This window comes from Psittacula echo (assembly GCF_963264785.1).
Source record: "Psittacula echo genome assembly, chromosome: 9".
Classification (NCBI taxonomy): Eukaryota; Metazoa; Chordata; class Aves; order Psittaciformes; family Psittacidae; genus Psittacula; species Psittacula echo.
Genome location: NC_137745.1, coordinates 18135394 through 18279572, shown reverse-complemented (window position 1 = coordinate 18279572; position 144179 = coordinate 18135394). Strand labels below are relative to the sequence as shown.

Sequence of the window (144179 nt, the reverse complement as noted above, 5' to 3'; positions counted from 1 at the left end):
GCTTACTTGCTATTGTGTTAATATTTGCTATTTTGCTTTAAAAGGTAGTCTGTCTGCTGCAATCTTCCCTTGAAATCAGGTTGCTTAACAGCTTAAAGTCTTTAAAACAGCATGTGCCTGTTTTGTTCTCTTGGACCATTTTATTCTTTTCTACTAAGCAGTAATAGAACAAAACTAAAATACAAGATTTGGGGCTTTTAATGTTCACTCCTTAACTGTGCATCCTTCTGGTTGGGCTCAGCTAATCTCTGTATTCCAGCATCAAATATGATGGCATTTATCTGTAAAACTCATTTGTTCTACACAACACTCTCACTTGAGAAAATCCCCAAACCAGAAACTTTTCATACTAGGTTCATTTATTTTCTGCTATCTAAGGGGGTAAAAACCCCATAGCTTCAGACCACTAAGCAACTGCAACCTTTTCTATAGACCTTATTTATCTGATTTATCTTATTTATTTAGCTGCATTGAGGATTGTACTGTATAGGAACAGAAGGAAATCAGAAGGTGCTTGTAAATGTCAGTCAGCCCTCTCCAGATAAAAAATTAATTGTGCACCCACCATCAGAAGGTGAGCAAGTTGGAGCACTCATAATGTTGTGCTCTGTCAGGTTATTAGGTTTTCACCTCAGGAAATTCAGCTTCAAATACCACGTAACCTGCCCTAACTGGTCACTCTGGAACATGTATGCAATATACGGAAAAAGTTAATAAAAGTACATCAGGCACCCCCTCCTGACAGCTATTTAATTACCAGTCATTTGCTGCTCACACAGAGGAACAGCATGTTGTCCTCTTGGGTGCTTCATTAGTACCATCCAATTTTGGCTATGTCAAGGTTTATTTTGTGGTCAGTCCTTTAAAAACAGAAAAAATCAAATACAATAAAAATATAACCTGCAGTGTTATAGCTGTCAGGGTAGCAAATATTGTTGTGCTGAAATCAGACCTTCCAGCCCAGTTTTCACAGGCTGTAGTTTTCTTTTGTTGTTTCAAACTATTGTGAGAATAAGAAGGAAATTTAAGAAGAAAAAATAAAATTGAGGTTGTATTGTTCTTCCACAGTGATATGCCCAGGGCTTTCTGCTGCTCTGTCACACAGACCTGCAGGGGATTCCAGGCATGCTCAAAGAATTAATCCCTCTCCTCTCATCCACAGCACAGCTCACCAATTTATTTGGTCCTTCAGTCAACCCAAAGGTTAGTGAGCACCAATGAGCACTACAGAAATGCAGTGTTTGCAGCTGATTTAAGGTGGGAGAGCTGTGATGTTAGGTGTCCTTCTCTTCCCTTAATTTAGGGCTCCATTCTGGCCAGTGGTGTTTAAATATCCAGATCCCATCCTGTGTTCAGAAGGAATGAGATTAAAATCAGGGACTCCTTAAATAAATCTCTTCAGAGCTCTTAGCAGATTCTTGGGCCTCTTCTGCTATCACAGTTTCTGGTTGTCCTTGCTCAGCGTGATAATTGCAACAGCTCCTGGATTTATACACAGGAAGAGGATTAACACACACACACTATCCTTCAGAAGGTGCAATTTATGTTTATCTTCCTGCTGCTGCTAGTCTCATCTATTGATTTCCAGCTGCTGCCTTTTTACCTAAGCCTTGCTGCAGAGGGAGATTTAGTCAAATACAAGGTCCACACCTGTTCCTTAGGAATGGCTCAAGCTTCTTTAAATCTCTTTCAGAAACAGGACTGCAGCTCTGTGCTGGAGTCAGGATCATCTCACCATTCATTCCACCTGGTCAGCCTCATTTTTCATGTTATGGTCACTTTATAAAGATGGCAGCCCTAAGCAAACTGGGCACTTCATCTCTAGGGATGGATCTGTTCTGAGCTGCCTGTTTAGACTAAACTTTGCTGGGAAGGAGTTGGGTGGACAGTAATGAAGTTTGTTTTCCAGGACATTCCCATATGCTACCACAATACCTGCTAACCACTGTGAGCTCCAGATTTTTTCTGTTTTATTGAATAGTTGACCCTTCCTTTTTGTTGTATCAAGTTGTTTACTGGGTAGCTGCTGTGTGTTGTCAGCCAGTCCAGGTCACCAGTGGCTTCAGCTGGGTTTACTGTCTCTTCTATCTTGCCATATTTCTAGCCAAGCCCTGTGACTAATCATGGCATTTTGTGGTGGTCAAAGCACAGTGAGCTCAGGCTTTGTACTATATGCAAGGGCTCTGCTGTCAGTGACTGGTTTAGGATTTTCTTTGCAAAGGCTCTACAACAAGTTTCAGTGCCCTCCTGAAAGCTGCAGCCATCCAAGCTGGAGAATGCTCAGGTTAGCATTCCTTTCTGTGAGCTAGCTCCAGCACATAGAAAATGTCCTTTGGAAAACAATCATGCTTGGGATCACTGCTGTTCCGTATGGCTGTTGCTGTGCACAAGCAGGAACATTTGTGTCTTGTTGAGCTATTTCACAGTTCAGAAATGTACAGAACAGACAATGCTGTAGCACTGTTGGTTTCATGCTTTTCTGTTGCTTGTTTTTACTCAAGATCACTTAACCGAAGTGATTCTTTGGTTGGCTTATTCCCTCAGCTAGTTTAGAATCTGGACATGGCCAATGCTAAGTATTCACTTTTTTAATTCTGTTTGGTGAGGTTTCTGGCCCCAGTGCTGATACACATTATGTAGCTGTTATTAAGTGGGGATCATGAGGTAAATTTATTTGTATAATCCAATGGAAAGTTATTAAGAAGCGTTTTCATACCCTGCTTTTTTGCAGTAAGAATGTGGACTTACTGAAGCAAAGGGTCTGTGGGAACATACTGATTTTTTAAGAATAATTTCTTGGATGCCATTCTGATTAAACCTGGAGAGGTGGATCAACCCCCTGAGAAAAGAGCTGCTGGTATTTCAGGTAAAAGTCTTGGGTTCAATTTCCTCTTCAAGATCAGCAGACCAGGCCCTCGAATACAGATTCTTTGTACACACAAAGTATTCTAATCATATTGTGACTGCTTGGAAGACACCAGCCTTTTATGATCTTATTTTGCATAAACTGGTTTGGAAGAACTTGTGCTATTCCTAACACAGATTGAGACAAAGATGTTCTCAAGCCTCAAATATTTGTGCAGAGAGAAGCACTTTCCTGTTCTGGTGTAATGTAGACTTTACAGTGGATAAATGTAAAGATATTGCAATGGTTTTGCAAACTCTAAAATACAAATCCTTATCTTTCTTATTTCATACTTTCACAACCCAAACCTCAGCTTTTAAAGAAAAGCTTTGCTTGTTACTGCAGCAGCAGCAACTAAATCTTGTAATAGGGCCTAAAAACCATCCATACAAGGCTCTAAGAACCAGGTTGAAAAGTTCATTGCACCCTCTATGCTCAAATGTAGCATTATTGATTAAGAACACTTCTTTAAAAAGATTTTTTCCATACTTCCATATTTTATTGCCCAGATAGTGAGATCTACCTTCAAAAATCAGTGGCTTTGAACTCCACTTATCAGTATAAATTCATTACCGAAATTAATCTGGGTCTGTAGCAAATAAGAAAGGTATAGCCAATATTATGTTCCTAGAAGTATTTCCAGTCTTAGTTTGGCAAAACACTGTTTTTAATGGCATAAAATCTTGTTTTAATCTTCTTGCAATTGAGATGGGAAGAACAGATTATATAATATTTTTGCTATATCTACTAACATGCGAACACTACTTTAAATGTATATCTGGCATGTATATGCTAAAGGAATAGAATATGTATACCTTACAGATGTAATTAGGCACCTGCCCTCCCCACCCCCCCCATCTTTCATGATGAAAGTAAATTCTAATTTTCTTTTCCGCCTCTTTTCCCAAATTCAACCTGGCAGGCAGAGATTCACCACAGGAAATAATGCCAAGTGCTTTCTCTGGGGATTCCTTTGCCTTGGCTGCTGACTTGCAATTGGGGTATTTTTTTATCCCTAGTTTAAGATCTGATTGAAAAAATCCATTCATTTGTAGTTCGCTAAATTTAAGTAGAAAAAATGTGAAGTGGGGGGAGGGAAAGCTCTATCCAAATCAAGCTGTTGAATTTCACTGATTTAAGAAATTGCAGCATCTCTTTGAGATATCTGCAGTCTTGTAGTTCTTATGGAGGCAACAACCGCTTTAGTCAAGCCAGCTGTCAGGTTTAGTGAAGCTGAGCAGTATATTAGCCTCCCTGCCCAGTGGCATTCTAGTAACTTCAGAACTCTGCCACAGATCATGTATAAATGGTACCTTGTTAAAGTGTTACCTTCACATCTGGAGATATTAGAATCTCTCAGTGCCTAAAAGTTTACAACAGCCAGTTCAATTACTTGCATAAACTTAGCACAAAGATGTTGGTGCAGCTGCTAATATATTGAGTTTGAAACTAAGAAACAGTCAAATGTAGTTACGCTCTGCGTCCTAGTTACTCTTCTTTCTTCCAACTAAGCAACTATAGAGACAAAAATCTTTATTTGAGCTTTTTAATAAGGTAGGTCATGAAAGCAGCCACAATGATGTAATCTTGGCTGTGAAGGGGAACAAACACTTGTGCTTTCCAGATCTCCATCTATTTGGTGACTGTGGCAAAGCCTCCAAAGATGGACAGGATGATGTTCACCACAGCTTCTTCATGGGAAATACAGCATCCCAGAAGGACCTTTCCTATGCAAGCACAGGCCAGTGAACAATAGCAGGAGTCCAAATTGCCATCTTCTAGGGTAGTCATGAATATTAAATCACACTCTAAAATGATTATATGAAAGTTGCCCCACCTTACCAAGTAAATGGGCTTTTCCTCTGTGTTCAGTCTCTTTGGGTGAAATAGATTTGTAAGAGTGTTTTGGTTTTGTTAGTACCAAACAACACAGAAGAAATCAACTCAAGAAAAGTCAACACAGGTCAGTGAGCAAACTGAATTGTCATCTGTCTGCCTGAAACAGAATTGATGGCTACGTCTTAATCAGCAGTGAGCCTGGGGAATCAGAAAAACCCTTCTCAGCCCATCTTTTCTGCTCCATGGGCTAAGGGACTTTCTGGGTGCTGGCATGAAGCATGCTCATGGCAAATGGCTCCTCAGGAATAGCCACTGCTCCTTGGCTTGTCCAATTCTTGTAGAACCACTTCACACAGTGAAAGGAAGTAATTTGTATTTTCACATTTATGTTCTCTAACAGACATCAAAAGTGATTTCCTGAGATTAGTGCGGTATAAAATTTTAACTGGCTTTGTATAGCCTTGTTCTTTTTAGACAGTAAGGGTTTTTTTTCTCCTTTATACTACAATGTGCTTTGGCAATAGCCGTCTTATTCTTTTATCAGCGGCAGCTTGGGATGGGCATAATATTTATAAATGATGCCATGAACAAGTTATGCAAATCACCCAAATGAGAACCAGTAAGCTTTTATATCCTGCCAAACAATCGTGTATTGTAGAAATGCCACATTTTACAGTCAATTTGAGAAATGTTTTAGAGACTTTAAAACATTAGTGCCCTATTTTTCATATTGCTCAACATATACAACAGCATTCATTAGTACCATGAGTCCAACAATAGAACCTTTGGAATACGAAGGAAAAAATAACCGTAATAGATTTTTAGAAACCTAAGTGACTTTGAAGAGCTTCTTGGAACTTCATAATACTGTCAATTTTTTTAAAGATCTTGTCTAAAATTGAAAACCTGTATGACTGCGAAGAGGCAATCTGTGCCTTTCTGCTAGTATAAAAATACCATTTCTTAGTACATGTAAATGAGCCATTATAAAATAAATCAGCAGAAAGTAATGGATTCTCTTAACATATTAAGCTCTCCAAAGGGCTCATCTACACTGCAGAATTTACTAGTGTCTGAACTGAGCTGAGGATTGGTGTCTGCAGGGCTACATTCACTGTGATTTTTAACGTTGTTCCACATTCCTTTCCGTGGTGTCCTGAAGAGCATCGGTTTTAGGAAGTTCTGGCTATCCAAAGTAGGGTTCCCGGGAGCTGTGTATCCAAGCGAGATTTGCAAGACCTCTGCCTTTCCTAATTCACTAAGGAGCTACTAGTGTAAGGCCAGCAGAGCTAATTCAGCTTGTCAGCTTCTGCACTGTCACTAGCTCATTTTTGAGTGATTTACCTAAATTTGACAACACTTCTGAATTACTTGGAAGCTTTTATTTTTCCAGCTCACAAGGGGCATGTGGATTCTTAAATAGCACAAGGGAACCTTGGAAAGAAAATTGCTAATCCCAGCAGTAATCCACACAACTATCCTCCCCAGGTCACAGGAAGAAACAAAGGAACATCTTCGGGCAAAATAAACAGCAGCAAATATTTAATTGATAGGTAATGGCAAATTTGTGGGAACTGCAAAATAATAACTTAAAAAGAATGGGTTTCCACCGGGTTGTTTTCCAAGCAAAAACGTTTTCATGCCATAGTACACCTGAAATCCTTACAGCAGCTTTCCACCTCCCTGCTAAAGAGCTAGTAGAAAGGGCTTATAATTGTAAATCTCTTTTAAGTCTTCACTTTCCTGACAGACTTTACTTAAAAGGTTACAGAGTAACACCACTTCTTTTCTGCCTGCTGTTCTGCTCGGGTTTGTGTACTGAGCTCCATGCTCCTGTTTTGTGTAAGGCTGGCAGTGTGTGTCTGTTTTAGCAGTGAGCTCTTTACTGCTGGGTAAGGGCAGAGGTGGAGATTTTCTAACTTTGATTTTTGCAGTGGGTTTTTTGTTGTTGTTGATGTGTAAAATAATTTTGTTTTGATTAAAACCATGACAGAGGCAACTGTGCTGGATTTCTGGGATGGACAAAGCCCTGGCCAGGGCCTGCCAGCACTGGGAATAAGGGGAGGGCAAGGGGTGACACTTGAGAGGTAAAAAGCACTGCACAGGGTTAAATATGAGGTAGAGAAGAGGCAGTGAGGGATGCCCGTCCACACAGTAAAACCAGTCTGAGGAAAAGCTCGGAAATGAGTTTGATGAGCTGGGGAGTAGGCACAGTTAATGAGTGAGGAGACAGGAGGTGGCCATCTTGGGTGTGGAGGCCTGAGGTGAGCCTGTCCCATTCCAGAACCTTCTCCTCACTGCAGGGTAACAGAGTCCTGTGAGAGGTTGCCGGGCACCCAGAGGAGATGTTTGCAGGGAGAAGACACTGCTGAGGACACGCATTTGGGGTGAGCTTCACATTTGTGTCAAAGCACATCACTTCAGCTTGAGGCACTGTGAGGGTTAGTGAGGCCTGGTGAGGTGGTGCTGGTGTTTCAGTTTCTTTAATTTAACTGAGATGTAAAAGTTACCATGTTTTGCTCCCCCCGGGGAGAGTACAGCCCCGAGTGCTGCTGGTTACTGGCTGAGGGCATCGTGCTGCCTCAGCAGGCAAATACAGATCTTTGTAATTTTGTGAAGATACGTATTTTCACAAAAATACATATTTTTGTGAAAACGTGCCTTTGGGATGATCATTTTCTACACAAAATGAGTTCAGTATCATGTGCTACTACACAAAGTTACAAAAAACTGTACCTCCCTGTACCCTGAGGGACCATGGGGCCTCTCTAGCTGTGTCTTTTCTCTGCCCTTCTCCCTGTGTTACAGCACAGGGGTGTCTGGTGCTCTGTGTCCAGCCTGAAATCCATTGCACCACCTCCTGTCCGGAATGCCAGCAACAGACATGGGTTTGCAATAACTTAATTTGTTAGGCCAAAATGTTGGGACTGAATATAAATGTTATCACTGCTGTGAAGCACCCTACAAGTTTTTGGCATTGAGAAAGTAACTATTGCACTTGGTTCTGCTGGTGATGTTATATTATGAGCTACTTCACCAGTGCTATGGCACGTGCAGTATATATTGCGTGTGTTCCAGAGACAGGAAGGGATGATGAATGGGTAATATATGGCCTGCTTTCTGCTTCTGTTGATAAGTGACTGATAAAGCTGACAAATAGCTAGATTAAGTAAACGGAGCCTACATAACTCATTCAAAGTGAATAACTGTTTACAAATTATTGTTATCTGCAAAATTTTCAGTTAGGAATGATGGATCCCACTCCAGTGTAGAAATAACAGGCCAGTGATTATGTGTATCAGGTATGTGAACAGTAAAATTTGCCATCTGACAGTGCTCATCCTCAGGACAGGAACTGGCAAGAAATAGAAGAGAAACAAATGCTCTTTGGACCAAGAGCAGCAATTTTTGACTCCAGCAAAGAACAAGAATCTGAATACAATAGAGGCTTCAGGATTTGGCTCCTAAATACAATCAGAATAATTTGTAGGATCTCTTAGAAGCTATTGTAACTAGTTACTACTCAAGGACCAATTTCCGTCTCAGTCCCATGAGTAGTGTTTGCAGAAAATGTAGAATGTGTATCTTTTTATTAGAACGGGAAGACATGCCTGCTAATATAATACTCCTGCATTTCATAATCCACTGTAGGATGAGAATGGGATTTCAGAGCTGTTCATGTTTTGATCTCATGTTTCCTTGGCCAAAGTAAAAAGCTGTGTACAAACAATGTTAATTTAAACAGATTTAGTTCATCAATGGGTGTGTCATATTTGTGCCACATGTGCAAGGAGGGGGAGGGTTTATGCTCAGCTCTGCATGATCAAGTGCTTGCTTTTAATTTAGCAAGTCGTCTCTGCAACATCCTGATAACAAAACATGGCTTCAGATTCCTGAGATAATATTGAGTGCCAATTGCACATCAGAGAGAAAATAACTTGGCTGGCAATAGCCTAGATTGATCCACAAAGTAAGAGGTTATAAACTGTAATGGAAGTGCTGACACAACCAAATGAGATAATACACTCCAGTACAGCTATCAGCGCAGATGGAACATGCGGCTCTGAAGTGTCTCGATGTGGCCTGACCACTCGTGCTGGAGTAGAGCTATCAACGCGGGGGAATTAAGGTGATGCATGAGAGCTCAGTGGGCTTGGGTGCTCTCCCTCTTGGGGGTTTGGCACCCTCTGCTGCCCAGTTTTTGAACAAAAAACCCCCAGAAATCGGGCTATCCAGGGGTCTTTAAAAGAGCAAAAGAAACTCTGGAATCATGAATTTTGGAAATCAAATCCCCACACTCTTTCTTGCTGCAGCAAACTGCAAATGTTTTTGGTTTTGTGGTTTAGTTGTTTTGGGGTTTTGGTTTGGTTTCTTTTTTTGTTTGTTTGTTGGGTTTTTTTGGTTGTGTGTTTTGGTTTTTTTCTTCATAATAGTAATTCCATAATTGCACTGATTCTGTTTCTCATAAATAAGATGACCAAGTCTTGGCTTCTAGTCCCTCCGTAAGGTTTCCTGAGCATCCATGTTGAGTGCAAACAAAGCACAAAGGCTGTGGTCCTGGAGGGGTCTCAGGTATTCTGAGGCATCGAGAGGCTTCTACTGCCTCAACACTGTCTCTGCACAACTGTCATGGAGTTGAAACAACCCTACCACTGTGGAAATGCAGTGGAAACAAACAGGTTCCTACCTAACATCTGGCATGACTATTCTCACTACATGAGCATCTTGTGCTGCAGCTGATGGCACGGCAAATTGTGTAGGGCACTGTATGCATGTTTTAGCTATTTAGCTAAATGTCTATTCACTCTAGGTTTTTTTTAAACAATTAACAAATGCTTTCCTTGACAGTGAGATGCAGAGCTTCACTGCTGTAACAGGAAAACAAAGGGGCACCTGGCTCTGCAGTAAGGGGAATTTAAACCTGACAGCTCCAGAAAACAGGATGCCCTTTTCTATTGTGTAACTACCTCCTCTGAATACCTCCTATATTTGATAGACAAGTTGAAAAATATTCCTAGAATAGGCATAGCAGCCTGTAGGAAACAGCCTTTGTTTGTTCCTTATGCATTTTGCTTTTTGGATATGCAGTTGCACACTGTATTCAAGATAAAACCAGAAATCTATCAAACAGATCTGCAACACACACAGCAGTCTTCCCTTAATAGGATACCAGGAAACCAAGGCTGTGGCTTTCCAATAGAAGTCCTTCAGTGGCTTCAATTATTAAATGGTTTCAGTTATGGCTTTACCAGTTTTGAGTTATCAGTGGCTTCAAGTATGAAGTCAATGTTGGCTTGACAAGAATAGGACAAAGCACCCTTCTTCTGAGGGCACAGAGACAGTTACATCCTGACAAATACTGCCTCATTCCTTCTCAGGTTAGCTCATGTTCTGAGTCGTGTTCCTCTGGCAGTTTCTCTGAAGTCCAGAAGATACAAATGTATATATTGCCTTGGATCACATGTACCCATGTTGTGTGGTTTTCATACATGGTGAGGAATGCCTCGCCCCATACAAGCAGTGGGGTAGCAACAATTTGTCCTGAGTGCCCTGGAGCTGTGTGGTTCTCGTGGTACCAAGTTCAACTAAAGGTTGTCCTTTGCCAGAGCTGGCTGCCTATGCCCACTCATGTCCACTGTGTTCCTAGGTAAAAATAACTTAGAGACTGCAGCTATAGGCTAAATGGCAATGTGTTTCTGTTTCACTTCAGCAGTCTTCACTTTGCTTCATTAACAGAGCATAAGTAAATGAACTTACTAATCAACTGCTTTTTCTTTCATACCCACTCTGCTTCTTCCCACATCTTCTCAGACCTGGGAGAATATCTAAAGACTCCAAATGCTCATACCCATTTCTGTTATAAGCAGAAGAAAATACACCAATCCTAAGAAATTTCACTTTTGGAAATAGCTTTGGTTTTCTGCTGCAACAACCATGATCTTCTAAATAGACTGCAGCTCTTCACATCCGTCTCAATAGGAAATAAAATGGAGGAAGTGCAGAAGGCAGCGCTGGCATGATTTGCATATAGTCTTTGAAAACAAGCATCGGAGAGTGGCAACTGAAAACCAGCTTTAGATTAGGCTCTCACTGCAAATGTGTTCAAGTCAAAGAAAGAAAACATGACCTTGTAGGAAAAAAAAAACCTCTCACTGTAGCATACGTCTGGGCAGGGGAGAAAGAAACCATGCTATTAGAAAGGACGCAGAATTAGATAGTAGCCTTAGTGGTGGGGAAAAGCTAAATAAACCCCAGAATCCTTATTTGACATCTCCAGTGATCATGGTGCCTAGTGCTGGCTGCACACAGGGCAGTCTGTTGCTGAGCTGCATATTCAACCACAGATTGGTTTCCCCAAGCATCAACCAAAACATTGTTTTTTATTGATTTATTTTGCTATCTTCCCACTGCAGTGATAGGATGACAAAAGAACCACCTGTGGGTATCCTAATATATCTAATGCCAGCAGATTTTCAGGTTGAATAAAAACAATAAATCTTTCCAGGCACAAAGGGGAAGCCATGAGGTAAGTTAATTTGGGAAACTAAAGAGCATGATTTAGGAATATTGGGTTTGTTAGAATGGATCAGGCTGGTCCTCCTGGTTTACTATCCTCTCTCCAGGGACAGTTACTAATGGATGACACACAAGACAAAATAAGCCCCAAAGCAGTTACCTGTTCAGTGACACTTCAAGGGACTGACCTGCTTTCTGACAGTGCAGCAGTAACTGTTACACCAGTAAGCACGGGGGCTGAGCCTCACTGTATTATGCATATTGCAAGTGCTCCAAAAATCAGGTGGCATTTCATAAAGAACCCAGATGCTTATCACTGTGTCTATCATGGGATGCAGCCTGTATTTTTCCCTGCAGCAGTTCAGTTATATTTGTTGTACAACTTCCTATTAAATTAAGGAAGAAAATGAATAAACATGTAAATCTGATCAACTGCTTAATATATTCACAAATAAAGGCTAAACCCATAGCTAGTCAAAGAAGGTGTAGAGTCTAGCACATAAGAGAACAAAGTTACCTTCCTCTCCAGTTCTTCCAATGGGTTTTCCTGTCTCCTCACTTCCATGAACAGGCTGAACTTGTCTTGTGAGGTGTTCCTAAAAATGCATATTAAGCCATCATGTTACCATAAGGCTCCTCAGTTCTAATCTACTTCAAACCAGTAATTTTACACTCTTTTGAGCTTTCTGCTATTAAAAGCTTCCAGAGTAACACACCTCTGAGACTGTATTACTCTGCTTTCCCCTGAACAGGTACAGCTTAGCTGAAGGTCCCTGCAAGCACTGCTTTGCTCATGTATCTCAGCCCTGGCCCATTCCTAGAGATGCATCTGGAAAGGTTAGTTTTGGCTTTATAGGAATTTCAACTCCTGGTTTCTGCATCATATTTCTGTTTCTAACTTTGGATTCCAACCTCAGGAATCCAGGCAATTTTCTTAATCTTGATCTTAGATGTTTTCATAATTAGGCTACAAAATGATATATACATGAGCAGTGCTATTTATGTGGTTCAAGAATGCAGTTTCTTGCAGACAATTTGCAAATTGTCTAATATACTTACACTTCTTCAGATTACTTAAGGGAACATAAATAAAGGCTCAGCATATCTGCTTTAATCTACGTCCCTGAAACCCCAAATAATATTGGTTCTGGTTGCCTCTGTAGTAGAGTAAAGGCAGTAATACACACATCACATGCCAAGTTCAGGCCTGCACCCTTCTCAGACATAGGAAAAAGAATCAAATTGAAGTGAAGATATAAGAGCTCAGGAGATATTTCCAAGGAAGCCAGTAAAAGAGAAAAGCTAGGAACTGACACCAATAACAGGATTCTTAAAGCCTCAAATTCGATAAACCCACAAACCAAAAGAAATTAGGAAGGCATTGCTGCTTCAGGACAGCATGCTATGGGATTTAACAAGATTCATAGGTATTAAAAAGTAATGGCATAAATCGGTTATTTAAAGTCAATATTGATTTGTTGCCAGATTCTGCATATCGACAGTCGCACTTGAGTGTCCATTTACTTTGCTCAGAAATAAATATTCCTGCCCAGCTGCATGTGTTAGTTGGAAGAGAATCAGTTTTCACCACTGGCAAAGGGACAGGTTGTTATCTCAAGCCACATGGTTCATTGATTTATCAGTGGTGGTGTAAATACAGAAATTTATAGGGATGCTGTCAAGATCATTTATTTAAAAGCTTTTTTTTTTGGAAGAAGGATGATAGCATGTGCCCAGGTAAGAATGTGAGAGGCTTTCTGAGTATTTGGACTTATTGGTTGAGGTAAATTGTCTCTATTGGATGTTTCTGGCTGGCAGAGTTAATTTATTTGTACAAAAGTATTTAATGATGCAGGGAGATTGTTATTGGAGGTTTAATTATTGTTTTGATCAGAGCTTCTATCTGGGTGGTAGTACTCCTAACAAGATAATCATACTTTTTCATCTGTTAATGAGTCTTTGGAGTATTCCCAATGCAGTTTTAAGTATTAGTTGTTTTCCTGCTCTTGGTTTAATTTCTGTGTTTCATTTGGCTTGCATAATGAAACAAGACAGGCTGCTTTACTGCTCTTTATAATCCTAATCTGGTTTCCTGGGGTTGGGCTGATCAGGATTTTCTAAACCTACGTAAACATTTCTAATCTGGGGAGAAAAAACACTTTGCCCGTAAACTGAAACAAATAAATTGGGTATTTGTTCTTAGGTAAATGACATTGGGTTTGCACAATTGCATTGTGGTATCTAAACTTTATCGTAAAAAGCATGTTCTCTGCCTCTCTTTTCCATCTGTATCTCTTTAAAAAAACCCCAAACATTCTCTGTATCTCTTCCTGCCAATAGCTGCTAATCAGTATTGGCAAGATCATAGTCCAATACAGAAAAATACAATATGTGCAGTATTTGCAAGCAAATCTTAGCAAGGCTCTGTCCTTACTGAAGTCGAGGGTACTGGGTGTGGATGGTAACTGTCTTGTACAGATGTTAAGTTAAATGGTGTGAGAAACTAGAAAGTGGATAGAAATGTTAAAAAGGAGAACCATAAAAGAGCAAAGTTAATATCATATAGAAAGAGGACCTTTGCTTTTCTATAGAGATAAATATTCTTCTTGTAGTATCTTCTACATACAAGTATGTAGAGTGTTCACATACTCAACTTTTCACTGTTTTGTGACCATACTTGCTCCCCCTCTAATTTTTTTATTTCTGAGTTTATTGGGCTGGAAGCTTATGGTTTTGAAGTCAATATTGGTTCAGTCACAGTAGTTTGCATACAGAAATGGCCCACACTGCAGAAATGTGAGAGCCATGAGGGACATGAAGAAGCAAGTGGTATCTGAATGTTCATATATGCTGCCTGCCACAAGCACAAGTAATATTTCAGTCCTCTATGTTATTCATCAGGTGACTCCTACAAAAATTGTACTGGGAGAAGGTGATAGTTAAGAAACCTCCTCCTTGTCTTCTGGAATGCTCTCATCCTCTTGTGTCATGGAAAAATGATGTAGACACTGACACGTATTAGAATACAATCCTCTTCTTTTGCCTGTTGTGCTAACATCATTTGTTGACTGAACATCTCACAGAAACTGGAGGAATTCTAAACCCTGCAGAAGTGCAAAGTGAACATTACTCACTGAAATCTGAACTGGAGGGAAGGTGAAAGGTGGGTGTCCCATGCTGCGGGGACCAGCTTACAAATGCTTTCTTCTGCGGCTGCCAGCCAACCATCTAACTAAAGGCCCTGTAGCCATTTTTGGCACTTATTTAAATGACTGATAATGGAGCTACATGGGCCCTGAAGCCTTCTTGTGTGAAGTCTGGAGTCTCGAACCAGAAACAGGCAGGTGGGGAAGGGAAGGTACGGAGGAAGCCACTTGGATCTCAATTTCTTCCTCCTGTCCTACAGCTGAACTTGATCAAGCGTATCTGCCTGCCAATAAAATGGCTTTTAAAGAGAGCTGTCTTGAATATTTGAAACAAAAGAAAGCATTGCCTCAATAACTATTAATATCCTCAATGTCCACACCTTAAGTTACCAGCACATCTACCAAAGGCTACTACCAGCAGGAGCATCTTTAACAAGGTGCTTGAATGAGGTGGATGGTCTGGATTGCATTTACCTTGTGTGCTATTGGCATGCTCCTGCAACAGCAAAGGGAGGAATCCAAGGGGGCTCTTCCCTCATGTCTGTATTATAGTTCCTTTGGGGATGCACAGATTGTCTTCCATGAGGCTGTCAGCTGAGCCTTTCATCAACTTTAAAACCAACATAATTTTCAAACAAAACAAAGTCTGAAAACAGGAAGAGCATAGCAGAAGTCCAGGGATGTCACTGAGTCACCCACAGGAGGTTTTCTTTTGGGTTAGAGTTAGTCTGACTCACTGACCACAGAGATGGCAACTGCAAATACATCCACATATGTCTCTGGTTATTATACCAAAAGTACAAAGCGGTACATCGATGCCCATACGAACAGTGGAGAGCACTGAATGCTAGAAAGTCTTTAGCAGTTTTTGTTCTTTAGTGTAATAAAACACTGTATATTTTGGAATAAGACATGCAGTTCTAAGCTAACAGCTAAACATCATCAGCATTTGCTGAGAAAGTCCCTGTAGTCAGGGAAAACTTAATGAGTTCAAACCACTGTGTTGAGCTCCCTGTGAAGTAGAGAATTAGATGGACTTGGCTTGGTCTCAGCTCCCCCTTGAGCATCCTGGGCCATGTGGGTTTGCCCTGCTGCTCTGGTAGGGCCCCTGTTCCCCTCACAAACTCCCACCTTTGCCCCATTAAGGGTCTGGGTTGCAGATGAGGGTGGTGACGGGTCCCAAGATTTCAGAAGCATTCTTGGATTCCCCATATAAGATCCAAATAGTAATCCCAGTAAGACCAGTATGTGGTACTCATATGTCTATATTAGGTCCAATCTCACTATCTTTCCCCACATAAGATACAAACAGTAATTCCAGTAAGAATACTATAGTACTTGTATGTCTGTGTTAGGTCAAATCTCACAATCTTTACTCAAGCAAATCTACTCTGGAAGTAGGGACAAAACTTTTAACCAACTTGTATCTAATTCAGATTAACATATCCTAAAATCTTAGAGCAATTGCCTCTGTGCTTTGCTCCCACTGACACTTGCAATGTTCCTGTAACTGAATTATGCCCACTTAACTGAAGGGGGATGCTCTGCTCCATGAGTTACATTTAAGTATAAGCACAGGAAAACTTAGCTTCAAAACAAGATTTCCTTAAAATGAGGGAGTGACAGAAGGAAAAGATGGTGTGATGCTAACAATACACATGATTTATTGATTTGAGTACCAAGGGGTTTAGAGAAACTTTAGAATTCCTCTTTAATCACTTGATGTAAACAAGAAAAATAAGTTTTAATGATTAGGAGGCCGATGATGTTAAGATACATGGATTGTTTCGCATGAAGCACAAGCTTGTAGGAAGCAAGTGAACTGCTGTGGTTCAGTGTGTTGCCAACGGTTCTTTTGCCTGAAGAAGTGGAGTGTACTCATAAATTTGTGGTGGTAAGTTTCCCAGAGAGAGGCTGGGGAGCAGGCTGCTTTCCAGGAACAGTGTTTTTGCCACCCTTCTGACATGGGCAAAGGTGTGGATGGGTTGCCGCCATGGATGAGGGGAAACCTCGGAGCAGGCTGGATGGTAAATCATCTTAAAAATAGGACAAGACACATTTTTTAAGGCATAGTACCTTCTTAAAGTGCACTAGCAGAATGGCTGAGGATGATCTATTGCCTGGTGTACCAGAAATGGGATGAAATGTAATAGCGAGAAGTCATGCACTTAAAGATTAATTAGAATAACTGCAAGTAAGCTCAGGGGTTCATCAAATGTGAGATTATGAGGAGAGAAATCCATTATTGGTTGTAGGGTAACTATGATGCCACTGTAATGTGATCTTAAAAATGCTAATGTATTCTGGGATGCATCGAGTGAGGTATTTTCAGTAGACAGCGAGGTATTGGTATAATTGTTCAGACCTTGTTTAGAACAGTGCATGTGGGGTAGAAAGTTTAGATGACATTGGAATACTGGGAAACATATTTAAAGAGAAGATTAAAAACAGTAGAAAGACTGAGAGATGACCTAACTGCTATTTATAGGGACATTTTAGGTAAATATCAGTGAGGTAAAATTAGTTAATTTGAAGGATAGTAATGATAAGGAACAAATGGCTATAAATTAGACTGGAAGTTAGAAATTTCCTGATTTCACAAGAAGGGATGCTTGGGGAACCTTGAGGACAGCAAGGCACTGAGGGCACAGTGAAGTTATCCAGATTGTCTTCCAGTCTTCAACTGGTGTTAATCATCTCGTGCATTGCCATTCTTGCAGAGGGGATATAAAAAGATGTAATCCCCGTGAGATGACGTGTGTGTTTGCGGTGTGCGAGCCCTGTGTCTCAAGACATTCACTGTCACAGGGGAATGTCCAGAAAGGAAGATTCAGCCTCCTCCAAAACATCACGGGTGACGCAAAGCCAATGTATCATGAGGCTGGCCAGTTGAGCGTTTTGTAAATAGCTACCCTGCTGTGACTGACAACTATGACACAGAAGTCAGTGTGCAGTGGCAAACCGGACCTTTCAGGTGTTCCAGTGCAGATCATGTTTGTGCAGATCATGTTTGGTTCTCTACACTGTATTCCCCAGTTGTAGGTACTAAAAGCTAATTTCCAGGCTCACCCGAACGTTTCGGAAGAGCTGGTTTCTTGCTTTTGCCGGTGTGAGAGCTCTGCCATACCCGAGTTTTGGTGTTTCCTCCTGTCGCACACCGGTTTGGGGGTTTGCAGGACGGGTCTCCAGTTTTTCGCAGCTCGTGCTGCGGGAAGGGGCAGCTGCCGTCACTCATGGGGAGTGCGGGGGCGTTCCTGGGGACCCACGGCGGAGAGACGCGTGGCCGGGGCGGCAGCGGGTGGCACTGGGTGACCCGTTCGGTGTCTGCCGGGGTTCGGCGGCGGCTGCAGAGCCGGTTGGCTCAAGAGCCAGTTGCACCCGCATCGCCGTGGCGAGACCCCCCTCTAGCGGATGGCCCGGGCCTCGCCGCGCCCCGGCGGGAGGGCAGCGGGCGGGCCGGGAAGCGGAACCGCGGCGAGAAGCCCTCCGGCGCCGGCGGGACCGTCCTCGGGCAGTGCCGCGGCGGCTGCCTAGCGGCAGGACGGGTCGGTGCCCGGGCGTGGCCCCGCTGCCCCGGGGCAGCCGGGCGTGCTGCGCTCCTTTCCGAGCACAGTGGGAAACGGCTCTGCTTTTTAACTTCAGGCCAGGGGGAACGGAGGTTTCTCGTCTGCTTGCAGAGCAAAAACCCCGCTGTGAGGGTGCGCGGTGTGCACATCCCGCGTGGTTTCGTGCTGTATCGCTCGGGAGTCATCCGGTCCCCGCGTATCTCTCGGTGTCACCGTGCACAGAGAAAGCAGCGTGTGTCAGTTGCCGCCGGACGCGTAATTAGCTAGTTCACGGTTACATCGTTTCTTCCCGCCGCTGTTCCGGCATCGAGAGCTCTGTCCATTTCTTGGTACTTCTATACTTCGGAGACAATGGTTTCAGCTCTCTCCGATCCGCTCTTCCCCACCGAACACTTATTTCCAGTTACTAGCAACTAGTGTCCGCCGCAACACTGGGGCACGTAGGCTGCGGTAACCCTGCCGCGGATGTTCAGACTGCCGTGAGCCTGCCCCACTCCGAGCCGCCCGACACGCGTCCTTCCCGGCGGAGACCGGCCGCAGCGCTCCCACCGCCGTCCCGGCCCTCCGCCGCCGCAGAGGGCGGGAGGGCGTGCGGATGCGCTCCCTGGGAGCGCAAGGGCTTTCCACGGTCAGATCCCGCTGTCCCACGCCGTCGCTCGCCACCGTCTCGGTGCGCACCGCCTGCGCGGGCCGGGGGACGCCGCCTTCCCACTCCTTCGCCGCCGTAGTTCGGGCAGGAGGAGCGCGATGTTGCACAACTCGCTTCCTTTTTCTTTCGCTTCGCTACGCCGCGGCAGCCGCGGCGAGTGCGCGGGGGACCAGTCCCCACCCTGAGAGGGGGAAAACGGGACGGTGGAACTGGACACGGGACCGGTGCCGCCCGCCTGATCCCCGCAAACTGCTGCGCCGTTGAGGCCCAGCTGCCTGCGCGGCCCGGCGAGGAGGGCAGTGGTTTCGCACAAGGGGCTCCGCCGGGCCCCGCGCCCCGACCGCCCGGGGCTGGGGTACCGCGGAGGGGGAAAGAGGATGACTTCTATCGGGGGGACGAGGATGGGACCGCGCTCCCCGCAGGAGGCACCGGCCGCCTGCCGGGCTGTGCCCCTGCCCGCAGCGACGTACCGAAGGCGCCCGGGCAGGGCGGGGACGCCCGCCTCGGCCCGCCCCGGTAGACTCGAGGCGGCGGCGCGTCCCGTTACCGGCGGCCGAGGCTACGGTACCCCCTGCGCGGCGGGAGCAGGTGTCTGGGGGCAGGAGCCCGGGGCAGTGCGGCGGGGCGGAGCCGGGAGCGGGCCCTGCCCGGACGGGCGGGCGGCCCGAGCGGGCGGCGGCGCAGCGGCGGACTCGTCGCGCCCGCGCCAGGAGGGAGCCGGAGCGCCCGAAAAGCCGTGAGGGGAGGGGAGGGCGGAGGGGCGGGAGGGGGGGAGGCAGGCGGGCGGCGGGCGCATGCGCTCTGGCGGGCCGTGCCATATTGGAATGAGGCAGTGAGCGGAGCGCCGGGGAACCCGAGCCCCGGCAGCGGCGCAGGGCTGGAAAAACTCCCCGCAGGTGAGGCGGGCGGTGGTGCCGGCTGTGCGCGGCCGGAGCGGCCCCGCGCGCAGCTGTTGGGTGCGTTTTGCCGGCTGGGCGCGGGGCCCGGAGGGTTTTTCCGGGCTCCCGAAGTTTGGATGCGGGGAAAAAAAGGCGGCGAGGGAAGAGGAGGAGGAGGAGGAGGAGGAGGAGGGGGGGAAGAGGCAGGCGGAGCGCGGCGGGGAGGCGGCGGCGGCGGCCGCGCAGGGGGAGCGCGCGATCTCCCGCGCGGAGGGGCGATGCGCGGGGCTGGCCGGCCGCTGCCGCGCAACTGCCCGCGCGCAACTCGGCGCGCGCCCGCTAGGGGCCCGCGGCCCCCGGCGTCCCGCGGCGCGCTCGGGCCGAAGTTGCCCTCCCGGTCGGGCACGCGCCCGCGGGGGGGGTCGGGGGTGTGCACCCGGCAGGGCACGAGCCCGGGCCCCGCGGGAACTTTGTGCGCGCCGCGCCCCCGCCCCGGCGCGGCCGGTCTTTGCCCACGGCCACGGAGGGGGGTGGTGGGGGAGCTGAGCCCACCGAGCGCCGCTCGCTCGCCCCCCTCCCCCTCAAAATGGCGGTGGAAGGGGACCTTTAAACCCCGCTCCGCTCCGCACCCCCGTCGGGCGCGGCCGTGCTCAGCTCCGCTTGGCGCGCTGCGCGTCCCGCCCGGGGCAGCGGCTGGCGTCGCTCCCCGTCAAGTGGCCCGTCAGCGGGCGGCTCCTCGTCTCCCGTTCTGGGTGGGTGGGTGTCAGGGAGAGGGGGGAGAGGGGCGGGATCCGCCTCCGCGGCCGCGCCGCCGGTTCTCCCGCAGCGACGCCGCCCGCTCTGCGGGGCCTGCTCTGCCGCGGGGCCGGGCATTGTGTGCGCGCCGCGTCCGCCGCCGCTCCGCACCCCCGGCGGCTCCGCGCCCTTCGCCGCTCCGGCGAACGAAAGCCTTTGTCTCTCGGGGAGTCGGTCTGCGCTGCCCGCCGTTTCTGCACCTGAAGTCGTAAATCCGCTGCTGGTGCCACGGCCGGGGCGGCTGCCGAGGTGCCGAGGATGCCCCGGGACGCCAACTTCGGGCTGGAGAGGAATCGGCGCCGGGGCAGCGGCTGCGGGAGGGCTCCTGCCTGGGCAGAGCCAGCTGGAAACGGGGGGGGCGGAATGCCCCATGGGAAGGACTGTGCAAGTTTTCCGTCTGTGGCTTTTGCAAAGTTGTTACCAGGGCTCCCCCCCCAGTGGAAATAATGAAAGGAGAGGGAAAACAACGCTGGCGGTTAATTGTGCATTTTTAACTCCATCCACTGTTGCTGTTCCACAAGGCCCTTGTTTCTTCAGAAACAGGCTGATGATGCCTGGTTTGCAGTCACATGCGTGCTTTAGCAGAACAATTATATCTACTTCAGAGAAACTTGTTGCCATTATAAGATGATTTTACATGGTAACCTTTATATCTGACAGTTTTACCTGCTCCGACAGCCAAATTCCAGGGGGAGAGGTTTTACAGCAAAAGAAAAGGCCTACCGTGCTGTTTCTTGGCTGTCCCTTCCTTCACAGGAGCTGGCTGCTGTCAGTAGCCCAAGAGGTTACCATAGCAAATACTTCCATAAGGCAGAGTGTAAGGCGTACCTTGCAAAAGTAATGCTGGAGAAAAGGTGACCTGTCTTGTGATTTCAGAAATAACTATTGTTTTGCAACTTACTGAAGGCTTATGATGTGAATGGGTCAGAAACATGATTTGTAAGGAAAAAGTTGTTAGTGGGAAATGGTCATGTTCTTACTGGAGTGGGGGCTGTAACTTGTAGCGTCTACAGCACCCGGCAGGATGGATTCTTCATCTAAGGTCTGATTGCTGTTTCAAAATAGCCAGCTTTCGGGGCAGGGTACATCAGTGTCAAGATGAAAATACATGAGTTAACTGAAAGCAGAGATTTCCTCTGTGGTAGGTACTACTGACATGGGACTTACAATTGAAAAAGAGTAAAAAAGGCATCTATGTATCTAAAAGATCATCTCTAGGGAGAAGACTTAGTGGGCTTCCTGCCTTCAGTTCAGCCATTTCCTCTTTTAGTTTGTGAATTGTTGCTGTGATTGAAGGATGGGAATGAAATGTAGTTCTTCCCAGAACCTCTGTTACTGGAAAAGCAGGAAGATGCTTCTGGACAAGACAGACAACAAAGTAAAACTGATAGATCGCACTCCACCTTTGTTTATGACTCTAGACTTGGTGTGGAGCTGTGTGGAGAATGACTTTGCTCCCTTCTGGTGGATTTCTCTGCTGAGCAGTTACACTGGGAGACTGAAGCATCCTGTCATGGGAAAGCTGGAGTGTGCATTCTCCACAAGGAACAGCACTGCAAGATAGAGAGCTGAGAAACTGTGGCCCATTGTAGCCATTATTGATCTGTATGGGTTTTCCTTTGCAGTTGTTTTCCCCCTCTGTATTAATTTGCTGGTATTGAATTATCTTATCTGATTCTTAAACCTGGCAAATCTCCTAAGCAGTTGCTGTGTGGAAAAGAAAGGCGGGTTGAGTGTACAGTGACATGTAAATGACTGATGTAGTTTGCGTGGTGTAATCTTTATATTCTTTCGCTGTCTCATGGGCAAGATGTTAAAGAGTATTGCAAAAATATGTTTGTGGTAGTAGGTTCTGGTCATGTTACAGGGTGGTTTTGTTGTTTCATGGCAGACCAGTGACAGCTCTAGACCCTACCCTGTCTTGTCATGCTCACTTTTTGAATCCACTCCATTTGTTGTCAGAAATCACTTTAACATAATTATTGTGCTTCCAGTTGTGAAGTTTGGCCATGGCATGATGCTCCTGTGCTGATGCAGACATCAATACGGTCACTTTGCGCTGGCTTGACTTAAGTAATTGTCCTACAAGTGATGCACTTTAGACACACAGCAACTTAATTACATGAGCACATTGACAGTGACTCAGGTTAAATTCACTAAAGTGTCCTTTAAGTGCAGGAGAAACAGAAACCTGGGAGGGGTTTAGTAAGGGGCATTTTGGGGAGAGAGCTTTGGATGCCTAAAACCAGCCATTGCTCCTATATTAACATGGTTGCAGTGTTACAGAATAGTCAGAATTGGTTTCTTGACCTTTTAAATGTGCATTTTTGTATCTTGTAGGTTGTGTAGGCTGTGTAAGTTACAAATGTTTTCTGGAACCATAAGGTCTTTCTTTTCTGCTGTCCATCTGACTCATCGTGCTTGATGATGAGCAGATTTTATGTGTCGTCTTTGTGTTGGTAGCTTTGAGCATCAGTGCTGCTGCTGGCAGTGGACTTGACTTTGTGCCCATTTCCTCCTGCTTTTGGGAAATTGCGATCAGTTTTTAGGTCATAGGTTTAAACCTGAGTGGGTGTTGCTTAAAGCTTTTAGTTGGTTTTTATTTTGCGTTCTCTCAAGATTACTTTCTTACTTGAAAAGGGGGTGGGACTTGATTTTTTGTTTTGTTTTGATTCAGATGCTTGCTGAAATTGTCCTGAAGGCACATGTTGTGTTAGCATGCGAGATCCTGAAAGGGAGATTTAGCAGATTGCGTAGTCCAAGTTCAGCAAAAGGTGAAAATGAGAGTTAATGTTACTGTTAATTATGTATTAACATCTTATTATTTTAAAATAATGTCATCAGTGTAATGGTATTTTTATGTAATTATGTATTTTTTTCTAACTTTAATCGGCAATTCTTTCTGCTGCTCAGTTTTCTTTATATTGATAAAGCCTATGAAAGAAGCATCGAGGTGTTGCTTATTGCTCATTTGATTTTAAAACGGGTTTGGCTCTAAGGGTACAGATTATTATTATTTCTTATGCTCCTGTCATATGGGTGAGATTGTATTTTTTTTAGTGTTCTTAGCAAAAGCTAGTCTGTAGAACTGCAGTATTACAAGATGAATTCTACTCTGCATTCTTAATAGGGCATCTCTTAGGGGAATCACTTGTTTGAATATCTTAAGTGTTCCCCTATGAGGAAGGAGGCTGTGAGCTTTGGCTGGAAGAAGATAGTCTACATATTAGTTGGGACTCTCCAGGTAACTCTCCACCTCTCTGGGAAATTAGTGTGTTAATGCAAAGCTGCAGAGTAGTTACAGAGTCCTAAATGAATGCCTTAAAAATGCTTTGAAGATGGAAAGCAGTATGTTTTAGGAGTAGCTTTCTGCTTTGCTTTAGCGGTGTTGGATTATCACCCGCAAACACCATGGAGGAGCATTTTGCTGGGAACTTTGCGGACAAACAAGGCTTGGGAGCCACAGGACTGCTCCCAAGGTCTCTTTTTCCCTCTGTCTCCACCTCTTCTTTTTCCTTTCTTACCTGTTCCAGATTCTCTGTGATACCTGCATCAGTTTTATTTTCGGTAGAAACAGTGATGGTTTACATTTCTTTTCCTTGTGAAAATAAGTGTCCTGGTACAACACTTGTAGGATCATAATATCATTGAGCCCTCTGCCGCTCTCACGTTTTGTTGGCTGGGTTTGATGAAGAGGCTTGAGAGGATAGGCAGAAAACTGTACATGTGGACATTTCCAATTAATCAGACGAGCCTTGTTTCCTAAGGAAACCAGATAAACAATAACAAAACCCAAAGCAAGAGGACTTCTTGAGGATTTGTAGTGGAATAACCATCTCTTCTGTAGATAGCTGATTCTAATCCTAGGATTTTTGCTCTTTCAAGCTATCTTTTTTTAATAAGACAGAGCAGTCTTAAATGACACTAGCTTTTTGCTGCACATGTTACTTCTTGCAAACAGTGCTCATATAGGAGTTTTTCCTTCAAGTAGGTGGGAGCCATGCATGATTTGTGTTGGCTTTTTTCACCCATTTGGATTTGGCAGGTGGGCTTATGGCAGATGCTTGTGTACAGTTCAGGTGAGTTGCTAGTTACAGGGGCAATCTTACCCATTTGTTCAGGTTATATGGACATTTGAATTGTGATTATTGTCACTCTGAGCAGCAGCGTGCTGGTTTTCAAGGTCATTGTTATATTGCTGTGGCACTTCATTTACACAGGTTTATTTGCTGTTATACTTGAGGACACTCTTGTTCACTACAGAAATTATCTCTTTTTTTCAAACAGATGAGTTGGGAAAGAGATTGGTGGAACTTGATGTTATCTAAAAATGATGTGGCTATTAAACCAGCTTTGAGATTCTAAGAGTACTGATGAGAGAGAGAAGAGATGCATCTTGGAGTTTTTTTTCTCTCTCTAAGAGTAAACTGTGTAGTGAGTGACCTCCTCTCCCATTTTGGCTGATTGGAGTTGAGGGCTCTCAGCATGTATCAAGAGGTGCTCTGTCTTGCAGAATTGGATCATTGGTTGAAAGTAATGGTGGTGGAGGGGAACCCTGCAAGGTTTTGCTGTTTGTAGGGATGTAAGGGACTGTTGTACCTCTACTGAAGTAGGTATCAAGTGGATTGGAGAAGATGAACTCCATCTTGATGTATTTAGAGGCTATAGTCTCTATTTCTTCTGGGGATGGGTGAGAGAAAGCCATAAATAGGACCTTCAGATTTTGTCATTGTTTCCAGAAGAAACCAGTGAAGTCAGGAAGTGAGGGCACTTCCCCTGTGAAGCTGGGTGCACATTTATTACTCATGGCTTTTTGTAAGTTCTGTGGGTGTCTTGCCTTTCCATACTGGAATAAGCGATGCCTTGGCGTTTCTTACCTCTTTATTAGTCTGTTGACCTGTAAAAAGATAAATAAATGCAAGACTTTCTTTTTTATTTGGGGTATTCTTATTTTCTTTCTGTAGCTTGACGGAAGTAGGAATACCTGGCTACTCAGGACTTGTAGTAATGTGAATGTTTGCAGCTTTAGCATGCTCTTTGCCCTGTGCATGGGGAGCCATGGCCTCTGGTTTAAGAAAAGAAAGCTATTTATCTTGAAATCATAAAACATAAAAAGTGTTTTAAATCTAGGACTGTGGAACTCCTTTATACTGTAAAGCCTTGTCTGAAGCTAGGGGGAGAGTTCTGTAAGGATCTTTCTCTCTTGTCAAAGCATCTTCTTTTGAAAGGAGCCCACCTCTTGTCAAAGCCCATCTCTTGAAAGTTGGCCTCAGTGCCCATGCACTTTGCTCAAAGAATGCAGATGTGATGCTGGAAAAGCTGTGGTGTTTCTAAGCAGTACTGAGAAATGCTATTGAAGCCTTATAGGTGTATTGCATACACAGGCAATATGTATTACATACACAGGCTTTGTCAAGTTACAAATATGCCCCCATTCATGTGTTAAGGACTGAATTGTTCAAGTGGTGTTTTAATATAAATGACAAGATCTGGACAATGTAATTCTTCAAGAAATGTCCGGGTAGGAAATGCCTGTCAGACAGGCACGATGAAGCCTCAGGATGCATTCCTGCCATTGGGCCAGCAGAACTCACATAATGCACATCCTAAAAGAGAAATTATTGAAGGTGGCAGTGGTTCCTTTCAGGATTAACTCTGCTCATTGCTCTTTAAAGTGTTACCATAAGGGTTAAACTAATGGCCCTAAGAAATAATGAAAGCGCAGGATCAGTCAGAAGTGTTACATCTATAGCAGTAATTGGCCAATTGAACCAAACTAATCAACTCCTTTTAAATGAATGTGACCATGGGCACAGGCATATGAAAATCTTCCCCTCTTTCAGGGAAGTTTTTTCTCATTTATTTGCAAAACAATACTTCATCAAGTCAGCAGCGAGGCTTTTTAGTACATTGGCCAAGAACAAAAGTCTGCTTTTTAAGGTGATTATGTCTTAAGTTATTTGCTAGACTTCAAAAATAGATTTGGGGAAGAGGGGAAGAACTGTATTTTGAATTCCCATTGCTGTTGTGGCCCAGTCTTTCTTTTGAACTCACTCTCTAGCAAATGTAAGCATTTATCTTGTCACTCCTCTTAGTGAAAACTAGTGTATTTAAGGATGTGGCTTGGCTAAGTATGTGAATCCAGAGTTTACTGTGATTATAAGCCTGTTGTAGGTAATTCTAGCCTGGCTGCAAGTGTAGAGGGAGTGTGCTCAACAGCTGGTTTGTTTGGGTTTGATTTTTCAGCCAGTTCATCTTACGTAAGAAAGGGATAATGTCTGGAAACTGAAAACTCAGGGAAGTTTGTCTTGGTACAAAAATAAGATAGGAACATAGCAGCTGGAAGGACCAGGTGACAAGAGAAAAACCCTCCATTTTCTTAATTGTAGTTAATGTTTGTCGGTTTAACTTTATGTACTCGTTAAATTGAAAACCAAACTATTGTTTTCTTTATATCTCCTTTGTCTGTGCTTTCAAAGTAAGAATATTGCTTAGATAAGTAAAATGCAAGTGCAGGTTTTATTTCTCATTGGAGTCCAATTTCCATCTAAAAGCAGCTTGACATAAATTATAATTCTTATGATTATCCAGTAAGAAATACAGAAATTATCATTTTATAGTATAACTAAGGTTTTTATTTAAATAATCAGGTTCAGTCTTCTGCAGTTATACTTTGTCTGCAAACAGCAGTTGAATCTTACTGGGAACTATTTTTAGGCTATTGAGAAATTGTGGAATTACACGGTTTAATACTCTTTTATTTAAGGCAATTGATATAAATGCTTTTTGATTATGCTGTTACGTAGATAACGACATCAGAATATGCTTTGTCAGTCTGGATCATGCTTACATGCAACTGTGATTGATGGATAATAGGATAAAATGGTATAACAACTGCCTATCAACTAGCAGAGGCACCTTTATAGAAACGTAGCAGCCTTGATGTTTCTAAAGAGGTATCTTTTCACAAAGCTGGATTACATGGTTACAGTGGTCTGGCTGGGAGAGTCTCTGAAGGAAGCAGTGTGTTTTGGATTTCAGGGACTAACAGTGTATTTTTTCTTTATTATCTGCCCAAAAGGGAGAAATCTGTCTTACCACAATGCAAAAACCTGATTCTGACAAACAGCATGGCAAAATCCACTTCAGGGTGTAAAATGAACCCTTCTGAGATTCTGCCTTAGCAGTGGAATTTGAAAGAAAAATACCAGTGTGTGATAGTCACTGGAAGTGGCTGAGAAGTTTCTTCTCTGCATTGCTGGGGAAGAGCAGTTTCAAGTCTAGCTTATACTGTGATGAGCATAAACGTTGCCATGTGTCAGATCAGGAGGACACCTGGTCCTGGGTCTCACCTCAGTTGGAATGAGGATAAGAAACAGTGAAGCAGAGTATGGTCCTTCTCGCAGTTGGTGACACGGCTGTGCGGGCTGCACAGGAACTGGTGATCTGACCTGTTCTCTGTCAGCTTGTCTAATCCTTTCTGAATCCACACCTTCCTGTGCTTAGCGTCTGCGGCTTAATTATGTGCAACATGAAAAAGTGTTCAGTTTGTGTTTTCTGGTTCTTGTGCCGGGAGAAATAGTGAATAACCTTTCCTTACTCTTCTTTTTCATAGTAGTTTTGATTTTGCATATTCCTATTGTACTGTTCCATAGTTGCACAGTTCAGCTCAAAGAAAGAACCAGTTTTATTGTACAGAAGATGCTGAAGCCTGTCCACAGCTTGTGTGTGTGCATAGTGCTGGACGAGGCAGGACTGCTCTTTCTGGCCATGGGTGTTTCTTAACTTCTCTGGAAAACTGAATTACACATCTGCCTCTTAGGATGGAAGTGTTTCAGGCATCTGATCTTTGATACCTTTTTTGTGCAGGTTCTAGTCTGGCCATGGCTGTTTGTCAGCAGCAGTACATGCTGTCTCAAGGTGCTCTGGGTTTCTAGAACTGTAGCACAGTGTTTTCTTTTCTTCATTCCTTGGGGCTCTTGATGAGTAGCGATTGATGCTCCAAGAGAATTAAACATAACAGTTTCAAAATCCTGAGTTGCAGTAGCTAATTTAGATCTCATTGTACATGTGAGTTCTTTCTGTATGTCTTATTAGACTCCCTTTAATTTCATCTTCTATTATCCTTCTGCAGTTCTTGGCAAACATAGTTTATTTTTCATCTCTCAAAACTTCACACTTATTCTGTGTTTGTGTGCTTCTCTTGAAAGGCAGGACTCAGTACAGACTCAGTAGTCCTCCTTGTAGTGTAAAAAGTTACTTTTTATTTCAGTGATTACTTCCTGTCTTCATATTCAGCTTCTAAAATATGAGATGATCTTCCAGAAAATGATCCAAAATGATTTGAGTCTCTGTGGACAATACTAGGTCCTGGAAATTGGTACTGTGTCTGTCGACATCAGGCTTGCAAGATGTTTGCTTTCCTTGTGTTGAAGACACTGATTGGGAATTAATGGTGCTCAGGGCTTCCCACAGTTGAAACCTGATGGATTTTCTTCTTCCTGTTTCAAGTAGGCATTTCTGTGCTGAGCTCCCAGGCAGAGGGCATGGGAGCCGGAATTCTGGGAGCTCTGAGGAGATGTGCATGAGCGGCTGCCCTTGGGTTTATGTGGCCACAGCTGCTGTTATTGTTGTCTTAGGACATTCACGCAGGTATTTTGCAGGGCAGAGGTAGAAGAAATTAAATTAGATAAAACTAAATTGCATCCCTAGAGCAACATTAATAATGAAAAAGTATTTCCATATGCAAAAGACTCTCAAAGTGGCTCTTCTTAGCACTTACAATGCACAATTCCTTTTTAATTTAAGGAAGTTTTCCTTGTGATGGTGAAGGATGTATAAACCAGAACTGCCGATACCACTTCTTTTGTGTTCTTGTTAGTTTTTGGCCACCCTTCTGGCTGAGGTGACCATTAAACTTGGTTTTGCCATTAATGCCCAGGTTTTATCATATCCTCAGTAAAACTCATAATTCATGTTATTGGATGACTTAATTTCATTAAATGGTGAAGTTACCTTTGACTGGATCTGCTGTGCAGCACATGGTATGGAACTTAGTATTTTCAACATACAAATAATCTTATTCTGAACTTCCCAGGTGGTGGAGTTTGTAAAATGCTGTTAATTCAGCTACGTATTGCTGGCTTCCACACAGCTACCAGGCCTGCGTGCTGTGGTGGGAATAGATCACCCATTTCTCCAGTTTGGAAAATGACAGACCAAACATCCCTAGTCTAGATAGAAGAGACCAGATCGGTCTCCCTGTGCAGTGCCTTGTGGAGTTCCCTGTGTCTGACACCTGTGTGATGTGTGCAGCAGAACGTGGGTATCACATTTAATCCATATTACGTGGGAATATACCACAATCCAGGGTGGATTTGTATTCCATATGAATCACTCCTGTATAAGGCAGTAAGTATGATGGAGATTGTTGCATCGAGAAGCTGGAGAAGTGATTTCATTTTGCTGCTAATGAGTGTTTTTCTGTCAGCCCTTTTGAAAAATCCATTCATTATTTCTCTGTACCTCAGCAGGTTTTGTTCATTTTATGGCTGTTTACTTCTGGGTGTGCCTAACCCTGGTACAGAAGAACAAGCTTTTAATCTTGTGTGTTTAGAAGACCATTTCTGTAACCATAAGGGCTAGCAAAGTACCTTACGAGTGTTGAGATACTGCCGAGGTGTTGACCTCAGCTTTGGAAAGCTTTTAGGGAGTATTTTTTTCTAGGCCAGTTCTTCACTCAGTTTATGCACTTGTTTTGCATAGAGATCCATTTTTTTGCATTCTTGTTACTCCTAGAAGTGATCATGGCAATGCTTGTCTGTGCAATTTCTGGTTGCAGCTGAGGGCAGCACTTAAGTGTGAGTTAGGATAAATTACATCCAACGCTGCACTTCCCGCCGAATGTTTTGCTAGCAACTCTATCTGTACGGAGCAAATCAAAACAGACCTGGGCTGTCAGCAGAGATGTTTTTTAAACACAACCAGGCAAATGGTTTTCTTTTCCATTTAATCAAGAGTATATTTTAAATTAAATCTCACAGCAGAAGCACGATTATAATAAATACAGGTATTTCTAGTGGGTTTAGCTGTTAAGAACTTCTGTGGGCCTACAGTTAGATGCAAAATACTGACCAGGGGAAGAAAATCCATGAGACTTCGTAGAAGAACTTTTTAAGGCAGTGTTTTCAGGACAAGGGTATCCTTTGATTTTTTTGAAGCACTGTTTTTATTGCATTCTGCTGTAAAGTTAAAATTCTGATTTTAAAATTTCTGATTTAAAATTTCTGGTCTCAACTATTGATTCGAAAGTTGAAGTGGAACTTAAATAGAAGAGTATTATCTCTCTTTCATATTTATACGTTAAGAACAGAAATAAGGTTCCACGTGCCAGCAGGGTGGTGCCTGAAAAAATATGCACTGGACTTTGCAGGGATGGGGCCGCAAAAATGATTCAATAAAAAAGAAGTATGAATTCGAAAATACATTTTGTGACAGTGTAAATATTCCAGTGTTGTCAGGATCAAGCCTGGAAATTGCACTCCTAAAAATAGCAGAATCTTTTTCAGTTGCACTCTGTCTTTGAGCCCTTAGGCTCAAGTTTTGATTTTCTCTTTGTATGAACAGAAGTGCAAAAAAAATCTCAAAATGAGAACAGATTTTCCTGTAATTTTACCACTCCTGATGCCGGGGTAATAAGAACATCATCACTTACTGTGAGCTCTTCACTAAAACCCTTTGCTGTCACTGTTCTTAGGCCTTTAGGCCTGTTAATGTTCTTGTGATTTGAGGTTTGTGTTATTAAATGCTGTTGTCTTCTTTTCTTTATTTTTATTATTCTTTTTTAAGCTTTCAGTACTTTTTAGAGGGGGACTGGAAGGGAAACATGTCAGTTAATGAGCAGTAACAAAGGCAAGGCCATATTTTTGTAGTGTTGCCTGGAGAGAAAGTCCCATGATTTAGCACAACTCATAATACTGTAATTCCATTTAGAAGGAAAAGATACAGGTTTTTTTCTGTGTTTTGTCATCACTGTTTGTACATGCAAAGAGTGGTAGAGTCTTAGTAGTGACTCAGATGGAGGTTTAGCAAGGTCAGACAGCATTTCCCTGGGTAACACAGAAACAGTTCACGAGCTACAGTGAAAATAGGGGCTGTTTGGCTCCCTGTCAGAAGGTTTGAAGGTCATGATTGGTTGAAGAGACTTCAGGATCAAATGTGGGGACTTTTGAAGATTATTTATGTTGATGCCTGAAGTCTCACAGAATTAATCAATTCAGTAAGACCTGTACTGGCTTTATACCCAGCCCAGTGTGTATGTTTTTCTCAGTTTTCAAGACTTTGAAATGTCCCATGTAAAGCCTTGTTGCTCTGAGATGTTTTCTCAGCCTCTTACAAAACTTATATGGTTCACAGGAAAGGCTCCGGTGCCACTTTAACACCTGCAGTGTATTAAGTAATGCAATCTGTAAGGTGAGAAGTGACTGTATTTCTGTGCTTTTAGCCTCTTATTATTGTTGCTTGGACATAATTTTAAGAGATGTGCTGGCAGTGGAACTGAAATAGCGGCCAAGTTCTGCACTATAAGTAATGATAGTAGGAAAAGGATTTTCTTTTCACGTAAGTTAAGTGTCAGGGCATCAGACACTCAGGAGAGTGTATTAGTGGCACAATGGCAGCATATTGAAACCAGCTTGTCTTTGTGAGATATGCTGGATCCCACACGTAGAATGAAGAACATGTTATGATACCCAAATCTGTAATTTCAAATAGACTGTAAATAAGTGTGTCATGTAAATAGCTGCTGGCTGAATAGGATTTTTCTAAGCCCTTGTGATGGATTTCTGGGATCACTTCAGGTACAAAAGGAAACAATTTTTTTGTTGTCATTATAATGTACCTCCTTTAGATATGCATTTATTTCCATTAAAAACATATTTGCTCATCTGAGCTGGAAGCCTTTTAAAACAAAATGCAAATGAAGTCTTGGAAAGCAGTGGGAGACCTCAGGACTCTGCAGTGAAGGACTGAACTCTGCCATCCAATGCCTCTTATGAATAAAGTTAGCCTTCTGAAGATAAAAGAAAATTCAATTACAAAGCAAGAAGGAGGGTGAAGGGGTGTAATTAAAACACGTAATCCTAAAACCAACACGAACAGTGCTTTTTCATGTTACACTTACAGCAATCTGCTTTGTGTGTGCGGTTGTTGTTGCTTAAGATTATTGATTTAGTTTCCTAGGGGAAACACTGAGAGGATGTGAGAAGGATGATGTCTGTTGGTGTAACCGGCAGCATGGTTTAACGCAAGCGTTGTACTTATGGGCAGCTTGGTGGAGAGTTTTCCTTTACAGCTTGCTAAGTTGTCTTTAAAAAATGAAAACCAAAAAAAAGGCAAAAATAAAGTGCTGCTTTTGTTTTTATTTCTCATGCTGACGGCAGCTGTCCTGTCAGACAGAGAATGAGTGCTTCAGACAGCAGGAGAAGCCCGTGGCAGGACCGGGATGGGTGTTCTCTCCTGTTACTTACACGCCAAGGGCTGCTTCCCAGAATTTAGTAGCTTGGACCCTGATTCTCAAAGTGTTTGGAGTCAGATGCCATTGAAGTGACCAATGTTGCTACCTAAAACTTTGATAGGATATATGGCCTGAGGTCCACGTCTGGGAACCTGAAAAATCTCTGAAGAGTTTAGCCATAAATGCTAATGCTGTGTTGTAGTAAATCCATATCTGCTCTTTGTCACAGCTTCTCTGCTAGTTAGCTGCTTAGTGTTATGCTAATGGCAGGACTTGGGCTGGAGCACCCATCTCCTTGGTAGTGCAGCATTCCCTGGCTGGAGCTAGCAGCAGTTCACTACCAGGACTGGCTTGTATGATAAAAATACTCTGATTCCAACTACTGGGGTGAAGTTGTATGTACACACGCTGACCTGCTCACCGGAGACCTGTGTCGGAAATGAGCACCTGTAGGCATACGTGAATAATTGAAGTTGACAGGCTGTCCCTCTTTCAAACCTTGTTCCTTCAGGAACTGCAGCTGCTTTGATTTCACAAACATGGGTGATGTCTGGTTTGATGGAGAGGACGAAGCGGTGGGAAAGGAAAGGTGGGAGAGAGCTGTCAAAAGAAAAATGAAGGTGGCTGTAGAGATCAGGATTGAACATGAACTTCACACTCAGGAGGCTTCAGAATGTCTTTTGAATGCTCTTCTATTATGTTCTTAATACCATTCAAAACTGAATTGCATTCCCGGTAGTCTGGAGTTAAGAATTACAATTTCCTTGAGTTATTTAATACTTTAGGCTGGTAGCTTGATAAAATATTATTTTTAAAACCATTATTTTATGAGTTAATTTTGTGTTAAAAAAAAAAAAAAAAGTTCTGTGAAGGAAATAGTCTGAATTATTGTAAAGAAAGAGATTGGGAGCACCAGTGTCTGGTAGTAGCTGATGTGCGTATCTCATTCTGTGCTCAGATGCTGTGTGCAAGTTTATAGAAGAATTGCTGCTTATATTGGGTGAACTGAGTGTTAAAAAAAAAACAACCCAAAGCCACTGCAAGTTTTGTAGTGATTTTTTTTAGTCAGAAACCATTCTTCCCTTGTTTAATCTTTTCCCGAGTATACCTGATGCTCTGTTTTTCTGCTATTGTAAAAATAGCTTGTGCTGTCAGTTTAGTTCCTTTGATAAAACTAATAATTAAAAAAAAAATGCAATTAGAAACTAAAAGCAGCTCTGCTTTTCAGCTGGAGAAAGCAGGTCTGTAATCACACAGCTCAGATGAACCTGCTCCTGGAATTGGATTGCAGCCGCTGCATTTGCATTTTGCATCTATAAAAAAGGCACAGTCATTTCTGAAAAAGTAACTGAAAAGCCTGTTTCTGTGGGAGATGAGCAAGCTTGGTTTCTCCTGGTCTCATAGGAAATACAAGTGGAGGCACCTAAACACATTAATAGTATCTTTCTTGTATTGAAATACCTGTGTGTGACTCAGATCTTTCCCTCAGGACAGGTTTCCTCACGGCTCACGTCAAAGTCCCAGGCTTCAGTTTAAAACTGGCGTTTTCCAAACATGTCTCTTGTGTTGAAAGTTTCACAGTAGCTTTTAACTGACTTTGAGTGACTGTGGTCCTTTGGGAAACGTCGTCTGTGATGGGTTAGTTAAATAACTATTGGCAGTGTGATGGAGTTCCTGGGGAATGGAGCTGGAGTCTGGGGAAGGTCTTTATGGTGGCTAAACCAACTTTTGGGATGGACTGACTAATGGTGAAACTGCAGCACAGATATTTGGGTCTTGAAGGCTTTAAGAGTGACTTTCATGCCTTTCATGAAGTATCTTGGGGAGAAATTTGAGTATTAGCAGAGAACCACAGCAAGGGCAAGGTAGAGACTTCTAAAAATAAAATATAGAAGAAGATTTCCTTGAGTTTTTAGCAGGTCTCGTGTAATGCTGAATGGTGGAAATGTTTCTGGATCATTATAATAGCTTGGGATGTTGCTGTAGTATACTATCAAGTCATACAAACATATTCTAGATGTTTCTGACATTTCCTCATACAAAATGTTACAAGGCTCAACAGTTTTCGAATGCTATAGGTGCTGAAGAAGTGTAGAGAATGACCTACAGAAGAGATTAATCCCACAGAAGAAATTTGCCTTTTTTACCATTGCCACTTTTGTAAGAGTTAGGTATTTTTATAAAAAGCCCTAAGGCACCAACACTCCATCTTAGGTTTTGTGCATGTTTCTATCTTCCCACTTCTGACAATGGGTTGTTAGCTCTGAAGCCTAATTATTATTGCCACTACAATTCTGGGGATACACTTCTGCCAACACTTGCTTTCAGCAGTTGTTTTGTTTTGTTAATCATTAGTATTGTTCTGTAGAGAGGCGTGGATGAATGTGTTTGCAGGCTGCAAGTGTATGTTTGAGATGGTTCCCTTAATTGACTTGGTCATAAATATCTCTGCCAACAGGCTGAATTATTTCTGTCCTGGGTTCAGCAGTAGCAGTCATTTTTTCTCCTTCTGACTAGCTGGTGCAGCGCTGTGGTTTTGACTTTCGGCCTGGGAACAGCGCCGATAACTGCTCAAATGTTTAGTCTGAGCAAGGACTTTGTGAGTCTCATGCTCTGCCAGGGAGGAGGGGAAGCCGGGAGGAAGCAGAGACAGGACACCTGACCCAAACTAACCAAAGGGGTATTCCATACCACAGCCCGTCATGCCCAGGATGTAACTGGGAGTTACCCAGAAGGGCGAGTGCACTGCTGAGTGGGGGCGAGGTATCAGTCAACGGGTCGTGAGGTGTTGTATTCTCTTCCCTTGTTATTTCCTTTATCATTATTATTATTGGTGGTAGCAGGAGTGATTTGTGTTATACTTTAGTTACTAAACTCTTCTTATCTCAACCCGTGGGAGTTACTTTCCTTTCGATTCTCCTTCCCATCCCTCTGGGAGTGGGGGGAGGGAAAGAAGGGGGGAATGAGAGAGAGACTGCGTGGCTAACTAGACAACAGGGTTTAAACCACGGCAATTTCATACACTACTAATGTGAAGTTACAGTGTAAGCAGGCACTATGATCTTACTCGATAGATAAAATTTAACATTGGAAAACCAAGCCTTTGCTGGTTTACCTCTATCCCCTATCCCTTGCAAAATGACAAAGCCTTTGCAGACTTTATAGAAATAAAAATGTGAAACCATTTGTCTTGTTACGAAAATAACACAAATTTGAAGTAACATTAGTTCAGAGTTACAGCGGAGAAGAGGTGTAATGTGCCTTCTGGCGTTTTGTGGGTTGCCTATCAGGCTTTAAAAGCTGAAATGGAATATTGTGTTAGAGTAGAAACAAGATTATATCTATCCAAATACAAAAACTCCTTGAAAATTGTATGGAGTGACATGAGGAAAACTAGTTCATGTTTGCTCGTTCATGCTGTCAGGATGCTTTTGGGCAAAAGATGAGTGTTGCAGTGAATACAGTGGCTGGTGGAGAGATTTTGTATCTTGGTCAGAGGAAAGTTAGGAAGGAAGAGCAAGGAAGGACTGTGGCTATATCTCTGCTTGTCCGGGTTGTGCTGAGGAGTCTTGTGTTCCAGAAATGACAGTATTCCAGAGTGAGAAGACTTGGAATCGAGTGGTCATGGTTTAATGTGCACATAATGCACAAAATCTGAATGTTTCATTTTCATTACCTGCCAACTCTTTGTGGCTTGAAGACTTTCCGTAACAATATTTTCCTGGAGAGGACAAAAAAACAGAAAATCATGAAGAAAAATTCTTGTTTCTGGCTGTTGCAGCTTTTCAGTCCTTGGTACATGTACATAATTACTGTGAACATACTTGCTTCTTGTGGTTAAAGCAGAAAGGCAGCATGTAATTTTTATTCATGCCAGTTAAGCCTGGTTTCTGACCAATATGCAGATTGGAAGGAGTGCACACGGGCTGTTGTTACTGCCTTGTGGTACCTGCCTTACTTCATATTAAGCCATTCTACAGACATTACATCAATGGTTTTTTACCTTCCAGTGGGAGCTGCTGTCATGGTGGCAGCCTGGAGCTTTTTCACATGCAATGATTTCTCTGTCAAAACTGGTTTAGTGACAGGTTTCCTCTTAAACCTTATCTCACCCTTGCTTACAGTGCAGTTCCGCTATGACAGCAGGAGTATTGTTAACCTGCATCAAGTGTACATGCAAGGCACGCTGATCACACTATGGGACAGTTCCTAGGTGAGCTTGAGTGTCTTGCAAATCCCTTGAGCCATCCAGCTTTCCCAACATGAATGTCTCAGATGGCCTTTTCGGCTACTTGACCGTGACTGATTATTACGGTGCAGAAACTTGTATGCTGTGCAAAATTTCTATCTTCCCTTTACTTGGTTACAGATTCTCCCTAACCATGAGGTTTCCTATTCTTGTGATGGTGTCTAGTTCTCCTCCTAAACTTACACAATTTATTCCTCTAATGTCATTATATAGATACAAAAAGCTGAAAGATATTTCACTGAGCAGGTGAAAAGCTAGATATTAGATCTTGTTTCACCTGATAACTAAGGCAAAGTTGCTGATAAGTATGTTTTAATAATTTGATAAAACGTTTTAAGGTTTATTATTTAATACATTTGAATAACTGAGATGGCAGTCAGAACTTGCTATTGAAGTAAGTGTTCCCTGGAGGTCATGGAGGAAAATTGGGTAGAAGTTTTGAATAAGTAAGGTGTGATATGAATGGCTATAGTGGGATATCTGGGATGTGCTGACATGTTCCACATGCTTTAAGCTGCGCAGAAATCTGATTGTTTTGACCAACCCAAGCTCTGCAGTGCCTCCCATTTTTATTAAATCCTAATTTCGTGTGTGATATTACATCATGATGATGTCATGCTGCTGGGCTTCTCTTGTAAGGTCTTATTCAGCCTGTGGCAGAAGTGGCCTGTGTGGACTAGCCTTGATCATGAGAGTCTGTACTGGATGGAGATGCTTTTTAGATGGTTTTAATCTCTTTCAGCTTTCCCTTTTTAAAAATGCCCTTTATGATTGTCTCTTTGCACAAATACCCTTGTTTAGTAAAAGGTTAGTACTGCAAATTACAGTGGTGTTCTACAGCAGCATCACTTCAGGTATTACCACAGAAGTCCCAGGTGACCTCGCATACCTGAGCTGAATTCTCCATTTCCTCTTTGTGTTCAGAGGAGAAGGCTGTTGTGAAGTACAAGTACAACACAAACCAGCGGTTGGCACCTCTCCTCTCTTGGGACATCTGATACAGTTGTTCAGCAATTTACAGTAATAGTCTGAGTCTCTAGTAAGTAGAAATGTGATGTGCAGATTCCAGTTGTACCTGGGGCATTACCCAGCTCTGCCACCAGATTATCTGACTTCTCTTACAGTTTGCCTGTACAAGGTGCAAAGAGTCACTTCGGATGGGATGCTCGGAAAGCTGCCAGATGTTGTTTTGCTATCTGCAGACAACACTCCCGTATTAAGTCTTTAGCTTGGTGCATCAGAGAAGAAAAAGTACATGCTGTTGAAGGAGGAGGTTATTTTCAGCTTTACTGTTTAAAACAGAAGATCTGGAGTGGGAGCCTGGAATCCCATATTGCTGAAACAGTCAAGTGGCAGTGAAGAGTAAACCAAATTTCTCATTTCCTCTTAACAACTCTGCAAGAACAGTTGATTTCAGTAGTTCTTTAGATATTGATAGTGGATTAATTTAGATATATTATAAATTAATAAGCCCTCATGGCATTTAGCTTAACTCCTAATTTGTTTATTCCTATTGCATTTATTGTCTTTAACATCAGTGCTGCTATAAATTGTGGAAAATAATTTTATGTGTCCTCTGCCCACAATCTATTGATAATGAGTTACTACAGGCTGTGCTATAGTGATGTCGGGATTTATTTCTTGTTTTTTGTGGGCATCTATTTCAGATCCAGAGGATGCTTCTAAAAGATACTGCCATTTATGTGCCTTTTGGGTAGTTACGAATTCTTGATAATAGATGTTTATGATGTGATCTGTCTTAACTGACTGCAAATGCAGCAGCTATGAAGAAATTAACTTGGGGTTTTGCATTATAAGAAAATGTACTGAGAGCAGAGGCAGTCACCTAGTGTGTGGTTTAAGCAAATGAAGGGCATGCCCAGGATTGTGCAGCATTGCTAAATTAATCTGGGTTGTTTGTGTTCAGTGACAACTAAAACCAGAACTCATTGCACTTGTAGTAATTTGGATTAAAAGATATAGAAGATTTTATGTCTGCTGAGCAGTTCTGTGGCAGTGCTGGATATAACCACCTCACTGCTCTTCATCATACTCTGCCTTGTGGACCACTTATATGGAAGCTGGACATATGTACACTGCTCAGGCATTAATGGCAATAGACATGTGGCATTGCCACTGCTTGTAACAGACATGGCATTGCCACCGCTTGTTCAGTTTATTTGTGTTTGTAGTAACAATAATGAACGTGCCTGGAGGGGGGAGCTCAGGCAACTTAAGAGCATCTCTGAATTTTAACTCAAGTCCTGAGCAGCATTTGGCTCTAATTCTTTAATCCCCAGCTGCCTCCTTGGAAGGAAAGATTTCCTGATCAACCTCACCTACATATCTGCCGGCAGTGGAACTGCCTGTAAACAGCCAGCCTGAGAAAAAAGCCAGCCGTAAATTCCAAATTTCCTCATTTCCTCGCCATGTTGTCCCCCCCACAGGAGGGAGGATTGCATCCCTCTCTCTGTATTTAGATGCAGTATTTTCTCTCAGACCTTTCTAATTTGTATTATTTTTGTCTTTTCTCCTGAGTAAAAAGGAAGCAAAGACAAAGTAGACAAACTGGCTGATACAATGCAGTTTCATTGCCTTGCTTTTAGAGGAGAACAGTGCTAGGAAAGCAGCACACTGCGGGAAAGATAGACTCCTATCTCCAGAGCCCGGCTGCAGCGGGCAGGCAATTGTTGTCTTGCTGCTCTCTAGAGGCAGTAGTACTGTTTTAGTATGGTGGGCAATAGGAGACCTTTGAACTTACGATTTGCTGCTCTTTGGATCTGTTCTACCTATGTTCCTCTAAACTCAGGAGAAAGTTTGCATTAGCCAGCCCATCCAGATGTAGCACTGTAAACAAATGGCAAATAGAGTAAGCCTCAATTAAAATAAAAGAGCGGTTGCCCAAGAAGAAATGTTAAGTAAAACCCACAAAACAACTTTTATCTTGTATCCTGAGTAGTGAACAAAATGGCCTGACTGAAGAACAGTTGACTTTCTCAGGTTACACAACTGGTGCTGTACATGGCAGGAGCTGAGGCAGCCTGACTGTGGCTTCATGGATGCAGAGCACTGGTCGCAGTGCCCCTGCCAGTGCCTGGCTTTACTAAATGGGTTTTCTGCTTAGCCAGAGCAGAAGCCTCGCAGATGATGCTTGAAGGCTGGTGGCACTGCCCAGCTGGGGGTTACTGCTGCGGTGGTCCTTTTGTGACAGGTCTGGCATCTTCAACATAATGTATACTGTGGTTTCAGGTAAAAAGCAAGTAAATTTTTCCCTTTCTGAGTAGTCAGCTCCAGAGATCTGGTCCAGCTGATTGCATCATGCAGAATAGATGTCCAAAGCTTTTGTTAGTTCTAGATAAAGTGTTATTTCCCATTCTGTTCAGCAAGTGTTAAGACGAGAAAGGAAGATATCTAGCAAGCCTGAATCAATAAAAAGTAATACTGAATTATCTTGACAGTGGGCATTTTTTTTTCATCTGAAGAAACCTTTAGAGGACAGGCGCTGTGTCCTTGGCAGTGACTGATGGATGTGGCTCAGAGTCTAAACTGTAAACCGGCTCTCTTGCTGATTAAAATGTATTTGTGTACCTTGCTGGGGAGAAGGGGAAAGTGTCATCTGGTGGGCACCAGTGAATTTTCATATGACCCTACTATTTGAATGCAACAACTGTTTTCAGTATATTTTGGTTTCAGTTTGTACTCCTGGTCCATGGTAAATGAAATCGTGGTATCTTTAAAAGCAGCTGAGGTAAAGATTCTCATTTAACACACTAAGCTGAAGTATGTTTCTCCTCTTAACAGCTTTTTTCCCTTGGAACCAGTCGGATATAAGTTCACTTGAGTTTCGGAGGTACCAGACTGTGCTATAGTGTAAACACAGCTGCTATCAAGTAAAATAGCTTCAGTCTTCTCTAAAGTATACAAGTTCAGTGTTAGTGCAATAATAGATTCTTATTTTATTAACTGTTAGTCTGCCTGTCGGCTTTCTCAGCAAACTAGAACAATGAAGTACACCATATGCTGGCCTTCCATTAACTGATACAGGATGCACATGGACAGTACTGCTGTAGCTTACTTGAGGAAACGTACATCTGGTTGCCCAAAGGAATGAATAGAGGGGTTCCTTCTTCAGACTATAGTAGGGACAAAGTACACGTACTGATGTGCAAGCCACGTTACTTATGCTGATTAAGTTAGTTTGTATAACGTGCCTGAATGCTGGGTACAGTTGCTTGTACTTTAAATACCAACACGGGTACGGTCATCTTGTGTTCAAACCTGAAAGGGAAACTGGTCAGGAGCAATTGATCCAGTACTAGTGAATGCTGATAGACGTAACCCCTCCGAGTGCTTGTAAGTACTACTGTCATTGGGAAGCAGAGATAACCATCATCTATATTGAACTTATTTGAAGGGTTTTGTTGCTGTATGAATGCTTGTATTCCCCATGGATCTTTTCCTAATAGATAGAAGTTTGTTGTTGGGTTGTTGGGTTTTTTTATCTTATCGAGGACAACTTACCAAATACGTAAGTTAAGCAGCAGAATGATGCAGCTTAGCTGATGAATGCAAACCCCTGAGCAGCTGTGCTTGTTTCACATAACCTGGGTGTCATGGTTCTTTCATCAGAACCAGCTTTAGGAGGCTCTTTCCATAAATGGGTGGCTCTCAATTCCAAAAGTGCTTGGATTAGAAAGTAAAAGTGCACAATGGAATTTTATCCTTATATATAATTTGGCTAAAACAGACCAACTTTGTGTATGTGACTACAATGATTGACTATGTAGAGCTTGTTAACTGTCAGTATTATATTAAATAATAAAAATTGTGAAAGGGTGGCTTCCCTTGCTCTGGTTGTGAATTGTTGGGGTTTTTTTGGAGGCTGAGGTGTGTAAAACTGTCTGTAACAGCACTGGTGTTCTCTTTAGTCCACAGCACACATCATGCACGTATAGAGCTAGTGGGTGGAAGGAAGAGGGCAAAGGCAGCTGCTAGGTGGCAGTGAGAAGTTGCTTAGCTCCCACTTTGGCAGGTGGAAAGCAAAGGGTTGCCACTGAGAGCAAACAATGAGAAGGGCAAAACAAGGTTTCAGGGGTTCCCGATTGTTATTTGGGATTGGTGCTTGAAGGAAAGGGATATTGCTGAAGGTGCAGTTAATCTGAAAGTATGATTCAAGCTACCTAAAACTTACTGAAAGCAACTGTGTAGCTCACAAGTCAGATCGCATCGATCGGCAAAGCTGTAGTCTGACAAAGCCTGTGCTGTCCACCTGTGACTCCTCTTGCTGTGATGCTGGGGGAGGTTTACAGAATGTGGGTGCTACAGAACACTGCAGCCTGCTGTGCTGGTCAGTGCAGCCTCCTGGAACTGCGCAGCACCTGCAGAACAAGCCCCGGTTTAAACCTCTGCTGTACCTCCCTCCTCAGCAAAAACCAGGGTCACTGAGCTGCATGCTGTGCTGCTTCGGGTGCTGCTGTTGCAAGTTAATTCCTGCTTGAGAAGTTCTGAGGGTTAATGTAAATGAAGAAAGTAAACTTTGCCACTCCAAGCTCCCTAGTTCCTGGTCTGTGCTTAACTACTTCTTCGGGCTCCATCAGAATGGGGCCTTTGCTCCATCCTTCTATACCATGCAGAATGGGTGTTACTGTCCCGAAGGATTGCAGAATCAGTGCAGACTGTGTGATAGCCAGGATGATGGGACACTAGCAGGTTTATAAATCATGGAAGTTACGAAATCTCATTCATCTTTACTGCTAGAATTGAGTGCTGTACCTGACTGGGAAGATGAAGGGGATAATAGTTTCTTATAAATCTTAAAAATAAGGGGGAGTTTTAGCCTGGACACAGTCTCCTGTTCGCTTTTACTGCATGAATTTGGTCCAGTGGAAGATTCACTGTGGAATAGGGATGAACGAGTGTGTGTGGAGCTGCCTTTTTGGGAGTAGTGCACCCCTATTCTGTTTATTTATGCGTGGAACTATAGCCAAGTTGTAAAGAATCCTTATGAGTCTTTCAAAGTAAGGAGTATAGTTGAGAAGCAAACATCTTTTTGAGATACATTTCCTTGTTCCATGTCGAGGCTGAGCCCTGAGGAGCTGTCATTCCTTAGGAAAGCCTGACCTTTTCTTCCAGGTTCCTCCTCTTTTTGCAACATCAAAGGTTCTTGTAGCACATGTTGAGGCAAGAACTTATTTGGACATTAACTGTTAGCACTTTGATTTTCACTTTCTTCGTCGTTACTCACTGTTTTGTGGAGGCATGGTGCAGCAGAAGATCTTTCGTGGTGCAGACCCAGGGTCAGCACAATGTCCACTGGTTCCTCACTGAATCCAGGTATAGAAGTGAACAAAGCAATTACATGAGTCTCCCTGTTTGTGTTGGGGTAGTTTGAATTGGAAGCGTGACACAGCTCTGCATTTCCGCTTCCCTTCACACACTGAAAATCTAAACTCTCCATTTCATCTTCATCTGAAAGTGAATGTGAGACTGAAACAAAATTTAGGCGGGGTAAAGGGCAGCTCTGAAAAAATATGACATTTATTCCAGTTTTCTCCCTTATACTGATTTCGAAGAGGCAGATTCCCTCTCCTGCTCTTTTCCCATTTTCTTCCCTTCAGAAGTTGTCCTTTTTGAGTGCTGGTGCTCCAGAGCTGGAAGCATGAATTGCACTGAGCGTATCCCCAGCCTCGTGGATTGCCCTAAGCCAGCATAAAGCCATGATGCATACAACCAGTTTGGGCCAGAAACTGCCAGTAGCTTTTTCTTTTCTTCTCAATAACGGAATTTTATCACAGTAACTGACATACTAATGAACCAGCTTGTAATTAACATCAATGAAAAATAACTCAGATGTTATTTAAGTAACGCAATAATCTCGGTAGCATCACATGTAGGATTTTGTACCATCATGTAGTGAAGACAGAGTGGAAAGTTAAACCAGTAAAAATCACTAGAAGGTGACAATTTAGGAGGCTGTGAGAAATATTTACAGTGTTTATTGAAGTAGTGAATGCTGCAGAGTTTATGGATGCAGGTAATGTATAAGCTCTCTGGGACACTGGTCTTGGAGCCTTTTCTCATATCACAGCAGTACGGTGCCATGGATTTGTTTGGCTGACACATAGAAAATCTAGTGTCCTGAAAGAAAGTGGGCTTGTGGATGTGGGGTGGCTGTGGTCAGGGGAGGAGCAAGAGTTTTTTTTTGCCCTTTGATTTTGCAGAGTTTGACAGAATGAGACATGTATGGTCAACCTGATATTTTATTGTTGTTATTATTGTTGTTGTTATTGTTTTGTTGTTATTTATTATTATTGTTATTATTATTTATGCTCACTGGTGTTCATTTTAGCTTTCCAGTTTGTGATTATGTCTTTTTCACCTGCTTGGTAGAAGCCTGTTCTTCGTGGGGTTTCTCCGCAAGTCGATCCCTTTTCTCCTTTGGAGATACTTGCTCAAGTATGCAGGCTGGCTTGCTGTGAGGTCTCATCTCCCTTACCTCCACAGCACTGTTTTCCTCTCCCCCCTGTTTTCATAGCTTGCATTTTAGAGAGCTACAAGTCATAATCTTGTTTTGCTTGGCAGGTGAGGAGCCTCGATGCAGTTCACTGCCACCTTAACCTTATTGTGGTTCATCAGTGTCTTCACCTTTGGCTTCTTGCCTTGAGCACTTAAACTTTGAAAAAAGAGCCTGTCCTCCTATGGCAAAACCTCCTTTACCTTCTCTCCAGGAATTAAAATTAATGTGACTCTGGGAATTGGTGGACATTTCTTAAAGTGCAAGATGCCATTTTTCTGTGGAAAAGAAATAGCTTGCACAGATCATCCACAGCACAAAGCTGTGAAATAAGTTCTGCCAAAATTAAAATTCAGGTGGGGGTTATGCAGATTGCCTTATTTGAATATTTAAATCTTCTGTAGCTTTTTGATGACTGCTTTATCATTGTTTTCCATATATATGCAATGATGCTCATTTACAGCCTTCCCCAATCAGTTATACAGCAAATACCACTGCTATAAATAAATTGTCATTTGCAGGAGACAGAGTTTTGTAAGTTAAATGAGGAAGAAATGTTCCCTTTGAAGAAATGTTAGCCATGATCAGTTGGTCAGGATTTTCTCTACAGGATTATTGAAAGGAATGGTTGAAATGTGCGCTTTCCATTCACCTTTTTCCCTGATACTGGCCAAAGAGTACTCTGGGGGTTTTGGGTAGTCTGTCAGAAAGATTGTCCAAATGAAACACAAAAGAGGTCCTTAGACGTTGTCTCCTGTTGCAGCCCACTTGATGGAGTGGTGGCTCTTGGAAAGCAGCAGTGCTGCTGGTCACCGTCCTTGACCGTGCGGTCATGCCCTCCTCTGCCATGGCTGCTATCTGTGAAGTCAGCTGTTTCTTGTCTTCAGTGAAACACTAATAGCTGTTGAGGTTTTTTCGCCCCTTGTTCTTGGTGAGATCATGCTTTGGCTTGTTTGGTGCTTCTGTGCTGTCTACTAAATAATTCAGATATTTCTGTCTAGTTACTCAGTATCACTGGCTTTGCTGTAAGCATTTGAACTGTGTCAGTAAACTCATATTTGTCACTGTTGGAGAAAATACACTGATTTTTTGCTGTTACAATCTGAATTCCCAGTAGTAGCTGACAGATACACCACTTCAACAGCTCATACAGCCACACGTGTGACTGCTGAGCTGCTTCTGATCCTGGTTCCACCATGGGCTTTCCTGCACCTGCAGGGAAATCATGTAACATCGTCTGTAGCTTTATCATTTCTCATGCGGGAGTGATAGATCCTGCACTGGGCTGGTGAATCTTGTTGAATCAGTGTTAAAGTAACTTAGATTAGATTGGTTTGAGGTGATTATATTCAAGACTTCCTACTTCTACAGGGACCATGACATTTCATCAGTGACACTATCTTTGGAAGATACAGAGCAACTCAGGTCAGAACATGTCTCACAGTAGCAATACTGTAGCTGTTTAAGAATGCACAGGAAATCTATGAAACAGGTTGGGGGTCAAAGTAAAGGTCTGATTGCCAAACTCAAAATGCAGAGGGCTTTTCTTGAACAGGTGGTGGAAGTTAGGATGTAGAGTTACCTGCCCCTCAACACCCTTTCTCTTAGGGGATCTTTAAATATGCATTGTAGGAAGTTGAATTTCACCTTGTCTAGGATTTCTGACTTGAGGTGTCATTTTTTTACTCAAATAGTTGAGATAGAAAAAGAGTATATTTAATAAAAATGGAATTAGAAGCTCTTACATTTACATTTGGAGGCTCAGCAAAGGGGCATAGCCTTTAAGATGCATTCTCCATTAGTTTCCATGTATGGTAGAATTGTGATTTTGTTTTTGTCTTCCCCTCTGTTTTAAGATGGTCATTCACAGTCATGTTTTTGCTTTTAAATTAGGGAATGCCTGTGAGTAGGAAATCACTGTAGTTCTGTCAAGGTCTCACATTTGGATGGTGTATAGGTAGCATGCTTTGGGTTGGTGCTGGAGCTGGTCTGCCAGGGGATGGAGAGCAGAACATGTCCTTACAGATGAAGTGAAACCTGTTGCTGTTTAGTTTTCTGTACTCCTGGTGTTTCTGTACTGTGCTGTGCTTTGTGAAGAGTGGGTCAGCCACAGGCTGCAGGAGCTGCAGGCAGGAGGAAGGGGGTGTCCTCACTTCACTGCTCCTTGGCCCCAAGCTGATGTAGTGCAGGGCACTGAGAGCTCTCCTGCAGTGAACTGTTAGCAGATGATACCTTCATGTTCAACTGCTCATCCTGTGATGGTGATCCTCCTTCTCTTTGTCTAGTACCATCCTGAGATCAGTGATGCTGCGCGTGAGGCCGTGTGTGCTTTGCTGGGCCCTACAGAGGAGCAGCAGCGGCTGGAAGGAGGAGGAGAGGTGCAGCCCTGGCCCGGAGGCTGTCCTACACTGCTGGCTCCCAGGAGCCGGTGGGGAGAGGGGAGCACAGAGTTGGGGCTGTTGCAGATGCTGTGGTAGTGCCGGCACCTGCTGTCTGCAGCGCTATTTGGTAGCGTTCCAATACTTCTGTGGTAATGAGACATTGCCTTTCACAGTAATGAGGCAGTGAGATTAAGCTATGAAAATAAAAACCTGAGGCATAGAAGTCCTGAAGCAATGCTGTGCTCTTGAAACGTGGTTTTGTGAAGAAAATGATACAACAGGGCTGGAGTCCTGACTCTTTACAGTTTGTAGTTTCATTTATTCTCTATTTCATCTGAAATGAAAAACAATAAATGAAAAACAAAACATCTCAAAGCAAGGCCTAAACACCGATGGTCTTGATGATGGGTATGTAGAGTTTGTTAAATGAATGCTGGGTGTGGTTGTCACTTTTTAAAATCCTCTTTCCATTTATCACTTCAAAAAACTATGAGCTCCAGCACTTGAATTCACTTGGTACATTGAGGCTTGCTTCTTGATAGTAGGTAGCACAAAGTCCTTGCTAGGGAAAATAATACTCGGTTTCACTTGCCAAGGACAACTTCTGCAGCCACAGGCTTTCCCCATTTCATTTCCCTGTTCTGTGATCGATGCTGGCTACCCAGGAGTAAGTTAATTTCTTCATAAGGAAAATTATGAGTTCTGAGTCTGTTTCGATCCAGCTCAATGTGTTGCAATGAGTGCTTTTGATAAAAGTATTTGCTTCTGCAGCTTTTATTTGCAGTCGTGTTTTTTTTAGTGCCGCTGCTGGTTAAAGGAGGTTTTCCATCTCTTGGACAGCAGTTAGATCCGTGGTTGCATCTGTCTGTGTAGACTGTATGTTCAGGTATCATTCGTGCACATAACAACAAATACTGGTCCTGTGTTATGGGGTTTTTTTTAATAGAAATTATTTTAACTTGAATTATTTAAATTGAAATTATATGGTACCAAAACTATAAACTTTGAAACCAGGTATTTTTCATCTCTGATTTTCACTCTAGCCTGCCACTGACAGTCTGACTAACAGAGATTGGGTGTTTGCTCAGGGAAGAAAGCCTGACACTCCATGCCTGGAAAGAAGTATGACTGAGATGCCACTGCCTTTGTTGTCCCCTAATATCAGTGCCCATATTTTAAAAGCAGGAACCTAAGGTTAGACCAGCAAGTCTATTTTTAAACCCAAATCTAGGAGACTGGTTATAATATTGCAAGTGATGTGCGTTGATGTTGTGGTTTAAGCCAGTCGGCAAGTCAGCCATGCAGTTTCTACTCCCTCCCCTGCCCAGGGATGGGGGGGAGAATCAAAAGAATGTAACTCCCATGGGTTGAGATTAGAACAGTTTAATAACTAAGGTATAACACAAATCACTACTGCTACCACCAATAATAATAATGATAAGAGAAATAACAAGGGCAGAGAATACGATACCACCCACTGAAAATGAGCCCGACAGAGCAGCGCATGCCCTTCTGGGTAACTCCCAGTTACATCCCCGGGCATGACGTGCTGTGGTATGGAATACCTCTTTGGCTAGTTTGGGTCAGGTGTCCTGTCCCTGCTTCCTCCCGGCTTCCCCTCCTCCCTGGCAGAGCATGAGACTCACAAAGTCCTTGGTCAGGGTAAACATTCTGACCAGCAACTGAAAACATCGGCTTTATCAGTACTATTCCCAGGCCGAAAGTCAAAACCACAGCGCTGCACCAGTTACTTAGAAGGAGAAAAAGTGACTGCTGCTGCTGAACCCAGGACAGCTGAAGACACCAGTTGAGTTGGAGATGCATTGGAGTTCCTGATTGCTCTAGGAAAATGGGATCTATAGCTAGATGCCAGTGTGTTGACAACTAGGTTTAGCTCCTAACCTTTAAACTCCTGCATTGGTGGGATGGAGGGTGTCCTTGTTGGGAATAAATGTCCTCGGTCTTAGGCTGGGCTTTACTGTGGATGTCAAATGTCTGGAGGTGGTGTCAGCTCTCTGCCTGATGTGGTCTAGTTTGTCCTGTGGTTGTGTTGGCATTTGAGGGAGAGTTTCCTTTTCTTGTGTGTAACTTGTGGCTTAGGAGCTCTTCTGTGAAATGGGTATAATAGCTTACCTTTTTCTGTATCGTGCACTATTCCAATGACATGACAAAGGAAGGAAACAAGTAGGAGTAGGCTTTCACATATTAAAAACATTTTATATGATTGACTTTTTTTAAATGTCGTATTTGCAAAGTGCCTTCCTTCCCCCTCCATGGCTTCTCCTTCAGTTGCTGTATTGCCTGCAGTAGTGATGTCCATTAGGAGGCTCTCTGGAATAGGAGTTCAATTTCAAAAAAGGGTTTGAAGAGTGCAGGTTTTTTCCCTTTACATGACTCGAGTGCTGAGCCAAATGGAGTGTCCCACTCAGATTGTGTTCAAAGACATTTCCTGTAATGCATGCACAGAATATGAGTCGGCAAGGAGGACTTGTTCAAATAAATCAAGCCTCATAGCAGTGTTGTGGAACTGACAGCCTTCATGCATGGAAAAGAGTTTCCACATCTAGTGTTTTAGCAGTTGAATTTTTGCAGAGTCTCCAGGAATTTTCATATTCCAGGCACTTGTATCTTTGATAATTGCCTAAAATATTTGTGCAATGAATGTACTTTTTGGTTTAAAATTCTTTTCTCTCACACAGTGGATAGCTGAGTATTGTATCCTTAATTATGTTCATCCACTGGTGCTTTGTCTTGTACTGCTTAGCAATGGAAGTGATCTTCCTTGAGACCATGGAAAGGGCATGATATTCTTCTTTCTTTTGGAGCTAATAGTTGTTAAGTGCTTGTGCGGTCCGCTTGGCCACCTCTAGCTCTCCACAGGTTGCTCTCTAGGGCTCTGTACTGCAGATCTCACCTCTTGGTACTGGCTCAGTTGTCTCCTGAACAGCATCCGAGCAAGTTCTGTGCATTTTTATTTCAAGCCAGAAGAATGAGACTGGTGGTGATTCTGGCAAAAAGTTGAGTCATTTCACTTCAAAAGTCTAAACCAGGATACTGTTCCCATGACTGTGGGGGAGCTGAGAAACCAGATACTTTGTAGTGCTGTTTGAGGTGGTGTGTGTTTCACTTAAAGACTGCTCAAACTAACTTTAGAGGGTCTCTTAATCAGATGGCATTTACTGCTGCTGGCAGTTTATCTCTTGCTTATCACTTTCTATTGGGCAGCCATCTGTATCACATCATTATGTCATGTTGGGTTCAGTACCTAAATGTACTGGGGATTCAGGAGTAGAGGCAGGAGTCACTTTCTTTCCATTTGAGTGCTCTATTATTATCTCACCATGAATTACACTACATGTTACTGTCAGAATGTTTACTTGGCCACGTTGCCTGTCTTCACACAGAGGGTAAGAAGATAAGAAGTTGCCAAGGTGTTGTCTGGGACTTGGGAACAGCAGGAACTTCACTTTCCTTCTTCACCTTCTTACCCACCTTTTAACTGGCAGTTGTATTTGTGCTACAGGACACATAATAAAAAATCAACAATGAAAGCAGAGTAGCCTGTTCTCTCTGGTTTCTTTATTTGGCTGACAACCTCCAATAATCTTGTAGTCTTCATGTGTAAAAAAGTAGATGAAGAAAGCAGAAAAACACTGGACATTTTGTTTAAAAAAACAAAACCAAACCAAATGACTTGGAAAAAGACTCACTATCTTCAGTGCTGAAGAACGAAACTAAGCAGTTCTTAACAGCTTCTATTTGCAACCAGTTATAAATACAAAGGAAATTTTTGGGACACCCTGTTGTGTGTTGTTTCCCCTGTCAAGTGAATGCTCTGGCTGTCTGGTGGCATCTGAATTAGCTGGGAACAGAGCTGAGATTTTTACATTCTCACCTGGACTTAGTGCATAGTCCCATGGAAACTGCTTTACCAGCTGCATAGCTCAGCACAGGTTTAAAGGCAGATCTCATAATTTGTTGAGCTAGACCTGAGTGTTTTCAACATTTATTAACCAGGCTTCCAGTTCTGGTGTGTTACACGCATAGTCAGGCATATCCAGATGGTAAGTCAAATCCTGGAAGTGACTGGACTTCAGGTGGGGGGTTGGATAGGAAAATGGGCGTAAATTGGCATAATCTAAATGAAGAAGATAAGTGCCACACATTGTATCAGCAACATTTGGTTAAATAGATTGCTACTTGTTGGGTTTTCTATGATGTACAAATAGCTCTAGTAAAAGGCTGAGATAAAGGTACAAGCATTGGTCCCATTTTGTAACAAAGATTCTCCTTTTCTCTGGTAGATATTTTAATGCCAATAAAAACGCACATTCACGGAGAACATTTCCACATTTCCAAGGCAGGAAGGCTTGCCAGGTTGTAACCTTCCAGTATGCTGCGAGGTTTTTGTTTATTTGTGTGTGCAATGCCAGCACGTTGCTGAATTTAACCTGACATGAAGGCTCTGCCATAAGCTTGCTAGTGAAATGAGCTATGTCGGCATGGCTGCGTGCTGGGCAGGAGGTGATGGGATCCTGCAAGTAACTTGAGGGTTTGCTGCTTCAGTGTGAGCAGAGCAGTGTGTGCTGGTGTTCTTCCAGCTTTGTTTGTGAGTGGTGGGTAAACCCCAGGAAGCTGTTGTACACAGAAGCTTTATTTTTTTAATAAACCCTTGGAATAAATAAAACTGTGTTTGTTCTTGCGGTGGTCTGCTGTAGTGTGGGCTGGCTAACCTCCCTGCAGAGGTGCTTGCAGTCCTGTAGTTGCTGCTATTTGGAAGGTGTGCTGCTTACTGTAAGTCTGGGTTGCAGTTGATGGTTACATTCTGGGTTCTCCACAGCAGATCCTTTGTCCCTTTTATATTTTCTGAGAATTTTGTTGGCAGTGTAAGAATACAAGGTGTGTTCTTTAAGTGCCACTCTCTAGATGAATCTCAGTGTTGCTGTTGCAGTGGGAGGGATGAACAACTTGTAGTTATCTTTGCTAGAGGAGATTTAATAGAAGTAGCAGGGAAATGGAAAAGGCCCTGGGGAGGCTGATTGACGGCCGCTGAACATGAGCAAACTTGTGCCCAGGTAGCCGCAAAGGCCAACGGCATCCTGGCCTGTATCAGCAATAGCGTAGCCAGCAGGACCAGGGCAGTGATTGTCCCCCTGTACTGGGCACTGGTGAGGCTGCACCTCGAATCCTGTGTTCAGTTTTGGGCCTCTCACTACAAGAGAGTCGCTGAAGTACTGGAGCAGGTCCAGAGAAGGGCAATGGAGCTGGTGAAGGGTCTGGAGTACAAGTGTGATGGGGAATGGCTGAAGGACCTGCGGAGGTTTAGTCTGGAGAAGAGAAGGCTCAGAGGGGACTCAGGGGATCACTTTCTACAACTGCCTGACAGGAGGATGGAGCCAGGAGGGGGCTGGTCTCTTCTCCCAAGTAACAAGTGATAGGACAAGAGGTAATGGTTTCAAGCTGTTCCAAGGGAGATTTAGACTGGATATTAGGAAACATTTCTTCACAGAGAGGGTGCTCAGGCATTAGAACAGGCTTCCCAGAGCAGTGGTGGAATCACTGGCCATGGAAGTGTTCAGAAACCGTGTAGATGAGGCCCTCAGTGAGACTGGGTTAGTGGTGGCCTTGGCAGTGCTGGGGTAAAGGTTGGACTTGATGATTTTAAAGAGCTTTTCCAACCTAGCTGGTTCTGTGATTCTTTGGAAGGGTGGAACTGCTACGAGTACCAGTCTGTAAGCAGAGATTGCAGTGCAGGTGTGATAGAGAAATATAGTAAGTTTTAATAAATAATCTAAAGTCTGGTGATAGTAGTTCCTGTTCGTATGTATACACAATCTCCGTGTTCTGTGGGGTTTGTTCTTAGAGGCTATCCAGAGGCTGTTCTGATAAGAACACTCAAGCATGTTCTTGGCAGGCAAAAAGATGAAAGGGATGGCAGGAATTCTGTGCTGTGTCTCCAGAAGAACTTCCTTTGCAAGGAGCCGAGTTGAATGTTAAGATGAACAGTTTTTTCCTTGCAGGGACAAAGCCCAAATAAGTTGACAAGAGTAGAGACTTGAGGGAGAGAGATTTGAGGGGCTGAAACATCAGAAATGTTGGCTGCTTTGGATGAAATAACAATTTCTCATGAAGGGTATAGTTGGTTCTTGGTTACTGCTGTGGTCGCTGGACAAAGCAAAACCATGCAAAGCGAAGTCTGCAGCCGGAGCTGCTGAGGAGGGGTTGGTAACCAGGAGGGTGCCTGTGGCCTGTTACAGTTTAACACTGTTGTACAACTTGGGTGTCAGAGACGGGTGGGAGGGGTGAGAGCGGAAGGTGGGAAACTCAGACCAGATTTAGTTACAGTAGGCCCAGTAAGTGCAACAGTACATCAACGTAGCTGTCCCTGTTCTTTTTTGTTTTGGATATGGGAATAATATAGGAAGGTTCTGCTTTGTTTTGGAACACCGAATACACTACCAAGAGGGCCTAAAGGAAATGTTGGTGATCACACCTACAGTAAATGGCAGTTCAGTGATCCTTGATAAATCCTTACAGAAGCAAGCAAATAAGCTCCTGTTTATAGATCCGCTGTTCCATACATGTGTGTAAAAATGCTTTCAAGAGCTGCGGGTCAGGCGAAGTTTTCTGTTGTCCACATTGGATGGGATAATTCCTATGGCAGCAGTGACTTTAATGAAAGCAGTAGTATTTTTATTACTTTGTTATAGAAGCATCAAACTTTATTTTGCCTCTCTGTAGTCTACTTTCTGGGCCATTCAGGGCCGTCTTGGAAAGATTTGGAGTGCGCTCACAGTGCTGAACTAAGGCCTCTGGATTTTCCTGCAGAAGCCACCGAAACTGGTATTTGCTCGTCACGGAACAGCAATTAAAATGGTTTGAAAAATTGGAATTCCAGTGTAAACTGGAGATTGTGAGAAGTCTTCCACTTTGTTTTTTGTTTGTGGAGGCTCAGGTACTTGGAAGGCACGTGCTTGTGAAATACCTATTGTATTTATACAACTGAAAGTTAGAAGGTATCTTAAGTGTTATCCAGGCTTCCAACTGTTTGTGACTAAATAAGAGAAATCAAAATCGCACAGAAAGTCTTAAACCCTATTTTGTCTCTGAAAGGCTTAGAGAACTATGAGCTTGCATGAAGTATGGGACTCTGGAGACCCTTTCTTGGAGAAGTAGGACTTCTGTGAGGGCTCCAGCAAGGAGAATGACAGGGAGATGAGGCAAGAGGGAAGGGCATTGAATTAGGTACGTATGATACTTTGCTTCCCAAGAAAAGAATGTGAATATCCTGTCTGACAATGTGTACTGTCCTCCTGGTACTGTGGGTAGGAAGGAACGGTTAATGGGCCCTGAGAGAAGTGTTGGTGTGGTTGTTGAATCACAAAATACAAGAAGTGAGAGGCTGGCAGGTTAGACAGAGGCTGGTTTTGTGCCTACCTTGAGCTCATGCAGTGTGAATGGAGTTAAAAATCCTCCAGCAGGGGAGGGAAGCTTGCAGAAGGCAGCCGGCGTGCTCCTGCGGCTGCGGCTTTGTGGGGCTTTGGTGAGTTGCTTATCCGAGTAAAGCAGAAGTGCTCATGCAGACATTTGCTGATCTGTGAATTTTAAACAGTTCCTTCCCATCACACATATTAAAGATTTCTTACACTGAACACTGTTCTCAATATTTGTTTGCTTTGGTCTCAGCCCTGATTTCAAGGGTGAGTTTTTTTTCAAAGGAGGCAAATGTCTGTCGTTAGGCCCTGATGAAGATGCTTGCTGATTTGCTGTGGCAGGTAATCAGCTGTATCCTTCCACTGAGCTGGCAGCGTGTCTAGCCAGAGTCTCAGACATTTTGCCCCAAAAGGATATAGCTGTTGTAAGGAAATGGACTGACCCTACCATGGGGGTGGGAGGTTTGGGTGTTGCTGTACTGCCAGTGCATTGCTACCAAAGACTGAATGAAACTTGCACTGAGTAGCTTGAAAGTTAATTTCCTCCAGTACTGTTGATTTTGGTTCTGATTGAGAATTTGCTTACTCTAGGTATCTTTACTTTTTTGTGCTGAAAATATTAAGTAAAGGTACTCCAGACTACTCTGACACAAAACTCACCACTATACCAGCAATGGATTTCATAAAAATGTTTATGAGGAATCAAGTGCTACACGTTGTAAACGGACCTAAAATAGTTGGTTTCTACCTGAATAGTTTATTGTATGGTGTCCTCTTTGTGCTTTTCTCACAAAAAGAATAGAATTTTTTTTCTTTTGTTTTTATTGGAATTTAAAATACTTCTACTTAAGTTGTTACCGTAGCTGGTCCTTTCCGTTTTTTTACTTTCTTCTATCAGTGATGGGTTGGCAAAGGCTCAGTCAGGCCAGGTGGAATCTCTTTGTCCTTGGAGAGGGTGCAAATGTGTTTTCCAGAGTCCTGGTGTTTTCTGCCTGGCTTATCTCCTAAGGTGAAGGACCTCGCCCAATTGGCTTAGATCTGCTTATACACTGATAAGGTGTGTTGCCTGCAAGTCTCATACTGACCTCAATTCAAACATCCCCCCCTTCTCCACTATCTCATGTTCTGGTATCAAAAGGGGTAGCTGGTGCTATATTCAAAAGTGACTGTAGTGGTATTAGATTAGGAGAAAGGTTAGAAAAAACCTTGAAGTTGTCTTTTGCAGACTGTGGGAGTTGCATGTTTCTTTCAATAATAATAAAAGCAGAGGGCAAGTGGGCATCTGGGACTGGCTGCAGGTTGTAACAGCAAAATAAAGTGGCAGTGTCAGGAATAAGGCTTGGGAGGGCCTGTGCCCTGTGTTTCAGAGATGCAAGATGAATTGGGAATATTCACTGCAAGCTTCATAGGGTTAAAATGGACGAGAAAGCACAGGAACAACTGGTTGTTTCCTATTTATAACTGGACACTGGGGAAGGGTTGCCGCTGGGTGCTCAACTGTACCTGGTTTGTACTTCACACTGTTCTTTGTGAATGTTTTTCAGACTCAAGTTTGTAGTAGGGAGGTGCTTTTGTCCTGAATAGCTTCTCTTTCTGAAACGCCAACAAGAACCTCTGCTGTTAACACTGGACCTAATTAGAAGATGTGCTGAGCAGTACATTTTTTGCGATAGCATAAGCTGGAGCTGTGAAGTCTTTAGATGAAGTCCATGTGCCATCTCCCCTCATAGGGATCACGTAATTAGTATTTCCTTGAAGTAACAAGCATATATGAATGGGCATAGGGACCAAGAGGACATATACCCCCTTTTCTTCCCACCTTCAGGATATGGTCCAACAATAACAAAAAGGACCTTTATCTTCCCTTGTTATCTCGGTATTCAGTAGCAGAGTTGTAGGTTTCAGGTGCTGAAAAACCCTTTCGCTGCTCTGGCAGACCTCTGCAATAGGCTTTCTGCCTGCCTGTGCAGGGGAAGTTCTATATGGTAGACCCAGGGGTTTGAAATACATTTTACTGGATGCCTTTGCATCAAAGAGTTTGCGGAAACCTAATCCTTTCTGTAGCTTCTTCCCCAGTCCGCAGGGGTGTCTCCTGTCCCCACTGTCTCATGTGCCTTTGTTGTAAAATAATATTAAGCCACAGACACCAGCTGATTTACTTTAATTCAACATCCAATTTATGTTTGATTTCTTTTCATATTCAAGTGAGCCATCTGGCTTTAATGAACTGTAACTGTTTTTAATACTGCTTCCAGTTGGTAACATCTGAATATTTCATGTGCTGAAAGGAGGTTTGAAATGCAGAAGTGAGACTGAAGAGTCCAAAGTATTTCCAAATCAGCTCTGTTCCAGCAGCACTTGTGCTCCCCTCCTCTCGAGATTTATCAAAAGATAATCTTTGGGGTGCCAGACTGTAAGCATCAGCCATGGCGGGTGCTAATTACAAGTACTCTCGATTTTGTGTACATAAACCACCAGAGCTGCTTATGGAACCCAACTTGACTTGGGCAGAATATCAATCAACTTCAACAGGAGCTGCCAGTATTTGGCATCTGTTAAACAAACAGCCTCCTCAGGGTTTGGGTTTGGGTGGGCTTTGGGTTTATTTGGGGATTTTGTGTTTGGTTTTGGTTTTTGGGTTTTCTTGGGGGGTGGGGGAGGGATTGGTCTTAAATATTTCCATGTTGAAAAATAAAACCCCTTGAAGTCAGTTTTACATCATCTAGTTCAGTTGTAAAAGTTAATTAAGAGCTGAGTCACATAAACTGAAAATATCTTAATTGCAATTAAATTCTGAGGACACTCTGCCAGGGCTACACTGTTAGAAACCAGTGGCATAGCCCCAGATTTGTTGGACTACATGCTTTGCTCGGCATTTTCACAGCATTGCCTTTGTTTTGGTTTAGTAGTGTGACAGCTGATAGGCTTATGATAGGCCAAAACCAGGAAATATTTTGATTAATGATTAAAAAGTGTTTTGCTGGTTAATTGATTGCTGTTGATATCATCATCCAGCATGACTTCATTCGGGACAGAATAAATGGAAGCTCAGCCAGTCAGTCTCTCTACAGGAGGAAAGTCTTCAAGAGTTTCCAGAAGGAATCCTGCGTTGCTTTGTCCATAGTGCGGGAGAAATACATAAGGAACCACTGAAGGTTGCTAGAGATTGTTACCTCGACTTAATTTCTCAGTGACTTTCTCACAGAGTCAGAGCCAAGTTGGGAGTTAACTTGTCACCCTGTAGGTATATGCCAAGCAAGGCCTTTCTGAGCTGGAGAGGAGCAGGTTAGAAGCAGTATAGCAGAAACTGGCAGCTGAGTTTCTTCAGAACTCCTCCTATGTTCCCGGAGCTATAATGATACAAGCACACTAGCGTCTTCTACACAGTAGATTCTTATGGCATTAAGCTACCATTCAGTAGGAGCTCTTAATGGTACCTCTTCCTACTCTTAAAAATTGTTATTCTCACATGTAATAAAAGCTTTTAAAGTTGGCTGTATTTTTTATCGTACTTGAGAACTTCCCACACCACTAAGCGCTGCTGGTGGATATTTCTTTAGTTCTACTCAAGTTTGTTGTTTTAGTTGTGTGTGAATGAAGCTATTGGTGTTGTGTACAGGAGGCTTCAGCCAGGCTTTTCAGTGCTTTGCACTGCAGTTCCCTTAAAATTCATGCCAAGGACTGTACCAGTCTACAGCGCAGCTTTGGCGTCTCGCTTTCAGTTGAAGTGTAACTCAGAGTTTGGTTTGACTTGTGTGATGTTGCCAACCAGCAAGCCTGGATGTCCCACAGACGTGCTCAGGAGATTTGCAGCCTGCTACACAGCATTTTACAATTAAGCCATGGAAATCCTTCACAAAATTGAATTATGGAACTTTGGGATGGTTTGGGGATTTTTTCCCGAGTTCTCTGTGTCTAAATGGTGGAGGCGTGTCTTGATTAACTTGATTTGCATGGGGACCATGGGAGCCTAAAGATGCTGCTATTGGCTGGGACAGTGATGCTGCGCTTTGCAGTCCCAGCCACGGGCAACCACTCAGTCCTGGTGCATGGAATCACAGGAGCTGCCTGCTCTGAGGGACTGCTGAGGAGCTGGGCAGGCAAACTGGCAGAAGCAGTCGTTTTCCCACCTGAGCTTCTGTGTCCCTGTGATAGGACAGGGATATTCCTTCTGCAGAATACTTCAACAGTTAGATTTTTTCCAGACCAGCTGGAGTTCACAAACTGCTTATTTGAATGACAATACAAATGCAGCTGCAGCCTGCATAAAGCTGCTTATGGTCTGCTTGCAGTTGTGATGAGGTGGAAGATGCCTTTTCAGAGAAGGGCTGGGCAGTGTCTTAGTCATTTATGGTTACTGTGTGTCCAGTTCAGTTATACCTTCAGAAGTGAAATCATGGTTGCACCTTCAGAAGCAGTATTGTATTGGAAGATCTCTTGTTTGTGATACTCATTTTGAACTAAGATCTTTGTGTTGCCATCTGGTAGGCAACTTTTTTACAGGTTTGTCCATGCTGCATTAGAAAAAAAAACACTTAAAATAGATTAGAATCTTTAACTTTAAAAATTAAACAAAACTTCTCTAAGGCTTATGGGGTGGTCTCCATAGACTATGGAGATAAAGACATTATAGGTATGTGAAACTCAAAAAACCCTTAAAACTTCTCAAATGCATAGGGCTTCCCTTTTTTAAACCATAGTTATTCAAAGTATGTTTAGGTGAGAAGTGCAGCCTGTGTATTTTAAAACCTGATTTTTAACCTGGTAGGTTAAAATAACATAGGTGATTTTCCCCTAATACACATCGGGGCAGGAATACTGTCAACTTGCATAACTGTAGAACACTCTGTGTGTGCACATGCACATGTGTAGTAAAAGGTGTGAGAGCCAGTTTCAGGGTATTTTTTTTTACACCGAATTCTCAGCTGTTCTGCATGGCAAGAGTTTCTGGTTGGGGGTAGCAGAATAAGATTTTCAATGGTTCAGCCATCTACATTTGTACAACCTCTGTATTTGTAGGGTGGGTTTGTCAGAACAGACTGCAAAATTTCCTTGTGCTGTCTCCAAAGCAGTTTGAGGCTCTATTGGCAGAGATGAGTATTAGGAGAGTATAGAGAGGGGCTGTGTCCTTGGCAGTGAAGGAGATGCTTAAGAAATTTGGGAAGTGGGAGAACTATGTGTTATGGGTAGGCCATTGTTCTATCACTTGCTTGTTTTTAACAAAGATCATCATTTTAATGTAATGTAGTTAGGAGCAGTCCTTTGCTGTTGTACAGGACCCATTGGTGTGGGTGAAGTCAGTACAGACATCTTGTAAGTATACAGAATGGCTGGTGACGATATACCTGTGTTGATTATTTTAGAATATGTTTTACCAGCTGATACACTGTAAAATGAGCTGCCATAAAAGCCAAAGAAGATTTTAAGACTGGTAAAATATAAAATGAAATTAAATAAAGTACATACCTTGAATGTGTCTCGGTGTACAGAGTATTAATTGGTTTTTCCACTTACATAAGAGGCAACATTTTGATAATAAATGAGCACTGTGTCACAGCAGAACAGTTTCACTGGTGTGTTCGAGTCCTATTAAAGTGATGAAGTGCTGGCTCCTTGGTTGAACTGTTAAGAATCTAGTAAGTTTAAAATGTATACATATATTTAAACTTGTCTTGTAGCTGTACAAGACCAGAGCTGCAAATTGCCTGAAGGCTTGTGGAAAGTAAATGGCTAAAGTATTAGACACCCACAGCCTGAGCAGACCTTTTGTAAGCTTCATTGTGCTCTTTCTTTAGCAGTATCAGTTTGTCTTTCTTGACTTCAGCTGTTTTCATTGGTCAGGTGACAAAGGACTCTTTTTTTTGTCTTGTTCCTAAGCCATGACTTGGTTAGTTCCCTGCTTCTTTAGCGTTGTGAAGAGTTGAAGGAGCTTTTGAGAGGGATGGATTTGTGGGGAGCTGAAGAGATGTTGAAGGTCAGCTTTATAATTGACTGATTTAGGAAACTGAAGTTGAGGGGTGTGGAACAACTAAACATATATAAACACAGTGAGAGACCCTTGTTTGCTTTAAGGTTTTTGGCTTATTGCTGGAGCAATGTTTTTAATTATCTTAAAAGTAGTTAAAATCTGATAAACATTTTCTCATCAGTTATTTCTTTCTGGTTTTTTTTTTTCAGGATCCCTTCTTGAATGTCCTGGCTGCCAGTAGAATTGAAGGCAGGAGGCAACTCATGACCACCAAACCGTGACAGCCTTGGATTCCCCTGCTTCTGGCTGCTCAAAATAACCACTGGGCTGCTGTGGAGATGAATGGAGAACAGCAGCATGATGCAGGTATCTGGCTCAGCTCCCAGGCTAATGCATCTCAAAAAGCTTGGCAGGCAAGATGAAGCAAAGATGAGCACAGTGCATGTTTCATGGTTGGATGTGTGTGATGCTGTGTACTAGATACAGAGAGAAACTCACATTTCAAGGACTGTGAGTTAGATTCTGGTTACGGGGCTTATGTTTGTTATTGCTCTGTTTCAAAAGCAGGATGTATGATTGGCTTAAAGCACAACAAAATCTGAGCCACCTTAGTAAGTGTGTTTTTAAGGAGCTTTGTCTTTCTTCTTCGTGGTACCACTATGAGGTGGGTTTATGAAAAGCTCAGTGGCTTTACCACTACAATTTTAAGGCATTTATCTGTAAAAATGTTTACTATTATCTTGCTCTGTCCTTGTGTTCATCTTGTTCTTAATATTTTGACATAGTTGTGCTGCTGATTTAAAAAGTCAGGTAACTGAAGTTGTTTACCTTGTTAACTGATGTGCCTTGGTGTGCCTACTTTGATAGGCTTGGGATATCAACTCCTAACCTGCTGCAGAGGGGTATATAATGATAAATTAGCTCAGGTTTTAGTTCACCTTGAAACACCAGGCCAGGAAAAGCATTGGTATAGGATAGCTGGGGATGCCAAAAGTTCTGGGATTGTACACTCTTACGGGGGTAGGGACCATCCATTATTCTGACTTGTGTGCCATGGTTTGTTCCTTTTCCTTGAGGAGGTCCCTACTAATGGTGTCAGTACAGTAAACATGAAGTAAATTTTAGTTTGACCAGTGTTCACAGTTGGGTTAGATTTCATCCAAGTATTACTTTCCTTTGGTACCTGTCCAACAGGCAGCTCTTCTCATAGGAGAATTCACTATTGGTAGGTTTTGTACGTTTACTATATGGAAGTCTAATTGCTATCAGTGTTACTGAAGAAATATTAAATGTGATTTTAATCTATAGTGCTTTTGGCAGAATGCTGTTATCTGCTTTATGATGCTGAAATATGCATTTTGATTATTAACCAATGAAGTTGTTATCAACATTATATTGTCAAAATAAGCAAGAAAAAGCAGCATGCATAGGTATGCAGAATGCCTCCAGGCACATGCAGATACTGTTTTCTTTGTTAGTGGAAACTGCTAACTTCTGTCATGTAGTGTAAGAAAGAGAAAAAGTTTTGAGCAGCTGAGAAGAATAGTTCGGAGATGTATACGTAGTTAGCAAGGGGCTGTTCAGAGGCTGATAGCACATCCCTCTGTACTAAAACCTTTATTAGCATTTTTCCATCTTCCTCAAAAAGTATCAGGTCACACAGTCCTCTCTGTGCTCTTGGAACAGTTAGGCAGGGTTTGATACTGTCTCGAAATTACTCAACAGTTATTTTCCTGAGCATCTTTTTTGTGCCTGGTTTGAGTACAGGTGGCTGTGAAAAGCAAACAATAAGTGAGGAGAACTTTACTTACTGAGTTCAAAGCAAATGCTACCCACAAGCACACTGGTTTTGTTGTGCCTTCTTGTTTTCTGAAGTGCTTTCTGTTAGACCAATCCCAACCACTGCTGGAACATTCCCTTCATATTCTTTGACTGGTGTAATTTTTTCCACTTGATGGTTTTTAGCAGTTTCTGGAGATTCCCCTCTGTCTTTCAGGTTTTTACATACAGACTCTCAGCCAACAAGAACCTGGACAGTGCTGTGGGTTGTTGCTTGTGATGCTCTCCTGCACTACAAGAGAAAAAGACAACTTTCATTCTTGTCACAGTCTTTCTCAGCTGCTGGAATTCCAACCTGTCTTTATTTATTCATGGCCTTGCAGCTGGTATAGATGGAAAAGATTGACTATTATTAAAATCAGATTGAAATATATCTTAAGTTTCAGGGTGAGAAATCTTTCGGTTAGCCTTAATTGAAGGTCTTGCAGACTTCAGTATGATGTACTTAAATGTCCAATATGACAGTTCAACTAAATCACATTAAAGATACATGAAAATTATTTGCAGTGAGAATTTAACTTGAATCCAAAGATCAGAACAGTCTGGTGTAGACTGCTTCCATTGCAGGTGTTTTTAAAGGCTGATGTACTTAATATTTCACTGGCTTCTCATGTCAAACAGTACAGTTCAGTACTGATTCAGAGAAAACGCCAGGCACAAACTTGCCAACAGAGTTTCAAGTTGACAAGCAGGTATTCTTTATTGCGGCGCCGGGAGACACGGGTGATAGCTCCTCCTAACGTGTGTCCCCGTATTGCTACCCAGGCAGTCCTTATATAGCCACTGGGCATACATACATATTCATGAGGCTACGCATGGATTACATCATTTTCCAGAAAGTTCCCCACCTGTGTACAAAATTGTGGTGGTGGTCTCTGAGGGTCGTTTACTTCTTCCAACAATCTTCATCACTTCTGGCAGCCTTTGAAGCACGCGCAGTAGACGCTTATACCAGCTTAATTGGTTTGTTAACATCACAGACATAACAATCCTCCTGTCCTTCTACTTATCAGTTAGCTTAGCTGCAGCCCATCCTGGCACCTGCCATTCCCAGATGCTCCTTGTCCTTGCGTCCTGTTCTTCTAGCCTGTTTTTCTTACACTCATTTTGCACTAAGGTCATAGGGCCTAAAACTACATCAACTACAGTGGTTTATCTTGCACAAGAATTCTCAGTATGTTCTCTAGCTGTACTTTACTTTTATTTTTTTTCTGTGCATCATGCACGTCAGTAATTTTCCATTGCTACTGTTACAAAGCCATCAACCTGAACAGTACTTAAAATTGATTCTAAAGGTTTATATATTCCATTTTGTAATTTTGTGCCGACCCCTTGTCTCAGTATTCTTTCTCTTCCTGTATGTATCAGAGAGCAACAGGACATAATTAATGGTAAAATTCAGAAAGGAAAAGTTAGTGTTCACAGTAATGCTAGTAGAAATAGTGATAAATGGGAAATGATTTACTTACTTGGGAAACTTCTAATATTCTTACAGGCAATTTTCTCTCCTCCACAGCGGATAAACGTTCTCCACAGAACCTCTGTAGGACGCTTCTAGATTTTACTTGAGAAAATGTTAGCTTGATTTGAAAGTTGTACTGAGACAAACTAATTGCATGGTGAGGCCAGAGATGGGAATCGCATCTGGTTTCTTTTCCCACCTTTGCCAAAGTTGTGCTTTGGCTAATGTGTGATGACTGAGCTAATGTGTGGCTCAGTCACCCCGTCTAATATGGAAAAATATGTCTCTCTCTAGTAGAAAGCTGGATTCACTTAGGACTTGTAACAATTAAGGATATGGGGAGAAAGGGAGAACATACATATAGGTACACCTGTGCAGCATTAGATTAATGACTTGTGGTTTAGGATTAAATGAATTAAATCTGGTTTTCCTTGTTATCTGTGATACTAATTTGCAAGTTTTATCACACTAATGAGAATCTCGTGTAAATATTTGAGGTTTTATTGAGTAGTTTGAAATCACACTGATCAGGACATTTAGTACAGACATATGGCCCCTGAGGAATGCAGCTTCATTAAACCAGTCCTCTGCGTATCCTGGATCTGCTAACCTGTGAGGATGGGGCTGTACAATAGGAGCTTGGAAAAAAATACCAGCAGACTACAGCAAAGGCTTGATTTAAACAGGGCCTGCTCTAGTGGAACTGTCCTGCCAATAAAAGCAGGAGAGCAACTTCTGACTCTCAAAGATTTCTAGCTAACGTGAGCCTTATCGAAGAGATCATCCTTTGCTACAGTGTGGGGGTGTTTCTGCATTCAGGTGTCAAAAATCAGACTATTGATTTCTGAGTTTTGTCATGGGTTATGTAGTCAGACTGCATAACACAGTTAAAAAACTAATTTACTGTGCTCATTCTGAAGCCTCATGCAGCATTCTTGCTTGAAGCTTTACTCGGTGAGCTTTTCATGTTCCACAGTGATTTGGTAAGTGCACTAAACCAGTGATGCTGTGGCAGGGCCGTATATGAGACACAGCACAGATTTGTTATGTGATATAGTGAAGCACAGCCCTCAGTTGTGTCAGCCTCCTAAAGGGAGGAATCCACCTGAACTCCCCAGCTCAGCCTGCTCAGTGGTTGAACTGCAAGGATTATCACCTGGGTCTCGTTTGATTGTAAAACCTTAGTAAAGTGTAAACGTGAGCTGGGTTGAGCTCTTACAGATGAATGGAACAGCAGAAGGTCTGGGTGCTCTTTAAGAACGTTTTTTAAAAAATCCCTCTGACTCAATGGCACTTCCTAAAATAAAGCAGGAAGATTACAAGTAATAATAATAGTATTTTTTTCCTATGAAAAATGAGTCACAAGAGAGCTCTGAGTGTACTGGTGAGATTTGGGCACTGTACAGCGCAAAGCAATCTGAGCCCTTCTCACTGCAGTGCAGACCTGGTAGGAAACGGCAGAGACCATGGATGAGTGGAGTAGCAAAGGACCTTTGGTAGCTCTGTTCCAGATGGGAACTGGTTTTAAACATAGTTATAAGCAAAGGGGCAGCTGGAGCAGCATGCAAACTGGCTTTCTCAAGAGTTCCTTGTAGCAATTAAGTGGCAGCATAAGTTACTAATCGACCCTTTCAGTGTGTTAAGTGACCTGTGCCTCATTTAAAGGAGCTTAACTGCCCTTTACAGTTATCTGATGGTAACACCTTATTGAAGACTTAGTGCTCCTGCGGCTTGGTAAAGAGCACTACTGGAAAGCCTCGAAGTCCTTGTTGTATTCCCTGTTTGTACCACTTGGCTTCCAAACGTGTTAAAAAAAAGCACAGAGCGGTCAGGTTGCTCTGCGTTTCTTTTCAAACAGGAGTGGATCAGACATTGCAGGCAGTGTTTTTTACATATAAAGTGCTTTCTGGAGTTGGACAGAAGTGGGGTTGTTGCTGCTGTTGAGCAGCTGGGTGCTGTTTGGTGGGACAGAGTAAGCTGGCTTTCTCTAGGTGGGGGAAAAACCAGACAAAGTTCACTCTTGGTTTTGACTGACCATAGATGATGTGTTCCAGCTGATGCTTCATCCCACTTCGGTTCTGGAGCAGTAAACTTAAGCATTTTGTGGTGATATTAAAGTAAAATGCAGGTTTAATGAGTTAAGAAAACTTAATCTGTTCTAACAACATTTGCAATATTATTTTTCGTAGAATGACTTGCAGCCAAAGCTTTGATCAGCTCCAGCCTGATTTGCAGACAGCTATGGTCTGTGCTTTAACAGCTCTACTCTCTCACAAGTTTTTAGGGTTTTTTAAATTACTTATTTCTGTCCTTTTGCAGGTTATTCTTTCAATAAGGTAAAAATTATCCCATAAAAGTGATGGTGATACTCGAGCTCTGAGCCTGATGAAAAGCCAATCTAACCAACAGTGGTTGTTAAAAATAGCAAAATGAGATTGGCTTTGGGAGAGATAAGAGCTTCCTTTAAAACAGATACTGTCATCAGCAAACAAAAGCTAACCGAACATACATTTCTAAATTTTGGGAAATGATAATTCATAGCATTACAATGAAAAGTCAAAGATGAGCTTAACGATCAGCTTGGAGATAAAATTAACCTACTTTATACTCAAGACTTGTAGGTTTTTCAGATGATGCAGCTCAGACTTTTGGGCAAATATTTGCCCCTCTCTATTCGAGGAGTAAGAGCTGTGTGGAGCATACTTAGCAGGTTGTCAGCATGTCCATGGGTTTAATAAGGGCATGTAATAGTACTTCGTTCTCTTTCTTTGGACATATGATGTTTCCTCTTCAAACTACAACTCCTTGAAAGAACAGTTACCACCTCCCTTAAGAAAGGCTGAGTGTGCTGAAGTGTTCATATCCTTTAACCTTTGCTGAGCTCTCCCCATGGTTGTGATACGAAGAGATTTCTGCTTTCAAATATAAACAAGGTATCAAGTTTCCTGGTACTGAGAGATGGAAATCTCTTGTGTTCTTCCAGGAAGACAACTATTGTGCAGACGGTAGAATTGGTCTAAAAGGGTAAAAGAGAAGGTTTACTTAAAGAAAAGGGTCATGTCATTGCGATCTCATTTTGCTGCTGAACCTGGACCTGTGTGTTGAGGTTAAAAGTGCCACTCACATGAGGTGGGCCCCTCTCTGGGCATCCCACACTGTGCCTGCAGGAAAAATACAATGTGCTGTGTGCTGAACTACGTAGCGGACCTGAAATCCAGCTGTGCTGGTTGTGGTGTCTTTTCAGCAGAGTGGGTTACAGGTTAAACAGGAGTGGGAAGAGAGCAGGGAAGTGAGCCAAGAACAGAAAAGGAGACCTATGCTGGGGACGGGCTTGATAATAATAATAATAATAGGAAAAATTGATAATTTGTAGTGTGGCTTGCTACAGCTGCTTGCTTCCCTAACAGCCTGAGTGAGGTTTGAACTGTGGCTTGAGTGGTTTTAGCACATTTTTACTTTAAATGCATCCAGAAATGAGATTTTTCTTGATCTAACGAAGCTGTTACACCTTGTGAGTTGTTTAAGTGTTCTTGGTTTCAGTTGTGTCTTGAGCTGTTTTCTTCAGAACTACCCTGAATCATTCTCGATGCTTTTGGTGTTTTATAACATCTAAATAAATACTATCTAACTTTAAAAAGAAGAGTCATATTTCAAATTTTTTTTTAGTCTTTCTTTTCAATCTTCTTATTACTGGTATTGCTGTTTCCTGGATGGTTTCTAATTTAATACACTGACAGTCCAGTGTGCCTCAGAGTTTTGAGTTTCTTGTATTTGTTCATACACAGAGCTCTGCTGTCTATGTTCTCCTCTCACAAATTTAAAGTGATCTGTGCTTAGCCAAAAATCCTCAGGCTGTCACTATTTTTCAGACCAGGTCCAACTTAAAGTGCCCTTCACATGCAAAGAAAGGCTAAAGAGTTGTCTGTGTTGAAATGTGTAACTGAAGTTCACTGCACGCTTGTGTGCTCAGTCATTTGGAATTGAAGGAGATTTTGCGGTAGTTCTTAATAGCCTAAAACTTAAGCCAGCAGGTTGCTAAATAGGAGGGGTGTGGCTTCTCTTCCAGATGCTGGTTCCAGTGTGGAAGAAATGGAATTCAATTGGGATGAGTATCTAGAAGACACAGGAGCAATTGCAGCCCCCCATGGATCTTTTAAACATGTAAGTAAAGGGAGTATTTGTTTACTTACCATCTCTTGTATTGTTGGGTTTTTTTGATACACTGAATGTTTAGGGTTTCTTTGAATGCATTCTATAGAATAAGGAGAAATGAGGATTTTCACCTTTTTATTATTGTTTCTTTTTTTTTTTCCTCTGTATGTAGCACAGGGTAATCCCATCCAAGTGGTGAAAGTTAAGGGGCTCCCAGTCTTTTCTGCACCAGAAGATAAGCTTGATTTTTGTCATGAAGCGTAAACTGGCCAATCTGTTTCTTCTTTTGGTGATTACTGCTGGACGACTGCTATGGAGAAGCTAGCTTTAGAAAGCTGGTGGCATAGTTCTTGAACAGCAGAATTCACATGTGCTCTCGAAGAAGGTTTTAGTGGTGGCTCTCAAGGAGGCCAAGGAGAAAATAATAGCTCTGCCAAACACTTGACTGTAGTAGTTGGAAAGCTGATTAGGATAATTGTCAATCACAGGCTTAATGGATAGGATGAATTCATGATCAGCCCTTGTCTTTACCCTTGGATATCTTTAATCAAATGTTTGTTGGTAAAATCCTGGAGTGCACTGTCCCATGGGGTGAGATCAGAATGCGAAGTCTGCCTTCTTGTACTGGGTCATCAGTGAAGGTGAGCTGTATAGAGCTGCTTTCCAAACCTCTTGGATCTCTTCCAACAACTGAAACACCTTTCAGACTGCCAGCCTGTATCCTTATTCAACTCTTTATTACAGTTATTGTTTAGTAGTCTTTCAGCTGGCTGCGAGTCTTTTACCATGGCAGTGAAGGTAGTGACTGGTGCGTGGCTCATTGCTTGGAAAGCACTCCAGGCTTTTGGGTCCATTATCACCACTTACAGTACAGGAGACTTAAATCAGAAGGAAAAAAAACTGAGATCTGTTCATGGAGGATCAGAAGCATTTTGAGTCCAAAGGCAAGCTGCGGAAGTGCAACACATTACAAAATCTATCAAAATATGGCAGTTGCGTTACTAGTAAAGTTGCACAGTAAATGTAGCTTTGCAGAGGATCTTCCATACACCAGGATGCAATTGTAAACTTTTTCTTCAAAACAAACATTGAGATATCTCATTCTGAAGGGGAGAGACCTATTCTTGCTTTGCTTTTCCTTAGTGTGCTAAGTGTCTAGCAAGAGCAAGCTTACTCGGAGTGGTTGTGTCTATGCAGCCCACATGCAGGAAGCAGTATGGAATCAGAGCAATGTCATTTTGCAGTAGTGCAGGGAGTAGCCTGTCTGTTCTTCTGCTGTGGTTTACCTTACTTGATCTGTGTTAAAGAAAATAGCATAGTTCAGACATTATACAAGCAACTTGTAATGCCAGCTTTACAGTGTTGGCCAACTGAATTAACACTGCAGCTGTATGTTGCTAATCAGCAGGAGACACGCTTTAATTTTGTCATCCCTGAACTGCATTCTTTGCCAACTCAACTGTGTCAGACAAGTTGTGATTGCTGTGGCCGTGGTCAGCAAAAATACAGTTACTTAAAAAAGAAATCCATATTTTTTTATGTTATTGTTCCCTGCATATGTAGAGCACAGTGCAGTTGTGCTGGTGCAAGTAACAGCATTGTGGAAAAGGCTTCAGTGAGCGGGTGTGGGCAAAGGCTACCCGTGTTGCCTGGTCCTTTAGTGGTGTGCTGGATGTTATCTCATGGGCAGTGTGCTGGGGGAGCTGTACTTTCGGGAGCTTGGCTGGCCATGAGGAGCTGGCCTAGGCACTTGGGGTGCCAGGAACATCACACAGGGCTTCAGGGGTGAGCGGGAAGATAGATGCCTGCATGTTCAGAAGGGGAACAGTCAGGCATTTGCTAGCAAATTTCCCTTAGAATTTGTCTGGAGGCCAATTTTCATGTCCTTTGTAATGAGCTTGGCATAAAATTTTGGAAAGTTAATGCTGACACTGAACTGACAAGCAGAGAGAGGAGCATATTTAGAGCAGCCTCACATCACCTGGATCATGCTGTTAATAGAAATGCAGTAGTGCAAGTTCTCATGCTCAGGATTTCTGCTGTCTGTTACAAGGTAATGGGTTGGAAAAGGTAGAGAAGGAGAAACCTCACTGCCTCCCAGTGGATAGTGACAGTCTATGTGACAAAGCCCTAAAAAAATGTGTGGTTCCAGGATACACCAGGTGAGGGATTTTCAGCGGGGAGCATACAGACTGATGGTGCTGGTGACTTCTGGTCCCTCCAGCTGGAATCAGCGTTGCATTGGCTACCATCAGAAGAGCTACGAGGGAACTGCTTTTGTATTCTCCGAAAAAGAGTGTAAAAACTAAGCTGGAGAATAAGAATAAATGGCACAAGAATAAATGAACATGTGTAAATAAATAAAAATAAATTTTAGACAGAAGCTTAAGGCTTTTGTTTGAGTTTCTTAATACTGGAGTAGTGAGACTGTGACCAGCCTCCCCACAGGAGTGGTGGGTGAGAAATACCTGAGCCACGCTGCAGGAGAGTACAAAATTGGCTTAAAAAAATGCAATCTGTGAATACACAGCCTTTGTTAGCAAAGGACCAGCCTTGCTGATGGGGGAGAAGACTTTTTCATATTTGTCTGCTTATATTCATTCTGACAGTTTTGCGCTTAGTATGAGCAAGACACATTGGAAAATGTAAGATCCTGCCTCAAATTAAGCATGTCCTAGTGTTCAGTTTGTTTGCATTTTAAAAATTAAACCGTGTTTAGATCAAAATGAGTGTTTTGCTTACAGTTGAGCAGGAAAGAGAGCTTACCAAAAACCTGGAGTTGTGCTGGAGCCACCATTGTCATCCCCTCCCCCAAGTCTAAATACACTAGAACTGGTGAATGCTCTTTTTTAGTTCCTTTCTGCTGCTTATTTATGTGTGTAAACATATATTAAAGATAAGTTAGTGTTCAACAACATCTGAACACACATATTTGCTGTGACTTGCATGCTCTTAATACTTCTTGCCCATTCTTTCTCGTTCTCTCCTCCTGAGCTGGGTCAGATGCCAGGTCTGACCTGTATGTGGTCAGTGGGGGGATCTCACTCAATGGGAGGAAGATGCTGGGCTTGGAGCTGCTGGGCAGGGTGGTCAGTGACTGCTCTATCTCAGTTTGCCCTGCGTGCAGCAGGAACCTGCTGCTCTCTGACCCGCTGCTCTCCTGACCCACTGCTCCAAAGAAAACACTCAGCATCCCCTGCTAGCCAGTCTGCTCGCTGAGCCAGCCTCAAGAAACAAGGTTTTGTGCTTTAAACCACGCAGTGTGTCATCTTGCCCAGCTGCCAGAAGAGGGTGCTAACTTCTTGGGCTCTGCTTTATCCACCAGGGAACATAAATGACAGCGTTAGGAAAATGCACCTGACTTCAGGGAAAGCTCTGTTTGTGGCTGTTGATTTGGCTGAATGCAGCTCTCTCAGTCAGGAGGCTGTCCTGAAAGTTCAGGTATAGAGCTGCACAGATTGCCCAATTCCACAGACTCTGTGTCAAGCTCATGGCTTTTCTCTCAGGAATCAGAAGTCTCTAGGAGTATCTGTTCAGCAAGACAACTTATCTTTTTGAAGAGATGATCTCTGTAATACCACTTCAAAACACCTGCAGGTACTGGATCCTCTGATTTTGTTTTTAAAAAGGGGTTTTACAAAATGAAGAGTTTTACCCTAAAGGATGTGAACAATTAAGAGATACGCTTTTCTTTCTGGTGTGGTTCTAGTTTTATTTTTAGCAAACCAGTATGTGCTGGGTGATGAGACTATAATAGCTATGGCAGTTACTGAACTGTCAGTGCAGAACTGGTAATAAATAACCCAGACAATATCTACTGCATCTGCACGGTACTGAAAGACTTTCTTGCAGTTGATTCAAAGAGGAAATTTAACTTGGGACCACTTAAGAAAGAAAACACCAGTTATATTCACCTGAGAACAGGGGATTGACACATTAGATTTTTAATTAAGACTGAGGCCGTAGAATTAAGCATAGATAAGAAACATACTGTGTGAGGGTGGAACAGGGTCCTTCTGCTTTCAGGAGTGTTTGAACTGGGAGAAGTTATGGATATGAGAAACTTAATGTTTTGCCTTCTCTTTTTAAGTTCATGTTTCATAGTCTGAGTACTGTGCAGTCAGATTCCTCACCTGCACGCAGCACAGACATACATCCGCACAGAGCACACGGAGTGTTTGGTGCTTTATTGTTGTCAAAGCGTGAAGTTCACTGAAGAACACATGCTGTTTATGTTCCATGCAATTAATGTAACAATGCTACATAAAGAATTGTTTAGGTTCTTGGATAGAGCCGTTAAATATCTTTATTCTGCAATTTGTGCATATTTGTAGCTTCATAAATGAGCATGGCAGAAGACAGTGATGCCGTTATCTAAAGCTCATGTATGTACTTTAAACAGGCTCACTGTTCAAAGTGACAGATGTAGTTTAACACAAAAAGTCAAAGTTGTGCTGCTGAGTTTGACCTTTAGGTTTGCCCAGCTGTGAGTTGAGGAGCCTTTCAGTGGTCAGTGAGGTATTGTCCAGGGCAGGGAGATGAGTTGCAAGGGATTGATTGCAGGTTGAAAAGATACTCTGAAATGCAAAGGAGATTTCATTAATGATAATTCTGTGTGCATTCCAGTTTGAGTCCCCTAACGTGATGAAGCTGTTTATCTGAAGAGACTGGATGGCATTTGGCTTGAGGTTTTTTGCCTAATAAACATATCCAAGTTGTTCCTCCTGTTGTTCTACAAACTTTCTGGGAGGTGCTTAAATGTGATCATGTTCTTCCTCTTCAGGTGGATACAAGTTTGCAGAATGGTTTTGCACCTGGTATGAAACTAGAAGTTGCTGTCAAGTCTGACCAAAACACCTACTGGGTAGCCACCATCATTACTACCTGTGGGCAGCTGCTCCTGTTGCGCTACGATGGCTACGGGGAAGACCGCAAGGCTGACTTCTGGTGTGATATCCTGACAGCTGATTTACACCCCATCGGCTGGTGTGAGCAGAACAAGAAAGTTCTCAAAGTGCCTGAAGGTATTGTCTGTGTGCGGAAGCGGGGAGTACACACAAAAGCATCCTTTTATGTTTTGTCAGCCTGGCAGGTAGTCATAATTGCTGGTTTGCACAGGTGGAGTTGCTGGGGTGACAGGTTGAGGTTGTCTGCCATGTTTTTCTGAAATCTCATGACTTTACATTGGGAGATTGCTCTTTCTGGAGAGAGGAGTTGGCTTAATTTCAGAACTGGACTTACTTTTACAGAGGCTTGTGGTTGTCTTAGTTATCACCCACTGAATTCTACTGCTTTGTCATTTCCCATGAAGATTTTGTTACTGTTTTGTTTCTTCTTTTAATGTGTTACTGGTGAGCATGTTGCAGATTCTTGTGAATTAAGCAGTTCAAGAGTGTGGTAAAGCCTTGTTGTCTGAATAATCTTTAAGTGGCAGGAGGAATCACTGTCTTTTTTTCCTCGCTTTTCACTTAGGTATCAAGGATAAGATACCTGACCAGGAGGAATTCCTTCAGCGGGTGCTGAAAGGAGCATGCAGTGCTCCTGCTAACCTGCTGGAGGGGGTAAGTGCTGCAATGTGCTGCATCATTGGTTTTGTCTTGATTTTCCCCTTTGTAATTAAGGGAACCCCTATTCAGATTGTCAGTTCAATTCAAGTTTAGGGAGCATTGCAGTATGCTGCTGACCTTAAAGTTCCACTCTAGTGTTTCCTCTTCATAGTATTTAATTTTGATAGTGTTGTCCTGAAGCATATCTGTCACTGCAGGTTTGGGCTGTACGTTAATCCTATCAAAAGAAGGAGCTTTTTCAAACTCTCTTAGGCTTCTGTTCTCCTTCTCTTCTGTTCCTCCTTCATACAGCTCTAAGGAAATAATCGTTTATTTATCCACCTATCATGTTGTCCCTGTTCTCAGTTGTTTCCTTTCAGTTTCTCTTTTTTTTTTAACTAACGGCAGGTTTTTGTTTCACTTTAATCTTGCATCTTTGCTGGTAAAGAACCAACTTTTTATCCCCTCCTCTGCATTTAAAACAATATTTGCACCTCGTATCAGTGTCTGTTTGTAAAGCACAGAACTTTCATGTGTTCTTTACAACTGATTTTTTTATCTTTGTATGTTTTCTGTCTAGTCATCTTTGTATGCCAGATGACTCAGTTTTAGAAAGAGATTATTCATGTTTCCTTCAAACCTTGAATATATAAATAGTAATGCTTCTGATAATGATGAGGAGGACTTAAGTGAAGTGTGTGGCTGTAGCTACAGGTAGTGCAGAAGCTCTGATGGAAGCACCAGCGATTCTAAACATTGTTTTTTCTGTAGTCTTGTGTTAATAAGGGACCTGGATTTCTTTACTTCTGTATTCATAATTTATTTATGCAGAAAGAATGTGTATAAAGAAGTGGAAGTACGGGATTTATTCCATTCTGTTGTATGGAATAATGTGTGTTCTTTCTGTAGCTTCACAGAGGCAAAAACCCATTGGATCTCATTGCACCAGGCTCCCGACTGGAACTGCAAAATATCCGGGATTCCCTGGAAGCCTGGATAGTCAACGTGGTAGAAAATGTTGGTGGGAGACTTAAACTGCGATACGAAGGGCTGGAGGATTCTGACAAATTTGACCAGTGGCTGTTCTACTTGGACCCTTACCTTCATCAAGTGGGGTGGGCAGCTCAACATGGATATAGCCTGCAGCCACCTTTAGGTACTTCAAAACATGTATCTTTTATACGGTGATCGAAGGCTAAATACTGATTCCACAGCACTACTTAAGTGAATAATGTCTTTTTAAAAATGCTAGTTAGCTACTGGACTTGTTTAATTTTTATGTCTGTGAGAAAGCTTTGATACACTCAGAAGGATCCTTTGTGCATGATAGCACTGGTCCAGGTCGTTCCTCTTGTATCAAAGAGGTGTATAGTCTGCAACTACAGATGCTAGAAATGTAACTTACGTAGCTGGGACGGACTTGAGGAACATCTGTTGCACTCTCTGCTTGTTTAAGCATAAAACAAGCTAGCGTTGTCCAGCTGGGATTTGTTTTGCTGGTTATCCATTTCTCCAGAAGTTTTTCTTGGTGTTGATGTGATCTCATTTTTCTCAGAAGAGCTAGACGGGGCAGCATATGGATGATATAGTGTTGCTTGACTTTGGTCCCTTTTGTAACACATCCAAATGTCAAAGAACACTTACGTTTTCAAGAAGGAGGGTATTTGCACAGATTCTGAAAAGATGAATATAGCAGTCAGAGGCGCACAAATCAAACCATTAGCTTTATTGCTATGTGTTTTAATGGGAAAGAGGGAAGATGATTTCATTCACTGTTTTCCTTTCTTTTTATTCAAGCCATTAGGTCCTTGAAGAGCGAAGCAGATTGGCAAGAGATCCTGAAGAAGGTGAAAGAGGAGGAAGAGGAGTCATCAGTTCCTACAGATCTCTTTAAGGTAGAGGCACAGTATATGTAGTTTCATGTTGTGGATGATATGAATGCTGTATGCCAAATTAATGATTTGGGGAAGTCAGTCCCTGTTACTCAGAATTCTTTCACTGTTTTGTTTTGTTGGCTTTGGGGTTTTTAAAAAAAAGTAAGGATAATAAAAAATAATCATCCTATTATACAATTCTTGTTAAGTCAGACAATCCACCCTTCAAAAGTATGTGAACCATTAGTCATGGGCTGGGCAAAATCTCTGGCTCTGATCCTTTATAATGGCATCTCTGGTTGTTCACCAGCTGGTCTTGCGGATTAGTGTCCTAGAGGAGAGCAGGGTTACTGTAGTCTCTAAATGTGTGAGTACATTGAAAAGTTTAACGTGTAGCATCTAAACACATGGTGTATAAGAGTCCTGTTGTATCCTGAGTGTTAGCAAATGCTACTAATGAGTCTGAATTTAAACATATATGGATTGAAAAAAGAAAAAAAATATAAGTACTGACATGTTTTGAGAAGTAGGAATGTAAATTTAGTCCTTCAGGTTCTTACTTAATTTTTCTCAGCTTCATTTGGACCCTTAAGCAGAATAGAAAAGGAGGTGCTGTTGCTCTTGTATGTGTTGGGTTGAATGTGTTGCTCTATATATGAACAGGATATGCATAATTCTGGAGCAGGAGTTATTTTGCAGGGTTTTGTTAGGCTGAAAATGAAGACTTTTATAGTTCTTCTTTAGCTCATGATGAGTGCTAGAGGTCAGGGGTGGAAAAAAAATCACTGACATACCAGAATCCCCTGTATTGTGAAATCTTACTTCTGTGTGGAGAGTGGCAGAGAAGGAAATCTTGGGGACTTAATTTCCTTAAATGCGTAGAACTCTGTTAGTCTCAGGGGGTGTAGCTGGCCTCTTCATTATGGAGGGGTTGCTGATTCTCTGAGATGTTGATTTCTTAGAGTAAACTAATGAAAACTCAAGTTACCCTCTTCAATTGAATTACAAAACTTATGTCCTTCTTAATGGAGAAAGGCAGGTAATCACACTGATACATCATCTTTCAGGATAAACCTGTGATTGGAGTGCATTCATTCTCTGAAGGCATGAAGTTAGAAGCTGTGGATCCAATGGCTCCTTTTGTAATCTCTCCTGCTACAGTTCTCAAGGTACTATGATTCTTTAATTTGTGCTGCTGGGATTCAGTTCTGAACAGATGAATTTAGCAGTTGGAGGAGCACAAATCAAACCTTTCTGGTTTTAAATGCTCAAGAAATTTTCATTAACTGATTACCTTAAAGTCCTGAGCCAGTTTTCAAATGCAATATTTTGTAGGTCTCACTTAGGGGATAGGTTGTTGTGAAAAAGAATCTTAACTGCTGATGGTGAAGGCATTGGATTTGAATGGAGGGGAAATTTCCATAAGGATACAATCTCAAAAGATCAAATGGCTTAAATTGTCAAAACCAGATTTTAAAAATCCAATATATTCTCTCATAATCTGAGTATCCAGTTGAAGATAGGTTTTGTTTTTGCCAAAGTTATCATTACATATCACTGCATATCATTACTATGTGCAAGTTCTGACATGTAGATGGCTTGATTTTCAAACAAGGGCGCACACATGAGTTTTAAAGTAGAAATGAAAGCTCCCCAGCATAATCAGGTTTTGAGCAACCTGTCTTCTTGTGTGAGTAAGCAGGTGGAAGGTTCTAAAGAGTCTTGCTTTGATGCAGTAAACTAAAATCTTGCTGTACAACATAAAACCAGGACATATTTTAAAATCTTTTATTTGCCAGGCACTGTTGCTTTTTCTTTAGGACAGATAGGCTCTCAATGTAATACCTTACATTTCTGTGGTCTCTGTCTTTTAAACTCTAACATAGAGTTTGTTCCAATAAGATGCTTGTTTATTACTAAAAGGCACAGCCAGTTCCAAGAAGAGCAAGATCATTCACTTGTCTTGGTATTTTCTTGTCCTGCTCCTGGGTACTTCAGGAGCATGGTGCTTTTACTTGTGACAGTCCATCCTGGGACATAGTTCAGCCTTGTTGAAACAAGCAGTTTTTAGTTTGTTATTACAGAATGGTAGTAAGACCACAGACTCTAATTTCACTGCATTTTTTCATAAGAAAATTTCATATAGCACTTGATCACCTTATTTTTGACGTGCTAATACATTACCTCTTACTATTTATTTTTGTTAAGTTTCCAGGTAATGCAGAGGAGTCTGCTGGTTTATGAGTCCCATATATTCTATTTTAATTATTTTGTATAAACCCTCACATTATTCAAGGTAAAGGGTTTCCATCACTCGGTGCTGCTGTTTAATAAAGTTATCAAAATAGGGGACAGGGAGCCATAGATCAGAAGCTGCTACTTATGAGACCACGATTCTCTTTTGGCTAACTACAGGTATACAATGAAAAATACTTCATGATAGAAATTGATGACTTGAGACCAGACCGCACAACCAGCCAGTCTTACATTTGTCATGTCAACAGTGCTGGTATTTTCCCTGTGCAGTGGAGCCTGAAGAATGGTTTGCATCTCATTCCACCACCAGGTATGTTTGTGCAAGCTTGGCATGCTCTCTCCTCTTTGAAGGAAGCAGATTGCAAATCCCCAGAGCTGTGTGTTTAGGACAATGCATTTGCAAAAGAATTAAACACCAAAGGATAAGAAAGATCAAGTCATGAGAAACCAGAGCTTTCTGTTAGTGAAACTGAAGCTTCCTGGTTACATGCCTGTATTTGAGAAGATGACAGTGGCTGGGGATGCTGGTTGTGCATAAAAACCTGAACACTTAAATTGAGTACATGTGCCAGGGCTGAAGGCAGTGTTGATTTCAGCATTAATTAACATGATACCAGAAGCCTATGGTCTTTGCATTGGATTTTTGCTTTCGGTCAAAATGGAACATTGTTATCCAACATTTTGTAGTATTTTTAGAGTATCTCATCACTTAGAAGTTAAGGTTTGGGGCTTTTTTCCCCCAAGGACCTGTCAGGCACTGTAGCTGATTGCTGAAACCTTGCTTCAGGACATAAGGGAATAGGGGAGTGATCTTCACCTACTGAAATATTTATCAATTTTCTCAGATTGGGAATGTCAATGCTATTGTAAAACCAGGGACTCAGTCCTCTTACCACCACAATTCAGAATGTTTTGGTTTAGCTGCTCATGACATCAGAGGAGCAAAGACCGTAGGATGTTTGTCCCTTGCCTTTCCTTGGGTGAGGTACAAAATGTGGCTTTGCTTGACTCAGCATTACCTAGAATTTTGCATGTGAAAGATGAAATCTCACTTTCTAGGCATGTGACTAGAGCTGACAAAGATTTTTAAGCTTCTTGTCTCATAGTCCCCCTGGAAATGGTGGGCATTCTGAATTGTATGAGGTCTCAAGAGCTCTACTGGCACTGATAGAACTGAGAAAAACAAATGGGTCATTCTGTGGTTAGCCCCTCTCTAAGAGGTAGTTAAAATTCATGTTTTTATATTGTTGTATTAATACTGTATTCTCAGACTAGGTTTAAAATTTTGTTTGATCTCTTAAACCCATGTCACAGGCATTCCTTGTAGGGGAGTGCTTCTGAATTCTACTGAAATAAGTGCTGCAGTTGTCTCCTTGCTCATATACTGCCAGCCTCAGACTCTGATGGCAGCACACTTCACCCAGTTCCCTTCAGCTGTTTGCTTTTTATTAGATCACAGGGAAGCGAAGTATTTCCTCCAAGAAGAATTTAATTTGTCTTTTTCTTGGAAAGAGGCTCTGTATCCTGATGGACTCCATGTTCAGACTCTTCCCTTCAAACCTGTATGCAGATTTACAGCTGTTAGGAAACTTAATGAGCCTCTTAGGACGTCTGACTGCTCTCTTTAATGGCTTAGTATTTAACATGTTTTTGAGAGAGTAGAATGTTGGTACTGTGCACATTTTGAGTGCTCTGTTCTTTAAAAAAATAAGAAGTTTCAGAGCTGACATGACATCAATGAAGGAATCTTGCAGAAACCTTTCCTCAATTTCATCTGTATCCTGTGAAAACAGTGTGAACGCTTCCTCTTTTTTCACTTGCTACCCTGTCTGCTTAGCAGATGTACTCTATTCACACCACTGGTTGCTCTCTGTGAAGCCACTTTTAGTTTGGCACTATTTCAAGTCAAAAATGGGAGTCAAGGCGGAACAGTGCTCCAAGCCCCTCTGCAATGAAAATAGAGATATCTCACATACGTGAGAATGCTGCTGTGGGCTGACCTCAGATGGCTCAGTGAAGCCCTAGTCAGCTCACCAGGTCGAGTGACCCAAACAGATTTCAGTCACCTGTACTTTGTGTCAGTTTGAAATGAGTCTCATGCTGCTAAACTAACCCATTTGCTTTATCTTCACCTAGGTTATCCTGGGCAGGACTTCGATTGGGCAGACTACCTCAAACAGTGTGGTGCTGAGGCAGCTCCCCAGAGCTGCTTCCCTTCGGTAAAGTTCTTTTGCAGCAAAACCTTTCTTCTGTTGTGTGAATGACACTCTGGTTTCCTGGGAGAAGAACCCTTTACATGTTTTTGGCTTAAATTACCTTTCCAAGTAGACCAGAATAGAATAGTTAATTTGGAAGATACCTACAATGATCATTGAGTCCAACTGCCTGACCTGTTCAGAAAGTTAAAGTATGTTGTGTTAAGGGCATTGTCCAAATGCCTCTTAAACACTGACTAGGATGGGGCATTGACCCATTGACTCTGGGAAGCCTGTTCCAGTGTTTGCCTACCCTCTCAGTAAAGCAATGTTTCCAAATGCCCAGTCTAAACCTCCTTTGGCACAGCTTTGAACCATTCCCATGCATCCTATCACTGAATACCAAGAAGAGATCCCACTCCACTTCCCCTCCTCAGGAAGCTGCCTCCTTTTCTCCGAACTAGACAAACCCAAAGTCTTCTGCTGCTCCACAGAGAACATGCCTCCCAGCCCAGCCCTTTCACCAGCTTTGTTGCCCTCCTCGGGATGCTTTTGGGAACTTCTAACATCTTACCTCTAATAACTGAGGAAAGGAAGGGGTTAAGAGAGTTCAAATACATGCAAACTGAAGTAGGTGCATGCCAGTTTCCTAGATGAGGAGGTGGTGGACCAAATGCTTCAGTTGTGATAAAGTAGATCAAAAATAAATGATTGACTGTGAAATTGAGATATGTAAGAGTCTGTGGAATAGTCATAAAACAGCATCAATCCTTGGCAGTCTTGTAATTGTGAAAACATGGCCTTTTAATAGACCTTACTTTCATTTACTTGATGTGCTCTTTCAATCTTCCTTCCTTTCATGTTGAAAAATTAATTCCATTGTATTAATCAATACCAAGTCATCTTAAATTAGTACCAAATAATAATCTTACATTAATCAGTGCCTGAAGTACTTGCTGGATTTTGGGCTTTTGTTGGTTCAGTGGCAGTATTGCTGTCTCCCAAAGCACAATACCTTGTCAAGCAGAAAAGGGTACTATTAAAACCTGCCTTACAATTCCATTTACAATACTTGTCTATTGCAGTGCTTAGGGAAAGAAATTAAGATGAATAATTACCAGTTTGTAAAGAGGATGAGGCTGGCTGTGAATTCTTGTTGCCCTGGTCCTGTCTTTAAAGCCCCAAACCCCACCCCCAAACCCAAAGCCCCATCCGCAACTTTTTACATTCAGTTTAATAATTGACATCTGAGAACAAGTCACTGAATTCATTATCCCTTTTCTGAGAAAAGTTGTTCCCTGTAGGCTAGTTCCAGAATTCATAATGTATTGATCCTGTAATCATGCTGCAGAGTGGCTCTGGGAGGAAGAATCCTGTCTGGCTGTTACTTCTTGACTTTAATTCAGGAGCTTCAGAGCTGGATAAATATCGATTTTTACATTTTAGGAATTTTTTGTGTAAATGTGGACTAAATTGGTGAATAAAGTAAAATCCTACTTAGCCCCAAAAAGTAAAATGGAAAAAAAAATCCTTTGTTGTGTGTCAGAACAGGAATGTTATTTGCATATGGAAAGTGGATTTCAAAGCTAATAGAATAGAGAGCTGGGTCAGACTATTTGTCAGACTTAGCACTTAGGTAGCAAGCAGCAGAGAATTCCTGGTTGCTTAGAATACGCTGAGTCCTTTCAGTGAGTCTCAGCATCTTTATTTTTGAGTACAAACATGTAGTTTTCTAGATCTGTCTGTAGAACCTTTTTAAACTTGAATTCTTTATAGTTTGTAATGCATTTTATATCTTTATCTGTGTAATACATCTTATTTAATGTGATAATTATCTGAAATCTCCTCTGACTGCATATCTTTCTGTGTTACTCAGACACTGAGGCTTTTGTCTTGCTTCTGTTCATGGCAATTCATATCATATAGTAGATACACAGATGGTATTTTACTGAAGTGTTCTGTCTTTCTCCTAGTTAACTTCTGACCATGGATTTAAAGAGAATATGAAGCTTGAGGCTGTGAACCCGGTTGATCCTGAAGAAGTTTGCATTGCTACAGTCACCAAGTTGAAAGATTCCTACCTCTGGCTTCAGCTGGAGGGTAAGCCTGATGTGGGAGAGGAGAGTAGCACTTGGACTGATTCTTTTGTAGTACCATCATCAAGCCTGAGGATTATGTGAAGCAAACTCATTGCATGCAGAGTACAAGCAGCAGATCACCGTTTCCTCAGTGAAAGCACAGCAAAAATCCACTTGCAGTGTCTGTTTCCCACTTAGCCCTGGATGGCAGTGCCAGTTTGAGCCAGGCAAAATGGCACTTGTGCATTGCAGTGTGTCAGTGCTAGGCTTGTGCACTGTGCAAAGGGCTGCTCTGTGTCTTTTAGAGAGCAAGGGCCTTGTAATGTTTTTACAAATGAGTGACTTCCTTTCTGAGCAAGCTTTGACCAGACCTAGGAAGAAAATTTTTGGAGAGGTTCTTCATTAAGATAGAATAGGCCTATGTCAGCTGTTCTCCTTTATAATCCTATTTCTTGATTGGAAGTACATCAGCATACACTTACTATGCACTGTGCATCTCTGCTAAACTGTGGATGGCAAATTCCCATCTCCAGCCTTTAGGAGGAAGCAAATGAGGTCAGGAAAGAATCTGGTCAATAAAAGGGGATGAATAAATAATTGATATTGTGTTACAAATACAATATAAGCAAAAGCAGCTTCACTGGCAAACATATAGCAAGCGTTAATCAAATTAGGGGTTTTATTTTTATGAGTTGTTTCAATTTTTGCTTCTCTAAATTGAACAGGCTCCAAGAAGCCCGTCCCTGACTGTATAGTGAGTGTGGAATCAATGAATATATTTCCAGTGGGTTGGTGTGAGACGAATGGATATCAGCTCAGACCTCCTCGCAAAGCAATAGGTAGCAGTTCTGTTCTCTTTGTGGTGGTTAGTTGGGTTGATAAAGATGGCAAGATTTTCTAGAGCAGGCTGCTGCAGAGTTATTGCTGGCATTGCTGGATTTGGAAACATTCACCATGTACAGAGAATCTATGCCTTGTGCAACTGTTCCCCTGGCTGTTAGGTCAAGTTGGAATCCATACAACAACTCCAAAACAGACAGTGTTGGCTTGAGACCATTGCATGCTGTACGAAATAGAAATAAAGGGGATAGTTTCTAAATGGGCCAGGTGGTAATGATCCCTTAATGACAAAATGTTGACTAGTAAATCCTACCTGTTTTAAACTACACTAGTAAGTAGCATAAGATGGTGTCTTCTCTTAACTGGTTATTGAAGTTTAATGGGAGCTGGAGAAACTGAAGAATTTCCTGGATGTTTTCTAAGTAAGATACAAAAATTGTAAGGTTGGGATGAGCTGTCATTTACTGCAGCTCAAAGCAGGAGAAAGTAATCTGGGACATGTCTGCACTGCCAAGGTCGGAGGAGGAAGTGGTGGGAACCTAATTAGAGAAAAGATTAAAAAACAGGCAGAAGTTTGTAGGGCCAAAGCCTGAAATTGGTGAAGAGGCACATGTTGCATTACCTTGTTTGACGTTATTACCTGCTTGTGAAAGCCAGAGTTAGCAAGTGGACCCATCATTCAGTTGACTTTCTTAGTTGCAACACTGTTTTCCTCCATAGCAATTGGCTTAAGTGGTAAACATTTTTAACCATCAAATTTCATTCCATTTCAAAGTTAAGCAGTGTTGAAGTTATGCCAGTAAAGTGGCAAGTTAGGCCTAGGAACCTAACCTTTGGTTAAGTTTCAGTACTCAAAGGTGCTGAAAAGGAAAGCACATCATTCCTTTTTGGCCGCTATTACTGGTAGTTTAGGAGCTGTGATACAAAGAAAGATGTGCAATAGGTGAGATGCCTTAGAAGACTGGGGGTATGCATGCCTGACTTAATGAATCTTTACTGAAAGTTGAAGTAACCTGATGGGGTTACTTCACATTACATGGGCCAGCAGACCTCCAGTGCAAATGGTTCAGCTATCTAACATTGTGGTGACTTTGAAAATGGATTCTTTTGTGCATATAACTTAGTGAAAATATATGTATATTGTACCAGATGTTTCATTTGTTTGCCTCTCACACTTTGCTGTTTATTTCTTCTTCTTCCTTTCAGTAAATAAGCAGAAAAAAATTGCAGTAGTTCAACCAGAGAAACAGTAAGTAATGGGTTTTTTTTTGCTCTTATTTTTTGTTGCAGTTTGATGTAGTATTTTGGTTTTCTTTCTTTTCTTTCTCTAATTGGGAAACCATGTTATCCTTGGGGAGATTTAGCTTTACAGAAGTGCTATACTGAGGGTTAAGAGATTCCACAATCCATTTATCTTAATGCTAGTAGTTTCTGTTCATGTTGAAAAAGGCCTCTTGTACTGCCGTGTTAGGAAATAGAAAGGATGGAATTTGGTTTTTAGCAATGCTAGTGCAACTCAGGTGAATTATTGAATAGGTCAAGTCATTGAAGTTCTGGGGTTGAAGCTGTTGATTGTTCATTTTTAAAACACTGTGTTATCTGTAAGTGTTGGAGTGCATTTAGGAGAAACTAGCCTGACCTTAAGACTGTTCATAAGTTTGTGCTTGAGCCTTTTTTTAAATAGTGATAAATAGAGAAAATCACTGGATTACTTTTCAGTTGTATTCCCTTCTCAAATAATAGCTTCTGAAATGTAAACACACAGGAAATTTGGCTGCCTTAACATGCAGCTGTGATTTTGCAAAGCTGGGCGGAAGATTTGGCTGTAGTCTGAGTAGATTTAGTAGATAAACTTCTAATAGTTCCTTCCCAAACTAAATTTGGTCCTGACTAACCCAAAATGAGAGTTCTACTAAGATCTGCCATTCGTCTATGAACTGTGTCATGGATACGAAACTTCCTTCATGTGAGGCTGCTCAAAAATGCTCAGAATGCCTGACAGTTGGTTTTATTGACTCTTACAGCTTGACAAACACCAGATCTGTCAGTAGTCCTGCCAATGTTTTCATTGCTCCTAAAAATACTGAGCAGACTGTTCTTCCATATTTTGTAATTGGGATTCTTACCAGAGGACTTGAGTCATTCCAGTTGTATTTTGTTTAAAATAGGTAAGACTGTACACTGCCTTGTGCCAGGAAATGGGAAATGAAGTTAAAAGGAGGCAAAAAATATAAACTGCTGTCAGTAGCTTTGTGTTGTGTGTTTAACGGCTTGAAGCCTATATACTTCAAGCAAGGAAGGATTGCTGCAAGCTGTAGCAGTACAGTAGTTCTTTCCAAATTGAATTTGATGGTCTTCACATGTTGTTATTGTGAAACAGGTGAGGTGTAAAAAGCAGATTAATAAGGCTGGACCTGAGGGAAAAAAAAAAAGAATGATATGTGATGTGTTAGTAACTGAGAGGTGATTTTCCTCACATCTGTCCTGGTGCCCAACCCTTTTGTCATTTCAGAATTTTGTCTTCAAGGACAGTTCATGATGGACTAAAGAACCAGGAAATGAACTCTTCTGATTCAGGTATTGATCAGGGAGGGCAGGCTAACAAAGACAATCCTGAAACAGTTCAGCTGCCTCATTGTTCAGCTGCTCAATGCTCTTCTGTTAGGAGAGAGCAGGAAATGGTTTGAACATTTTCATCACTTGATGATTTGTACTTCAAAAAAGAATGAAACAAACAAAACCATTTACAGGTGTCCTGCAATGGATATATGCATTAAACCTAGAAATTAGATTTTTACACTAGAACATCCCGCCTTGCAGCAGAGAATATGTGGAGCCAAATGTGTACTGTGACCTGTGCAGGTGATTTTTTTATTGTCACCCGTTAGTTTAATAATGTTGGGAGAAGTGTAACAGGCATGCTGCATCTGTGCTCTTGAGTTGTTAGATTGTAGCTTTGGGAAGCAGGTTTGTCTGTTTTTTATGATAACTTCATCATCATGATAAACAAAAGCAATTCAAACAGTAAACTGCTTTGTGTGACAGATGGCGAAATCTAGTAATTTTCTAAACTGTTGCAAGAATGAATATGACGAATAAATACATCTGCTGGTGAAACAGTCACACAGATCTATCTGGCAGCAAAATACCTCCTCTGCTATTTTCTGTACAGTGAAATGCACATCTGAAGCTGCACTAAATGTAAGCTTTACAGAAATGATTCGTGCTTGGTTAGCATCTTAATTGTCTTCTAATAGAGTCATAATGTAAATTTGACTTCATTTATTTATCTGCAGTTATCTACTACTGAATTTAAGATCTTTATGTGATAGTGTTGTTCAGTCAAGAAAAACTACAGCACTGCTGGGGGAAACAATTTTGTATTTATACATAAGTATCTTGCAATACATATTATACCTAACTAATTTTGAGCAGGGTTGAAACATTCAGTAGGTGTGGACAACTTGATGGCACTTCAACGGTCATTTCGTCAGTTGCTGCATCTCTTGTTTGCTGATTGAGGGAAAAGAGTGTAAAAATGCAAAGCAATGGGTATTGCAGTTTAGGGTTAACAGTGGAGAACAAGCTTGCCAGGTTCTCTGGGGGCAGAAATTTGGGGGAGAGGTAATTACTTGACTGGAAAATTTGTCCATAATTGCTATGTAGGAAGTGCTTCTGCTACCAAAAAGTTGGGATTGTCATCTTCTTGCCTGTTCCCACTGGTATAATACCATGAAGCATCAGACCAGCCAGGAAGAATTGTTGCTTTTCTGATAAATGACCAGATTTATTTCTTGTAGTTTGACAGTTTGCAAGCATGTGTGTGAAGTCTGAAAAATATTCTGGCAACATCAAATAACTAAGGCCGTCATTGCAAATGTGACCCTGAAACTACCCCAAATTCATGTCAGTCAAGACATTTTCCCCTCCTTTTTTACAGCAGGCAAAATACTACTTATTGCAAGAAGTCATTCTTTCCTAGGGAGATTGTAGTGTGTGATTTTAATCTTTGCTTTCTCATTTCTCAGTGGTAATTAATGGAAAGTACTGCTGCCCAAAGATCTACTTCAACCACCGGTGCTTCTCAGGGCCTTATCTTAACAAAGGCAGGATTGCAGAGCTTCCACAGTCTGTGGGACCTGGGAACTGTGTCCTTGTTCTCAAAGAGGTGAGGTGGTTGTATGTAGTGGACCTGCATGTAACAGTGTATCATAAATGCTAGATTGTCTCTCTAATTATAGATGGGTAATTAATAAATTTGAACTTATAATAAGTAAAGAGAGTGTTTTGCATAAAGTCAAGTATAAATCATGGTCCGTTTTCTGAGTGGCTGGAAAGAGTAAAAGCCTCTCATTTATCTGAGTTACAGCCATCCTGCTACTGCTAAACTTTATTTTAGGTTAATACAGAGTAACGTGTAATTACCACAGTCAAAGGAGTTAGTATCTTTTTATAGCTGTAATAAATGCTTCCATTTTAATTAACAGAATTTAGCTTCAGATAATCCCAGAATTCCTTTGCAGTTTGAATTGTTGATGTTAAAACAGAGAAAATGCAGATTTTCTTAATAGAAATGGCAAACTATTTTCAATAATTAGAAAATTAAAGAATTCTCTGTGTTTTGCAAGTTGGATGTGATTTGCAAAGATCAGATGAAATTGTGGTTTTAAAAACTTCCTCATGTAACTGACGGAGGAGAAGAGGGAGGAAGCGGCTGTTCCTTAATGCCAAAGAGCCTCTTCTCCAGAAGGTGTTTCACAGCAAATTTACAGGTACTTGATGCAGTAGTTATTTTTCAGCAATCTCCAAAAAGGTCCTGGGGTGGTTATTATCTGACCTGAGAGGCTGAAGGTTTCCCAAGACATAACTGCGTGTGCACACTTCAGTTCTCATGAAGCGATCACTTTAAACGCAGGAATTGTCTCAATACCTCTGGAATTTTTACCTTCCCTATCACGTATCATAACTTGGAGAGAACTTGAGGAGGACTTTGCAGACATGCTGTAAAACAAGAGTCCAGTGGGCAAGAGTCAAGCTGATCATTGAAAAAGTTCCATTCTTGAACAGAGAATAGTACCGCATCCTTTCTGCAAGTTTCAGTGTTCTGATACAAGCACTTCAAAAGAGCAAAGGTGAAATTCTGTTGGCAGCTTCATTTAAGCTTGAAGGTTTAACCTGCTTCACTGCCTGAAAGCATAAAGTATGCACAAATCCTGCTGAGTGTTGCTAAAAGTTCAACCAATATGCTTAGTTGTATTCATTTCAGTTATGACTCTTGCTTATTGTATGAATCCTAAAGTGAGTTGGGTACTTGCATTGTATTTAATACTCTTCTTTTGAACTGTAGACTTCTGGACTGCTGCATTAGTAGGAATGCAGCTGCAAATTGATTATGCCAAGGTTCTGATGCACTCAATTTGGGAATGATTTGGAATAAACACATATTGAAACTAAGAAATCCAGTTTGAATGAACATTTTTTACTATCCCCCACTAACTTCAGGTTATTCACAACTTTGAGTTACTTTACAGCACCAGAAAAATTCTCATTTTATTGTAGTACAGGCCTTATCATGGTTCATAAAGGCAAAACAGACGAGAGCTTAAGATTCTGCAGTGGGATTTGATAGCAAGTAGCAGGTTGGCAGCAGCAAAATCCTGCAGCGTTTTTTGGCACATATTCACATGTCGAACAATCTCTTAACATAATCACTTAGATCTACCTAAGGTTATGCAAGTTTTGTAGTATTCAGCCCCAGGGTTTTATTTAGTGATGTGTAATTCATGGGCAATGACTTGGAAATTGCTGGATACTCTTGTGACTCTGCAGACGTATTCTGAAGGTTTGGCAAGGCCCAAAGTGTCAACGGCTCTCTGTTTTCATTTTGGCAGTATCAGGAGGTATCTGTAATCCTGCTGTGAATGAGTGCTTTGATGCTAGATAATTTGGATGAATAGAAGTAATTTCCTGTTTTATCCTGGCACTTTAAACCGGATTTATGTACAAATAACTTAAATGTAGTTTCTCCTCTTCCCTCCCTCACTTTTAGGTTCTCACTTTGTTGATCAATGCAGCTTACAAACCTAGCCGTGTCCTGCGAGAACTGCAGTTGGATGAAGAGGCTGCATGGCATGGGCATGGAGAGACCCTAAAAGCCAAGTAAACTTTTGTCCTGTTCCCTATTTAGTTGATCCCAATAGCAATGTAATCTGCAGTCTGTGCTTTAACATCTCATATTTCAGAAAAGGAAAAACTGCTGATTGCATTTCAAGATGCTGACAGCTGTGAAGCTTCCAAATTTTTATACATTTCTTTATAAATATCTGGTGCAGTGCATCTGATTTTAATGCTTCTTAGTATGTCAGGTGTGCTCTACTACTGGTATGGAAGCAGCTAGTGATCAAGTAAGAATGGTGTGGTAATGGTACAACATTGCATATACACTGGCAGACCTGCAGGTGAGGTTTAAGATAATGTAATTCACCTGAAGATAATTGTCAGTATTTTAAAGCAGAAGCACATACTGCTTAGGAAGCTTCTCAGACTTCCATGGCATTTCCATGCAAATTTCTAGGTGGAAGATTTCTCTGAAAGTAAGTTACGGCAATACTCTGAAATGGTCTGGCATGGCAGTATTTTACAGCTAACCTAAAGCACTCCCTGGTTCTCCTGGTGAGCTTTTTGGGTTGGAGCTTATTGGCAAGATTATTTTGTGTCTAGGAAAAAGGTAGTGATCATATTTGCATGTATTCGAGAAATCCAGATATTCCTTTATAGTCTAGTGAAGGTCTTGTCATTAAGTCACTGTGTTTGCATGCTACAGATTAGATTTTCCTGATAATTAGAGGATTCCTGAATTATGACCATATTTTCAATGCTAGGTACAAAGGAAAGAGCTACCGTGCAACTGTGGAAGTTGTGAGGACAGCAGATCGGGTGGCAGATTTCTGCAGAAAAACATGCATCAAGCTGGAATGTTGTCCAAATCTCTTTGGTCCTCAGATGGTGCTGGACAAGTGTTCAGAGAACTGCTCTGTCCTGACAAAGACTAAATACAGTGAGTAGGTTGCTGATCTCAAACAAAGGTGAAGCTTGGGGTGTTATGTTCTTGTTTCTTTTGTCTTTGGCTTCAGAAGGAATCCAAAATGTAGTGCTTTGCTTACACAAAGAGCTTGAGCACTACAAAATGTCCATGTGCCAGTGTGTAAGGGAGAAAAAAAATAATCCTATATTAAGTGGTAGAACCATGGCTTTATTTTTTGTCATGTGCTTAAAGCTTTATCTGCTGAAGACAACTTCTGGAACAAGAACTGCCTCTGATATTGTAATTAAGGTGGCATTGTGATTCCTTTACCAACTTGATGTGCAACAAAATGAAACACCATCAAGCTCTTTCCTTAGCTTTTAGGGGGTTTAGGGGTTTTTTAAAGCAAACTTTAACCATTTGACACTGTGAGAACAAACAGTCCATTGAAGTCATGTTTAAAAACTATAAAACATCACCAAAAGCACCATTAAATTAGACCAAGTCTGTGGTTGATGATTTTTGTACAAAATCTGATCATTTGGGGCTTCTCAGAGATAGAGGAAGTAAATCTTTATAGGGCAAATAAAATTGATTGGTAACTCTTCTTCCTTAACCCAAATTGAAGAGGAGAATACAGACACACTCATTCTGAAGTTTTGCAGAATTGGGATTTCTGTAGGAAAATGTCCTTTTACTGATTTTCCAGTCCTGATGATGGACAAACGTAACTAGTAACATTGAAGATACATTTCAACATGGTGCTCCTTTCTTCTGTCCTGGTAGCACACTATTATGGAAAGCGGAAAAACAAGCGGATAGGTAGGCCTCCGGGTGGCCACAGTAACCTGGAAGTAGCCATGAAGAAACCAAATAAAAGACGGAAGAGACGAAAACACTTTTTTGTTCATAAGAAAAAACGTTCTTCTACGTCAGTGGATAACACTCCAGCTGGATCTCCCCAGGTATGAGACTGCCAACAACTTTGATAGACACAATGTGTGATCTTTGACCAGCTCCATTTGAAACAACAGTTAGTTGCTTGTAAGCTCAGCTTATAGCTGACAAATGGGTGGCAGTTACAGCTTTTGTCCTAAACTTCCCATTTCTGTATATTTTTATTTCATAACTTTTTCTCTACGTCTTCAGGGCAGTGGGGGAGAAGAAGAGGATGACCAGGATGAGGTAGATGAAGAATCTCTGACTGAGGATAGTACGTCAGAGCACCAAGATGAATTGCTTGAGGAGTCAGAGGTATCAGAGAAAAAATCACTGTCATCCTCTCCTACACAGAGTGAACTGTCTCATTCCCTGGCTCAGGACAGAGACAAGCGGAAGAGGAAGCTCAGGACCTTTTCTTTTTCTGATGATGAAAATAAACCTCCTTCGCCAAAGGTAACGTTGAATGTAGCTTTCTGTTCTAGCTTGCTCACTGTTGGGCAAGAATGAAAATCTTGGGAGTATTTACCATCATCATCATACATGTAAAATACTCTGCTACCCAATAAAAGGCATTGTGAAGATACTACAGAATAAATATACAATTTTTACTATAGTCTTATTACAGCACTGTAATAGAAGACTAAACAGGAAGCTGTAGACAGAATGGTGAGCTTTCCATTTCCCAGATGTTAGCACTCTTCTTGGTTCAACTGGAGCAGTGATGTGGTATTGACCAAATCCTGGGTTTAGATCCTTGCTTAATGGCTTTAATGATGTTTTAGCCTACGCTCTCAGCACAATGCTGTTCTGCACATCTCTGCTAACCAAGAAACCTCTGCAGTTTGTGCTCTCAGTAGACCTTTATTTGGCAGCTGAATGTTTGAGTGTGGTGGAGTAGTGGAGAGTGTTGGTCCATTCCATATGTAATATTTTGGAAATCATTTTTGTGCTGGGTGGCTTGTCTAGGACATAAAGGTGGAAGTTGCTGAAAAGCTGCAGCTGGACAGTAACCCTCTGGAGTGGAGCGTGGCTGATGTTGTACGATTCCTCAAATCCACTGACTGTGCACCACTGGCAAGAATTTTCCTTGATCAGGTATTATTTTCTGTCTGTTAAAATGTTGAATGTCACTTTGCTGCTTACCTTCTAACGAATCACCAAAAGAAGCTACTTTAAGTTCTCTAATGGTCTTTTGAGGAAACAAACATGTGTGCGACCTTCTGCATTTTGGGAGAGAAGAGTTAAGGGAACAATCAAAATTTTTCAGGTTTCTTAGTACCCAATAGAGAGCATTTGGTCTGTGGGTCACCTGAATCCCAAATCTGGGTTGTAGAGAATGCCTACAACAAAGCACCATGAAGGCAGGAGCCTGTTTTCTAGGAGACAGAGTTTTGCCACTTGTGTTGACTTTTCCAAATGATAAATATTTCCTATTTTGCAGACTAACTGCAGGTGTCATAGTGTTCTACAGCTGCACAAGTGAACGTTTTTGTCTTAAAGTAGGACAACTAGAGTACATACATGAGTTAACACTATTTGCATCTCGGCTAATATTCAACATAAAAAAACATTGCCTATCAAAACCGTGTTACTAGAACTAATGATGAGTATGGTTTGTGGTAGATGTTGCAGAAGGTATTCCTTGTAGAACTTCTGTTTCTAGAGACAGATGCAGAGGTGAGGTACATTTACTTTCTGCATGAAATTTCCTTGGTTTCCATTGCTATTTATTTTCTCTTATAATAGCATCTCAAGAGATTCTGTCCCTTAGGCAGTGAATCTGAGCTGTCATTTTAAGAAAGAAGTGAAGTTGTTGTGAGTAAGAAAGATTTTTAAGCTTCATGGGGTTGCATGAAAGAAATATGTAATTCACAAATGGTCACGAATCCGAAACTGCAGCAAGTCAAAGCTGAAGGAGCAGGGAATATAAAAACACAAAGTCACTGTGGAGTTTTTGTCTTCTGACAGGAAATTGATGGCCAGGCTCTGCTGCTGCTGACCCTGCCCACCGTTCAGGAGTGTATGGACTTGAAGCTCGGGCCAGCTATTAAACTTTGCCATCACATTGAGAGGGTGAAGCTTGCCTTTTACCAGCAGTTTGCTAACTGAGGAGCAGCCAAGTTGAAGTGGACCTTTGAAGCACAACTACAAAAACATTCTACTTTCTTTTCAGCAAGGAAAGCCAAATGAAATTAAACTGAGGCCCTGGTGACCTAAGAGCATCTGTCAGCCTCAGGTTTCCACTTTGACAAAAGGAAGACAACATCTGGAGCAAAATGCCAGTGCAAACACAGGGGCTACTCTACCAGCTGCCAGCTCGGGAACACAATAGTCTCTTGCTCTATGGTTCCCTTTTTTTAATGTATTTTTTACTGATTACAGAAAAGTCTCCTCTGGTGGGAAATGACATTTCAATAGTTCCGTTGGCATGGAACTTTAAAAGGAGAAACGGATCCTGTTTACGTTAGCATGTAGGCTGCCAGAAGTAACCTTTCTCTGTTTCTGATGATTCACAGAATTCCTTTTCCTCCCTGTGGAAGAAAATTTGCTTTACCACAGCACTGACTTCAGAATGTGCTCTTTGCACATTCGTGTGTTAATGTTGAGTTTTTAATGAATTTGTTCATTGTAAGGACAACAACGTGGCCACAGGGTTCTGAATGTACAGTATAGCAAGAGTGTGGTTCCTTTGGGGTTTTTGGTTGGTTGGTTGTTTTTTGTTTCATTGCTGTTGGGTTTTGTTCTGTTTTGTTTTTACTACCTCTGTAGCCTGAACAGTAGAAGTGATGAACTAAAAAAGGAAGGAACTGCTTGATCTGGACAAATCATCTGTAGCTGCACAAGTCTCTCTTCTGTAGGCATGTCAGGAGCACAAACCTGATATGAGCATACAGAGCTTCTGTTCCAAAGCTTTAGCTGAAACCTCTGTAAGGCTTAACCTGGATGTTTCCTTTCTCTCATGTATCAGAAAACTTACTTATTTTGCACTTCTCTTACAGATGGACTGTAGGAAAAAAGGAAGGAAAGAGAAAGTGCCTCTGCATTTTCTGTATTTTGGTTGTAAAATTTTTATTCTTTTTTTGAATTGTGTGAAGTTATTTCCTTTTTCTTATAGCAGACAGTTGGGCCATATACACAGAGCCTGTCAGCAGACATTTGCTTTGCTACCTGAACATCTTTTTAAATAATACACTAAGGAAACTGCCATCAATAGAGGACTGCAACTTAGCTGTGCCAGTGTTTGCATACTGGAAGCTATCTTATGAGCATGACTTTGTATTTTTAACTATTTACAGCTGCTCAGGATCAGACTTGGTGAAAATGTGAGGGGTTGAGAAGGGGGTTGTATGCTTGTTTTAGAGAAAATAACAAGGACTAGGAGGTACATCCAGTCCCATCAGTAGACCCACAGTGGGATGAACTGCTGATTTTAATTTTCCAGGATAATAAAACCCTATCAGCCACTTGCTGTAGACCTGTGCTTTACACTTCAAGTTAACAGGGTTTACGTTACTTTCCATTGAGGATGTGGGGAACCTTACATCAGGCTCAAGATCTGCATCAAATAAGCATTAGGTTTCAGCTGGCCTGCATGCATTGACTCTGCCTATTCTCAGAGTATGTGGGGGAGCGTAGGCAGGAGCTGTGTGTGCAGCCCTGGTCCTTTATCTCCTGTTCAAATACATTTTTGCAGAAAGCCTCTGGCATGCTGAGGTGTTTGAGGTAGGAAGGTGCTCACTGCAGACACCTCTTTAGGAAAGACACATTTGCTGGTTTCTGATAAACAGTGGTTACTCTGGTCAAAGGGATTGATTCAAGCATCTCTTAGGCCTAATGTGATCAGTTACTCTGATGCTGTGAGCTATAGGATTCAGCAACGAGGTAGATTGTAAACTAAGTGGAGTTTGCACAGTCTGTGTCTGCATCTGCCACATAGGTGTTGAGAGGGAGCTACCTTCAATGAAAACTGTTCAGAGTAAGCAGCGAAATAACTGGGGTTTATTTGTTCTGCCCCTTAGAAAAACTGTCTAGTAAAGGCAGCACTGTTTACAGAAGTGCTAAATCAGGCTTTTTTTTCCCCATCCCATAAAGTAAATGTCAGACAAGCTGTTTAATAGCAGAGTATTCCTGAGAGGGAGGGCAGTATGTAGCTAGGATGATTTTTTTCTCCCAAGCTGTAAGCAGAGTCTGAAAACACAATTAAACTGAAATCAAAGTGTGCCTCCTTCTTCCTCACACTGGGTATGTCGCCAGTAAATGGCTCTTCATATTCTGCTTAGGTCATGCACCTGTACTCCACTCTCTTAGGGCAAGCTCAGTGCTAAGCCATTAGGCCTGAAAAGTTTTTGAAATAAACACTGCTGCTTTGCTGTCAGCATCTTGTCTTGAGAAATTTGACTGGCAGAGAACTTCTGGGCTGGAAGATGATGCTTTTGGATCCGATTTGTCGTTCTTCAGGGTTTCCAGAACACCATTGCACTGATACCCAGCAGAAGTGACCTGCATAGCCAAGAGATGTTGCTTCCACCTTTCCCTGTGGGCAGATAGATGTCTTTTTAAGTAATTGTCAGGAGAGGACAGAGCTTAAAGGATGACTTAGTGAACCTGTTAACATGGCGCCTAGGGTTTTAAATACAAATGTCATACTTTTTTTCCATGCAGTAAATAAAGCAGTCAGCAGTTTCAGAGCTTAGTGGGATACTTACTGGTCACCTTTGGCATGTTTTATAGGCTGGATTTTTCTGCCTTGTTTTGGGAGGCGCTGACAGTCTGGTCCCAATGGGATCTATTTTTGTTGAGATTTTCAAAAGGGATGTTTTCATTATTTGTGAAATGTTTTTATGCACACGGGTACTGTACACTCTGTTTCCTGGAAAAAATGCACTCTGTTTTATTGCTGGATTTAAAAGGGATAATTGGGGCTTTATCTTGATGAATGGTGTTTCTACTTGACTGTTTCAAGTTCCTCTTTCTCTGTGTGTGGCAGATGACACAACTGCACTTACATTTGTTCGTTTTACTCAAACATGACTTGAAATCAGCTCACACGCTGCTTTAGTTGCTCTCTTTCTTCAAAACTGGATTTTGGATAGCTGATGGCTGAGTCTTGTCAATGTTTCACCAGCAGGAATTGCTGGGGCTGCAGTAATTTAGGCTTCACAAATTTGTGCTGTCCTCTACCGCATCATTCATCATAAAATATGACAAAGGTGGAGTACAGTGATGGCTTGCTAATGTCTTCAGTACAAGAAAATGTCCCCTCCACTGGGCCTCGTGTACTGTTGCTGTGGATGGTAAAAAGGGATTACCTTTGGCTGACCCACTGAGGGATTGTATTCTTGTGTATTTTCATAGGTACAGTCTTGGTTTTGCACGTCATAGCTTTAGAAACCTGGTGGTGCCTCCACATGGCACTTGCACTGTGCTAAGCTAAACCTTGTTAGGCAGAAGGGTTTTGTTGAGCTACTACAGCTGTCTGTACCACCCCAACGATTCCATAACAGAAGTATTTGACTTCCAAAAATGCCATAGAAGGTTAATGTGGCAGAATTATCCCCCAAAGCCTGAGCAGCTTCAGTCCATCCTAAACTGAACGCAGAAGGTTACAGCACTGATCTTGGTGAATGAAGACTACTTTTTTTCTAATGCTAAACATTTCTGTGAGTTGCTCTTTGAAGAATGAAGTAAAAGGCAGATCATTTGTGTGTTGTATAGAACTCCAGGAGTGCTTGCAGTCTCTCCTGGCATTAATGGAAACAGTGCATACAGAGTTTGGGAATGGTTGTTAAAATTAGTTTTCCTTGTCAAAGCTTTCAGCAGTATTTTATTATTTCTTTAGGATTTGCTAGTGTTTATTCTTTATTCCAGTGATGCTTTAAAGGAGGGAAGGAGTATCTAGCTGCTAGGTCTGCAGAAGTGTAAATATATTTACAGTTGATTAGACTAAGCACTCCATTCCTCTGTATACAAAGACTTGGTAAGTTGTTGGCAAAAAGCAAAGTGGCTTGTGAGATTTTTGAATGTAATGGAATAGGCTTCAAAACTGTCAAGCTTATATTGGAGACTGAATACCTTTGGACCAAATCTGTTGTTAGAGAAGTTACTAGATGAAGTAGCCTTACCAGAAAGCCAAAAATAGGATGATCCTGTACAAAGCTACTCCTTAACCAGTCTTGTCACATAGTGGCAGGCTGGTTACTGCCTACTGTGAGCTCAAATTACCTAAAAGTAACTAAGCACAAAGACATAGGCTTTGTCAGGAGACTTCAGATGGTGGCTGAAGGCTCCATTTTAAAGGGATCGTGTGCTGAACCCCTGTTTCAGGGTGCTGCCAACCTTCCCCAAACATGCATGTAGCCTTGTTTTCAAAGGCAGCCTTTTGGGTGGAGGATTAGAATGGGACTTGGGAGCACCAGATATAACAAGCCTTTTATTGTGAAGTGTTTTTTCTAAAAGAAAAATATTAACAATCTGTATGAAATATGGCAAAAATGAGTTAAGGTTAGTAACACTTTGTCTCCGCGGTCATTTCTAGCTTCCTCAAGATCACATCTGTTGTTCTGAAATGCACCAGACATACAAATGTACTTTTAGATGAGAAGACAAAGTTACTCTGTTAGGTGTAAAGCTCAGCTTTAAGCCGTGGAAGTGAGCAGGTCTTGCGCTGGCAGAATTCAGAGGCAGTAGGTCTCAGTGACTTAGCCCAACTGTGGCACAGAGCCTGTGGAAGCCCTCTAGCCTTGCACAGTTCAAGAGGAGTAGGCCTTCTGCTTGGGATCTGGGGACGGCTGACTCCAGTGACATGAACGAACAATGAGATCCAGACACCAATGAATTCCTGCCCACTCTGAAAGTTGTTGAGCACGAGTTTCCAAGAAACCTCATGGAGAACAAAATCAGTCTGGAGGTGTCATGTTTCTCCTCTCATTTCATTGTTTTATGTTTTTCCCCAGTTTGTTTTAAATAAATAATCTTTATAGACAATCAGAGGTCTTTTAGGAGACTCTGCCCTAAAGGGTACCTGCTCTCCACCTGTGGGCCTCTTTTCTTATACTAACTCATTGGAACTGATGCACTTTTCCTGTATTTTGCCTTTTTTAATTAGCTGCTTGTTCTTAAACAAAGATTTAAATGCATATTGTGTTGTGTCCCTTCTGCTTGTTGTTTTATCTTTCTTTTAAATATATATATATATATGCAGTGAGACTGAAGTACTACATGGAAGAGAAACATGCACAAGAAAATACGCCTATGAAGTCCCACCATTGTTTGAGCAGGTGTAACAATTTAATCAGAGGATTTTTTAAAAACTATTTTGGATGGATATTTTGCTTGTTTTGTCTGTAAATAGTGTACATAGATTTGTGGTATATGACAGTTTTAAGTGGTTGTAAGAAAATTAAAAAAGAGGCTTAAACTGTTCCTGGTGGTTTTGGTGTTAATGTATGCATGCTGCTTACCATAAGCAATTTGCTGTCTTGTGCGAAGGGTGGGGGAAAACTGTGAAGCCTGTTCTGTTACTTGCGTGAAAGTAAATGCAGACCATGTAAATAACCAATTGCATGGGCATCATGGTAAGAGCTTGGTTGGGTTGTATACAGCTTCCTCAAATGCAGGAGTCCCATTTATCGAAGCCGTCTTCAAAGGTAACACGTTTTGTTTCACAGGATGCTGAAATTAATATACAGGAGCTGAGGAAGAACCTATGAATCGAGGTTATTTTCTTTTGTGGCTTGCTTTGAACATACGAAGATGCTAAGATCCAAAGTGAACCTTGCAGATTCTGCTGCTCCTTCGGGATGAGTGTAAAGGTTTACACTACCCCAGCAAGTTGGAGTCTTAAAAAAGAGCTGACTTTGCTTTCCCTAAATAACACGAGGATCCACAGGATGTTTCAGAAACAAGTCAGCCTTGCAAAGTTTTTGTTTCCTTACTTGGGGCTTCAGCAGATTGTACCCATATGCTCCTCAGCACTTGTTTCCTGCCTGTGCCTCAGTCTTGAACTGATTTTATACTGGGTGCAGAAAATACATAGCAGTGAAATGAAATCGATTTGTTTAACGCTGTCCTTAAGCACCTATAAGTATGTAGGATTTAATGTAAATTTTCTGTTTGCCTTCACAGAGTGATGTATACTCGAGAGAAATCTGAAGGCTTGTGAATAGCACGTATCAGGAGGCAGCATCTTGTCTGCCACAGGTTTCAGAAGGGCTTATAGGAGTTGTGAGGAGCTGAAAACCCTTGAGGTATTTGGGGAGATTGGTCTGTTTTGAAGCATGGAATACGGAGTAACGAGGCATAAGCCCTTCAAGTTGTATTTCCAGATTCATGGCTGAAACGTGGATTTTGTGTTTAAACAAAGCATTAGGTAAATCTTTCGCCTGTGTAAGTGTCCCGGTCAGGTGGGGGAGGGGGGCGTCAGATGTTCGGCAGCAGCTGTGGAATCTTAAAAACAAGGAAGTGGGTCACGTCCCTGTTTGAAAAGCAGTGCTTGATGTCTGTGATCCTTGTGTGCAAGGGGGAGAGCAGGCAGCTACTTTGGTCCTTGCTCTGTTTAGGTAACTGCTTGCGTTCCTGAGCTCTTGCTTTTGATGCAGCTCAAAGCACAGGAGCGTGGACTCGGGACTCCTTCCCTGGGGCAGCTCGACGATCCCTCCGGACGCTGGAGCCAAGGGGCGCAAGGCTCATGCCGCTGGGCGAGCAGACCTGCCCGCCCGGCTGCGGGCTCCGCTCCCCGGCAGCTCCTCCGCTCCTCACACCGAGCTGCGGGGCTGACCCGCGGCGGCCGCAGGGGTGAGACTCGGCCAATGGGATTGCGGCGCCGCCGGTGACGTAGCGGGGCGGGTGGCTCGCGCAGGAAGCGGAGTGGGGGGCGTGGGCTCGCCCGCAGGTCACGACGTCGCTGTCGCCGCCGCCGCTGTGCGCCGCTGAGGCGGGCGCTGGCTGGGCTTCGCCATGGGGCTACCGCCGCCCAACGGCAGCCTCGGCTTCACCGACGGCCCCCCGCAGCCGGGCGGGGGTGCGCCGGTGGGGCCGGGAGACCGCGGCTGCGAGAACGGAGCCCTCATGGACAGCTTCGGCATCTTCCTGCAGGGGCTCCTGGGCGTCGTGGCCTTCAGCACCCTCATGCGTGAGTTCGGCGGGGGCGGGCCGCGGCCTCTGGGCCTCGCCGGTTCCGAGCGGCCTGGCAGCAGCGGCCGGGCCGCGGCCGCACGGGTCCTTCCGCGTCGGGGGTCTCGGGCTGGATTAATGGTGCCGTCACCTCGCTGCAGTGCCCTGAGGCCGTCCAGGGCTATACCGGGCTCCCGGCCGGACGACGGCCTGAGGAAGTGCAGCCGCGGCAGGCGCTTTGCTGGTGTCAGGTGAGCGGCAGCAGGGCCGTGAGGTGAGGCCGCGGGACACGGCTCGGCAATTCCGGAGGCCTCTTGATGCTCCCCGTGCTCCTCTGACCAGGACTGTGCGCCTGGAGGGCTGTGGGGAACGGCCGGTGGGCTCTGAAGGTAGGCGCTTAGGATGAGCAGCGTTGTTTCCCAGAGGCTGGGTGTCAAGTGCTAAAAGCACATGACTTTCTGAAACTTGCTTTCCTAATGTTTGCATCGATGTCAGTACAATTTATCACTTTTGGTGTGGGCACATATTCGCTTTGAATGCAGCAGCAGGATGCAATGGTGTGTGCAGGATTACTCAGGTTTAAAACATACAAAAGACGAGGGTTTGGCTGTGTCAGTTTTATTGCAAGTGCACCTTGTCACATTGTCAATAGCACAGTCAGACACGCTTGTTTAAATCACAGCGCACTGTGCCGCGCTTGCTCCGTACCTTGGAGCTGAAGCAGCCAGTGAGCTCGTGTGCCTGCTTGCAGCAGCTCAGCTGATGAGCGGGAACTTGTTACCTGTTCGTTTGAATTTGGTGGAAAGGCAAGGACTCGAGTGACTCCAACCCTGCCTGCTCTGAGGGAACCGCAACAACGTGGAGCAGTTCTAGTAGTTTTTTCTCTCTGGCCCATAGGTAGTGCCCCTTCAGTTGAGGAGTTAAAAAGGGAGCGTCAGCTGCATGTGTTTTATAGTTTGAGCTAAAGACCAAGATCCTGTTTATGTTTGAATGGCACTGATACTACTTCATGCTAGTGTCATACTGCTGTGGTTAAGTCAGAAGTTTGCTAACACATTCTGCTTGCATACTTTGGTGTTTCCGTCACAGCCAACAATTGCATTGCTCTTATAAAAACTATGTATGCATGTAGCATAGTTTATATAAGCATGTAGTTGTCATGTTACTGAATGACAACAGTAGTCACTGGTGTAACATTTGCTTAGTCAGCATCCTCACAACTAGAAGTGTTAAAAGTTTGCAAACAGAAGTACTGCTTTAAGATGATGATGTGTAAGCATTGTTTTTAGAATGAAGAGATTCACCCAGATAATTCAGATGGGTTGTATGTCAAAAGATGAAGGACTGCAGATGTTATTTTCTGGATAGGATTTTTTTTCTCGGAATGGTATCGCTTATTTTATGTATTTTAGAGTGACACTGGAATACTTGGTGAGGACAAGAAGAAGTGTACACAAGAAGATTGTAATGGGAAAACAAAAGCCTGGTTGTAAGCTGCACTTCCTGACTTTGGCTAGATATTTTTAAACCATGAACGATTAGAAGCAGACTGTCAATAAAGGGCTTGCAATTGTGGAAGAAGGAGGTGAAAGCAAGGTAGCTGGTCCTTGCAGTGGTACTGGTGAGGAAAGGAATCTGTTTCCAGAAGAGTTTAGAGCAAAAAAGGTAGCAACTTGTCATGCTTACAGGTGCTTATATTTAGCAACTGAAGGATGGGTATGTTTGATCCAGGTTTGACAGCCATGTTCTTTTCTACTTAGTTTTGGGCCTGTCTCCTAGCAGGAGGAGAAGCTGGCCTCACACTGGACCAGTTATACTGGCAAACTGGCAGTTCCCCCTCAGTTAAGTGCTGTGCTGGGGCGATGGTTTTGTCTGCCCAAATGTTTCTGTCCTTTTTGTATCATACGCAAAGCGCCTGGAATGTTGTTCCAAAACCCTTAAAAATTGCCTCTACAAATAGGACTTTTTGTGATCTCATGTGACAGAGAAGTGGGAACTTGTGGCTGGGAACAGGAGGGAGGGTGTGACCTCTCCTCAGCAGTCACGGTTGTTCCTGTCCCTGAGCTGCTGTGGCAGAAGGGATGGCACAGCTTCTGGAGCTGGATCACGGAACTGATACAGCAAGAAAAATAAACAGGGAAATGTAGTTATTTGTAAGCTGGAGTATTTCTGTGCTCTGGTCCTCCAGCTGTCCAGCACAACTGAGGTGATCGTGCTGAGGAAGGAACAAGTGGCTGTACATGTGGACTGCTGGAGAAGTGGCACTGCTGCCCGGCAGAGGTGGGCCTCCCTTTCGAATGGCATTAATTGTCTGTGAGTGGCTGTATCACTTCTCCAGCTCTTTGTAAAAAGTCAGAGAGCTGAAGACGAACGACTGGCTGGTATTTAAATTTAATATTTGAATTTGACTTATAAAGGGAAAATAGCTTGTCTTTTTGTGTGGCGGTCCTTTTCTTTCTTCTATTTGGAAGGAAATCCTAGAAGGAGATACTAAAATACTTGGGTATAAATGGTGCAGAATCCTATGCAGAAACAGAAATGAAAGTAGTGGCAACAGAAATACATTGTGCAAATGTTCTATATGCACAGAGGCTGTTTTCCTTTGAAAAATATTTGGTTTGACGTGTAAAGAATGAAATTTTTTTGTAAGTGCCTAAATCAAAGGCTGACCCAGACTTGCCCTTTTCTAGATAACTCTTGCCATGCTTGCCTTCAGTGGAATGAAGGCAAGTTTGTACTGGTTTGTTCTGATTATAGTAACTGACTGTAAGAGGAGGACCTTTTCTTTGCCTCGTTGGTGGATGTTCATCTACAAATGACTGAAGGATTGTTCTTAGAGCTAAATTGTTTAAGCTTGCCACCTTCTTGTTTGTGAGCCTACTCAATTGCTGTAAAGTTATGCTATCAGCTGACCCACCACTGACATCAGTTAAACTTTGTATTTTAAGAGCTAAAATGTGGTCAAGTGTCAGGCTTTTAATTTGTTGAAGATGTGACTCTGACAGAGGGAGTGTGGAAACTGCATTGCTGAGACTGTCTTCTAATGCTTCGAAGAATTAATCATGTGATCAGCCTGCCTTGTGTGTGCCCTCACTATTGAATTGGCACAACCAGGAAGTGACAGGAACAGAGACTTTCTCACTTTGAGCTGATGAAATGACCATTTGAAGTTAAATCTGAAATTTCCTTTTCTTCGTAGCTCTTGCCTCCCAGTTCTGTCACACAGGGAATGAAGAGCAGTTTAACTTATTCCTTTACCTCACAGTAGCCTTTTAAATGAGTGTCTCTTCTGTTATTTTCAGATTCAAATATACAACCCGTCATAACTCCCTGAATCTTTTTCTTGTAGGAGTTATGTTAGTTATCGTCTACCCTGACTTTATGCAGGAGCCTTCCTAACGCCCTTAATGTAAGAACAGATGTTTGCATTTGTCTTTATTGCTGTAAGTGTAAGGCCTCCCAGATCTACTACTTAGTCGATCGTATTTCAGATCTTGCCCTCCTTCTCTTTGTGTAAAGCACTGTGTGCTAGAGAAGTGCTTTCCTGATATCTGAGTAAGCAGTGAATATACTTAATATTATTGGAGCCCATCAGTGTGTTGTCTTTAATCACTGTGGATTAATCTTTCCTGCTCAGAGTTTGATTCTCTGCTGTGAAGCTAAAGATGTGTTGAAACACTTTCACCCAGACACTGCGGATGTTCCAGTACATCAGTAGTTGTGCTGGAGTTGGGTGAGACAACTTCTGTTGCTTCCTTCTTAGTAACCATAGGCTGTAACTCCCTGCCAGAGGCAACTAACTGATTAAAAACTACCTGTTTGTGGCAAATTTGCTTGGCTTGGCAGCCCTTTTGGATTCTGGCCACTCACTCTCAAGTCTGTTAGCCTGCTTTTTTGAAGTCTGCTGTTTAATTTTACTCTTGTCCCTCCTACCTAAGTGTGTGTTATTTTCCACCCTTGGTTATTTAAGCCAAGCCACTTCTTAACAGGAAGTCTTAATGGGTTTCCCTTGGTGGAAAAGATGGATGTTTATGCTTTAAGTCAGTAAGCCAGACATATTTTTTCAAAGTTTGCCATTATAATGCTTGTATCTTGTTTCATAAGGAACTTGATTTTAAAATAACGGCTTTGTTCTTAAGTGGGTTTTTTCTTGATAGTGTAGTTTTTTATTTACTGATGCTACAGAGTTGGTTGGTATAATAGGATCTGTGTTGTCGGTAATTCTAAGCACCTTCTGAGCATTTTTTGGTTAGACTTTTATCGGTAACAAGTGATTAGAGTGGAGTTAGCTCACTATTCCCACACGTGTGTGATGTAGGCATAGTTGTAAGTAATGTAAGCTTTATCAGCCAAACTGGCAGAAAGGCGTGGGGAAAAAAAACGTTGCCCGTCCCTTTACCCTGTCTGACACAACCTGCTTCATGTACTTATCTTGAATACGTTGTTTATTCACTAAGCTTCTTTATCGGTAGATTGGTACCTTATCAGTGTGGCTATGTTTGTTTTGGGGTACTTAGGAACAGCTGAGAAATTACATGCGAGTCGTGTTGTTAAATTACTGAAATAGAAATATTGCTTGGTCCTCTGCAGGTAAAAGGTTTGTGTCTGTGTGGGGCAAATACAAATAGGCTGTGAAGGAGAGCGGGGTGTGTGGGTCTGTTGCCTTTTTATGGCTTTATTATAGTTTGTTTCTACTTGCACTGGGAAGTTAAATGGCAGGGGAGAGGTGCAGTGAATAACTGAGTAGGTGAGTTTGTCGTTGAGGGTCACAGCTGAGGAAAAAACCCAAGCAATTCTTATAAAAGATACTGTGTATATATATTTTTTTAAGGTCTTTTTTTGCTTATAGTGCCTTCAAAGAAATACCTTAAAAATGACACCCCTAGGATCAGTTTACTTTACAGCAAGGTTTTCCAACCTGATAAGCCATTCAAGGAAAGCGAATGTTTCTTCAGATAATAAGCTGTCTTAGTAAGTAGCTCAGTGGACTTTGAAATGCTGTAGTAAAACTATGCTTTTCAGAGGTATGATTTCATATTTGTGTGAAGGTAAGGGAGTATTAGTGCAGGAGATAATGTTCCAGGGAGCAGGGACTTGAGAAGGAATTTAAAGTAATTCCAGTGGCCTTTCAAAAAAAAATCTTACAGAAAACTATGAGATGAAAAAGAGCCAAAGCATATGTTTTTAGTTGTTTTCTGTAGCAATTTTCTTTCTGCTTGAGCAGATTTAAGGAACATGGAAATGGCAGGGAGTTGGCTTTGATATCCCATAAAATCAGCAGTGGAATACCAGCTTCTGAGTAGCAGTATCAAGTTTATTCTACCTGGCCATTTTCTAAGATGAAGGGAGAAGCCTGTTGGCAGGGTGGTGTTTTATTAACAAAGACATTGTTTTAAAAGACTTGATATTACTGACTTGTTAACATGCCATCCTTTTATGTATTCGTTCTGAGTGACGTGGTACATGTTCACATGAGTTGCTGAGGACTGCCTCATGTTCTTTGTGTGACACATTTTAAAACTCATCTCATACAGAATTTCAAATCACAAATAGGACCTTTCCTATTGCTGAAAATAGGAAGAGTATTGTACTTACACACTGCAGCACACTTTGCAGAATGTGCTGTATTTTGTTTCCTAGAGCTCTTTGTGAGTGAAGGTACCTGGTGAATTGCCAGGTGTATGTAGAATGTGTGTTCCAATGTCTAGTCGGACCTAGTATTAGATAGTCTGAAGTGACTTTAAGGGCCGCTTTCAGGTACCATCGCGATGTCGTGGTTTCAGCCCAGGTGGCAACTAAGTACCACACAGCCGCGTGTCACCGGAGAGCAGGTGGGTGGCCCGGCAAGACCATGGACAGCTCCGCCGGGGTGGCAGGGCAAAGCCCAGCCCCGAGAGCTTCCGTTTTGGTCTGTGTTGGGTTTTCCTTAAGGACTCCCTGTGTAAAGCAGATCCTCATCTTACATGGCAGTCAGTCTGAGGTCTGACTGTCTGACTACCCGGTATGAAGGGATGATGTGATCCTCTCCCACCTGGCTGGCAGCCCAGGAGGAAGCAAGAGGGCATGATGGTAGTAGAAAGAAGGCGTATTTACCCCTTGCTCCTTCAGGCCCCATCCATGGTAATTAGCAATGATCGGTATCTTAGTGGGCTGTAGTAGCTATTAGTCTGCAGGTTAAGTGGCTGCTTGTGGCTGCAGGACTTGGAAAAGCCCTGTGAGGTCACTTTGGTCACAGCCAAGTAAATTATGCTTTACAATGATCAAGTGCTTTGTTTATTCTCAGACGGTGAAGTATGGCAGACAGCCATGTAACATGACTGCTTCTTGTCTGTTTTAAATAAATCATCAGGCCTTTCAGTGTCTGTGTGACATTCTTATCTGTGTTTGAGACAAAAGTGAGAGATGCACTACAAGCTGTAGCAGGGGGAGGAGAGGGGAAGCAACCATGTGAGTGAATTAGCTAAGTAAATGGCTTTCTTTTGCCGTGGTAATATTGTAGTGCTTTTTAATGTATGAAATATCTAGTAATGTAAATTCTGTCCATTCCAAGCTCTCCAGGAAAAGACAAACCTTTCTAACAAATTTCATGTTGTACAAAACGAAGTAATAATAGCATCAGGAAGTACTGAGCTGATTCTTTTTCAAGTGAAGCAAATAACCTGAAAGGAATTTAGGAATAATAATTTTGGAATTGTTTTCTATTTTGAAAACTGAAAACCAGTCTTATTTTGTAGCATAGTTATGTACATGTCTTTGCATTTATTGCCAACAAGAGAAACATGTTTTTGTAATGTTCATTCTTGCTTAAACTACATTTTCTTGGGGTTTTTGATTAAAACTGCCTACAGGATGCCTGATTCTTTGTTGGATGTAGATTGTAATAGCACTTTATTGGGTGGCTTAACATCCTGATGGTGTCAGGTCATTAATATGTGTCACTAAATCCAGCAACTATTGCCATAAATGCCATGCAAGTAAAAGTTAAGGAAAAAAAACAAAAAGTACAAATTCAGATAAATAATCTGTAAGTAAGTTGCACTTTTCATTAACAATTGTCTAATGCCCTTTTTTGTCTTGTTGGCTCAGAATGTATTAAGTTTTCATATTACTCAGCTGATTGCTGGATATAATTGTACTCCAGATAATAAGATTGCTCTAAGTATAATTTGGCATGTCATTCGCATTGTGAAATGTTTAGGAAAAAGGATAAGTTATGTTGACATTTGTGAACTATTAAAGTGATAAATTAAGCAGAAACTCTGAAGCTGTGTTTAATTAGAACTAACTTGTGGACTGTTAGCTAGCCTGTTGTTTAACTGTGCACTGCATAATGGATATGTTCTTGACTAGTGTTTTATAATTAAATTTGTAAGGAGCTGATTGTACAAACACTGCATTTTTGTGTTCTGCAGTGATATTAATTTCATGGTTAATGAAGTTTGCATTCTTAAACTGGTATTTAACAAGGTCTTATCTGGGTGGATTCTGTTGATGAAATGAAAAATCAGGTCTGCCTCCTCATGCCTGCTGGTAGGAAATTCTTCACATTATAAAAGATTTCTTGATCACAGCATGATGTATTCCCTAACAAAACTTAATATGTTAAATCTCACTGGCACACTGAATAGGAGGTTGGAGCTTGCATGAGGCTGCCTTTGCAAGTGGTGTTGTACAGGGATAAGGTTTTAGGGTTTAATCAGGAATAATTAAACTTGTTTGCACTGTTGCTCAAAATACTGAAGATCTGTTTTTCTAGCACTGACCCTAAATCACATATGTTATTTAAATTCGCTGTTATAACCTAGTGCATATGTTACATGTAATGAATGTTGGGGGTAAAAATGGACTAAAATGGATTCAGAGTTCAGACCTCTCATAGCTTGCATTCATGGTTTGGATCCATAGTTCCACATATAAGTTAGTTCAGGGGCATGCTGAGCTATAGCAAGGAAAAGACATCTCAAGGAAGGTACTAAACTTGGTTTTTCTGTTGTTCATGATGTTTGGTTTGGTTTTTGGGTTTGTTTATCTAGAAATTGCAATTTTTTTAATAGTCAAATGTTTTTGTAGTTTTAACTTAGGTCATCTTAACTTTTGTCACCTTTTTGGCTACCTCAGATTCTAAGGCAAACCATTCCTCATCTTGCCATGATTAATGTGATGGCTTCTCTGGGAGAAGAGGAGCACAGTACTGTTCCCTTGTTTTGTCTGGTCACAGGGCATTAAATAGAGCTTGGAGGATTTGGGAAGCAGCTGCCTGTAAGCTGCTCAAGACAGAAAGATTTGTGACAAGAAGTTTATTTGTGTACTTACTCTCTTTGAGACGTCTCTCCCTTGCTGTGTTCCACTGACGCTGTGGAAGGAGATGAACCAATGGAAGTAACTAGAAATCTTTGGTGAGAGGTAAACTAGAGAGAGAAGTTCCTGGATTTGTGAGAGTTTCAAATGTAACAGCAAATTTTATAGGACTGATGCTGTTTTGGTAACCGGTAAACCTTAGGGAATCATCGTCCTGGATTTCAGTGCTTAGAACTTGGCCAAATACTGTTTTATAGAGTACATCTTACCAATTTTGGACATGCTAGCCAGTCACCTGGAATGAGCACTCACAGAAATAACCTTTGCTTGGTTTTTGTTGTTCCACTCTAGTTATTTTTTTTTTCCATTTATCAAAAATACAGGTTTTATTTTTCCCCATGGAACAGAAATGACAAACAGCTATTCACAACTAACAGTATATATCCTCTGTCTCTAGTAATTTTTGAAGATGTGCTCTACAATTTTAATTCCTTTTAAGAATAACTGCTCTTTTTAACTTGTGCTGGAAAAGCAGCTACTATGCAGCATCTTCCAGCATAGCTTTCTCTTTTGAGGCGGATGATGTGACTAGCAGTGTATGTTATTTTATATGCATAGGGGTTTAATGCTTTCTTTGGAACGTAATTGTAATGTTACAAGATGAAATGGTCTAAGGTGCTTTAAAATTAAACTGGGGGAAAAAAAACAACCCATCCTCCTCCATATGATCTTAAAACCTTGAGGTTTTTTATGGCAGTCCGATTTAGTGCTGGCATTAGGTTTTGGTGTTGTGAAGCTTTTATGAAACTTACGCAAATGGTAAGAAGTATGAAGCTTTACCATTAAAAAGAATGCTTATGCACATATTATGTTACATATTTTCATCTTGATTTCAGAAGTCTAATTTATACAGGGAACACCTAGTTGTTGGTATATTATATCAAAGAAATCTGCATAATTGGCCATGACTCCTCTCATGATATCTGATAGTGTGTTAAGAGAATGTATGAACATAGGTTCTGTATCTTTTTTTCTTTGTAAAACAGCTGGTGCTATGTGAAATGTGTCTTGCTTACAGTTCAATGCTTCAATAGTTTCAGCAGCCTAGGAAGAATGAATCTGGTAAGCAAAGCTACTTGGAATTTAATGGACTCTAAACATACAGTGTACATCTACCTTTGGCCTTCTTGATTTAATATATTTGCTGTTTATCATTTTTCTACAAATAGAAACACAGTTTTCACTTTACACTCTTTCTGCATGTATCTGAACTCACATATTGGGTTTGCTTTGTGCTTTTAAAACGGCTACAATCACTGGCTTAATTAATATTTTAATGAATGATGAGTGAGTTTCTGTCTGTGCTTTGGCAGTTCTCTCTATTCCCAAGAGCTGGTTTAAAACAACTGGCTTGAATGACTTAAAGTTCATTGATACCTGTTGTCATGCTAATAACGTTAGGAAAGCTTCATGTATTATTGAGTGATCTTGTGAATGCTGTACATGAAAATGGTGTTGTGAATCATAAATTGCTGCTTAGTGCACATTAATACAGATTGATTCTGTTTGTTTTGTACTAAATAATTCATGTTTCCCAAATGGTTCTTATTTTTAATGCGGGGGGAGAGGGGGGAGGAAACCCACTTGAACACAGCAGACTGCATGTTCCAGCTCTCACTAGGTGTGTGTGTCGCATGGTAGGAGTGCTAGGTCTGTTTCTCCAGCAACCTACCTGTTTTTTGTGAGGGTAGTTGTTTAATAACACCTAGTTCTGAGTGCTTGCAGGAGGGCTGGATATTAAACTTCTAAAACCAATTGTACAGGTACTTTCAATACTGGAGGCTTAGATTTATTTTGCTTTAAGTATCTCATACCTGCTGAAGACACAGACCAGCATATGCTTCTGTTACTGAAAGTGCTGGGAAATTGTATTTATTGTGACCTTTCAAATGGAGCATGCTTTGGGTGAACAGTGCTGCATATGCTAAATGGAGAGATAACAAGTGTCTGTCTCTAAGATCAAATCTTGTCTTATAACTTTAATAGGTGGTTAAAAAGTTCCTGAGCTAGTTGTTTGGTTTACCTTAGAATTCTTAAAGGAGTTCCTTGCAACCCTTCAGTGTTGCTGTAGTGCTGGTGTGCCTTTCAGGGAGTAAAGGGCTGAATACTTTTGTTTATATAGTGTGCACTACATGGATTTTCTGACTTCTAAAGGACTGCTTTCTCTGGGGAGATCAGAAATAAGTTAGCAATTGAGAATGAGAGCTTGTGCCTAGCTGTATTAAATACTAGCTGTATTAAAAGTAACCTTTACCTTTAAAAAAAGGTATGTCTGGGCTGCATGCTCTACTAAGACACATTTGTTTTCTTTATTGACAGGCAATTAATGCCTCTGTCAGAACCACACTATCATGTGCTGCCAGGATGCATGAGATCAGCCTTGGTGAAATTGGCTTAGGCTGGGTTGTCTGTGGCAGGTAATATTTGTGTCTCCTGCAGCCAATCTTTACAAGCTAAAGCATTTGGAAGATACATTTTTTGAGATTAAAATATGTACGTGTTAGGAATAAAAAGCTCACCAACATCATGAAATGTGCTTGGCCGCTCTTCCTGAAGCAACAACATTGTCTGCTTTATTCCAAAGCTCAGGTTGCACTGGTTTTAATTTTTCCTGGTAATGATTTGTCCTCTCCTCCCCTGCACTGTGAAGAGGAGCTACTTTTTACAATAGGCACTCCCTTAGCTATCATAAAGCCTTTGTAGGGACGAAATTTCCGTGTAGGCTTTGAGCTAGGTGTGGAAGCAGGTAGGAAGTAAATGTTTTTACTGAGGCAGTTTCCAGTAACTGCAATTCTCCGGTGTTTATCCAGCAAGCACTGCTGCCTATCTGATAGCTTAGGTGAAATACAGTGTTGGCACATCATTTTCCGTCATCTGTGTTGAGGCAAAAAAGCCCTGCTTATGAGATAGCTGGGCTTGGTGGATGCTCAGCACTAGCTTATCTAACTGCAGTAAAACAAAGTCCTTGTTCTCTGCTTTAACAAGAGTGCCAGTCAGATCCAGTTAGCTATTGCTAAGGTTTTGCTGCCCAAGAGCTGTAGCCACATTATCCTTCTAACTGTTGCCATTGGAACAAAGAGACTGGCATAAGACCTGCAGTTTTGCAGGTACTGCACAGCTGTCCAGGCACTGAATCATTAGTGTGATGATGTCCCTGAATAACGAACTCGCTGGGTCATTAAACTTTATTGTGTCCAGCATTTCTGTAAAGTTTCTCCCTGGGTAACCATCTTTAATGGACAATCTCTTAATTACACACGTATCTACAGAACCATTTAGGCCAAGGGTGAGGTGGAATTAGGAAAACAGGTTGGGTAGTTGCATGGCAAATACTGTTTTCTGTCTTACAGAAGTTTTAAAACTCCTTTTTGCAGGGGTTCGAAGCTGGTGAGCTCGTGCGCTTCATTTATCCCAGTCTTTAACATTGACTAGAACACAATTTTCCTTTGAGTGAGTTATTCCATAACTTTCTTCACCATGAAGAAACAAACCATGGTTCCTGATATCTTTCTTCAACACGTCACTGCATGTGGCTAGAAACCAGCTGCTCTAGTCCAGTATAATTTCTACTTTAGTAGAGTTGGTGTCCAAGAGTGTTGACAAGTCTTGATCATTAAGTAAAAATATAATGAAGATTTTTGGGGTTCTTATGTGGGGAAATAAGCAGGTGGGCTTTCAGGGTATCCTGTATTTGAGCATCTCAGTTGTAGCTAATGGGCTATAGGAAAAGAAGGAAGAATTGCAGTAGGGCAAAAATCGAATTGCCAGGACATTAATGGCATAAAATTCTCTCTGGAGAAATGAGCAGCAAGCCAGAAACACTGGGTTTTTTGTCTTTAGTGCAATCACATTTATTACCTGTCTTTAAATACACTCACCTGCTGTGTCCCTTGGTTTTTTTTAAGCTATGAGTAAAGGAAGATGCTGAGCTCATAACTATCACAGAAACTTTTGATAATCAAGTGATATGTGGTTGTAAGGCATCATTTTAGCTTGTTCTCATCAGGCGAGTTGTGTCTTCAAAGTTAATTTAAAATGGAAAAATTCCATTTTGGAGAAGTATGGAACTTCTTATTCCCTCTTTGCTGCTAAGAAAATAAGGGATGGGGTGCAGTGAAACTGCGAGACAAGCCTCTTAAAAGCTTTGCTGTAGTGGGAAAGGGAGGTAAGTTCAAATACACGACAAAGATCACAGGTAACGTAGCGTTCACTGATCATTGCCATTCCATGGTGGTGTGAATTTTCAGGAATGACTATTGTGCATGTGCTCATGAATTACAGACATGTTTCCCACTGTTATAGGCAAAGTGTTGATACTAACAAGCAGAACAGTGTTTTTGACAGTCTTCCTAAACAGAATTTTAAAAACTTGAAATCTGCTCTGCATATGTAGTTGATTTTACAAGTTTTTTATGGGGTTAGAAATTGCAGGATCAAATTTGTGATGCATATGTTCTCCTGATAACCAAATGTGCTCAGAATAGTTCAGTTCTCTGAGAGTAGCCATATGAAATTCTGCATCCCATTCCGAGTTTGGATGCTAATGCTCAGTTTAGCTCTTCGGCTGTTACTCAGTACATAGTTAGCAAAATAGTGTTCTACTGGAAACTTTAATACTGGAATGTTGGAAATTATGTGAATTAATATCAAAGTAGCCTTGCCGGTCACAACAGTCTTGCACTATGAGATCTCTGCTGGAGGATCTCTCTGGTTGCAACACGTTGTTCAGGGAGCCCAGCAAAGCCATCCTGCTGGAGGAGATTTACCACTCTCATGATACAACACTGCATGGAAGCTCAAGCTGCCGCAGACTTCTGACTGTTAAATTCTGTGCGTACGTAGATACGTGTACAGTTTATAGTTAGGCATACTTTGATCCTTTGGTAGTTGGCGCAAATCTTGGAGCTTTTAAGTGTCATATCACAGAAGGATGATTTTTAGACTTATAGGCCAATTTTTGTTGGAAGAGACCCCAAATGTCACCTGCTCCCGCCGCTGCTCAGAGCAGGGCCAGCCTGGCTCCTGACTCAGAGCATAGCCCAAGTGAATTTTCAAGGTCTATGAGACTGAAGGCACTGCACGCTCTCTGGGCAGCTTGTTGCAGAGTTTACAGCTGTCACTGGAAGGATTTTGCTTCTGTCATGCTGGAGATTCCCTGGCTGTAACTTGTGGCTGTTTCCTCATGCCAGTTGCCTGTGCACCCATGAGAAGTCTCTGATTCTATCCTGGCTGAAACTGCCCACCCTCATGAGCAGGTTTGCATGTGTAATGTGCAGATGTGACCTTACCCTTACTAACCTTTCCTCCTTCTGGTTTTCGTCTCCTGTTTGGCTACCTCAGCTGTCACTTTGCTGAGGTCTCATGACAGAGATGTGTTGGAGGTTTATGAGACAAAACAGTTTTCACATGCTTTGTCTTTGACCTATTTTTTGAATGTTTTGAGAAGCACTGGAAATACAAGTGAAATTCCCCCCAATTCTCTCCTTAGAAAAGCAGTGTTATTGTACAGCTGCAGAGGACATCAAACATTTTGAATAGTCTAAGAAACACAATACATGACAACTAGAAAGATTTCAGACATCTGAGGCAGGCCAGTTCTGTGGTGCTACAAGAGCAGCCATCCAGAAACTTGGTGGGAGTTCTTGAATCCATATTGAACTTAGTTCACATCAGCAAAATATTCCACATGGTACTTTTTGAGAAGCTGAAGGAGTGAGAGAAGGGAAGGCTGAATTCCAAGTACAGGTTCAAGCATTGCTCTTTGTATTGACAGTTTGGAGAGATTTACTTTATTTCTTGTTTCTGTTCTTATATATGACTTTTATTTTTCCCCGTGAGTCTTCAGTTTTCTGGAATACTGATTGCAAAACTCCTATGTTTCTAACTGTTAGAAAGCCTTCCACAGTACTCTGGCATTTATTATTCTTAGACTTTCAATGAAATGAGAAGACAATTTAATGAACTTGGATTTTGCATTAACAATACTCTGCCTTATATGCTTATCTGTTATCAGTCCGTCTGGCAGCTCACATGCCTGTTGGCAGAAGTGCTTTTATTTCCTTTCCTGACAAATTCTGGCATTGAATGTATAAACAAGCAGTGCTGCTTTCTTCATTTATAATTCAGCATGAAATTCTGAATATTATTAGTTAATTAATATTAAATATGGTGAATTCTTGCTAGTGCGAGTGTAACGCTCCGAATTGAAGCATATGGAGTGGTCCCACCTCCTCAGTGAGAAGTTGGCAGATTGAGATCCATCTGTCAGCTGCCACACGCACCAGTGCACATCTCTGAGTTTACAGTGAGGCAATGCAGACTGCCAAGAGAAACTGAGAGTGGGGCTGAAAGCTGAGTGTGGCTACAATCATGACATCTATTGGAGGTGGGCAATGGGAAGAATTGCTTTCCCCTCCCCAATCAGAGATCCTTAAAACATTTACAGAATCTTTATTAGGGGGGGAGAGGGGGGGGAATGCTGGGGTTTAGTTGCAAAATTAATGTATTAATAGCAAACATGCTATGAACTGTGAGCTTACCAGTGTGGTTATTTACAGTCTGAGGGGTTTTTGCTCAATTTGCTTACTGGGAAGGCCTCAGCTGTCTACAGCCATACAGAAAACTTGCTCCCTTGCTGGGGAAGAAATGAAATTGCGCTCAACTTGAACCAGTCTGAAGTGATAGTATATTGTGCTGCATAGGCAGTGTAACCTGCATACTGCATCAGGGGGATGTAGGGAAATTCCTGGCAATACCTATGTGTGTCAGAAATACCTGATGCTTGCAGACACAGAGCTGCAAAGAAACTAGGCTGAGCAGGCAACCCTGTTTCATATGGATCCAGCAGGCCTTCAAGTGTACAGGTGCATATTCAGCAGGTAGCACCTCCTAAAGCATTTGAATGTATTGTCTCATTTAACTTGGGGGATAGAAGTTCGTGGCGTGATCAGCCATTTAATACATTCCCAAAAGACCTCTGTAGAGGCTTTCAAAGTTAATTTTTCTGTTTAATGATAACTCAAATGAATTGTGATATTTTCAGGAGCTGGCTGGAGAAACATGGACTTTCTGAAGTCTTTTCTCAGTCAGGATAAAAACTGGAAATGGTGTTAGTTGAATTGGTTGGGAATATTCTCTTCCAAAATGATTTTTTTGGTGAATACTTCAGAGAAAGAAATAACTCAAAGGCTTATACAACTTTATAGTAATAACAGACAAAAGCCTGAGCTTGGAATTCCCCCCTCTCCTCCAGAAGTATGCAGCTCTTACCAGTTTAATTCCCATTTTGTCTGCATCTTGCACAAATCCCAGTACCTTGAAACTTCTGCTTCTTGCATTTATTTTGTGATGTTTTGTGGCTTCTTGTTGTGTAGAAGGGACACTAATTAAGGTGATCCATAGTGTGACTGAGGAGGCTTTGTCATAAACAGCAAAGGGGTTAACTTAGCTGGGTGCTGCTTGTTTGCAACAGAAATTTTGTATTTATAGCATGTGAATCACAGATTAAACTGCTGGCAAATGTTGATATTACAGCTTCATCTTTGATGTAAATGTTCAGGCTTTTTCTCTTGTCACTTTTTAATTTCCAATGGTTATGTTATCTGGGGGTGAAACACAGTTTCTTTCTCTACTGTCAGAGGCAGTGGCAGACAGTAAAATGGCAAGTTGTTAGCTTGGTGCTCCCTGCAAACGCTGCCCCTCCACCTTGGAGGTGATTTTTTTATGTGTCCATTTTAAGGCATTTGGGTAATTATATTAATGCTGTATTATGTGTATGAGGTTGGCTTTGGGGAATATTGCCTTACTTTGTGAAAAAGTTGTGATTGGTTCATAGCCCAGCATGTGTTTTAAAGGCTTGTAAGCTAGGTAAGCATAATTTATCATAGAATCATAGAATAGTTACGGTTGGAAAGGACCTTAAGATCATCTAATTCCAACCCCCCTGCCATGGGCAGGGACACCTCCCACTAAAATATATGCATAAATTATATGCAGCATCCTATTTGAAACTTGAATTCCTTGCTGCTACCTGGAGGAGCAGGTTAGAATCCTATCGATGTTTTGCAGGACTGAAATAAGAGCCTGAATAATTATTTTTCAAGATTTGTGTGGAAGGAGCTGGTGGGTGACACAACCTTTGGCAGAAGAAGGACGTAAAACCCATATGTTAAACCCATGCATAAAACCCATCCTTAGTGGAAAGGTTTTGCTATACTCTGTTATCTTTGGTCTGTCCTTATGATATATAAGGAATTGGTATCTTGCAGCTGTAACAGAAAATAAATCTGCATTAGGCCAGATCTGCCAGAGGTGAGGCTGCCCCAGCCCCCTCCAGGTCTGACCAGGGCTCAGCATGAGTTCTCAGTAGGGAAAAAGAGTTTTCTTGCTCAGAAAGAGTTAAGAATAGATTTTCCTGAGAAGATAGTAGCTGGGAGTAGCAGGGCAGGGGGTGGGAGGAGCTTTCAATCAGATACCCAAACAGTTTGTACTATAAACTGTATCAAGATTGAAATAGTCAAATTCATCTATTTCTTTGGCTTTGTATAGTTGGCATTGATTTTAATACTGGATTTTTTGGAGGCGTTTAATAGTGCCAACCTGTTTGTGAAGGGATTATCTGACTAAAGCATCTGCCCTGCTTTCCTTTTGCAATTCAGGTTGCCCACAGAAGTCTTACTTGTCATCTGTAAAAATAAATATGCTTTGTCAGAGAATACATTTGTCCTGTTACTAATACACTTGATTTATTAGTGGTATTACAGATTGCCCCTGTATTGTGAGAATACTTTCCAATTTGACTTTTGGACTCCAGTGAGCAAAAGAAACGGGTTTTTCTAATACCTGCTTTCCTACTGGAAATTAGATTTTCTGGATGGGCAATCATAAAAGCTAAGGCCAGTGAAATAGTGTCAGTAATAGATATTTTCAAGTGAGGTATATTGGCAGTCAGATGATGGATCTCCAGGAACTTGAAGGTGACAGAAGGGAGCCAGTTTCTTTGGCAGTTATCCTTGGAGTTGAGAAAGTGAAATGCTGTTGCGTACGATCTCGTTTATTAAAGAATGTACAATTTCAGCAAACTGATCAGCTTTCACTTTTTATTTTTGGTGCTTTGGGAGTTCCTGACTGTCTTCAATTATTTACTTTCTTTTTTTCTTCTTAGTAAAACGCTTCCGAGAACCAAAGCATGAAAGACGTCCCTGGAGGATATGGTATGTTTCTGCGTGCTTTATTCCTAATTTTGTTGTTTCTTGCATGTGTTAGAAATTGAAGGAAATGGGGGTTTTTTGCCTATGATGATTGAGGAAAAGAAAAGTGATGACAAGAAGTCGGTGACTAACAGTGAGGAACAAAAACAAAATACATGAGTCAATGCAGATATCTTCTGCGTGTTTCTCTACTAGTTCTTTCTTACTAAGCATTTCCAGGAGTCTCTACAGAGATGTGCATTTAGACATAAACCTTCAAGTTGTGCTTCTTCTGAAGGTGGAAACTTGGAGTTGCCCAAAGATGCATCTGAACATGTACAAACTTCCATAGGCTTACAAGAAGCTCTCAGCTGGGCTTAAACAAAATTCCATGTTCTGTAGCTAACCTACTATACATAATATAGAAAACAGTGTGGTGAAAGATATAAAAAAATATAAGCTATGACAGAAAGAAGGTACAAAAATTATATTTGTTTTTATTACTTCTTACAGGTTGCTGGATTGTAGCAATGCCAGCGCAGCCTATACTTGTTTTGAAACTGGGGTGAATGTTAAACAGTCATTCCAGTTGTTGAAGACCTCAGTGGTTTAAATTCATCTCGTACAATGCTGCTTTTCAAAACTAACCCTGGCCTTTATTTCATTGAAAAAATAAATACAAAATCTTGGTGTACTGTGGCCTACATCAGTCTGAAATTCTGATAAGTGGAGCGATAACCCTTAATTTTTAAGCAATGAATCTTGTTGTGGGACTTGCTTATTGTTATTTATAGTGTGGTGTACTGATTAGATAAGGAACTCACTGGCTTCCTGCCTCATCTCCAACACTCTGCGTTCTGTGTCATGCAATGAATGTAAGAGAATGAAGTTTAAGACAAAGTTATTAGGGAGGGGGAGATGAATTCAGGCATAAAATGTTTGTATCTGTTGGGGCGTTTGGATCTTTGTTTAGACCAGGAAACAACAGACAGAAGGAGTGTTGGTCTGTTACAAAGAACACACTTGTGCCTACAGAATACTTTTTACACAATTCCTTTATTTAACGTCTAATGAAACATCCACTGGAAGTTTTGGTTTTGTGCAGAGGGTGATGATAAAAGATTGGAGTCAATACTGAATCGGTACCTAAGTGCTTTTTTCTATTTTTCCCTGTAAATAGCAAACTATTTTCTCTGTCATCTACATGAAGATGAAGCTTTCAAGGTTGTAATTCTTTTGTAGTGTGGTCTAAGCTGTTGTACTACAGATAAAAATCAGTGAGACCACTTCATGCTTTTGGCTGGAAAATGTTAGCTTTTTAGCAAGGTACTCTAGCTAAAGGACTCATTATTAGTCAGCTATTAAACTGCTCACCAGCAAGCACATGATGAGGATGTTGGTTTTGTCCGTGCCATAAACTTGCTACAAATGCATAAACATAAAAGGACTGAAATATTTCACGAGACTGGGATACTCATTGTTTACACAAGGTTATTAAAGACTTAGCTAGGCTTAGTGAGGATTAGCTCTTGAATAATGCATATGATACCAAGAGGATATCTCTGGACTTGAAATTTACAATGGTAAGGTTTCAAGTTAGTATGATTTGGTTTATTGTTTGCAATGTCCAAGGAAAAAAAGGGGACAGAATTTAAAATGGAACATTGTTAGATAAGCTGAATTCCAGGGCACTTCATCATTCTGGTGTTCTCATTTGAAGAAAAAAAATGAATAATTGATATGGAATTTAAATTAACATAAATTTGCAATGTCTGGATGTCACGTAAACATTTTTTGTCTGTCTTAAAAACTGTTTTGACTTCTGTACAGGTTTTTAGATACTTCCAAGCAAGCCATAGGGATGTTGTTCATCCACTTCGCAAATGTCTATTTATCAGACCTTACAGAAGAAGATCCCTGTTCACTGTAAGTGTTTAAATTCAGAATATTGGTCTTTATGGAAGTTCTGCAGTTGTGTTTGATGGTGTACATGGGCAATAATGCAAGATAGGGCTGAGCACCCTATTTTCATGGTAAAATTCACTTTCAAAAACCTGTGCCTTAACCTGAATTAATCAAGGATCAGAGTTCTGCTCTTTTTAGTTCACGGCTGGCAGGACCTGAGAGAGGTTTTTTTTCTGGGCTGTTTGCTGGAGGAGGTGCTAGGGACCAAAGGAAATGGATATAATGTTGTGTCCACTGACCTCCAGCTGCACTGTTCAATGCAGCAAGACTTTCTTAATAGAAAGTCAGGTTGCTTTCAGGGATACTTAGCAAAAATCATTCATGCTTGTATTTTCTTCTAAACCCTACAGTAGCTACTGCAGTATTATTTCATTAGGTTAAAACAGGAAATATTGCTCCGTACCCAAGCAGTTAGTGCACAAATTAATTTTGCAATGTCACGCTTGGAGCAGTGTGACTAAGTAGATAAGCATTTCACTGTAGTATATTAAACCTGAAGATTTTATGACTAACACCCTGTCAGGCTCTTTACAGGAGCTCCTGAAGCAAATGGTAATTGTTTGGGTTTGTTCTTTATAGGGCTTATGCTCAAAGAAGCTTACACGTTCCTGGTAATAGAAGCTGTGAAATTACTTTAAAAAGCCTGATAATTTGCCCTTTAAAAGCAATCCAGATCCTTCAATGGCATCTGCTCACTGTTGTCCTTTGCTAAACAAAGAAGCTACACAGCCCAGGGAACATGCTTGTGTTGCTTCACAAGCCTGTTTTATTTCCCTTATTCCTTCTCAGTTTCTTCTGCATTCTTATATGCTATAAATGCCCAAGTAAAACACTGCTTTTCTCTTCCCTCCATAAACCGTTACGGTGGGGAAAATGCATTTATTTTAACACAATAACTTTAAAGTTTAAATTATAATTGAGAGTTACGGTAATATCAGGCATCATTGTAGGATTTTTCCTTGCTTACCCTGAGAGGTTTAAAAACTGGCAGGTGCAAATTGCTTTCATTCTGGTTTTATATATTGAAATATATATTTGATGAAGCTTACCACAGGTTGTCTAAAATTGTCAGTGTTTAAAGGTAAAGCTCAAGTATTTTAAAATTGAAAATAGCTGTGCTGTGTGCTGAGTTTTCAAAATGAAAGGCTTCCTAACGTGTTCTATTCTGCACTTTTTAATACACTCTACATAGCTTTATTTTCAAATGCCACTTTATGTAAGTGTAACATGATACAAACCAAGAGGGTGAGGCAGAGAGCTGTTCTTCACTGTTCTCAGGATAACAAAAAATAGTGTGTAATTTCTTGGACAAGGGCACAGGTCCTCCTTGTTAGCAGAAAAAATAGGATGTAGTATTAACCAAAGCCACTTGTTTTTTCTTGGGAAAACTATATTCTAAGTGCCAAGTGGGTCAAAATTAGTGAGTAAAAGCAATGTTTGTCTGTGAATTTAAATAGTAGCAATGTTACTGAGGAAATTCAAACATGGATAGTTTTCTGTTCTTTCCTGGTTTGTAGTTTGAGGGCTGTTTTCAGAACAAACCCAGAAAATGTACTTTTGGAAAGCATCATGGTTCAAAGCTTGGAAAAAAACTACAATTGGAAGTTGCCATTTGTGTTTGAGAATGTAGCGCTGTAGTTTAGGCAGGTGTGTGATAATACCAAAGCTGGTAAAACATCTGCTAACACACCTCGACAGACGGATGGTTGTTGAAGGATTTTAAGTAGAACAGCCAAACAGCACCCTCCTTGTGTAGTGCAGGGTAGTGGGCTGGTTGTGCGCAGCACACCAGGAAGGTTGTGTGAACCCAGCCTTTTACTCACTGAACTCAGCCGAATGCATTTATCTGGTAGCGGCAGCAACTTGTGTTGTGAGTGCCAGTGCCCCGGTTACACCTGAGCAGGGTTAATGCAGTGCATGATAGAATGAGCATGTTACCTATGTGTACTGAGTCTGATGTGCTTGGGAATATCGGGCATACTTGGCCTGCACTGTAATTTGATGTGAAATAGGTGTTGGCACATCTCTTCTCCCTGCTCCTGATGGCTGCCTTCCCGCTGTAGACTTAGAGCAGCCCCTTGTGGCCTTAGAATGACTTGTATTCTTGTAAATGCTGCCGTTCCTCTGCCACATACTAAACCTTGGGTTTAATGTTTGTCCAGTTTGAAGTTCATTAAAACTCCAATTAGACACACAACTATTAGAAAATAACTATTTCTCTTGTTTTTTGAAAGTTTATGGGTAAGTCTTGGCTGAATGAGGGCATGAGCGCTTCATTTGTATTCTTGAGCTGCCCTTGAATGGGATTTTGGGGGTCAGAACAGCTCCTCCTTTACTGATCTGAACACACGTATTCTTTCTTTGCTTCCCATTTTCTCATAGTTTTGTCCCCAGGGATTTGCTCCACAGCTGACAAAAGCCTACAGTTCTCTGATTTGCTGGTTTTATTTGTGCAGATAAGTTCCTATAGCTCTAGAGTTTACCTTAACTATTTGGAATTACCAAATAAGAATCTCAGTGGCAGGGATTTACTGTGTGTCTCATAGTTGGCTCTTTCTCAGCTGCTGTTCCATTCAGTACATTTGGTGATAGCAAATAAAAACCAGATTCACTTACAAAATGCTCTGAATTTCAGGTGAACCCATTTAATGAACTTAAGAATTAATTTGAAACTCATAGTGATCTCTGGTTGCTTGAAGCAGAAGTAAGATTCCTTTTCCTCTTCTTCCTCTAATTTTACTCAGATACAGGCTTTCCATGTAGAGTGACCTGAGCAACGGTGAAACGGAAATCTGGATTTAATTTAAAGGAGTAAAATTAATATTGGCATTTATATAGAGTACATAGGTGCACACATGGAAATAGAGGCTGGAGCTTAACTTTGACAGAAACAAAATATTGAGACTCTTCTAAAACTATTTAAATTTTAGGCTAATAATGTCATTATGGACACTGGCAAATTATTATTTTCAATACCCTGGCTTCTCAACGTATGTACAGATCTGCTAATGATCACGATGTTAAAATACACTAAACTTTGAATAAAATGGACCCTGCTCCTTGTTTTCTTTTGCATTTTTCCTTTCAGGTACCTTATCAACTTCTTGTTAGATGCCACATTAGGGATGCTGTTAATCTACATTGGTATACGTGCAGTCAGCAGCATTGTGGAGTGGCAGCAGTGGGAGTCCCTTCGCTTTGGTGAATATGGTAAATGTTTCTGTTCTTGCACTGAAATGCCTTTCAGGATGGAGTCTCAGAATATTTCAGCTAATGGCTAACTCATCTTAAAATCATTATACAATGATTATAATGGTCATCTTAATATTTGACTTCTCATAAGGGTTCTTTTAAGTTCTGTATCTTGGCATGCACCTTCTGTGTTAGAAAGCTCAGCAAGTCTCTAAGCATTTAGCAAGTTTACAACTGCTTGAATATCCTTTTTATTTTTGGGGAGTGATGAACAAATTGTGATAGTGGCTGATCTCATGAAAAAAATAACAGCCTGATACATTTACTCTGAAGTACTTTTAAATAAATGATAGGTGGAAGGTCATTTCCTATTAAAGCTTTCACTGAACTGCGTGCCATTGTCTGAAGATACGGGCTAAGAGCTCTGCCAGCCCTCTTTAAAATAAACAGCCACATACCTTCAATGAAGAGCATGGTAAGATGACCTGTGCTTGACTTAAAGTAATGATCACTCAAACTCCTGCATGTAGGGTTTTTATCATTGATGAAAAATGCATATGTCTTTCTAGCAGGCTAGGGAATAGGCTAGTGAAATCACTGTCCCATGAAATTGTGGGGTTTATCTTCCATTATGTTAGCCACAGAAGTCCACTGATGTGCACAAGTTGTGGATTTGCAGATGCAGTTGAGTATCATACATGCTCAAACATCAACATTTAATTCTGTTCAACCTGTTATTTTCAGATTGCTTATTCTGGCTGGTTGGGAATGGAAGTTCTGTATAGATGCTAAAAATTACATTTGAAGCTCCTTGAGATAGGAATGGGTGGAGAGACTGCCTCATAAGACAGCAGTTATGGCTCTTCATCAGAGAGAAACAAATAAGAATTCCCTATGGTTTGGAAAAAAAGATAAGTAAAAGCTTTCATAGCAGTTCCATAGTTATCATTGGTAGGCTTTCGGAGTCTGTAGATTTCTTTGCTTTAATGATCCTAAGTGGCTGACAGAATTAAGAATAAGTAAGTAAAGGCCTTGCCAAGATGAACTATTTCAAAAGCTTGGGAAGTTTACAACTGAATAGCAGTAATTGCTATTTGCTTTAATGCCAGGGGTTTAAAATAGAGGTGATGACAAGCATCTATCTTAGGAGAAATAACTGCATATACTATTAAGGCTTTTTTTCTTTTTTTTCTTAGATTTATATATGTTTAATGTGTATCTTTTAGGATAACATTTGTGGCTATTCAAGCTGTTTAAATCAGCACTGTCACAACTCTGTTTATCTGCTTTTTATTGCCACATGCCACAGTCCAGTATTTCCACTCTTTTCTTTGGACTGGTGAACATCTGACTCTTCATGGAACTGATTCAGAGAGCAAAACCATCAGAAACTTCACCATATGTAGAAAAGTAAATAGTTCCCCCAGATCAGTCTCCAGACTTGGGTCTCTTAAGGGATTAAATAAGCAGCAATGCCCAGAGAAGGGAAAAGGGCAAGGAAAAGGCCGAGATATTGCTGCGCTACCCCTTCTGACTGAGCTTTGAGACTGTTGCCCAAAGTCCCATTTTCTGATAGTTGATTTGGCTTGAAGCCATTTAGAATGTTTGAACAGATTTCAGCCCATATAAAATTGGCTTTCCACTCAGAGTAAAGAAACTTGGTGTATCTATTAATATTACACATAGGTGCTTGTAATCACATCAAATACCAGATTTTATTTCTTCCTAATAAATAGCATTCTGGGTTGGTTTTTTTTTCCTGTAATCTGTTCTCATTTTAATGTCCTTTTAACAATAAGAAGTCTGTGGATGGGAAGATGTGGGGAGTGTGTTCATTTTATCTCTTACTGACTTCAAAAATGAACCTGATTTTATTTTAATTAGCTGTGAGGCATCTCTGAATGAAGCAACTCAGCCCTTAAAATCAACAAGTGAACCTTGTCACTTGTGTTCTGCGGTGGAGGTGGGCTGCAACTGATCCGTTATTGTCATGCTGAATCAGGAGATCTTGTTTATCAAGCCAGGCACAGCTACAGGTTGGGCAGAGAAGAGATTCAGAGCAGCCCTGTGGAGAAGGACTTGGGGGTGTTGGTCGATGAGAAAATGAACGTGAGCCGGCTTCAGTGTGTGCTCGCAGCCCAGAAAGCCAACTGTATCCTGGGCTGCATCAAGAGGAGCGTGACCAGCAGGTCGAAGGAGGTGATCCTGCCCCTCTACTGTGCTCTCGTGAGACCTCACTTGGGGTATTGTGTGCAGTTCTGGTGTCCTCAACATAAAAAGGACATGGAACTGTTGGAACAAGTCCAGAGGAGGGCCATGAGGATGATCAGGGGACTGGAGCACCTCCCGTATGAAGACAGGCTGAGAAAGTTGGGGCTGTTCAGCCTGGAGAAGAGAAGGCTGCGTGGAGACCTCATAGCAGTCTTCCAGTATCTGAAGGGGGCCTATAAGGATGCTGGGGATGGACTCTTCATTAGGGACTGTAGTGACAGGACAAAGGGCAACAGGTTCAAACTTAAACAGGGGAAGTTTACATTGGATACAAGGAAGAATTTCTTTACTTTTAGGGTGGTGAGGCACTGGAATGGGTTGCCCAAGGAAGCTGTGAATGCTCCACCCCTGGCAGTGTTCAAGGCCAGGTTGGACAGAGCCTTGGGTGACATGGTTTAGTGTGAGGTGTCCATGCCCGTGGCAGGGGGGTTGGAACTTGATGATCTTAAGGTCCTTTCCAACCCTAACTATTCTATGATTCTATGATTCTAAGTATTTCCTGTGTGTGTATAAGCTACGTATGAAATTGTCCAAGTCCTCTTTACTTAGTTGTTCTTTCCAATATCAGATCATTTTATTAGTGACTCTTTACTGTATCTTCATTAATGTGCTGTCCCAACCTTAGTGTGTTGCTGGTTTAGTCAAGCTATCATAAAGACTATTAAAAAACATATTGTAAATCTGATTTCTGTTAATCATGTGGGAGAGCCTTCTGGTATAAAGACAAATAGCAGATGAAAAGTTATTGGTAATGGCTGTGAGGTTAGTGGGGTTAGACTATGTTAGAAATCTGTCTAAAAGGACAAGTTGCATTAGATTGTTTGCTGCCCTCTTCTGTTAAATACTGCTGTTGCTTCTGAAGTAACAAGCTTCATATCACTATTTTATTTAAATTTTTTCACTTTGGCCCCAAGAAAACTTATCTTATTTTTCATAAGATTATTTAAAATAATTAAGTAGGGTAGAAGAGGGAGCAAAAATTTAGTCCTGTGGGGTCACAAGTGTATTTAGACTTAGTATTTTGAAATTAAATGTGGATGTTTAGCATGCATGGGCGGTGAAGTATCTGCTTATTGAGACGTATCGGAAACTTGTGGCATTTTATCTGAAGCAGTAAAGTCAAGTCCCCAGCTTGGAGATCAGAGTGATTTCAGTTTGTTTGCAAGTAGGGGCAAACAGGAGTCCCATGTCTCTCCCCCCCACACCCCTAACAAGTTTCTTCTTGTGATTGAGTGATGTTTATGTTTCTAGAGCCTAAATAATCATTTGTCTCAAGTTAATTCTCGCTGTGAGCTCATTTCCCTTCTTAGCTCTACTACTTGATCCCTGGTGATTCACTACTTGAAGCTGTCACAAAAATAGCAGTGTCCTGCTGGTTTTAAAAGCCTCTTCTTTATATGGAGGATAGTTTTTCAACATAAATGCCTCAAGGAAAGAATGGATACCAAATATCAGCATTCATAAATGGCTGCTGTTTGTACAGCAAAACAGCACTGCATGCTCATTTATGAACAAAGTAGCATGACGTTCCCTCAAGGGCTTTTTTATGTCAGCATTTTAAAGTTTTAGATTTGTCTTCATATTTCCAGTTTTGTGTTTTCAGATTCATTACATCAGCAGCTAGATTTTAATAGAAGTGCAAAATCAGTTAATATGTTTGAGTATATAAAGAGCAGAAAAGCAGTCATGATCTGTAGCAAAAAGAATGTTCCCTGCTTTCTCCTTCCCTTCTTGTCTTAGGCTGCTTTAGCTGCTGTGAGTAGAAAACAGGTGACCAAATCCCTTTTGGGGACAATGAGCTTTATTGGCAGCTAAATCGTGCTGTGGTCTCTTTGCTTGTCTTTGCTTCTCAGATGGCAAAGCTCACAAATTGCCTTTGATGCATCTCTTTCCTCCTAGCTCTTTGTGACTTGCAAAGCAACTTAGAGCCGTATGGGGTAGATAGGACTTACTTTAAAACTTTTGTAATTTATTGTGGAGTAGTTCTGTGATTTGGCATTTTCTTGAGAAAACTTCTCAGGATTTGAACAACAGAGAGAAGTTACAGGACAGAAGAGTCACAGCTATTTTGTTCAGGAGCTGCCTATAAACATGAATTTGCAAAGTGGCTGATTCAGGTACCTTATGCTACTATAGACTAGTTTTTCTCTGCCCAGCAGTTGCCACTGAGGATTCAAAGTTTTTTGGTTTCAGTCTTTATGCACTTTTTCTTGCAGTAAGATTTCTACTGACTTGCTGTTTTATTCTAGACATGTAGTTTATACGTGACGGGTATAAAATCAGAATTTGAGAGACTGTCAGACTTTAGAAAGTGGAGCTTTATGGTTTCAACAGGAACATTGTAATTTGAGCTTGTGTGCTGAATCTTCAAATGTGCAAATGTCCCAGATATTCTTGGGAGCACCTCCTTGGTGATGTTATTAACGTCCACTTTTTCCCTTGAATTGCACAGTTTATAAAATGGTAAAAAAAGCTTGGTTGGAAATTTTCTCCAGAGGTCATCTGATCCAGCCTCCTGCTTGAAGCAGGGTTAACTTCAAAGCTGAAGCAGGTTGTTCAGGGTGGCTCCAGTCCAGCTTTTAATTTATCCACGGTTTAATATTTAAGAACCACTTTGAGTAACCTACTTCAGTGCTTAACCATCCTCATCGTGAAAGCTTTTTTGCTTTCTGTCAGAATTGTACATGCACCCATCCAATCTGTATCTCTCCAACTTATCTACAGGGGTGCTTTTGGGAGGTTGTCAAAAGATTTGGTAAATTCAAAGTAAAGAACACTCCTATGTCCCTGCTTGTAATTAGAGCTGAGAGATCATTTTGTAGAAGCAGTAGGGCACACAAAACCCTTAGGTAGAATATAACATGTGCAATGTCTAATTTCGGTCATATACCAAGAAAAACAAACAACCCTCCCCACAAAAACACCACTGAACAAAATGTTCATTGGTGGCAGTGCACAACACTCTTTAATACAGAGTTTCACTATTTTTGGACATTCGAAAATCTCATGTGACAGAGTTGGAATAGATGCAAATTGCTATAGCTGTCTGTGCTTTTATGAATTAAATACAGACTGGGAAGGAGCTTAGAATAAACTGGTAAAGTTTCAATGGTAGATCTGTAGCTAAAGCTGTTTAATGAAGCTAGAGAATGCTAATAAAAATGTGGAGTATAGAAATTAATTGCTAAGCTTTAATTCTCAAATCTAATTCAGGCCTTGTATCTTCAGAAGAATCACAGTTGCTCCCTTTTTAAGTTTTCTAACTTTTTTTTTTTTTTTTAGCAGAAGCTATAAACTGGTGTCTAGTAGCAAAACTTGAACATTTAAACCATTTTCCTCTTGGGCCATTGAGTGTTAATCACTAGCTCTTACTGTAAAACTTGTTTAGAATGTTCTCTTTATTTTGGACCCCAGTCTGATTTATGTTTTTCTTCATAACATTTAAGCAGCAAACAATAAGTCTCAAGACCATTACCAAGTATTAATACTGAAAGCCTTTCAGAAATATTTCAGAAAAGGAAGTAGCAACGATCCACTCTGCATTACGAATACATAAAAGCATCTGAATTTTATTTAATTATTCATCCCCAGACTATAAGTTTTAAGCTAGCTTTGAAGATGTGGAAGCTATTGTGAAGAGCAAAGAGCTAACACCTCCCTCCAAAGCTTGCTTTGGTTTCCAGTGAAGTACTGCTTTAAGCTCACCTGCGAAGCTTGCTGGGTGTATCAGTCCTCTTTTATCCCTTTATTCTTTTGTCCTTTCCTCTCTCATTGCTTTCAAAGACTATAATAGTCTACATAAGTTTTCATGTTCAAATATTTGTCATTCTGTCCTGACAGGTAACTTAATACACTCAGGTTTTCATTCTGCCACAATGAGTGCTGTAGAGTCTCAGACCCTTTCAGATTGGGAGAACAGCAGAAATCCTCACCTTTCTACTTAGACTAAAGGGATATATGTCTTTCCTCAGCTATGTTTCCCTTAAGTTTCCCTTTTAAGAAACTTAATACTTCATGGTAGAGGGTCAAGAATAACAATTTGATGAGAAACAAATGTACCACGGCTATATCTGTCTTGCTTTCATCAGATTATGTAAACCAGTGAGCATATAACCAGGTACTGCTGAATTGAATAAAGTCCTGTTATATTCAGGTTCTAACTGATAGTTTCTGAAAGCTGTGGTGAGGCTGAGGGAGGGGAAGGAGCACCACCAAGGAAATTGGAGAAGGCACTTTAAGAGGACATAGCTGCCCTGTCTCTTCTTATACTGCTTTTCTAAAATGTTTACTGTGAAGTCAAATCAACCCTGTGCATATATAGAACCTTTCTTCTTTCCTGCAGGTGACCCACTGCAGTGCACTGCTTGGGTGGGCCAATGTGTTCTGTACATATTGATTATGACATTTGAGAAAACCATCATCATTATAGTGCTGCTTATACCTCAGTGGAAAGAGGTTTGTATTTTTACAGCATTTTACAGACATTAATTTCAGGTGGAAGCTGTAAAGCAATAGACTTCTAATAGTATTTATTGGTTTGGTTCAAGCATCGTAACTATCTACAGTCAATGCCATGTAACTCTGTTACTGGTATGTTGGTTTTGTTGGATTAGGACACTAGTTAAGGCTACTACTTAGGCTTTCTGGCATCCATTGCCAGGAACATCCCACCATATTTTGGAGGGGGTTTTATATACTGCAGTATATAAAATTTTATTCTATCTCCTTGTCTCAGTGCTCTTGAAGCTACAAAGTCATTCTTCTTTTTCTTAAGTCTTTAACCATTACTTACAGCTATTTTGTATTTGCAGTATTTTAATGAATTTTCTTTGCCTGACCTTGTTGATAGATCTACACTGTGAAATTTTAGAAACTTGCAATGGATTAGTGAAGCCATTGCTGATAACTAATAATTTTGACAGAATCTGGTTAATGTATTACTCAAAGTAATAGTGCATAGTGTTATCGCTCATTAAAACCAGTTAGTCCTATTGTGCATTCTGGACTACTTTGGGAACCATCCTGTGTATTTTGTAAAACTCCGTTCTGTTTATGAATTCCGTTCCTGGGGAACATGCAGCTCTAAAATGTTCAAGATGATTCTAACACAGCTCTTCAGACTTCTGTAAACAAACATGACAGAAGTTTCTTGCCAGCCCCACTTAGTATCTGTGGTGATTTATAAGCTGTCCTAAGTACTTTCCTTTTCTACAAAGCTGCCCTTTTTTGGTTCATATGAGTTATTTCTGTAGCAATAGCTGGTACATGAACAATTGCACTTAATCCAGTTATGTGCACATGCTGCCATGATCTGAACTTAATCCTTTTCTTTTCACAGGTAGCTTTATTGAACCCTATAGAGAACCCCCAGTTGGAGCTGGCTATCGTCATGCTGATAGTCCCATTCTTTGTTAATGTTAGTACAACTTGCATGCTTCTGTGAGATATTTACTTGGACATCTTTCAGCCATATGTTTGTTAGTTAACATTAGTCCTTAAAGCACAACGTACCTTGGTGCTTAAGTTTTAAAGAGGAAGGGTGTTAAAGAATGAATAAAATGTCTGGCTATGTGGATTTTACAAAGCTGAAATCCGTATTAAGCCAAGTAACCAGGCTCAAGAGAGGTGCAGAAATGCTTCTTTGTCATGATGACTTCAGTAGATTGAATGTAATACTGAAATACTGCCATAGAGGTTATAAAATTACAATGAAATTTGCTTTGGGAAACAGTTGGTCTAAGGATAGCTGTTCTGTGAAGTATCCTGTGTCTGACCATAGCAAATAGTGGCTGGCCTATGACAGAGCAGAAGAAAAGGGCAAGTGAGCAGTCATCCTTCCCAAAGTAAACTCTCCTAGCAATCTGGGATTTAGGGACTAGAACCAGAGGTGGTGGGTGTCCTTGTATTTAATAACTGCTGGTGTGTTTTCTTTCATCAGCTTGTTCAAGCATTGATATTATCCTTTGAGAGCCAAAAGTCTGTTGTACTAAGCTAGCTGTCTAAACCATTCACATTTCTACGTGAAAAGTTAATATATGATCACTCTGAATAGCAGCTACTTTTCTTATTTTCTTCTGTCCTATAAAGGAATAAAGTAGCTATTTTCTAGAGCATTCATGCAGTGTGTAATCAGCTATGCCTGTAAAAGATTGTACCTGTTTGGCCAGTTCACAATTTTTGCCAAGTTTTCCTAATTCTGTCCAAATACTGACTAAATGAACATATGCTACTCTGAGGAAAACTGAACTGTCACTTCCCCCTTGTCCTTAACAGGCATTCATGTTCTGGGTAGTAGATAATTTTCTTATGAAGAAAGGGAAGACAAAAGCTAAACTTGAAGAAAAGGAAGCAGGACAAGATTCAAGAAATGGAAGTAAAGTCCGATACAGGAGAGCAGCATCACATGAAGAGTCAGAGTCAGAAGTATGTACAGTTAATTATTGCAATTAATACAGTATCAATCCAGTTCATCCCTCATGTACTTTTAATGGTAGTTCCTAGCGTTTGCAGTTGAAATCAAAGTCAGCAGAATAGCATTGTTGCACCACTCATGGTAGTTATCTTCCTTCCAGACCAGCAGGAAGACATCATAATATATGTAAATATCAGAGGTGAGAACTGTGTTACAAATGCTTCTAAGAAAGCCCACACAGAATACAAAACTAATAGACAATTCTAACTTAGAGAGTTTAAAGCTTAAAGAGAGGAAGCTGGTGGAGGCAACTGTCCTAACTTTGCAGAAGTATTTATATCCTTGCTTTAGCATAATTTTGTTCTGAACTATATTAAGTAGACAGTTTTTGGTTCAGCTGAAGGATGTGTGGTATCTTTGAAGTAAGTTGTTTTAGCTTTAGTTGGTTAATATAACTTTTCTGTGTTACAGACCGTGCTATTTATATGGGGTTTTCTTTATCAGTTCTTTGGGTTTAGAGTCAGTGACTGTAGTGGACATTAATACACATGCATCTTTCTTTGAAATACACTAGAGGTTCCAGAAGGTATGTCTGATGTTGTTTGATGGTACTGGCAGTAAAACCAAATTGTGTTCTGTAAGCTCGTTCTTGAGTAAATAATAAGGTACTTTGCAAGCATGAAAAAAGAAAAAGGTTAAAAGTAGAATGAAGAAAGAGTGTGACTTTGATCCATGTTACTCAGAAGCTGTAATTTGTTTTTAGATCCTTATTTCAGCAGATGATGAGATGGAGGAATCAGATGCTGAAGAGGACTTGCGCAGACTGACCAACTTAAAACCCATTAAAAAGAAGAAGCATCGTTTTGGTCTGCCTGTATGACAAATTCCCTGGCCTGTGTATTTGCAGGTTTCATGGCAAAAACTTCAGTCAGTGGGGTTTAGTGTTGCAATTGCCTCTCCCTTTTTGTACAAAGTGACTTAAAAGCAAGGTCTACCAACAGAATGCAGATGATTGGAAGACTTCCAGTTCAGTTGCACTACAGACACACTGACCAATATGCAAGAATGTGTTTCCATCATGCGTGAAAAATACAGCATTGTTAAGGACAAGTCACTAAGGGGATTTTATCTGACATGTCAGAGAAGATTCCAGGAAGCAGATGCAGTAATCTTTCACTTGTGGTTACCAATGGTGCAGTTTAAGATGTTCTCAAAAAGGCATCAGAATCAACTAAGTTAAAGGAGTGTGTTTTATTACTAAAACTGGCTTTTGCAGCCTAATTCCTAGAGCAGAATAGTTTATGGTTACAAGCTGTAACTTAACATTATTTTTTTAAGTACAAATGTTTACTTGCTACCGGGTACCTATGGAACTAATAGGTGGAACAAAGATTTTTTTTCCAAGTCTCTTCAAATCTATTTGACTATTTTATATTTAAGTTATATTTTCATACAGTTGTATTTAAAGATTCTCTTTGTCAGAAAAAAGGGCGCAGTTCCCTTTTTTTGTGCAGAACAGGTCAAAAGATTTGTAGTAAAAATCCTATTTATCCTTGTGTCCTGGTTTAAGACAAAGGGATTGCAGAGAGAAAAGCTCTGTCAGTGCTGAAGTCACCAAATATCACAAAAAATGCAGTTCTAAGTGTGCTTCTGACCACATAATTTGACCATACCTTTTCTAATCGGAGGTGGTGTTTGCATATTTGACAAACGTGCACTTTAGTGTATAACAAAAATCTGTTGTGGTAGGTTATTTGTGAAACTAGTATCTATGGATGACTGTAATTATCTCTGTTTCTGCAAGTCTCTTGTGCATACCTCTCAAATGACCCAGAAGGGATGGAACGTTCCTTATGCTTTTTGTTATATAGGGCCCGTGGTACAAGACAGTGACCTGACTGAAGCAGTTGTGCTATAATATTGCAACTAATTCTGTTCCTTGGTTTTTGTTGGAAAAGCAATCTTCTTTTTAATATACTGAAAAAAGATTTCTCCTGTTTAACTTCCATAAAGTCTGATTATCCTTTAGTACTTAAAAAGAAAACCCAAGAGGTGTAACACAGTTGTTACTACAGAATTTCTGTGATTTTTCACTGTCTGGCTTCTCATAACTGACAACACATGCTGATCTGAAACCTAGCCAACATGTTTTCAGTGACATCCTTTTGCTTTGCATGTTTTCTCAATGATTGTTTCTGACAGCTTTCCTTACTCAGTTAAACCTTGTGCAGGACAAGGTGATGTGTCAAAGAGGTGACAACAGACCTTAATTGCAAATCTGTTGTAGTATCTGGACATCAGAAATGATCCAAGCCTTAAACCAAACAGTTTCATTGGAAAACTGCTCAGAACTTTTTAAGATTTTTTACATTTTTTATAGATTTACTAGGTCTTAATGTGATTTATTATCCAGACCACTTAAATGGGCCTTAGTAAATACTGAACTGTGCGCTCCCGTACCTATTTTCACTATTCCAGCATTCCTTTTCATTGCTTGGCTGCTGAGGTGAACAGAGTGCTCTGAGACTTCAGGTGCCTGGCCAGCTAGACAGGACATTTTACCAACTCTAATATTTGCGCATTTAGTTGAGCTACTGACCTTTGTGACTGTGCACTGAAATGTAATAACTGCAATAAGTTTTACTAGTGTTTCTTTTAGACTAAATCTAGAAACTAAGGGCAATGGAAGCTTAACTGAGTTATTCTAAAGGGGGGGGTGGGTTTGTCCCTAATCAGTGTTGCCTCTGTTTTAGGGGTTGTTTGTTGGGGTTTTTTCTCATTGATTGTGACTTGCATCTTCACTGACTATTTACCACTGGGCAGGCGCATATCTCCAAAAGCACAGTACTTCAAAGAATTCATTTTCGTCCACAGAATAGTCTCAGACTGCTCACTTTTTGGAAGGAGCTTAACAGCTAGGACTGGCTCTTGTTGCAAATGTCAGCATTTTAATGTTTTAGCATAGGATTTGTTCTATTTCAGATAGTGAAATAAAGCTCTTCAACACTGCACAACCCTCGCTGTCCTCGTCAACCATCAGAGATAACTGAGCAGCACACACAAATTTAACTGTACGAGTTTTCATTTTATCTTCTTTTACCCTCTTTTTCTCCAGTTACTTAAATTATCGAATTATTTCTATTTCTAGTCTCATGTTTAGTCTGTGAACTGTTAGTATAAAATTATGGCCTTAATCATGTAAAAATATTTGTTTTGAGCAGACCTCAAACTTATTGACCAACTACAAAATAGTGTAAAACACTATGGAGCAGTTTCTTGAAGATGTTTGTAGCAAAGTTATATGAATGCCTAATTGTTCATGTCTTAAGTGCTTTAATGTCACTTGGTTTGAGATTTTGATATGCCTAGCAAGATGATGTAGTAAAGCACTATGAGCCAAAGAGACAGAAGTATTTTAAATACCACAGTAGTAACAGGAGGGGGAAAAAACAGCTCTACCCTTCTCTACTAAGGTAAATTTATTTACAATCTTAGCCAAGTAACAAAAACTGGGTAGGAATTGTTTTGTTGGGGTTTTTTTTTCTATTCATTCCTTTTTATTATGTTAAAGAGATGGAAATGTAAAATTGGCAGTTTCTCTCTTTATAAGATAAAAGTTGAACTTCATGTAGTAGGTACAAGTAGCACAAGTGCTCTGTCTGCAGAGCTTGTATGTGTGAGAAGCAAGTATGTGCCTCGTGCTTCACTATGTTTTACTGTTCATTGAAATGTGTTGGCTGTACAGTCTGAAATAAATTTTTCATAAAGAGTTGACCCAGTAGTAATACTACAACATGATGACTTTGCATTATCCTCAAATTATTGCTCTAAATTTATGCCTGGTAAATGTAATTCATGACAGCTCATAGGAAAGGTTTAATTCAAGCTGTGCTTAAAATATGTGTTTCTGTTTAATGAAAATAAGCTATGTAGTATATGCCGAAGTAAGAGAAAGGGATTGTAACTTAAAGAAGAGACACGGAAGTATTAGCGGAGATTGAATTTACCACAAATGGTCAACCCAAATGTATTAACTGTTTCTAGAATCTGACCTGTGACACATCTGCATAAACTTAAAACACTAGTGTTGTCTAATATGTGGTTTTCAAGTTCTGGCTTTAATACGTTCAAGTCCCCTTGTCTTACTTTAAGTAGGTAAATGCTGTTTGTTAATGTTGCTAACTAAAATGTACTATAGCTTTTCTTCAGGGAAAACTCAGAAACTGAGTTGCAAATTAGAGCAATGCAAAGCAATCCCCTTCGCAGGTGGCTGCTCCGATTCCGGCTGTGCCTGGGGAGGGAGGCATGGGCTCTGCCTAGAGCTCAGCATCACAAAGAATTTCTGCCACTGTGCTTGACTAACCCATGTTTGCAACTTTGCTGTGCTTTTTACAGGAGAAAGCAGTAATGAAAGTGAATAAATTCAGCCACATCAAGTCAGAGTAGATCTACAGCATAGGTGTGCAAACTTTTTTTAGGTAAAGTTTCCAGTTCAGTTACTGAAAATGACTACTATGGTTTTACAAAGTAAAACTGCAGTATCTTTAACAAAGGGACTCTTTTGTAGGTGTTTGTCTTGTGTGGGTATCCGTCTCAAACTGAATGTTGGGTTTGTTTGTAAGTAAATTCAGAGTATAGCCTATGTGAGCAAAACCAACAGCTGTATTCTGCTGCCCTCTGTTTGGACCATATTGTTAAATCAGTGGTGTTACCTTAAACTTTTAAGGGTATCTGATGTAATTACATTGTATAATGGTTTACAATAAAGTTTGACTTATTACAGATTTGTACACTTGTTTTATACTTGTTTTGTTTAAAAGTCTATGTGTTTCAATGTTTGTAAAGCACGGTTGTGGAGAGCAGGTTTAGCTACTGGATTTGAACTGCAGATCTAATTTTTCGCACTCTCATGTTGGTATTAATTTCAATTACCTTAACAGCAAGTTCCATTTCAGTTGGAGGGACTGCTATTCTTAAGTAGCACATTTTGTTTATGACTAAGAATTCTTGCAGGCTCCTCTGGGATCTGCTCCCTGAGGAGGGTTTTTGCCCTCTGCATGTGCACAAATGGAGAATCACCATACACATTTTCATGCTGAAAATAAAATCTTTGATGGGCAGCCTGAGAACTCAGGACTGCAGAGCATTGACCTGAGGCCTTCTGGGAGTGTAGGATATTGTGAAAATGCTTTAACCACAAGCTGATGGTCACAGCCTGCTTTCGGCTCAAGCAAAGCCAGACCTTTTGGTTCCTGGCAACAACAAATGTGTAAACTCAGAAATTTCTAAATTTACCTCCAATGTCCTGCCCTTTGGTGGAGGCGTGGCCTAATTCGGTAACTTGTTAACCTGTGTCTTCTTGTTCCCCTCCTGATTTGTTTGCAGCAGGTAGTAGAAATTCAAGCAGAGGAACAATGTCTGAGGAGCCTGTTGAGAAGTTTGCTTGTGCAGTGCTGTGTATCACAGAACTGATGTAATATCTCCTTGAAGACAGAAAAGGGCCATGTGGGAATGTCTATTTCCAAGTAGCCTCTCTGTCCCCTGTCTCCAGAGGACAACGTGCTGGAGGCGACCAATACCTTCCTTTCTCACTTGCTTTACTTCCCAAAACCATACAAAAAGAAAAGAGGGCAGCAGTGCTAATTCTCTTCTGTCTGATGAAGATATCACTCCTACATGCTAACTTTGTAGTGCAGACTTGTCTCTTAAGCTCCTGGGAAACAGCTTCTTTTGAAACAGTGTCTGCAGCAAGCCCTTGGACTTCCTTTATTATACCCAGCAACATGAATGTAGCCTGGCTTGTTTGTTTTCCTGTTTTGTTGGGCAGAAAGATGCCATCTTAACCTTGCAGCTTCCATGGAGGTATGGCAGGGTGTCTACCATCAACTTTCCAGAATGCTGGAGGAATGAAGATGACCGTGTAGGATGAGTCCTGGCTCACTGTGGAGCTGTACCATGACCACATGCAGGTGATCAATTTTTTGTTATTATTTTAAACTTTTAGGGTGCAAATAGAGAGAGGTTGATACCTTTATGCAAGAGTAGAGCAGAAATCCTGCTCTTGGTGAGCTGCTGTTGCTGTCACACCTGCCTATTTTGATGGGAGACGTTTAGTGTGTTCTGCTGGGCTGGACCTGCACAGATTTGATCCACTACTACCTCTGTAGCTCCTCTATGTTTACCAATTACTTTGATTATATTCCAGCTACTACATGCAGGCAGCCCCATACCCACCACAACCTTAAATGGAATTCAGAGAATAATCTTCAACTTACCAAGTCTGTCAGTCCACTGAGGAATGTTGGCAGTTTCTTGGAGATGTCCGTAAGATCTGTGTGAGTGAGGAATATGTAGTACCCATTAAATGAAGCAATTCTGAAAGTTGAAGGGAAAAAACAGTTCAGTGCCTTGAATTCTAAATACTTGATTTAAACATGCAGAATGTTATTTTCCTGTTGTAATAAACAGCATCAGAATAGTGATGCATCTGGAGCTGTATAGAAGCATCTGAGTAATTTGTGTAATTGAAAAAAAATCTGCTGGTTTTCCTGAAGTTGATATCTCATTCCTATGCTTTGTTAGCTTACTAAAAAGTGCTGTTGTTCTGAGGAGAAATTTCCTCTTGTTTAATAAGCCATGGGTTAAACGTTAAAAACTCTGGAAAAGGTTTTTCTACTGTCAGCATATATAGTATGGAACATGGTATTCATGTCTGAGTAAGCTAATCCTATACAGATGAGAGCTGAAATAATCAAACTTACTAATAGTGCTGTAAGTAGAAAGTGATTTTACTCTCTGTTGTGTAAGAGCTGGCATCAGAGCAAGCCTAGCAGAACTGTAAAAGTAAAACCATGCCCTAATTTATCAACTCTCCTAAAAGCACAAAATACTCTTCTGTTAAAGATCCCTGTGCACAAGTGATTTAGGGCAGAATGTTATGCTTTAGATAGTAGGTTCATATAATCTTTAGAAAATGCGTCTTTTGTTACACTATAGAAGACATGCAAACACTTTCTTTTTTTTTTTTTTTTTCCCCCATCAGGAGGCTCCAGAGTCCAATTTTGTTTCCATAACAAAGTTTTGCCTTTTAAAGTTATAAATAGAGCCTCAGCAGAGTCTCAGGAATTCATTTTTGTAGTGGTTCGGGCTTCCCTGTGGTGCCGGTGCCTCAGCTGTCTGCTCCCATCAGTCCCAGCTCCATCCTTCCCCAGGCGTGGGGCACAGTAAATACCGCAAACCCTCGTCATGGCTAAGAATAACACTTTCAACAACAACAGCCTCAGTCAACCTGAATCATCCGGGGTTCTGGTTTGGGAAAATGACCCATCTAATGACTTCATGTTAGATGCTCTATATAAGTCAAGGAAAAAAACAGGCATTTGCAGAGCTCACAGGCTGGATTTAATCAAAAGGAAACAACCTCGGAAGGGATTACGGTGGACTGAGCACCGCAGTTATGTCACAGGTACTGGGAGATCTGGCTCTTATTAGAGCAGGGTGCCTGGCAAACATGTTGCTGCTTTGGATGCTCTGTAGTCTGTTGATGAGTTACTGTTGTTAACCCATGAATTCAGTGTTTCTGCTCGTGTCACTTGTTTGATTGTGTTGAAGTATTTAAACACCCTGCTTATCTATTTTAACAAGTAAGTTGCTAGGAAGGATTATGTGACAAAGAAAAGCAGCTGCCCTCTACATGGTTAATTTAAAATGTTCTGGTTTTAAAATGTCCTGGCTTGACATAAATATTTTTATTTCTGGAGGAAGGGAAAAACCATTTCCACTGCTCTGGTTTGGGATGTTTCACAGAAGGAATGATTTCCACTTTTCCAACATGCTTTCTCAGACAATGACTTGAAATTTTGGCAGTAGTTTTGAAAGGATGTGGCTGCACTGAAGCGTGCTGCTCTCTAAAGCTTAAATGTGTGAAATTTAAGGTGCAGGAAAGGAGGGAGCATACTGGCAATTGTAACTGTTCAGATATGATATTTGAGACTGACATTTTGTATCACACATGCTGTTAAATTTGTAACTAATGGCTTGTCTTTACTGTGTTCCCCAGTAACCAGTGTTTCAAAGTGATCTTAAAATTACCTCAAAAATGTTGAGGCTTTCACTTAAGTTTTAGGTTTTCAACACAATGTGTGCCCAGCAGAGTGCTCCCAAGTATGAGAATTTTAGATGATGGGTGAGTGGGATGGAGGGGTAAGAACGTGGGAATGATAGAAGAGCACAATCCTTCGACCACACAGAGTAGCTCAGTTCAGCTGATTTTCTTGACTCCAAAGAAAGAGACTTAAAAAACGAGCCATAGATCTTGTGAACCAACACTTTCTGACTTGTTGACAGGAGGAGATAAAGCATGGGCTGCACTGCTGTGCCAGCTGGGAATTGCTCCTGGCAAACCCTGCTTACAAACGCACTTGTTTTGGGAGCAATTACCAGTCCTGCGACTGCAACACTGACAGGTCCACAGCTCCCCTCCATGGCTCACAGTAACCTTTCTGTGCAGCATTTTTGCTTTTCAGCTGGGGACTGACTAATCCGCAGCAAGCATCCTGCTGGAAAAGCATGAAAGGCTTTGTTTTAAAATACCAAGGTGAAATTCAGCAGTTCTGCTCAGCCTGGCTGTGTCTCAGTGCATCTCAAGAGCCTCCTTTCCTTTCCCTGTCCCCAAGAAGTCCCTCATCCCAGTGGAAAGAAGTCTCTTGCCAGTCATGCGTGAAGGACCTTAGCAGGTTTTGTATTCCTGTCAATAAAACATATGGGGGTTCCCCTTTCTGTCTGGGAGTCAGCACAGGTCTGTATTGGTTGGCTGTGGACCATGCCATGGGCATGGGGGACTGTTCCCGTCATGCTAATTTTCATCACCAATGGAAAAATGAAACCGTGGCTGCAGGGATGTTTGGTTAAACAGCTAACAGATCAAAAGCTGTTATGAATTTTGAAGGGTTTGCTACCACCCTTTCCCATTGCTTGCTTTGGATACTCGTAAAGTGTTTTCCCCAGAGGTCTTGTTAATGTTTTGTTTCCCACAACACGCACAAATGGGATTGACAGCAAGCTATTCTGAGCGTTCCTGGGAATTCACAGCCGGCAGAAAACATGTGAAGGCTCCAGTGCAGCCAGCCCACCCCTGCCAAGAGCCAGGCGTGCACGTGCTGTCTCTGAAAGCTCGCTGGGTCTCGCTGCTCCTGCCGCTTGTGGGTCTTGAGGGACTTCTTTCCCTCCATAACTGTTTTCAGCTTCATGGGTGGTGCCTAGAAATGTGTAATAGGCTCCACCACTGCCAGAACCCAAATATCAGAAGCTCTACATGTGTAGCAATAGAGAAGTTTCTCATTGATGGTTCAGCATGCAAATCTGTCAGTGTTGGAATGTGTGTGGGGGGGAGTGTCTTGTTGCTTTTAATCATATCTCCTGTTCCCCTGCACCCTGCCGCAAGGTCTGCCTGGTGGGACCTTGTCAATCTGTCTTTGAGAAAGTCTACTGAAGAGGGAACATTAACTGTGTGGACTGTTCCCAATTGGTGATTGGCATTGTGTCTGACTTAGAAGTGCTAATGTAAGGGTAGGGTAGGCTGTAAATAGATCAGTACTTGGACATTGCAGTGCACCACTTGATGATACATCTGTTCCTATATCGGCTTTCCTTCTCCGCGTTCTGAGCCCACTGTTTCAGATATGTTCAGTACATGCTTGTAGACAACATGTTGAGTGCTCAGATACTTTTGTTACCTAAACTTAAGATCAGTAACGACAGGTCAAGTGTTAAGTTCATTCCAGCTAAATCAAGCCAGACTTCAGAATCTCTGACTAATTTCCGAAAGAGGTACTGAGTAGACTGAGGTACAAGCACAGTTTAGTAATGACGTTTTCCTTCCCAAATACTGGACAAATTCCTGAATTATCAGTCTGTACTTGCAGAATGACCAGGCTGGGCTGGGCAGAGAAAACTTTAACATGAAACAAAAAATAAAAGTAAAAATTTACCAACCCTTTCAAAGGTTGAACAATCAGAAAGCAATTTCAGAACAGCAATAGAGGCAACCAATTTTGGCGAGGGCAGTGAAATCATGGTTGTGCAAACATCTGGAGTTAGCCCAGTGTACAGTCTCAGAATTTAAATAGGCAGAATATTGTATTAGCAACTCTGTATGTTATAGGCTTTGGGTTGAGGCAGCTTTGCTCCCTGTGCTTTCAAACACAAAGTACTGATGTGTGGGCAATACGTGTGTTTCTCAGCCAGCCCCTGTGAAAAAGAAGCGTCCTCCAATGAAGGAAGAAGACCTCAAAGGAGCCAGAGGAAACCTTTCCAAAAACCAGGAAATTAAATCCAAAACCTACCAAGTGATGAAGCAGTGTGGTAAGTCTCCTTGATGGAAATGAACAAGCAGTCTTCCATAATAAAATGTCAACTTTTAATTGCTCTTTTCAAGAGAAAGGGTACGCCTCTGGAACAGCAGCCAGCAGTGTGCTGCCTGGCCTGGTCTGGCTGAGCAGGTCTTTGCATCCAGCACCCTGGTGGCCCCAACAGGAGCCAACAGGGCTCTGCTTGGAGTGATCTGGACAAAGTAGAGGGAGATCCCTGACTCTGCCTTCTGAATGAGGGTTCCAACCAAGCCCTGGGGACCGTAGTCGATGTCAGTGACTGCCCGAGTTGAAGACTGGAAGTGTGATCATAGATTTGGGGATTTCTGGCCTCACAGTTGCAGGACTTTGTGTTTGACATGAAGCAGAAACTGGGGGGATAAAAGGCAGAAACTGAGAGAGAAGAGAATGGCTGCTTGCCCTGAGCACTTCTGGTGCTCTGGACTTGTGCTGCTTCTTCACCTCCAGTGGGACAGTATAAGGAAAAAATACTGATCTTAACCTCTTTTCAGTGTAATAGCCTGGACCTCATTAGTTTCCAAGTTTCTAAAGCACCTGTAGGGATTTGGGGCCAGTCTATGGTAGTGACCACCTGCAGATGCTGTCAGGTGCCCTGTGCTTGGGATTGGAGCACTGTACCTTAAGGTTTGGGAAGTTGATTTAAGTATTTTATCACATGTGTATACATGGATTTCAGCAGCGCTAGTTTCACTCTCCGAGTTTGATGAGCTACTTCACTGATTGCTCTCCTGGTTTTCTTTTCCAAGAACAAATGGGCTCTGCAGCACCGTCCATATTCAGCCGGGATCGAACAGGGGGTGAAACAGTCTTTGAGAAACCGAAAGAAGCACCAGCCAAGAGCGTCTTTGGCTGATGGTGGAGCCGGATGTGTCTCACCCAGACGATTGTTGTAACCTTTACCCACATTTCTGCACCTTACACTAAAGTCACTGCAGACCTAAGTAGCTGATTTCTACTGTAAGTCATTAAGCAGGGAATAGACACGTGCCGAAGGCTATAACTTCCATATTCATTTTTATTATACACTTTCTATGTATTAAGTGGTGTTTGCTATAATGGTTTAATAAAAAAAAAGATGTTGGACACAACTTGGCACGGTGTGGTGACTAATTTCACTTTAGGCTTACATTAATAGTGTGGCCCCTTTGGCATTGCAAGCTCTGATCTGGTCTGTCAAACACAAAAATAACCATGTAGGTGCACAGTGGCAGTGCAAGAACTTCACACCGTGCCCTTGCCGAGGAGGAGCTGGTTAAAGGGGCATCGCACAGACTGGAGCCTCAACCCCGAGCTGTGGTGAGCACAGACGGTGCCCTCGGGGCCGGGCAGCCGCGGGGCGGTGGCTCGCGCCCAGAGCTCCCCTCATGGCCTTTCCCTCCAACTTTTCCTCACGGCTCCCCCTCACGGCCCCTCATGGCAGCGGCGCCATGTTTTCCCCACACGCGGCTTTGCCGGGAGGCAAGATGCCGGCTGTCCGTGTGCTCCAGTGCCGAGGATGGGTGTTCAGCCAGGTCCCCAAAGGCTTTTTCCTCATGTCCCGTTGGATGAAGTGAGAAGTAGGCTGACAGACCAGCAGCACCAGGTGCCACGTCCTGCCAGACAGGAACCGATCAACACATCCAGTGTTTTCCACAACCAGCCCACTGGGTGGAAGGTGGGTTTTTGCAACACTGTTTACATCTGGGTTTGCTGCATTACACATCAAACCTGCTTTCCTCTGAGGTTGTAAACTGGAGTCTTTTCCCTCGGCTGGATCTTTGCTCAGACATGGATGATCCTCTGCTTTCTTGGCACCTGGCATGCTTTTCACACACCCCAAGTCCCTGACAGCACACTGGGGATGGTAAGGTGACACTTTATTTAAGGGATTACTTTAAGTTTGTACAGGCTAGACCTGATTAAGAGGTAAAAGTGATATCAGAAGTCTCTGTGCACTGTGAAGTATATTGTATTTGTCTTTTGCGTCCCAAACACCTAATGGATAAAACACGCCAATGTCCATGAAGGTGCCAGAGAGACTGTGGAGTGGGCCTCGTGTAAGGAAGCAGTAAATCCTCTGGGTTTAAGGGGGAGGTTTCCTTAAAAATATAAAGATATTGCTGGTGCATTGCCCTGCCCCTTTTTTTCCATTTCAAAGATTATTATTTGCAGCATATACCAAGACCCTGCCTCCTGTCTTTGCTGGACAATATTTCTGTATGGGGTCTGGGCACCACACAGGGACCGCAGCACAGCGTTTTCCTTTGGCAAAGACTCTTCTAGAGCACTGAAGATAAAACACTGAGGAAAAAAGTTCCCACCCTCGTAGCACTAGATCTATCTCTGCTTCAGGTTTAACAAAGACTCCTTGATTAATCTCTGATGGGAAGTTGGCAGGAGGTTGTTTAATAATTAGGAAAATTATGGAGAGGGAAGAGTGGGCAAAATGTTGTTGTCTTTCTTCTGTAGGATAAAAGTGACTGGATATTGCAATTTTGCTAGACTGGTTAGCAGGAGAGGGGGATGCTGTGTTTCAGACCTGGCTTTAGGGTATGTTGCTGCTGATTTAGCAAAGCATGGAAACCTGTGTCCCACAGACACAGCAGGGAAGCAAAAGGAAGTTATCTACCCAGAACTTGGGATTTTGGGAACAGCTTTATTTCCAGGATGTCCTCAGGTTCAATGATTTGTGATGCTTCCCAGTGTGATAGTGAGTGCTCAGGACTACAGATTTTATTTTGGTTTTTTGTCTTTT

General features: G+C 41.6%; 2 protein-coding genes across 7 annotated transcripts; both read left to right on the top strand.

Annotated features, from left to right (window-relative positions):
• Nucleotides 1-60690: 60690 nt before the first annotated feature.
• On the top strand, nucleotides 60691-92669 carry SFMBT1 (Scm like with four mbt domains 1; the record flags this gene model as incomplete). The annotated part of the gene is made up of 20 exons (XM_080625456.1): nucleotides 60691-60718; nucleotides 67720-67814; nucleotides 72589-72829; nucleotides 73278-73366; nucleotides 74261-74507; nucleotides 75149-75246; nucleotides 76293-76394; nucleotides 77641-77791; nucleotides 79618-79700; nucleotides 81650-81776; nucleotides 82480-82593; nucleotides 83801-83843; nucleotides 85107-85171; nucleotides 86623-86762; nucleotides 88644-88753; nucleotides 89476-89651; nucleotides 90405-90583; nucleotides 90768-91013; nucleotides 91527-91655; nucleotides 92529-92669. 20 exons carry the CDS (start codon nucleotides 60691-60693, stop codon nucleotides 92667-92669), a joined length of 2604 nt encoding a protein of 867 aa, XP_080481582.1.
• A 6729-nt stretch (nucleotides 92670-99398) lies between these two features.
• Nucleotides 99399-142508, top strand: LOC308224989 (musculoskeletal embryonic nuclear protein 1). 6 transcript variants are annotated; one of them, XM_080625423.1, is made up of 8 exons: nucleotides 99405-99690; nucleotides 117193-117241; nucleotides 119048-119143; nucleotides 122271-122392; nucleotides 128988-129100; nucleotides 129984-130061; nucleotides 130919-131068; nucleotides 131821-137021. In XM_080625423.1, the coding sequence occupies exons 1-8, from the start codon at nucleotides 99516-99518 to the stop codon at nucleotides 131935-131937; spliced, it is 900 nt and encodes a 299-aa protein (XP_080481549.1). In that variant the 5' UTR covers nucleotides 99405-99515; the 3' UTR covers nucleotides 131938-137021. The 6 variants fall into 6 exon arrangements, with proteins under 6 accessions (XP_080481550.1, XP_080481549.1, XP_080481551.1 ...); XM_080625425.1 differs by lacking the exon at nucleotides 99405-99690 and adding an exon at nucleotides 114213-114414; XM_080625424.1 differs by lacking the exon at nucleotides 129984-130061 and having other exon boundaries at nucleotides 99399-99690.
• Nucleotides 142509-144179: the final 1671 nt, after the last annotated feature.

Coding starts and splice junctions, on each gene's coding strand:
- LOC308224989 (XM_080625423.1), top strand. CDS start 99,516: ATGGGGCTACCGCCGCCCAACGGCAGCCTCGGCTTCACCGACGGCCCC. Junction 119,144..122,270: donor GAAGAAGATCCCTGTTCACT/GTAAGTGTTTAA, acceptor TTTTCCTTTCAG/GTACCTTATCAACTTCTTGT. Junction 130,062..130,918: donor TAGTCCCATTCTTTGTTAAT/GTTAGTACAACT, acceptor TGTCCTTAACAG/GCATTCATGTTCTGGGTAGT.